General features: G+C 42.8%; 2 protein-coding genes across 4 annotated transcripts; one reads left to right on the forward strand and one right to left on the reverse strand.

Moving 5' to 3' along the window:
• The first annotated feature begins 33946 nt into the window (after positions 1-33946).
• On the forward strand, positions 33947-41261 carry CD8A (CD8a molecule). The gene is made up of 6 exons (XM_006074749.4): positions 33947-34195; positions 34313-34678; positions 35265-35381; positions 35594-35704; positions 37149-37179; positions 39957-41261. Exons 1-6 carry the CDS (start codon positions 34144-34146, stop codon positions 40006-40008), a joined length of 729 nt encoding a protein of 242 aa, XP_006074811.1. The 5' UTR covers positions 33947-34143; the 3' UTR covers positions 40009-41261.
• Positions 41262-51692: 10431 nt separating this feature from the next.
• RMND5A (required for meiotic nuclear division 5 homolog A) lies at positions 51693-112512 on the reverse strand. Of its 3 annotated transcripts, XM_006074750.4 has the most exons (10): positions 111878-112510; positions 93196-93338; positions 78378-78512; positions 75128-75228; positions 63374-63540; positions 62394-62559; positions 59737-59839; positions 57253-57407; positions 56318-56405; positions 51693-55255 (listed from the first exon to the last, which is right to left on the reverse strand). In XM_006074750.4, exons 1-9 carry the CDS (start codon positions 112017-112019, stop codon positions 56342-56344), a joined length of 1176 nt encoding a protein of 391 aa, XP_006074812.1. In that variant the 5' UTR covers positions 112020-112510; the 3' UTR covers positions 51693-55255; positions 56318-56341. The 3 variants fall into 3 exon arrangements, with proteins under 3 accessions (XP_006074812.1, XP_025116945.1, XP_006074813.1); XM_025261160.3 differs by having other exon boundaries at positions 51693-56405; XM_006074751.4 differs by lacking the exon at positions 93196-93338 and having other exon boundaries at positions 51693-56405; positions 111878-112512.
• Between the last annotated feature and the right edge of the window lie 31667 nt (positions 112513-144179).

The following is a 144179-nucleotide window of genomic DNA, read 5'->3' on the forward strand; positions in this document are numbered from 1 at the left end:
TTTGAAAAGACCCTGGTGCTGGGAAAATTTGAAGGCAGGAGGAGAAGGGGACGACAGAGGATGAGATGGCTGGATGGCAGCACTGACTCGATGCACATGAGTTTGAGTAAGCTCCAGAAGTTGGTGATGGACAGGGAAGCCTAGGATGCTGCTGCCCATGGGATCACAGAGTCAGACACGACTAAGCAACTGAACTGACCTGACTGAACTGAAGGGTATCTTGTCTGTGTTAGTCGCTCAGTCGTGTCTGACTCTTTGCAACCCCATGGACTGTAGCCCACCAGATTCCTCTGTCCATGGAATTCTCCAGGCAAGAATACTGGAATGGGTTGCTATTCCCTTCTCCAGGGGATCTTCCTGACCCAGGGATTGAACCTGAGTCCCCTGAATTACAGGCAGATTCTTTATCGTCTGAGCCACCAAGCAAGCTTGAAGGGTATCCTAATTGCTTCCAGTCAGGCAATTACGAATAAAGCTGCTATAAACATCTCTGTGAGGTTTTTGTATGGACATGAGCTCTCAACTCCTTGGGTAAACCCAAGGAATATGATTACTGGATTATAGGGTTAAAATATGTTTAGTTCTGAAAGAAACTGATAAACTGCTTTCCAAGTGGTTGTACCATGTTGCCTTCTCACTAGTTGCTCCACATCCTTACCAGCATTTGATGTTGTCAGTATTAATATTTTGGTCTTTAATATTAAAAAGGCTTTGGTCTTTTTAATAAGTGTGTGGTGGTATCTCATTGTTTTTATTTGCATTTCCTTGATGATGTATAATGTGGAGCATCTTTTCTCAGGCTAAATTGCCTTCTTCATATGTTCTTTGGTGAGGTATCTGTTAAGATTGTGGCCCTTATTTTAATCAGGTTGTTTATTTTCTTATTGTTGAGTTTTTAAAGTTCTTTGTATAATTTGGATCACAGTCCTTTATCAGGTGCATCTTTTGCAGATACTTGTTCCGGTCTGTGGCTTGTCTTAGCACTCTCTTGACATTGTCTTAGCAGAGCTGAAGTTTTTCATTTCAATGAAGTCTATCTTATCATTTACTTCTTTCAAGGATGGTGACTTAGAAAGCAGCATTTTAAAACTCTGTTTCCCAGGTGGAACAGCTTTCCTTGTAGTACACAGACCTTCCTGCTATTCTGTTTATAGACCTAAAGCATTGAACTTATGCTAGAAACACTGCAGGAATTCATATATAATTATGACTGATTCAAGGTGATGTACGGCAGAGACCAGCACAATATTGTAAAGCAATTACCCTCCAGTATATATATATGTGTGTTTGTGTGTGTGTTAGTCACCCACTTGTGCCCAACTCTTTGTAACTCCACGGACTGTAGCTCTCCAGACTCCTCTGTCCATGGAATTCTCCAGGTAAGAATACTGGAATGGGTTGCCATTCCCTTCTCCAGGGGATCTTCCTGACCCAGGGATTGAACCTGAGTCCCCTGAATTACAGGCAGATCCTTTATCGTCTGAGCCACCAGGGAAGCTGGAAGGGTATCTTGATTGCTTCCAATCAGGCAACTACGAATAAAGCTGCTATAAACATCTCTGTGAGGTTTTTGTATGGACATGAGCTCTCAACTCCTTCGGTAAATCCAAGGAATATGATTGCTGGATCATAGGATTAAAATATGTTTAGTTCTGAAAGAAACTGATTAACTGTTTTCCAAGTGGTTGTACCATGTTGCATTCTCACTAGTTGCTCCACATCCTCACCAGCATTTGATGTTGTCAGTATTAATATTTTGGACTTTGGTCTTTTTAATAAGTGTGTGGTGGTATCTCATTATTGTTTTTATTTGCATTTCCTTGATGATGTATAATGTGGAGCATCTTTTCTCAGGCTAAATTGCCTTCTTCATATGTTCTTTGGTGAGATATCTGTTAAGATTGTGGCCCTTATTTTAATCAGGTTGTTTATTTTCTTATTGTTGAGTTTTTAAAGTTCTTTGTATAATTTGGATCACAGTCCTTTATCAGATGCATCTTTTGCAAATACTTCTTCCGGTCTGTGGCTTATCTTAGCACTCTCTTGACATTGTCTTAGCAGAGCTGAAGTTTTTCATTTCAATGAAGTCTATCTTATCATTTATTTACTTCTTTCAAGGATGGTGACTTAGAAAGCAGCATTTTAAAACTCTGTTTCCCAGGTGGAACAAGTTGCCTTGTAGTACACAGACCTTCTTGCTATTCTGTTTATAGACCTAAAGCATAGAATTTATGCTAGAAACACTGCAGGAACTCGTATATAATTATGACTGATTCACGGTGATGTACAGCAGAGACCAGCACAATATTGTAAAGCAATTACCCTCCAGTATATATATGTGCTGCCGTCTATGGGGTCGCACAGAGTCGGACACAACTGAAGTGACTTGGCAGCAGCAGTGTGTATGTATTAGTTACTCAGTTGTGCCCAACTCTTTGTAACTCCACGGACTGTAGCTCTCCAGACTCCTCTGTCCATGGAATTCTCCAGGCAAGAATACTGGAGTGGGTTGCCATTTCCTTCTCCAGGGGATCTTCCCCACCCAGGGATTGAACCCTGGTCTCTTGCATTGCAGTCAGATTCTCTATTGTCTGAGCCACCAGGGAAACCTGTACTCAAATTACCACTTGCAAATAATCCTGCCCCAAGGATCTGCTAAATTTGTTTCCGGGCACCAGATACCCACCCTAAGGTTTTTTCTTTTTTCCATTTGCTGCATTGCCTGCATACCAAGGAGGGTATCTGGTGCCTGGAAACAAAATCAGCAAACCCTTAGGGCAGGATTATTTACTAGCGGTAATCTAAGTAGGTTACACTGAGTTGCTCGAGGTAACACCAAGGGAGTCTTCGCCAAAGTTGTTGGTCAGAACCCCACCCCACCCCCACGCAAGCAGAGAGCAGAGGGACAACCCAGAACCTAAGAGCAGTCAGTAGTTCTCCAAAATAAGAGAGAAGCAGAGCTGGAAAAGGCAAAAGAATAATGAAGGCAAGATGGGGTTAGCAGTGGGAACGGAAGGGTGCAGGAAACAAGGGGCAGAGAACAAGTGCAACCTCACCCCTTATGTGGACTCTGACTTCGGAGGGCTCGTTATTGTGGGGGCTTTCCCCTACTGTGTCGTGGTCTTGCTAAAAGTGAAACTGTGATTTTCCAAGGGTTCTGAAGTGGTTTGCCCTGGGAGGGAAGATGTTCCACTTAGGGGGTCCACACTGGCTTGAAAACAGTCCTCCAGCTTTCAGTTACCAAGCCCTAAGGCACTGAGCCCCAACTCACCCTGTGTCCCAGAGTGGGCCAGGGGCGAAGGAACCCGGAGCGCTTCAGCTCAAGTGAGACCTGGCGGGCCTAGACCCCAGCTGCTTCATCACCACAAGATGAAGATGGGTAATAAAGCTCCCATCCACTGGGTCCCCCCAGGTGCCAGCACTTTTAATGAGCCCTTTAACACGTGAGGAGACTGAGGCTCAGAGAGGCTCCCCAGCGTGGTTGAAATCACACAGCGTTTAATGAATCAAAGTGCTAGGATTCAACCCCCAGGGACCTGACTCCAATGCTTTACCTACTACACACATGTGCCAGAAATAACCCAGCTGCTCTTTAAGACTTTGAGGAGATGCAAGGCTGCAAGTTTGGTGGAAAAACTTGGGAGAAGCCTGTGTAACCTGATCAAAGTCTGAGTAATTGAATTATTTGAGAAGAAATTATCAAATTAATGAATCCTCAACTTCTCAAATTTCAAATTAATGAAGTCCAGCTACACAGACTGGTTCAGGAAAAGAGGTGAGACTGGAAGGGAAGTGGTGGGAGCCCTGGGGGCAGACAGAACTGCTCAGTAGTTAAGACAGAGGCTGGTATCTGGCAGACCTGGGCTGCCATGTGATGCTGGGCAAGTGATCCTGGCTATTTTTTCTTTAGTTTTATTGAAATAAGATTGACATAAATTATTATATTCATTTAAAGTATACAATATAATGCTTTGATATACACATATAGTGAAATGATGAATAAGTCTAGTTAATGTTGCTCATCTCACATAGTTACAAGTTTTTCTATGATAAGAACTTTAAAAGTCTACTTTCATAACAACTTTCAAATACACAGTACAGTGTTGTTAACTATAGCCACCATGCTGTACACTACATGCCTGGAATTTATTTATCCTTCCATCTGAACGTTCATACTTTTTGATCCCTTTCATCCATTTTCCCCACTACCCACCTCTAGTAACTGCTAATCTTTTCTTTGCTTTGTTCAGTATTTTTAGATTCTACATATAAGTGAGATCATACAGTATTTAGCTTTCTCTGACTTACTGCATTTTGATAATGCCCTCAAAGCCCATCCATGTTGTTGCAAATGGCAGGATTTCTTTCTTTTCTGTGGCTGCATACTATTCCACTGTTTATATATACCATATTTTCTTTATCCATCCATTCATTTAAGGACACTTAAGTTTTTTCCATATCTTGACTACTTTAATAATGCTTAATGAACATGGGGATATCAATAACTTTTCAAAATAGTGGTTTCATTTTCTTTGGATGAATACTCGGAAGTGGAATTGCTGGATCTTATTGTAGTTCTATTTTTAATTCTTTAAGGAACAATCATACTATTTTCCATAGTAGCTGCACCAATTTACAGTCCCACCAACAGTGTACAAGGGTTCCTTTTTCTTTAAACATCCTCAGCAACATTTGCTATCTCCTGTCTTTTTTTTTTTTCTGTCATTTTGATAATAGCATTCTAACAGAAGCAAGGTGAAATCTCAGAGCGGTTTTGACTTGCATTTCCCTGATATAGTAACACTGAGCACCTTTTCATGTACCTATTAGCTGTTTGTATGTCTTCTTTGGAAAACTGTCTATTCAGTGTTCCTCTGCGTATTTTTTAATAGGCTTGTTCAATTTTTTGCTATTGAGTTGTATGAATGCTTTAAATATGTTGGATGTATGTGTGCTCAGTCACTTCAGCTGTGTCCAAGTCTTTACAACCCTATGGACTGTAGCCCACCGGGCTCCTCTGTCCATGGGATCCTCCAGGCAAGAATACTGGAGTGGGTTGCCATGTCCTCCTCCAAGGAATCTTCCTGACCCAGGGATCAAACTCTCATCTACTGTATCTCCTGCATTGAAGGCAGATTCTTTACCCACTGAGCCACCTGGGAAGCCCATATATATTGGATATTAACCTCTTGTCAGATATATGATTTCCCTGGCTATTTTTCAATACCCTAAATCCCACCCCCACTCAAGGCCAGGAAACAGCTGCTTCATTAACCTTGGAATTTCCAGTACTTCAAGCAGTTCATAGGACACAGAAAGTACTTATTACATGTAATTATTCTATTAAATGTCTAAAGATAATGGAGTTTTAAAAATTTTGTTTTAAATTGTATAACATGTCAAATAAAAGCACTGAAAGTCATATAATAAATACACAGAGACCCCTGTCAGATTTAGAAAGTTTAACATTTTTCCAGTTTGTTTCAGTTTTTTATTTCAAGAAATAAATAATAGTACTGACTTCATCCCCATTCCCTCCTCCAAAACTGCCTAGAGATCATCAGAGCATAAAAATACAAGACCCAACCATATGTTGTCTACAAGAAACCCACTTTAATTGAAAAGACTCAGATGAGTTGTAAAGGGATGGAAAAGCTTTAGCATGCTAACACTAATCGAAAGAAAGCTGCAGTCAGATACAACAGACCTCAGAACAAAGAAAATTAACAGGGTTGAAAAGGGTCATTACATATTATTAAAGGGGTCAATTCTCCAAGAAGACTTCACAATCCTTAACATGAATGTACCTAACAACAGAGCATCAAAAGATTTGAGATAAAAACTGAGAGGGCACAAGGAGGAACAGACAAATCCACAATTACAGTTGGATTTTTTTTTAAATTGACCTCTCCACTTAGCATATGGGATCTTAGATCCCAGACCAAGGATCAAACCCACATCCCCAGCTTTGGAAGCTTGGAGTCTTAACCACTGGACCACCAGGGGAGTCCCTATAGTTGGATATTTCAATGTCCTTCTCTAAGTAACTGGTAGAGCTAGCAGGCAGAAAACCATCATGAGTTAACTTGCACAGCACTATCAAAGAACTTGATTTAATTGACATTTATAGAATACTCCATCAAACAACAGCAGAATACACATTCTTCCCAAGCTCACTTGGAATACACACCAAAGCAGACCTGACTCTGGGCCATAACACATACCTTTACAAAATTAAAAGAATAGAAACCATACAAAGTATGTTCTTAGAAGACAGCGAAATTAAACTAGCGTCACTAACAGAAAGATATCTGAATAATATATTCTATTTGGCAATTAAACAACATACATCTAAATATCACATGGGTCAAAGAATAAGTCTTAATAGAAATTAAGAATATTCTGCTTCTTTTTTTCCCCTGGCTGGGTCTTCATTGCTGTGTACCAGCTCTTTCTTGCAGCAAGCAAGCCTCTCTAGTGTTGGGGCTTGGGCTTAATTGCCCCATGACATGTGGGATCTTAGTTCCCTGACCAGGGATCAAATTCATGTCCTCTGACTGAAGGTGAATTCTTAACCACTGGACCACCAGGGAAGTCCCCAGAAATTTAAGAATATTTTGAACTAAATGAAAGTGAAAACACAATTTATCAAAATGTGTGGGATGCAGCAAGGACAGTGCTTAGAGGCAAATTTATAACATTAAATGCATATATTGAAAAGGAAGGAAGATCTAAAATAAAAAGTATAAGCTTTCACCTTAGGAAATAAGAGAAAGAAGAACAATTTAAGCCTCGCGCAAGCAGAAGAAAAGAAATAAAATTAGAGCAGAAATCAATGAAATTAAAAACAGAAATAATAGAGAAAATCAAGGAAACTAAAAGCTGGTTCCTAGAAAAGATCAATAAAATTGATAAATCTCTAACCAGGCTAACCAAGAAAAAAGAAGAGCAGACACAAATTACTGATAGAGAAATGAAAGCAGGGTCATCTCTACTGAGCACATGGACATTAAAGGGATGCTGAAGGGATACTGTAAACCGATGGAACTACTTGTGTCTGATAAGCCAGGCCATTCCTCTTCTTTCTTAGTCCGGAAAAAAAAAAAAGGACTTCAGCTCCCCACACCTTACCCCACTTTCCAACAACACTCCCTTTATCTGAAGGCCATTAGAACAGGAATCTGTCAATTCCAGGAAAATCATGTAATCTCACTGGACTTCACTTTTCCCTGTATTTCAGCTCAACCGATCCTAAAATCTCACTGTCCTGTGTGCATACTAAGTCGCTTCAGTAGTGCCTGACGCTTTGCAATCTACTGCACTGTAGCCCGCCAGGCTCCTCTGTCCATGGGATTCTCCAGGCAAGAATACTGCAGTGGGTTACCGTGCCCTCCTCCAGCAGATCTTACCAACCCAGGGATCGAACCCAGGTCTCCTGTGGTTCCTGCATTGCAGGTGGATTCTTTACCACTGAGCCACTGGGGAAGTCCCTTCACTGTTCTTAGTATGAGTTAAAGAAATCTCTCCCACAGTTGTATAAGCTCTGGGCCCCACAGAACCCCTACCCGCTTTGTGTGCCACCCTGAAATACTTGCTCAGGTGCGGGGGCAGCAAGGACAGAGGCAGTCAGGGTGGATTCAGGGTATCAGGTTTGAAGGGATGGACTTTTATTTTTCAAAAAGGTGTTTTATGGCACAATAAACATAATTCCTGGGCTTCTCAGGTGGTACTAGTGGCAAAAAACCACCCACCAATGCAGGAGACACCAATGCAGTTTAGATCTCTGGGTTGGAAAAATCTCCTGGAGAAAAAATGGTAACCCACTACAGTATTCTTGCCTGGGAAATCCTATAGGCAGAGGAGCTTGGCAGGCTACAGTCCATGAAGCCTCAGAGTTGGACATGACTGAGCAACTGAACACTTAATACTACTACTAAACATAATTCTTAGAATGTAAGAGCTGGGAGAGACTAACCTCTACAAATGAAAAGTTAGAAAAAAGAAGCATAAAAGGGCAAGAACAGACAATCCACTCACAAAAAAAGAAAACTGAACTGATTAGACCTACAGGAAAAAAAAAAAAAGGTCAACTTCAATAAAAATCAAAGCAAAATTTTTAAAGCATCTGCGATTCTTACTCTTATTTATTCATGTTCTTTTTATAAATTTTGCTGACCATGTGGCAGCCAACAGTGTGCATTCGTCAAATCCTTAAGAGGCCAATTTGGCTTTCAAGGCCATTTCCTTCTGAAAATCCAGACCAAGAAAATAACTCGAAATGTATAAAAAGATACATATACCACTATGCATATTTGTTTATCAGCTCAAGAGCCATGTGGTTTTTACATCCAGAATATTACTTTAAAATAAGGAAGGGTATAAAATAAAGGGTATAAACTTCTAGCTATAAGATGAATAAGTTCTGGGGAAATACTGGACAGCCTGGTGACTATACTTCATAATACCATCTTGGATGTTTGAAAGTGGCTAAGAGAGTAAATCTTAAATGTTCTCAACCCATACACAGAAAGAAATGTAAATATATGAAGTGATAAATGTGTTAACTAACTTTATTATGCTGATTTTGAAATATATATGTATATCAAACCATATTGTTTACATCTTAAACTTATACAATGTTATATGTCAATCATATCTCAATAAAGCTTGAACAAAAAATTTAAATTAATCAATTAATATGTAAGGCAGAATCTGTTAGACATGTAAATAGGAAATGGTAAATTCATAAACATTTTGAAAATTTACAGTTCTTTCAGAAATTAACAAATCAAGTAGAATAAAATCAAGAACACAGCAAATATGGATAATATATATTTACTAACCTTGATCTAATATAGTTTTGTATTCAGTCAGTCAGAACTATGCCTAAAGTTATTTTTTAAATTAACCATCAATCAAAAGTTCCATAAATTCCAAAAGCATAAATACAAGCCACATCTTCAGATCACCAGACAATAAAATGAAAAGCAAATGGGAAAAAAATCTACAAACTTAAAAAAAAACTATAACATTTTCAACAAACATTCAGGATGATTAAAATACAAAAATTTAAATTACACACTATTTGGAAACCTCTGTATCATAACGAACCCAACCTAGATGCCCTACTAACTGGGGACTGATTGGGCAAAACATGAGCAGAATATTATGCAGAGATCAGGTGAGACTCATAAAGAACATGTTAGAAGAGAACTGTGTATGGTAAAAGAATTGTGAACAGCATCCTTTTTACAATAAAATAGAAAATATGACAATGGGGAAAATTTTTTTAATGTATAAATATAGGATTCAAACGAAAGACCACAAATAAATACACCAAAATGTTAAGACAGATTGCTTCCCTGGTGGCTCAGGCGGTAAAGAATCTACCTGCAATGAAGGAGACCAGGGTTTGATCCCTAGATCGGGAAGATCTCCTGGAGAAGAGAATGGCAACCCACTCCAGTATTCTTGCCTGGAGCATTCCATGGACAGAGAAATCTGGTGGGCTACCGTCCACGGGGCCGCAAAGAGTTCGACGGGACTGAGCGACTCAACAAACACACATAGTTCCATACTGGCACTATGAGCAATTACTTTTTCTTTTGTATTCCTTCCCCTCCGCAAAAGATGTTTTAACCTAGAAAAACAGGCAAACCTTTTGGGGTTAAATATTGATAGCATCCATCTGAGGCAGAGAGTAATTTAGGGATGTGCTAGAGTTACAAGCTCAGTGCAGGGGCGGGGATGGGGAGGCACCCGCTGCACCCACCCGACCCCGACCCCTACTCCATTTCTGTATCTAATCAGCTCAGGATTCATGTAAGGAACCAGAAAAGGAGACTGACATCACCAGAAGAAACAGGCCGGGCCTAGGTACTTGCTAGTTCCTGACATCAGGACATGATTTGACCGAGGGGCTCTGGTTCCAAGCTCCGCCCAGACCAGCGCGGGGCTGGGCCTTCCATGTAAACTAAAGCCAAGAGCCAAACGAAATCGTTGAACCGGGCCAAGGAACCTCAGAGAAGCCCTGGTCCCTGTAACCTCCCACCAAGCGCTCTGAGCCTTTCCCTTCTCCTGGACCAGCCGGAGCCCAGCGCTGCCTAGACCCTTCCTTGCACGGCGACTTCGGCGTCCCGCGGGCGCCAGCAACCAGGGACCGGCGCTTCACCTGTCCCTAGGACATCCCGAGCACCCTGCCCCATTGGCTTCCTGCCGGTGCCTCCCTCCTTCCTTCCCCTGGGCCCGATCCCCACCCCCACTCGGGGATACAGGTCCGGATGAGCAGTTCAGAGTACCCCATCCGCAGCCCCTCTGCTCTTTGGTCCCGCTGTCTGTGCCAGGGGTCTAGCAGACAGCAGTGGGGTCAGTCCCGGGGTGGGGGGGTGGGGGGGGCTCCCGGAGCTGGGCATGACCTAGGATCTCCAGTCAGGTCCCTTTTCATTTTTGACAAGTGAGGGAAGGAGAGTTGGGAGAACTTGCAGCCTAGCACAGAGAAGAAAGAGGTTCTCAATTTGAGGACTCCTTACAATACTTTGGCCACCTCATGTGAAGAGTTGACTCATTGGAAAAGATTCTGATGCTGGGAGGGATTGGGGGCAGGAGGAGGAGGGGACAACAGAGGATGAAATGGCTGGAGGGTATCACCAACTCGATGGACATGAGTTTGAGTAAACTCTGGGAGTTGGTGATGGACAGGGAGGCATGGTGTGCTGCGATTCATGGGGTCGCAAAGAGTCGGACACGACTGAGCGACTGACCTGAACTGAACTGAACTTCCATCCTTAATGGAAAAGGGCATGGCAGCCCAGTCCGATGTTCTTGCCTGGAGAATCCCATAGACAGAGGAGCCTGGCAGGCTACACTCCAGAGGGTCACAAAGAGTAGGTAGGATACGACTGAAGCGACTTAGCATGCATGCATGCATTCATTCCACCCTTAAAGCATCAACATTTTATTTCTAAGGACAGGGACTTACTGGTAGATATTGAGGGAATGGGGAGGTTAGGAGTCTACAGGAAGCATATCCTGGCCCCCCTCTATCTGGAGCCAGAAATTCCATCTTTAACCAGTCTTTTGATCCCCAGTCAAATGCAAGTCTTACCCTCCATCCCACTCCACTCCATCCCCCAGGGGAGGAAGAAAAGAGGAATCCTAGGAGCCCGTAATAGGACTCCTGGGAGTTGGGGTGGGAATCCTGAGAAAGGCAAGGTCCAAAATCACTGATGGGTGACAGCTGGGTGGGGGCGTTGATGATGGCTGGTCCCCAGCTGTCTGGGAGGGAACATGAACCAGCTTCAGTTTTGCAGGTGGGCAAGCACGAACTAAATTCAAAATTCTTCCCTCCTGTGTTGTTGTTCAGCTGCTCAGTCACATCCGACTCTTTGTGACCTCATGGACTGCAGCATGCCAGCCTTCCCTGTTCTTCAACATCTCCCAGAGTTTGCTCAAACTCATGTCCAATGAGTCGGTGATGCCATCCAACAATCTCATCCACTGTTGCGCCCTTCTCCTGCCTTCGATCTTTCCCAGCATGAGGGTCTTTTCCAATGAGTCAGCTCTTCACATCAAGTGGCCAAAGTACTGGAGTTTCAGCTTCAGCATCAGTCCTTCCAGTGAATATTCAGGGTTGATTTCTTTTAGAATTGACTGTTTTGATCTCCTTGCAGTCCAAAGGACTCTCAAGAGTCTTCTCCAACACCACAGTTCAAAAGCATCAATTCTTTGGCATTCAGCCTTCTTTATGGTCCAACTCTCACATCCGTAAATGACGACTGGAAAAACCATAGCTTTGACTAAACGGACCTTCATAGGCAAAGTAATGTCTCTGCTTTTTAATACGCTGTCTACAGAGGATGGGAGAAGGCAATGGCGACCCACTCCAGTACTCTTGCCTGGAAAATCCCATGGACGGAGGAGCCTGGTAGGCTGCAGTCCATGGCGTCGCTGAGTCGGACACGACTGAGCAGCTTCACTTTCACTTTCATGCATCGGAGAAGGAAATGGCAACCCACTCCAGTGTTCTTGCCTGGAGAATCCCAGGGACGGGGGAGCCTGGTGGGCTGCCGTCTATGGGGTCGCGCAGAGTCGGACACGACTGAAACGACTCAGCAGCAGCACAGAGGATGAGATGGCTGGATGGCATCACCGACTCGATGGACGTGAGTCTGAGTGAACTCCGGAAGTTGGTGATGGACAGGGAGGCCTGGAGTGTTGCAATTCATGGGGTCGCAAAGAGTCGGACACGACTGAGCGACTGAACTGAACTGAACTGATGTTTGTCATAGCTTCTCTTCCAAGGAGTAAGCTCCCTCCTTTCCCCCTCCCCAAATCTCAACCGGGACCAAACTAGAGCAAGGCCGCCCCCTGCAGGACAGAGCGGGGCATTAGACTTTATCCTGAGCGAGCAATGCTCGGGCTTGGTAGGCAGCGTCATGGACTTGGTCCCGGCTCAGTCACTGCCTCCTGAATTAAATTGCTCACCCTCCCTGAGCCTCCGATTTTCTTCCTATATAACATAATATGTGTTGGATGGTCTCTTCTCTGAGCTCACTTCCAGGTCCAGATTCTAGATCTTTCCTTTCTCCTGCCCCCACCTCGGCCCCACCCAGGGCCCCTCAGGCGCTGCTTCATCTTTCTGACCGCATGGTCCTGCCCACCCACCGCAGCGCCCCAGTTTTCACCCCAGTGCTGCACGCTGGGCTCTGTGCCCTATGCGTGCAGCCACACAAGGTCAGGACTTGACCCCCGTTTGGGGCCACTGTTTTCCTGGAGTAAGAGCATAAATGTGCTGCCTGCCTCTGATCAGGGTTGTCTGTCTCCAGAAAAAAAAAAGGAGTTCTTAAGAGAAACAGTGGAGGGAGATCACCGATTGACCTTGGACCCATCGGTGTGGCTCTTTTAGACCTCTGCCAAGTCTGGCCCAGAGAATTGTATAGAACAGAATTACCAAGAAAAGAAGGGAGTGTGAACTGGCCCCGCCTCCTCTCCAGCATCAATTATGCCTCAATAGCCCTCAGGGGTGCTGGCTTCCCCAGACACACTGAGAGGTGTTTCGGCCTCGTGCCTTGGCAACACTGCCTGCCTGCAGCTTGGCTCCCCACCCGCCACCCCCCCCCCCTCCCCGCACCCCCAATCCCATCACGCCTGCTTCTTCGCCTCCAGGAAGACTGAGTTCAGGCACAACTGGCTCTAGTCGCCCTGATCGCCCTCCCCAGTCCCCACCCCACCTGGCTGGGGGCGGCAGGCGGCTGGGCTCCCAGTGCTCCTGTCCGGGGGCTGCACCCACCACATCCTGGCACCCTCATCGTGGTATCATCACGTGTTCCCTTGTCTGTCCCCACACCCACGGCAAACCCCACCCACACCCCAGCTCCCTGTACTTTTCTCCACTGCACAACCGCGGGCGGAGCGGGGGCGGGGGTCGCTGGCTCTGCCTTCCCAGTAAGAACCTGACTGGAGCTCAGGGGAGATCCTAGTTCATACGTCGTCCTCTGGACATAAGCAGGGACATTCCCAAAGGGCGCTTTACCCAAGTGTCTTGAGGTGTGGAGCGAGCAGCTCATCTCTCTCCTTCCTGCTAAACTGAGAAGGTGCAAACCACCCTAAGAAATCCTCTAAACCCCATCATCTGAAACCCAACAAAGGCAGGGGACTTGGAGTGGGCCGGGGGTGCGGGGGAGGGGAAGGGGGAGGACCAGTAGAGAATGGAGGGGAATGCCTTCAATTTCCCTCACCTTTTCTTTCTTTTCCCAGCTCCGTCTTTTCTGCCTTTCCCCCCTCTCTTTCCAGGTCCACACCTCCCTCCTCTTCTTCCCTGGGAAGGCTCTGATAAATGGGTCTCCATGCTGCAGGCGCTGGGGGCCTTTGAGAGGGCCCGCCCTCTGGTTCTGGTGGTTAGCTCTGGAAACAGTTGTCCCCTCCTCCTGCAGTGTTTCCACTGCTTTGCCCTCCAGCTTCCACAGCTCACCACACAGGTGACCCAAGAACACAACTCAGATCCCCCCGGAAAGTTGCCCGGGGCACTGACCACCCGCAAAGTCATAGTTTGTGACCATGTAAAACTTACTGGTTGAGCTGAGGTTGCTTCACGGATGGGCCAAATAAAAGAATTAACCCTCTTGTGTAAAAAGAAAAATTTCCACTGCCTTTTTAAAGTTTCTATTTTGGGTAAACTGTTTCCAGGCAACAAATCATCTCACCAAAAGAAGGAGGAAGAGGAGGTGAAAAAGGAGGAAATGGGGGGAGGAAGCGGGGGAGAGGACAGAAAGATAGGAGCCTTTTAATAGTTTATTTTGCCCCACCAAGTTTTTTTCACAGAGCCTGAACTGTGAATACAGCAGGACTCTGAATTCTGTGAACAGACAAAAGAGCTGAAGTCTCATTTGATTGTTGAAATTAGTAGTAAACAACTGATTGAAAAGAAAGCAGGTTCTTTAAGCACCAATGATATTTACATTTTAAGTGATGTGAGTTCTGGAAGGCAGGGACAGCACCTGGTGTGAGGGAGTTACTTAAACATTGTTGACACTCAAAGACAAGGAAAGCAAACAGGCCATTTGGGAAAGAGGCTAAATGGCCAACATCTGACAAAAGGCTCAATCTCAACCATGTTTAAGGAGATACAGATTTGAACAACAATAAGATACCAACTCACACTTATCAGATTGGCTGAATTGAAAAGACTGGCAAAACCAAGAATTAGAAAGCATATGGGCAAACAGAAATTCATCCATAGCTTGGTGTGAGTATAAGCAGGTACCATTACTTTGAAAAGAACTTTGTGAATAAATAGGAAAAGGAGTACATCAAGGCTGTATATTGTCACTTAGCTTATTTAACTTATATGCAGAACACATCATGAGAAATGCTGGGCTGGAAGAAGCACAAGCTGGAATCAAGATTGCCAGGAGAAATATCAATAACCTCAGATATGCAGATGATACCACCCTTATGGCAGAAAGTGAAGAGGAACTAAAAAGTCTCTTGATGAAAGTGAAAGAGGAGAGTGAAAAAGTTGGCTTAAAGCTCAACATTCAGAAAACGAAGATCTTGGCATCTGGTCCCATCACTTCATGGGAAATAGATGGGGAAACAGTGGAAACAGTGTCAGACTTTATTTTGGGGGGGCTCCAAAATCACTGCAGATGGTGATTGCAGCCATGAAATTAAAAGACACTTGCTCCTTGGAAGGAAAGTTATGGCCAACCTAGATAGCATATTCAAAAGCAGAGACATTACTTTGCCAACAAAGGTCTGTCTAGTCAAGGCTATGGTTTTTCCAGTAGGTCATGTATGGATGTGAGAGTTGAACTGTGAAGAAAGCTAAGCGCCGAAGAATTGATGCTTTTGAACTGTGGTGTTGGAGAAGACTCTTGAGAGTCCCTTGGACTGCAAGGAGATCCAACCAGTCCATTCTAAAGAAGATGAGTCCTCTGGGTGTTCTTTGGAAGGAATGATGCTAAAGTTGAAACTCCAGTACTTTGGCCACCTCATGCGAAGAGTTGACTCATTGGAAAAGACTCTGATGCTGGGAGGGATTGGGGGCAGGAGGAGAAGGGGACGACAGAGGATGAGATGGCTGGATGGCATCACCGACTCGATGGACATGAGTTTGAGTGAACTCTGGGAGTTGGTGATGGACAGGGAGGCCTGGCGTGCTGCAATTCATGGGGTCGCAGAGTTGGACAGGACTGAGTGACTGAACTGAACTGATGGGGGTAAGATGGAGTAGGAAATGGCACCCTACTCCAGTATTCTTGCCTGGACAGAGGAGCCTCACAGGCTACAAGTCCATAGGACTGCAAAGAGTTGGACACACTGAGCAACTGAGCACACACACGGGGATAACAGAAGGAGATGCTTGAAGTCATCATTTTTCTCAAGGCCAGTGTCTTCCTGAAGTCATTCCTTTTCCAGGTTGATACACTAGAGAAAATTTTGTATATGGACTCTAGGGAGTATATGTAGAAGGATGTTCCCTGCAGTGTTGTTTACAACAGCAAAACCTAAAAACAACCAAAAGTCATCAACAGAGGACTAGAGAAATAAACAGTGGCATTTGTCATCAAATCTTCTCTTCAGTTCAATTCAGTCTCTTAGTCGTGTCCAACTCTTTGTGACTGCATGGACTGCTGCATGCCAGCCTTCCCTGTCCATCACCACCTCCCAGAACCTACTCAAACTCATGTCCATTGAGTTGGTGATGCCATCCAACCATCTCATCCTAGTCATTCCCTTCTCCTCCTGCCTTCAATCTTTCCCAGCATCAGGATCTTTTCAAATGAGTCAATTCTTCACATGAGGTGGCCAAAGTATTCAAGTTTCAGCTTCAGCATCAGTCCTTCCAATGAATATTCAGGACTGATTTCCTTTAAGATGGACTGGTTGGATCTCCTTGCAGTCCAAGGGACTCTCAAGAGTCTTCTCCAACACCACAGTTCAAAAGCATCAATTTTTTGGTGCTTCACATCCATATATGGCCACTGGAAAAACCGTAGCTTTGACTAGACAGACTTTTGTTGGCAAAGTAATGTCTCTGCTTTTTAATATACTGTCTAGGTTGGTTATAACTTTCCTTCCAAGGAGCAAGTGTCTTTTAATTTCATGGCTGCAGTCACCATCTTCAGTGATTTTGGAGCCCCCCAAAATAAAGTCTGTCACTGTTTCCACCGTTTCCCCATCTATTTCCCATGAAGTGATGGGACTAGATGCCATGATCTTCGTTTTCTGAATGTTGAGCTTTAAGCCAACTTTTTCACTCTCCTCTTTCACTTTCATCAAGAGGCTCTTTAGTTCTTTGCTTTCTGCCATAAGGGTGGTGTCATCTGCATATCTGAAGTTATTGATATTTCTCCCAGCAATCTCGATTCTAGCTTTTGCTTCATCCAGTCCAGCATTTCTCATGATGTGTTCTGCATATAAGTTAAATAAGCAGGGTGACAATATACAGCCGTGACATACTCCTTTCCTGATTTGGAACCAGTCTGTTGTTCCGTGTCCAGTTCTAACTGTTGCTTCTTGACCTGCATACAGATTTCTCAGGAGGCAGGTCAGGTGGTCTGGTATTCCCATCTCTTTCAGAATTTTCCACAGTTTATTGTGATCCACACAGTCAAAGGCTTTGGCATAGTCAATAAAGCAGAAGTAGATGTTTTTCTGGAACTCTCTTGCTTTTTCAATGATCCAGCGGATGTCAGCAATTTGATCTCTGGTTCCTCTGCCTTTTCTAAATCCAGCTTGAATATCTGGAAGTTCACAGTTCACCTACTGTTGAAGCCTGGCTTGGAGAATTTTGAGCATTACCTTGCTAGTGTGTGAGATGAGTGCAATTGTGCAGTAGTTTGAACATTCTTTGGCATTGCCTTTCATTAGAATTGGAATGAAAACTGACCTTTTCCAGTCCTGTGGCCACTGCTGAGTTTTCCAAATTTGCTGGCATATTGAGTGCAGCACTTTCACAGCATCATCTTTTAGGATTTGAAATAGCTCAACTGGAATTCCATCACCTCCACTAGCTTTGTTCGTAATGATGCTTCCTAAGGCCACTTAACTTCACATCCCAGAATGTCTGGCTCTAGGTGAGTGATCACACCATCGTGGTTCTGGGTCATGAAGATCTTTTTTGTATAGATCTTCTGTGTATTCTTGCCACCTCTTAATATCTTCTGCTTCTGTTATGTCTATACCATTTCTGTCCTTTATTGTGCCCATCTTTGCATGAAATGTTCCCTTAGTATCTCTAATTTTCTTGAAGAGATCTCTAGTCTTTCCCATTCTATTGTTTTCCTCTATTTCTTTGCATTGATCACTGAGGAAGGCTTTCTTATCTCTCCTTGCTATTCTTTGGAACTCTGCATTCAAATGGGTATATCTTTCCTTTTCTCCTTTGCCTTTCACTTCTCTTCTTTTCACAGCTATTTGTAAAGCCTCCTCAGACAACCATTTTGCCTTTTTGAATTACTTTTTCTTGGGGATGGTCTTGATCACTGCCTCCTGTACAAAGTCACAAACCTCCATCCATAGTTCTTCAGGCACTCTGTCTATCAGATCTAATCCCTTGAAACTATTTGTCACTTCCACTGTATAATTGTAAGGGATTTGATTTAGGTCACACCTGAATGGTCTAGTGCTTTTCCCTTTCTTCAATTTAAGTCTGAAATTTGCAATAAGGAGTTCATGATCTGAGCCACAGTCAGCTCCCGGTCTTGTTTTTGCTGACTGTATAGAGCTTCTCCATCTTTGGCTGCAACAAATATAATCAATCTGATTTCAGAATTGACCATCTGGTGATGTCCATGTGTAGAGTCTTTTTCTTGGGGATATCCATCACCAACTGGAGTGGCAGCTGTGTAGTGCTGGAGTGACTTTGAGGAGATACCCCATGTCTAAGGGCAGAGAAGCCCCAGAAAGGTGGTAGGAGGGGGGAAATTATGTTTAGAATCAAACCCCATACTCACTTGAGACGCTCAGAGGGTTCAAACAAACCTTGTGCACACCAGGACCCAGAGACCCCACAGAGACTGAGATAGAACAGTGTTTGAGTGTCTCCTGCAGAGGTATGGCTCAGCAGTGGACTGCTACAGGGGCAGGAACTCTGGGTGCAGTAGACCTGGGTATGGCATAAGCCTTATTAGAGGAGGTCGCCATTAACACAACCACAGAGCCGCCAGAACTTACACAGGACTGGGGAAACAGACTCTTGGAGGGCACAAACAAAACCTTGTGTGCACCAGGACCCAGGAGAAAGGAGCAGTGACCCCACAAGAGACTGACCCAGACTTGCCCATGAGTGTCCAGGAGTCTCCAGTGGAGGCGTGGGTCAGCAGTGGCCTACTGTAGGGTTGGGGACCCTGAGTGCAGCAGTGTATGCATGGCACCTTTTGAACGAGATTGCCATTATCTTCATTACCTCCAACCATAGTTTGGCCTCAGGTCAAATAACAGAGAGAACACAGTCCTGCCCATTAACAGAATTAAAGATTCTATTAACCTTTAATTTAAAGCTTAATTTAAGATTCTAGTGGATTAAAGATTCACTGAGCATGGCCCCACCCATCAGAACAAGACCCAGTTTCCCCCTCAGTCAGTCTTTCCCATCAGGAAGCTTCCATAAGCCTGTTACCCTTCTCCATCAGAGGGCAGATAGAATGAAAACCACGATCACAGAAAACTAACCAGTCTGATCACATGGACCATAGTCTTGTCTAACTCAATGAAACCATGAGCCATGCTGTGTACTGCCAGCCAAGATGGACAGGTCATGGTGGAGACTTCTGACAAAACGTGGCCCACAGGAGAAGGGAATGGCAAACCACTTCAGTATTCTTGCCTTGAGAACCCCATGAACAGTATGAAAAGGCAAAAAGATATGACACTGAAAGATGAACGCCCCAGGTTGGTAGGGGCCCAATATGCTACTGGAGATCAGTGGAGAAATAACTGCAGAAAGAATGAAGAGACAGAGCCAAAGCAAAAACAATACCCAGTTGTGGATATGACTGGTGATGGAAGTAAAGTCCGATGCTGTAAAGAGCAATATTGCATAGGAACCTGGAATGTTAGGTCCATGAATCAAGGCAAATTGGAAGTGGTCAAACAGGAGATGGCAAGAGTGAACATTGACATTTTAGGAATCAGCAAACTAAAATGGACTGGAATGGGTGAATTTAACTCAGATAACCATTATATTTACTATTGTGAGCAAGAATCCCTTAGAAGAAATGGAGTAGCCATCATAGTCAACAAAAGAATCTGAAATTCAGTACTTGGATGCAATCTCAAAAACTACAGAATGATTTCTGTTCGTTTCCAAGGCAAACCATTCAATATCACAGTAATCCAAGTCTATGTCCCGACCAGTAAAGCTGAAGAAGCTGACGTTGAACAGTTCTATGAAGACCTACAAGACCTTTTAGAACTAACACCCAAAAAAGATTCCACCTTCATTATAGGGGACTAGAATGCAAAAGCAGGAAGTCCAGAAACACCTGGAGTAACAGGCAAATTTGGCCTTGGAGTACAGAATGAAGCAGGGCAAAGTCTAATAGAGTTTTGCCAAGAGAAGGCACTGGTCATAGCAAACACCCTCTTCCAACAACACAAGAGAAGACTCTACACATGGAGATCAGCAGATGTTCAATACCAAAATCAGGTTGAATACTTCTCTTGTATTCCCCCAAATATGAAAAACTGTGCTCCACTCATAAAAAAAAACAAATTTTGTAGTAAAATACACAGAACATAGTATCTACCATCCTAACCATTTTTAAGTATACAGTTCAATGCGCAGTGTGAAGTACATTCTTGTGCAACCATCACCACCATCCACCTTCAGAAGTTTTCATTTTGCAAAACTGAAACTCTGTACCCTTTAAACAATAACTCCTCATTCCCCTTCCCCCCCAGCCCCTAACAACCACCATTCTACTTTCTGTCTCTGATTTTGACTACTCCAGGTACTTTGTGGTCTCCTGCACTGCTGCTGCTGCTGCTAAGTCGCTTCAGTCGTGTCCGACTCTGTGCGACCCCATAGACGGCGGCCCAGCAGGCTCCCCCGTCCCTGGGATTCTCTAGGCAAGAACACTGGAGTGGGTTGCCATTTCCTTCTCCAATGCGTGAAAGTGAAGTCACTCAGTCATGTCCAACTCTTCGTGACCCCATGGACTGCAGCCCGGCAGGCTGCTCCGTCCATGGGACTTTTCAGGTAAGAGTACTGGAGTGGGGGTGCCATCACCTTCTCCGCTCCTGCACTGCAGGCAGATTCTTTACCATCTAAGCCACCAGGCTAGCCCTAAGTAAAGCATACAGTATTTGTCTTTTTGTGATGGCCTTATTTCACTTAGCATAACATCCTCAAGGTTTATCCATGCTGTAGTATATGTCAAATTTCCTTCCAGTTTAAGGTTGCATAATATTCCATTGTACGTATATGCTACATTTTGCTTATCCATCCACCCATCAGTGGACATCTAGGTCACTTCCACATTTTAGCTATTGTGAATAATATTGCTGTGAATATGGTATACATCTTCACTCAGTTTTAACTTGACATCAAACACTTTCCATCATAAATACTTGTAAAGTACATAATTTCCAATGTGTTGTAAATAATTTTTTTTTTTTTTTTTTTGCCACACAGACTTTGGAATCTTAGTTCCTCAACAAGGGATTGAACTCTTACCCTTGGCAGTGAAAGCCAGGAGTCGTACCCACTGAAATGCCAGGGAATTTCCCATAAAATATTTTAAAATAAAACCTTACATCACCCTTTTTGTTCCTAATAGAACAAATTATATATCAACTTTATTTCAGTAATCACCCATTTTGAAAATATAAGAACAAGTTCTTTAACTTTTGGAAATTTTCCATCATTCTTTTTTCCCTCAAACTTATGAATTCTATCCCACTTATTCCATAGACATTTATTCTAATATGATATGTTCTTATGCTTGAAGAACTTTTATTGATCATACTTCTCTGCCCCCACAAAAGCAAACAAATTGAAGTTTTAAATTTCTAGAACCATAAATTCCTGAGTACTAAAAATTTAGATTATGCCACCACTGCAACATAGTACACAGTTACTCAGAAATAACAAATTACAAATAAAATTAATTATAAATTATAAAAGTTTAAATTATTAAAGAATAATTATTAAACATAAAAGGTAATCTATGGTGATAAAGTACTATAGTTATACAAAATGTTACCAATAGGTGGAGGATACATAGGATCTGTCTATATTATTTGTTACAATTGCAATGTCAATGTATAATCATCTCAAAATAATCAGCTTTATTTAAAAGTAAATTGGAGGGGAAATTCAGCTCTTAATGAGATGAATAGGGTCCAATTAGTTTATGAACCCATGGGATAATATGACCTATTGTTAGAATGAGACAGGACTCAGCATCAGTTTTCTGTTTGTTTTTTTTTTTCACACAGTGTAAGCACTGAGAAATTTTGTTCCCACAAATAAATAGTTGGTTTTGTTACAACAGGCTTCCCTGGTGGCTCAGATGGTAAAGAGTCCACCTACAATGCAGGAGACCCAGGTTTGATCCTTGGGTTGGGAAGATCCCCTGGAGAAGGGAATGGCAACCCACTCCAGTATTCTTGCCTGGAGAATTCCATGGACAGAGGAGCCTGGCGGGCTACAGTCCATGGGGTTGCAGTCAGACATGACTGAGTGACTAACACTAACACTTTGTTACAGCAGAGTCATTAAGTTTTTTCACTTTTTCCAAAAAATTTTGGCCAAAGAAAATGAACAATAACCCCATAATAGTGATATATCATCAAAATGTAGTTTTAATGATCTGTTAGTTGCTTCATTAGTTTGCAACTAAAAAAGTACCACAAACTAAGTAGCTTAAACAACAGAAATGTGTTATCTCGAAGTTCTGGAAGCTAGAAACACAGGATTGAGGGGTTGGCTACATTAGTTCCTTCTGAACATTGAAAGGAAGATCTGTTCCATGGCTCTTTCATAGTTGCTAGGGGGTTGCCGGCTGTCTTCAGGGTTCCTTAACTTGTAGAACAGTCATCCCATCTATGTCTTTATTTCCACTTGATGGTCTCCCTGGCTGTGTGCCTGTATCCAAATTTCTCCCTTTTTAAGGACACCAGTTAAACTGGATTAAGACCCCTCCTCATGACCTCATATTAACTTAATTGTGTATGTGCTCAGTCACTCAGTCACACCCAACTCTTTGTGGCCCCATGGACTGTAGCCCGCCAGGCTCCTCTGCCCATGGAATTTTCCAGGTAAGAATACTGTAGCAGGTTGCCATTTCCTACTCCAGGGAATCTTCCCAACACAGGCATCGAACCCAATCTTGTGTCTCCTGCAGTGGCAGGCAGAGTCCTTACCTCTAGTGCCTCCTGGGAAACCCATTAACTTGATTAGTGCTTATTCGCTCAGTCGTGTCCGACTCTGTGAGCCCATGGACTGTAGCCCACTTAGGCTCCTCTGTCCATGGGATTCTCCAGGCAAGAAAACTGGAGTGGGTTGCCATGCCCTCCTCCATGGGATCTTCCCAACCCAGGTCTCCCGCATTGCAGGTGGATTCTTTACTGTCTGAGCCACCAGGGAAACCCATTAACTTGATTGCTGCTGCTATTGCTAAGTCGCTTCAGTCGTGTCCGACTCTGTGTGACGCCATAGACGGCAGCCCACCAGGCTCCCCTGTCCTTGGGATTCTCCAGGCAAGAACACTGGAGTGGGTTGCCATTTCCTTCTCCAATGCATGAAAGTGAAAAGTCAAAGTGAAGTCGCTCAGTCGTGTCCGACTGTTAGCGACCCCATGGACTGCAGCCCAGCAGGCTCCTCCGTCCATGGGATTTTCCAGGCAGGAGTTTGGAGTGGGGTGCCATTGCCTTCTCCGATTAACTTGATTACCTCTGTTAAAACCTTATCTCCAAAAAAGGTCAACTTCAGAGGTACTGGGGATTAGGACTTCACTCATATGTAAATTTTTTGTGGGTGGCGGGAGGGGACAGGGAACATAAGTCAATCTATAACACTTACCAACTCTAGCAGGTCCTCTTTCAATTGTTTTGGAATCAAAGACTCAGGAAGCACTGACCTACATGTGAATTGGTTATATCTTTAGACTTATTCACTTCTCAGTTTCTGGAGTCACTGAAATAGGCTTTATACTATAGCCTCTCAAATAGCTATTGACAAAGCTACTGTCCCTCTTTCACTGAAAAGCAGTTGCCTACCCTGATGAACTTAGAAATGGTTGGGGAAATATAAATATTTTTAATTACCATGAAAATTTACCAAAAAAATTTTTATCTTATCAAAGGCTTTCCACCTTATTTTCACCAAAACTTTGGATCTAAAGGTTTCTCTCATTTGATTCATGGGAAAAAAAATCATAACTGCCAACTATCCTCATTGGCACAGGCTTCAATGTCAAACCAACTAGCAAATCAGGCTTACCTTCTGTTAAAAAAGAAGTCTGATTCCTTTTGCAATTCCAATGAACATGTTTTTAAAGTTAATTAATTAATTCATGTATTTTTGGTTGCACTGTATCTTCACTGCTGCGTGGGCTTTCTCTAGTTGCGGTGAGCAGAGGCTACACTTCATTACCGTGCTCAAGCTTCTCATTGCGATGGCTTCTCTTGTTGTGGAGCACAGGCTCTAGATGCACGGGTTTTAGTAGTTGTGGCTCTCAGGCTGTATAGCGTGGGCTCAGTCGTTGTGGTCCCTGGCTTAGTTGCTCTGTGGCATGTGGAATCCACCCAGATCAGGGATCGAACCTGTGTCCCCTGCATTGGCAGGCAGATTCTTATCCTCAGCATCACCAGGGAAGTTCTCCAATGAACATGTTAATGTGCATCCCATAATACCTGTCTCTCTCTGAACTCCAGCTCTACAGTAGAGAGGTTGGCAGAGTGATGAGGTTCAGGAGATGGCCATAAAGGAGCTCAGCCTCCAGCATTTCTGCCCAATGTCCTGTTTTCCAGCATCTCAGAGACTCTTCTCAAAAGAAATGCATTCTTTGTCAATTCCTAAGCAAATAGACATTAAATGAAAAATATTTGAGCGTAGGGGTGCAGGTATCTCTTTTCTTTGCACCACAGTAAGATACAGGAGGTTGGGAGGTCTGTTGTTTTGTGTTAAAGCAGGAAAAAAGAGCAATCGTGAAAGGTGGAGTGGAGAAAGAGAATCCGCGAAAACTAGACAAAGGCATTTGTTCTTGGGCAGATCCATCTCAGGAAAAAGGATAAATAGGCTTTGAGGATCTGGAAAACAACCCCCTTAAAATTATGTGTTTACTCTGTGGGTGAGAATGAAAGCTGGTGCAGCCACTATGGAAACAGTAAGGAGGTTCCTTAAAAACTAACAAATTCAACAGAAAACAGACAGGGGGATACATATACTTACGGCTGGTTCACATTATACAGCAAAAACCAACACAACACTGTAAAACAATTATCCTCCAATTAAAAATTAAAGACAAAATAAAACAAACCAGAAAAAAACAAACAGAAAACATAAGAACTCAGGAATGGCCATGTGAATATCAAACTAGATTTCAAAACAAGGTATCATCAAAGATAAAGAAGGACATTTTGTAACAATAAAAGGGTCAATCTGACAAGAAAACAGAACAATCCTAAATGTGTGTGTCAGTTCAGTTCAGTTCAGTCGCTCAGTCATGTCCGACTCTTTGCAACCCCATGAACTGCAGCATGTCAGGCCTCCCTGTCCATCACCAACTCCCGGAGTTCACTCAAACTCACATCCATCGAGTCGGTGATGCCATCCAGCCATCTCATCCTCTGTCATCCCCTTCTCCTCCTGCCCCCAATCCCTCCCAGCATCAGAGTCTTTTCCAATGAGTCAACTCTTTGCATGAGGTGGCCAAAGTACTGGAGTTTCAGCTTTAGTATCATTCCTTCCAAAGAACACCCAGGACCTATCTCCTTCAGAATGGACTGGTTGGATCTCCTTGCAGTCCAAGGGACTCTCAAGCATCTTCTCCAACACCACAGTTCAAAAGCATCAATTCTTCGGTGCTCAGCTTTCTTCACAGTCCAACTCTCACATCCATACATGACCACTGGAAAAACCATAGCCTTGACTAGACAGACCTTTGTTGGCAAAGTAATGTCTCTGCTTTTGAATATGCTATCTAGGTTGGTCATAACTTTCCTTCCAAGGAGTAAGCGTCTTTTAATTTTTGTACCCAGCAACAAAGCTTCAAAATATGAGAGGCAAAAAATGGATAGAGTTAAAGGGAGAAACAGACAAATCCAGGAACATGACTGGAAATGTAACATCCAAATTTCATAACTGATAGACCCCCAAATGCTGCTTCTGGACAGGAGGCAAGGTATTTGAGGATGTGCAATTTTATCTGTAATGTTCATCTGAAGCAAATGTGACAAAATGTTAACACATTGGTTTTGAGGGGTGCTTTCTGGGGAGCCTATGGGTGTTTTTATATTATTTGCTCTATTTTTCTGTGTTCAAATGCTTTCTTTAAAATTAAAGGGTGAATGGAAGAAACATTTAAGTGAATGAACAATAAATGAAATCCAGACATCAACATCACCTCATCCAATATTCCTCTAGCTCCCTACCCTCTCCAGCCCACCCTCCTGCCCCCACTTCCCTCTTTACCTGGGAGTCTTCCTCTGACAAACACGTGGGAGTCGATGTCCTTAGTGGGCCAGGTGTTGAACACAGGATTACAATCTCTTCCTGCCACAGGCTGCATTCAAGTCGTCCCAAGCTCCCATGTCCTCCCAAAGCTCCTTTATAGCCCAAATCCACAGCAGCCACCTCTCCATAAAGGATTGCCACCTCTCAAGCCCCATCCTGAAGTTCCTGCTGCTGCTAAGTCACTTCAGTTGTGTCCGACTCTGTGCGACCCCATAGACAGCAGCCCACCAGGCTCCCCTGTCCCTGGGATTCTCCAGGCAAGAACACTGGAGTGGGTTGCCATTTCCTTCTCCAATGCATGAAAGTGAAAGTGAAGACGCTCAGTCGTGTCCGACTCTTTGCGACCCCATGGACTGCAGCCTACCAGGCTCTTCCATCCATGGGATTTTCCAGGCAAAAGTACTGGAGTGGGGTGCCATGAAGTTCCTACACCACCTGAATTACTGCCAATGTTTTCTTCCCTCTTCTTAAAAATGCGCCTTCCCTAAAGGTTCAATATGCTCCTTTGCTTCTCCTTTCTGCTCTACCTGCCTTTGCAATCAGACCCACTCTCACAACTTAGATGAATACAACCTTGCACAGGCTGGGTTCCCAGCCCTGGTCCCTCTCTCAAACTCAAATTCTGCCTCTCCAGTTGCATTCAGGATGCTTCTGTTTGAATGTTCTTGACATTAAAGATCCTTAGCAAGCTGGCCCCCAACTTTACAGCAAGCGCGTGTCTGCACCAAGAGAATGACACAGCATCAGTATAAGTTGTCAACCGATATGTGGGTTTTTCCCATCACAGATCAGGTTCTTACTCTCTTCACCCCATCCAAGCTGTGAGTAAGGTTCTCCCAAGGGTATTTTAAATATTATCTCAACTTCTTCTGGCCTCCTGGGCTGCCTTCCTCTCTGTGCTTCTGAAGTCTTCTGGTTCAACTTGGTATGTTCAGAGATGAGCATCTTTTTACTTATCCTGTTTGGCATTCTGGGAGCCCTTTTGATCCGAGCACTTGTGTCTTTTAATCTACACCCAAGATCTCTTCCAGTGTCCCTTCTCCACACTCTCTTTATTCTCTTCTTTCCGAAATTCTATTGAATATTTCACAGTGCTCATCCACATCTTAACAGCTTTTCAAACTGTTTCTGTATCTTCTCGCATTGCAATGTTAGTTTCTCAGTGCCAGTTTCCATTTTACTAATTATTCCTTCAACTCTGTCCAGTGTAGGGTCTATCCTAGTTTATATCTAAACTATATGTAGATTTTATTTCCAGTATTCTCAGTATTTATCATATTCAGTTGTTCTTGTTTAATTTCTGTGTTTTCTATACCTTCTTTTTCTCTGTTTTAAACTCTTTTCAGATGGCTCTGTAATTTGTATCTCTTCTGAAGTGAACTCCCATCCCAATTTTAGTAAGTTATCTTTACATGTATTTTGAATTTTCAGTGTGTATATAATCTCACTTTGAATGGGAACTTTAAAAATCTCTCTTTTTGGAGAGGGAGAGAGAGAGGAAATGTGAGACTAAAGGATCAGTTAGGAGCCAGGCTGGGTTTCCATCTCATCTCCACCATTTACTAGCTGTGCAACCGTGGGTAAGTTATTCTCACATCTCTGAACCTCAGTTTCTTTCTCTGAAAAAAGGGAGAACTAAAGCCACTTCAGAGGGCCCATGAGATTTAAAGTAAGTCCTGCCAAGTTCTAGACCACTGAGGGTGCTCAGTAAATGTCAGTTTCTCCTTTTCTCAGCAGATGTAGGCAGAAATGATGACTGGTAATAAAGTTCAGTGACACGATGAAAGTTAAAAAAAAACAAAAAGCAAAAACTCTCTCTCTTTATACTCCATCCTCCTATTGTTTTCAGGGCAACAGTCGGAACCAGGCCTTATTCTGGTGGCTCTGGGCTCTGTTCAGTGCTGACACTGGAGAGCAGGTGACTGCCATCACTGTAGGGACACAGCCCCATATGAGCCGTGACTATGGAAAAATGCACAGCTTTCTCCAGCCTTTCACTGAGGAATCCTGAGCCAACCCCCTGTTTCAAATAGAGAGCCTGGCTTCAGCCTCTCTCCATAGACGAAGCACTCTGGGACCCTGTGAGCTGAAGAAGTCAAACCCTCAGTGCCACTGCTTCAAGATGGACCCTCAAGACACGGGCTCAAGAACAGAGCCCCTGGCTCCTGATTTCAGCCCTACTTCCACCCCTACATTGAGGACATATTCACCGTGCTTTTGAATGAGTCCATCTTCTCCCCTTCCTCCTTCTCCTCCTTCTACCTTCAACCATACCATCACTACATATTAAAACATGGTATTAGCACCATCTTGATTAGGAGTCAAATGCCTCATTCTTCTTTTTTAATATTTATTTATCTAATTTTTGCTTGTGCTAGCTCTCCATTGCTGCGTGCAGGCTTTCTCTAGTTGTGGCAAGTTGGTTGCAGTGCGTGGGCTTCTCATTGTGATGACTTCCCTTATTGCAGAGCATGGGTTCTAGACACGTGGGCTTTAGCAGTTGTAGCACACAGACTTAGTTTTTCTAAAGCATGAGGAATCTTCCCAGACCAGGGATCAAACCTGTGTCCCCTGCATTGAAATGCCAGCAGATTCTTGTCCTCTGTGCCACCAGGGAACTGTGTTAAATGCCTCATTAAAAATAACCTCTCTCCCTATTCTTACTTTATCTACAAGCCAGCCACTTCGTAAAGCCTTTCCTGGGCACTCTTATCTGAAATGAACTATCTCCACATCTTCTTGTCTGCTCTACTCTGCTTTTACCTGATTTAGCTTTTACCAAACAAGGTTCTTGAAGACCAAATGTGTAGCACGTCCTGTTAGGCACCATGATAACAACCATGAACAAGACGAGGTCTCTTCCTCAAGGGACCAAGGTTCTGGTCATCAAGCTGGATGAACAAATAAACCACTGCTGTGCAGAGTAAGTGCTTCAGTCTAGGAATGCCCAAGGTCCAGGTGACACCAAGAAGCCTATGGTCTATACTTCCTAGGAGCAGGGGGAAGGGGTGGGTAAGGGACTGAGTCCCAGAAGGAGGAGATGCTTGGGCTGGGACTTGAGGAAGAGGAGATTACTAAGCAGACAGCAGAGCTGAGAACAATCCAGGCTAAAAGAATAGCATGTTTAATGGCACTGAGGTGGAAAGGAGCAAGGTCTCTTTGAGAAACCAAGAGACACCAAGCTTAGGAGGTGTGAAGAAGGCAAACAGGAGAAGATGAAGATGGTGGGCAGGCCTCCAACAACATTCAGGATCACCCAGTGTTCCCCCTGGGACCATAGGAAGCCCTTATAGGATGGAGCACAGGATTAGCAGGACAAGATTTTCACTGAAACGGACCAGGAGCACTGGAAGAGACCAGAGTAGAAATGGGGTGGTCAGTTAGAAGACCACTGCAAAATGTCAAGATAAGAGATGACAATTGCCTAGCTGAACTTGGGGGGTTGAGGGTACAGAAAAGTGGGAATGGCAGAAGTGAGGTAGAGTTAACAGGTGTTTGTGATTGAGATAAAGCAAGGCCCTGATAATTCTAGAGTTCAAAGACCTTTCTAGGCCCAAGTAAGCTAACTAACTCCCTTCCAGGAGATGACAATATCTCCTGGACCAGCAAGGGGAGACAACAGCTAGCTTCCAACACCATGATTCCAGGTTGGCCCTGGATCAGCATCTTAGGAGCTGGGGCACAGGGCCCTGACTAATTTCCTACCACTACCCCACCCAGTTATACATTCTGAATAGGTCTTTAATGAATGTGTGTGTGTATGTGTGTGCATGCTCCATCATGTCCAACTCTTTTGCGATCCCATGGACTGTAGCTCACTAGTCTCCTCTATCCATAGGATTTCCCAGGCAAAAATACTGGAGTGGGTTGCCATTTCCTTCTTCAGGGGATCTTCCTGACCCAGGGATTGAACCTGCGTCTCCTGCTTGGCAAGTGGTTTCTTTACCACTGAGTAGTTCCATGGTTTAAGAACATATACCTTAGGATTTCCCTGGTGGTTCATTGGGTATCATTTTGCCTTTCAGTGCAGGGAGTGTGGGTTCGATTCCTGGTCAGGGAGTTAAGATTCTACATACCCCATTGCAAAAAAAAAACAAAAACAAAAAAACAAATCATAAAACAGAGGCAATATTGTAACAAATTCAATAAAGACTTTTACAATGGGCCACATTTTAAAAAATCTTTAAAAAAATAACATATACCTTGAGGAAAACAAAGACCTGCTTAAATTCGGCCTAGAAACTGGTGACCTGTTTAAATCAGTATAAAAACTGGTGTTTTCTAAGGGACCATGGAAAGCCCTGGCAGGATGGAGCACAGACCAGGTTAGCAGGACAAGATCTTCATTGAAGGGACCAGAAGCACTGGAAGAGTGCTAGCCTCTCTGTCATAGAAACTGGTGACTCTGTTACCCTGTCACTCCCTGAATGTGTTTAAAAATAAGGAGTTTGAGAGTGAGGCTGCTCCCATTTCTTCATCCACCCCATGTGAGTGCCGGTGTGGGATGCGGAGCTCACCTGGCAGTCCTCACCCAGCCCTCTGCACACCTGGCCCTACAGCAAACAAGCAGCGCCAGAACGTGCACAGTTGCATCTGTTCTGTCTGCGACAGGGCGGATGTCATTGTGGTTATGCCGAAAATCTACCAGCTCTCTGAAAAATAACATTGGGGTCACAGAGCCTCCTCGGTGGGTTTGACATGTTGCTTTGACATCCCCCCATCCTCTGTCATGCTCTGCACAAGGGGGCTGCCAGCCCCCTGGCTGACACTTTTCTAAGTAGCAAGGCTAGAAGACCTCCACACCAGTTACAGCTCACTTCCGGGAGAGTGGGATAGGACAATTCTATTTTCAAGCTTTGTACCCCAGAATCTGGGCATTGTCATCTTCAGGAACCTGGTCCCCAAGATCCAAATATCTGCAGGTTGACTCTGGCTCCCCTCCAATGCTTCCTCCACCAGCAAGGTGCACCTTCATGGCCGGCCATCCTCTTCACCTCCCTCCTAACGGCACCCTGGCCAAAAGGGCCATTTTTGCAGTGGGAACAGAGATGAAGCAAAATGGGAAATTATCTAAAATGAGGACTGCCTTGTCAGTGGCCTATCTGGACTTGGCTGTTTCCTTGTGACCCTCACTCGTGTGAGTTAAGGCACAGCTCTGTGTCTACACAGCCAGGGACACAAACACACACACATATTGGTATGCAGGGGAACCACTGTTGTGCGCCACAGCCATATCCATTATTACAAAGGGTTTTCCTTCCTCAACCTCCCTAGTCTTCCATTTGAAAATGTTCCATGTACATAAGTGATTGCTCAATGATATAGATGCCCTGGATCTACTACAGCCTTACTAGTAATTGGAAAAATTGAGAAACTGCTGGGACTTTCTTGGTGGTCCAGTGGCTAAGATTCCACACTCCCAATCCAGGGATCCCGGGGTTCCATCTCTGGTCAGGGAATTAGATCCCACATGCTGCAACTAAGACCAAGTACAACCAAATAAGTAAAGAAGTGCTTTTTTAAAAATTGAGAAACTCCTTAAATGTGTGATAATAGGGAAACTAAATTATGGAACACTCATATAAAATGCTGGAGAAGGAAATGGCAACCCACTCCAGTATTCCTGCCTGGGAAATCCCATGGACAGAGGAACCTGGTGGGCTACAGTCCCTGGGGTCAAAAAAAAAAAGAGTCAAACACGACTAAGCATATAAAATATGCTCCTTTAGAAGTATGGGTGGATCTACAGGTGCTGACATGAAAAGCTTTCCTCTTCTACTGTTAGATAAAAAATGCAGGTTGCAAAAAAATATGTGTATAGTACAACCATGTGTCTAAAATGATGTATAAGCATCTGTTTGTGCATAGACTATATATGAGGGGCACACATAAGTGGTTTTCTCTAAAGAATGGACTATGGGAGGAGAGTTGAGACAGGGAAACTTCCCCATACTCTTTTTTTGTATTGTCTGAGTTTTTCAAAAATATATAACTTTTGTAATTTAAAAGACACTTTTAAAAAAATCTTTAAATATAAGACGTTAAATGGTGTGTGTTAGAGTAAGTACCTCGGATGCCTTAGGTAGAGGGTGAGGGAGAGGGTTGACATCAAAGTAAAAAAATAATAAATAAATCCCATCCAAGACTCAAGCTCAGACTCCATGAAGGGAGTTTTGCAGTTTTGCAAACACAGCTCAGCCTGCTGTGATATGACGTGACATCTGGGAAGGTGTCTGGGACATAGGCCTAGCCACCTGGCAGACCTCATGGATGGGGCAGACACATGGAACAGATAACACCAGGTGGTTTGTCTCTAAAAACAGGGGGCAGCAGCATGAGGGGCATGCACTGTGGCGGGGTCCCCAACCCCTGGGATCTAACACCTGATGATCTGAAGTGGAGCTGATGTAATAATAATAATAAAGGGCACAATAAATAAAATGTGCTTGAATCATCACCAAACCATCCCCTGCCTCCAGTCGGTGGGAAAGTTGTCTTCCACTAAACTGGTCCCCGATGTCAAAAAGTTTGGGGATCGCTGCACTATGGGATGCAAAGTGGGAAGACCCGGAAGAAATGAGAGAGGGGACCCCCTATGGGGTGGAAGGTTTCAGGACAGCAGCAGACAAAAAAGGAAGGGGCCAAGTGCGTATCAGGTTCAGACAGGAAGAACCATTTCCACCCAGGCTGACACGTGCCTGCCAAGCACCCAGAGCCAGAATGAGATTCAGATCCCAAGGCTTGGGAGCTGGCCAGGGGCTGAAACAGAAGCGCATTTCAGCATGGGGAGCCCACAGTTCAGATCATCAGTGGCGCTAGTGAAAAAGAATCTGCTTGCCAACACAGGAGACACAAGAGACCCGGGGTTTGATCCCTGGCTTGGGAAGATTCCCCTGCAGTAGGAAATGGCAACCCGTTGGCAGTATTCTTACCTGGAAAATGCCACGGGCAGAGGAGCCTGGCAGGCTACCGTCCATGGGGTCGCAAAGAGTCGGGCACAACCGAGAGCACCATCAGTTGTGTGTTATGGGCATGTAGTTGGGGGTGAATAGGAAAGACCAGGGCAGGGGCCTGGGCAGGAGGCTGGGCAGGGGGCTGGGCAGAACCAGCACTCAGAGGCTCCAAGCCAAGGCAGGGCTGAGCTTCCACGCAGAGCTTCCACGCAGACCTGCAGGTCACCAGGAGGCTTCAAGAGTGACACCATCACATTCCCTTTTGGAGAATACTGTTCACAGCAGTGTGGTTGGGGGACTGGCCAGAAGAGGGGCTAGCGTGGAGGCTGCTGCAGTGGCCTCGAAGGAATGAGGCTGTGGTGGCCAGGTTTAACTGCTGAGGAAAGAGCATGAGGAGCAGAAAATCACAAGCCCCACACACTGCTTGACCGGCTGACTGGTGGAAGTCTCCTCAATGGAAGGAAGAAGGTCTTTTCCTCTGTGGGCACCCAGATTCCCCTGTCCGAGTTCCCCAGATGTGGGCCAGTCACTAACTCCTCTTAGTCTCAGCCCTCAGGGCCCAATTCGCGGGGACCTAAAGCCCCAAGTTGTCGGTGCCAGGGCCACTTTGAATGAGGTCAAAGGAAGTGGACATTTCTCTTGCCTTCCTGCTCGCTCACCCTCCCTTCTAGAAATCTCTCATTTCTATGTTCTGCCTCTGTCACACCCACAAGAGAGCCCTTCCAAGGGCCACGTCCAACCATCCTTGTCCTAGTTCTCCACCCGGCCAGATTGCCTCGAAGGCCCCATTCACAGACCCCCCACACGCCCACCCGTCTCTGGGCTGGAGGGTAACAACCGCGAAAAGGAGGGCGACTCTCTTCTCCGCGGGGCTTCAAGTGACATCACATCCTCCGAATGCGAAATCGGGCTAGGCGGCCGGTCGAAGGGCGAAACTTCCCCCGGCCCGGTTGGTGATCCACCGGCTCCTGCGCGCCTCGGAGTTTCTGCGGCGGGGAGAGCGCCATGGCCTCACTCTTGACCGCCTTGATCCTGCCGCTGGCCCTGCTGCTGCTCGGTGAGTTGGCTACCCCTGGGGGAAGCGGGGGCGGGGCTGGCATGGGATGGGGGGGGGGGGGGTCGGGGGGGTGCGGCACGGGGTTCCCGGCTCAGTCTCGCTGCCCGTGTCCCGCAGATGCCGCCAAGGTCCTCGGGTCGCTCTCGTTCCGGATGTCGCCGACGCAGAAGGAGACTAGACTGGGCGAGAAGGTGGAGCTGCAATGCGAGTTGCTGCAGTCCGGCATGGCGTCAGGGTGCTCCTGGCTCCGCCAGATACCCGGGGACGACCCCAGACCCACATTCTTAATGTACCTCTCCCCTCAACGGGTCAAGCTAGCCGAGGGACTGGACCCCAAACACATTTCCGGCTCCAGGGTCTCCGGCACCAAATTCCAGCTCACCCTGATCAGCTTCCTCGAGGAGGACCAAGGCTACTATTTTTGCTCCGTCGTGAGCAACTCGATCCTGTACTTCAGTAACTTCGTGCCTGTCTTCTTGCCAGGTTCGGGCGCCCTGGGTGGGCTTTGGGGTTCACGTCTGAGTCCCTTTTTCACACGGACACCGCTACGTTCGAGTCTCTTGGGGTTCGAGCCTCTGGGGGCTACTTAGATACTGTTCCCAATTCACAGAGGAGAAAACTGAGGCTAGGGTGCGACTGGGTAGTAATTCAAAGTGACTTTTTAGGTCTGGTTGATCTGGGCTCGAGTTCCAGGCTAGTATGATCCTGGGCAAGTTATTGCACTTCAATTATCTGAGCTTCCCTCTGCTGGTCAGTAGAAGGCGGGTGTCCCACCGTCCCACCCCCGCCTCCTCCAAGCCCTCGAGGTTTCTGGTGGGGCCCTGGAGAGAGGCCGGGCGGAAGGGCACGGGCCTCTGTGTTCATGTCCAAGGCACCCAGTGCACTCAGACTACCAGGTGGTCTTTCAGCATCTCCCTGCGCTGAGCGCCGAGCTCCGCTGAGCCTCTACGGCTCCTCCAGTGGCTAATCCGGAGGGAGCGCCCCCTTGGCAAAAGCTGGCGGAGAGGTGGGAAGGGTTCGCTGCCACAGCTTCAACGCGGCCCCTAACCACTCTCCGTTGCTCCCGCAGCGAAGCCCGCCACCACGCCGGCGATGCGGCCATCCACGCGGGCGCCCACCAGCGCGCCGCAGACTAGGTCGATCTTTCCGCGCTCAGAGGTGTGCCGGACCTCTGCGGGCAGCGCAGGTGAGGCGGGCGCAGCAAAGGCCCTCGCTGGGGCCCCACTGATCTTCCTAGCAGCCCAAGCGGTGGGGAAACGAGAGCCAGAACCGGGAAAGGGACGTGCCCGCGTCAGCGGGGTGGGATAGGGTCGCGGGGGTGGAGAGGGGGGAAGGTTTCCCAGGGTGGGGGGAGATCCCGAGCCCTCTCCTAAATGTCCGCGTCTTCTGTGTCGTCAGTGGACACGAGCCGGCCGGACTTCGCCTGCAATGTCTACATCTGGGCTCCCTTGGTCGGGACCTGCGGCGTCCTTCTCCTGTCATTGGTCATCACAGGCATCTGCTACCGCCGTAAGTCCTGGGGAATCGCGCGGGAAGACAGCCCGATTTTTGCAGCGCTTTGCTCTAGGCAGCCCTTGCGGGCAGTTCAGTTGGGTTCGGATTTCTGGAACTTTGAGCTGCACCGCAGGGCCAGGCACTGCCTATGTCTTTCGTGGAGAGAGTACGCGGGGAAAACCCCTTCTCTTTCCACACCCCGGGAAGTTTTTAGGAGGGCAGAGCCCCATCCCCGGAGCCGCAGCGGCAGGGGTGGGTGTTCCACCCGCAAAGCCCGCAGGTCTGGGCTTATTACAAACGCCTGGGATGGGGATGGGGGCAGGGCGGGGCCCGGCTGTGGCCCGGGGACCAGTGCCCAGGAAGCCCGGGTCAAAACCACTACAGGCAGTGGTTTATCCTCGGCCCCCTCCTTGTGAGCCCCCACCCCAATTTGGATCCTACTGCAGGTGGCCGTACTAACCCACGTCCACCCACGTCTGTATTTGCAATGCTTTTTAAATTGATGTAAAGAGGGGTGGGAAAGAAGACCTCACCTCAGTTCTCAAGAGTTAAATGCTACTTACTGCATAGCACTGTATTCAATATCTTGTAATTATCTATAAGGGAAAAGAACCTGAAATATTTATTTACATATACATGTATATATACATTTACATATATATGTATATGTGTTATTCCCTCAGTCACATCCGACTCTTTGGGACCCCATGGATTGTAGCCCACCAGGCTCCTCTGTCCATGGAATTTCCCAGGCAAGAATACTACAGTGGGTTGTCATTTCCTCCTCTAGCGGATCTTCCTGACCCAGGAATCAAACCTGGATCTCCTGCATTGCAGGCAGATTCTTTATCATCTGAGCCACCAGGGAAGCCCCATATATTTACCTATATATATATTTACATATATAAAAACTGATTCACTTTACTATACATCTGAATCTAACACAATATTGTAAATCAACTATACTTCAATTTTTTACTTTTAGTAATAATTATTAAAACCATAAAATGTAAATATATTATGCTTTATAGCTTGTGTTTTAGTAAATTAATCTTCTTTTCAGTGTCAATCATTATTATGCACTGTCATTTTACAAGTTTATTTTATTATGATGTATTTCTTCCAAATATTTACTTATTTGGCTGTGCTGGGTTTTAGTTGCAGCACTCGGGATCTTTTATTAATAGTTTTAGCATGTAGGATCTAGTTCCCTGATCAAGGATCAAACCCTGGCCCTCTGCATTGGCAGTGTGGAGTCCTATACACCTGACCACCAAATACCTATGATGTATTTTTTATAATGTTGATGTAGTTATTGTTTGCTTTGGAAAAAATAGTCATAGCCACACTAGAAAAAACTTATAATCCTAAATAAACAGGAAAAGTGAAGCAGAAATCATGTTTGGAACTGTTGGTCATGGTGAGATAATCATCTTACCCCTTCTTTTTCCTTAACCAGGGAACCGAAGACGTGTCTGCAAATGTCCCAGGTGAGTCTCTTATAATCTCTGGACCTGCTCATCCCAGGCAGCAGATGGTGGGGATCTTTTCCAGACAGAGACCATGGCAGCAGAGTCCTGAGGTCCAGGGAGTTACTATAGTGTCTGAACAGATGCAGGCAGAAGGGGGACACTGGGGAGGACATGGAGGCAAAGCTGGACTAATGAAAAGAGCAGTGTGATTTCAGGAAATGTCCATCTTATTTGGCCTAACCTGAAGTATTCCCCCATTTAATCCTATATCCATGCGTGCTCAGTCATGTCTGACTCTTTGCAACCCTGTGGACACCCACCAGACTCCTCTGTCCCTGGGATTCTCTAGGCAAGAACACTGGAGTGGGTTGCCATTTCCTCCTCCAGGGCATCTTCCCGACCCAGGGCTCGAACACACTTCTCTTTTGTCTTCTGCGTTGGCAGGCAGATTCTTTACTACTGCACCACCTGGGAAGCCCCCAAAGACCCGACGTTCTTTTATCTGGACAATTCCATCTGAATCTTGTTTTTTCTTTCTTTTTTTCATAAATATTGATTTCTTTCTTTTAAAGTTTTTATTTATTTGGCTGCACTGGGTCTTCATTGTGGCGCACAGGATCTTTAGCAGCGCATGTGAACTCTTAGCTGCAAGCATGTGGGATCTAGTTCCCTGACCAGGGATCAAACCTGGGCTCCCTGCATTGGGAGCACAGAGTCTTAGCCACTGGACTATTAAGGAAGTCTGAGTCTTGTTGTTTTCTTAAGAAAACTTTTTTTTTTTTCTTTCCCATTGGTTTAGTCTAGCTTTTGGGGGTGGGAGGGGAGAGTCAGTTTTATCACCTGAACTAAATATCACTTGATTTAAAAAAAAAAAAAAGGCCTCAGTTGCTCATTTCCCTGTGGCAACTCAGGGCCTTGATTTACTGCCAAGGACTGGAGGGGGAAGAAGGGGAAGTCAGGGATAGAGGCAAAGAACTACCTGGCATTTCAAGTGACTCCCTCAACCAATTCCAGCCCATGATCATTCTGACATGATCAGGAAAAGACGTAAGTGAAAAATGGTGTCTGAAAGAGAGGCCTCAGTCTCCTTTCTCCTTCCAGCTTAGTCTGAGGCAGCACTGCCCTAACATCTAGCAAGTGCCCTCTCTAGCCCAGCACAGTGATGGGAGTCACACCCAGGGAATTCCTTATGCTCACAGCAACCCAATAGGGGAACACCACAGTGCCATCTCACAGATTACTGGCTCAGAGATCAGGAAATCTAGTCAAGGTGGCAGAGTCATGCTTACACGTTAGCTATCAATAATGCTGTTATTTAGTTGCTCAGTTGTGTCCAACTCTTTGCGACCCCATGGACTATAGCCCACCAGACTCCTTTGTCCATGGGATTTCCCAGGCAAGAATACTGGAGTGGGTTGCCTTTTCCTTCTCTGGAGGATCTTCCCGCCCCAGGAATTGAACCCGCATCTGCTGTTTGGCTGGTGGATTCTTTACCACTGATCCACCCATCAATAATATTGGGTTGACCAAAAAGTTCATTTAAGTTTATCCCAAAACCCAAATGAACTTTCTGGCCAACTCAATCATAATAACCTTAAAGTTTACCAGTGCTTTATATATATGAATATATATAAAGTTTTTAAGTTTCAAGTTTCATAACAACCTTTAAAGTAGTCAGTGTGGTTACCATTCTATAGATGAGGAAACTGAGGCTTAGGATCTTTAGTGACTTGTCTGAGGCCATACTGCTAGCAAGCAGGAGAGTTGCAACTTCTGTTCAAAGCCCAGGCTCCTCTCTGTGGTTGGGGGCCAGGGCAGAGAGGGTTAACGATAACCAACTCTATTCACCAATTCCTTTCAGTAGATGAAAATGTTTCAAGTTTTATACCTGAGGTTTGCATTGCACACTCCTTGATATTTCTCTGCAGAAACCCAAGTTCAGTGTCTTATACATTGTTATTTTTTAACAATGGAAATGTAATGAATTTCCAATGCATATACTAAAGGTGATATACCAATGGATACCCTTTAAGAGCAGAGAAGGATTTTTTAGCAGTTTCAATATTGGAAAGTTTTTGGAGGAGAATCATCTGTTATCTCTATCTTTTCTGAAATTTTGAAATGAGTAACTGAGAATAAAACTCTGTCCCAAAATACAAAACCATGCAGATTAAAACTATGAGAAATTCACACACCTGAGTTAATAAGCTCAGTGATGACCAAGGGCAGCTCAGCTTCAACCCAGATGTTTTGGAGGATGGTGTGTACAGACATGACACTCACGATGAATCAGCCCATTTAGAAGGTGCTAGCCCAGTAGTGAATTAACACATCAAATTTGGGTTATCAAAGGGAATTTTAGGTAAAGTAGCTCTACTTGACTGACAGACGGTGGTTCATTCACATCCTCCCCTATCGCTGTGATCCTCTCAAGGGCTGAGAATCAACTCAGATGATGGCTTGGTTATCAGCTTGCTTCTCACACCTCCATGGGGACCTTGACAAAGTCTCCAAGAAGCTAGACTAACTGGCTTCAGATGCTGCCTCCAACCCCTCCTAGCTATGTGACCTTGGGCACATTCTCCAGCCTCTCATCTCAAGATGGCACAAGGAAAGTTCTTGGCAGGGTTGCTGAGGTCCTTCACCTAGTCCCATGCCGGTGGCCTGGGGACAAGTCCTCAGACCCCTCTGAAGGCTGGGAAGCTGGTGGAGGTGTGTGTGGGTAGACATGAGTGGATGCTGCATCGAATTTCAGGGGCTCTTGCTGCACTGACAGTCACCCACCTCTCTTTCAGGCCTGTGGTCCGACAAGGAGGCAAGCCCAACCTTTCAGAGAAATATGTCTAACATGGCGATGGGCCCCGTGACAGCCACTACAAGACTTCACACTGAGAACTCTCCTGAGATCCTTCCCTTTTGATTTCTCCCATGCTTCCTTCCTTCTTGTTATTCTTGTTTTTCATGGGGGTGGGGTGGGAAGAGTTACTTTTTCTTTATTATTTACTTTGATACAAAACAAGACACTCGTGTCTAAGGCATACCACAAGGGTTATCATGCTGTTGTGCTCCCATACTCGGGTTGAGGGCGGGCGGGCCAGAGCTACCGCAAGCTCTATTCTCAGAACCTGGCTGTGAGAACTGGTGGGGGCCTCGGCACCCACTCAGCCCCAACTTCTCCTCCACACATTTTACAAAGGAGGACGCTGAGGCCCAGAGATGGGGAACAGCTGGATCAGAGTCCTAGCAGGGCTCCACACAACTGAGGTCTTTCTTCTGGAGGCCTCTGTCTCAGCGTGGGGAGCTGGATCTCAAGCCTCAGAGAACTAGTTATTTCTGAAGCATCTGTGATAGATCCATGACTGCACCCAGAGCCTCGATGAGGTAATGAAATAGGACAAGAAAACTTGACAGAGTTCTGTGATACTGCTGAACAGGATCAGATTATTTTTTTATAATCAAGCGTGAAATGATACAGATAATAGGAATTCTTCCAATGAAGTGGAAGAAGTGAACCAAACGATGGAAAATGAGCAACCTGACCTCTGAAGAAAATCTCTGGGAAATCCCAGCCTGGAGATGGTTCTCCCAGCCCTTGTGTTGCAGAAGGACCTATGAAAGAAGAGAGGCCACCCTCTGCAAGCATGATTTGAACGTTAGGAAAGCTGAATGGAGTTCAAGTCTCTCTAAACATTGAGATTCCGTATTCAAACATGCTCCTGGGTTATCGGTGAGTTTTTATAGTTTGTAAAGGGAGAATTGGGACCAAGCAGCTGGCACAGGCCCTGGCCACCCCAGGCTAGCAGCTGAGGGGATGTGCAGACACTCTGGTGAGGAGGCTACGAGCGCAGCTCCAGCCCTACAAGGCATTTCCTTTCTTACTGTGTTCTGCAAAAAATGCATGCTCACTGGGAGAAAAAAATGTAGCTAAGGTATTAAGAATCATCCGTAATTCTTTACCTCAGGGATAATCCATTGTTAATATTATGGGCTACATTCTTCCTGATTATTTTCTGTGCCTACATATAAAATATATAATTTTTTAAAATGGGATTGCACTATGCTTTTATAAATGGCTTTAATAAACAAACATTTATGGCTTACTTCTTAATAGCAAAGTCGTATTTCATTTTTGGTTGTGCCATTATTTATCCATGACTTGATATTTCATTGTTTCCAATCTTCCACTACTGTAATAACAAATACTACTAAAAAGTTGCAGACATCTTGAGGACAAATACCTAAAATTCTGGGGTCACTGCCCACTTTCACCTCAGACTCCCCATTTTCACATCAATCAAAATAAATTCGTCTCTTCTTGTATCATCTTCCTTCATTTTGTTCTTCCTTGGTAACAGATGAGTTGCTACTCCTCTCGTAATACATCACAAAATCTTCATTTTGTCTTTCAGGTGAAATAGACATATGGAAAAGTGCACAAACTGTAAGCGTACAATTCCAAGTCATTATTCAATGAACTCTCACATAGCTGGCACCACATCAGAAACAGAACTTCCCCTGCCCTCTAGAAATGGCCTTCCACAGCCTTAATTTTAAAAAGCAGTCTACTTTTAGAGAACAAAAATCTAGAGGAAAAAGTATCATCAGTGTGGGAAAGCAGAAGAGAAACTGGGAAGGTTTCTTCAAGACAAAATCTGGCTCTGACCCCTCCTCCCAAACCCATCAAGCTAACCAGAATGGGGAAGGAGGGGGCACACCCCAGGGACAGAGGCCTAGCTTGGAGAGGGTTGCAGGCTCTGGGCTATCTCTGTGTTTCCTGAAAGAGGTGAGGAGGAGCATTCCTCAAAGGGAGGGACAGTAAAAGGGCCACATTCTTTCTGGGCTACATTCTTCTACATTTTTTCTCCAACCTGCAGCTCAGGTGTGAGCAACTGGGAGCCATGAGGCTCCAGAAAGGATTAAATACTCCCTGATTTTTTTGTCATATCCCCTACGAAAGGGCTGGGCTTCCCTGATGACTCAGACAGTAAGGAATCTGTGCCTGGTGGGCTACAGTGCTTGGGATCGCAAAGGTCAGCACGACTCAGCAACTGACACACACATGAAAGGACTTCTTCACTCAACACAAATACAATGGTAAAACAACAATTTGGAGATTAAAAATATTAACACAGGAAAAAGCAAGCATTAGAACTGGCCCTCGAGAACAGGAAGAAAACAGAGCAGCGTGTACAGAGCAGGAGGCCTAAGGCACGCCAGGGGTGGGCTGTGAATCTAGGCTCAGGGCTCACGGAGACCAGACATCCAGCCTGCTTGTTCTACACGTGCAGGAGGACCGACAGTTCAGAGCCGGAGGCCTCAGTCCCAACAGTCTGTTTTGTTTTTTTTTTTTTACTTGCCAATCTGTAGCCTGAAGCACTGGTTTTTTATCAATTTTCCTACGTGAAAGATGCCCACAACACATTTTTGGACCCCGAAAAACACGAACTTAGAGAAATCACTTTTGTACTATGCAGTAAGCTTGGTTCAGCTGGCCGAATCCAGTTTCAACATTTAATAAGGATGCATTCTCTTATCAAGACCATAGTCTAATTGTTGAAGAAAAAGAGAAATTGGTTGTTTCTTTTTTCCAGCTTTTAAACTGCTTTAAGAGAGCCCACCCTACGGAAATCCCGTGACACTTCAGCAAGTGGGTCAAAGAGAACTTTCTCTCTCTCTTTTTTTTTAACCAGCAAGAAGCTGCCCCTCCTTTCTGCGCTGGGCCTGTGTGCAAATCTTTCCTGCACATGATTTTACAATAGCCAATTTTACGACAGCCATGATTTTACAAGCTATTCCTAAAAGCAGACTTGAACCGTTCTTCTCCACCAAAGGGAACTGCAGGAGGCCTCAATTACCAGAGATTAGGTTAAATGCAGAGGCACTGAAAGCAGCTTCTTGGCTGTGCTAGAAATTAACTGTGCATTCTCCAGCAAATGACAATGCCTCGATACCTCAGTTTCCTCACTTGTAAAATGGGGGTAACAATAGTCCCTATCTCAAAAGGTTGTTGGCAAGAATCTATGTATTTTTTTTAGTGCCTAGAACAGCTTCTGGAATACAGTAACAAACGTATCCTGAAAAAATGAACGTGTACTAAACTTGTCAAAATTACTGTTGTACCAGTTGTACTCTGAACACAGCCACTCTTGTCTGATTCTTCTAACTTCTCTTATATCCATAAAAGGGGTACACAATAGTCATTCCTGAGGGGTCCATGTACTATGTATACGCAGGGATCTCTGTCATACACATCTCACAAGAGCTCAGTCTCAGATGGATACGGCCTCTACACTGCGTGATGAGAAGCTCCCTTCAGCCTGGCATCCTGAGCGCCACACCCTCTCTGTGTGGCAAGAGTCTTATCATTCTTGAAACAGTGTAGTTTTCAAGACATTTCCCTCTACAGTTATAAGCTGTAGTGAGCATATGCTTCATTTACTTCCAAAGAAGCAGAAACAGCTGGCTTATAGCACATGCTTTATTTCATGTGATGACCTACACTCATTTTCAGTTCAGTTCAGTCGCTCAGTCGTGTCCGAGTCTTTGCCACCCCATGAATCGCAGCATGCCAGGACTCCCTGTCAATCACCAACTCCCGGAGTTCACTCAGACTCACGTCCATCGAGTCAGTAATGCCATCCAGCCATCTCATCCTCTGTCATCCCCTTCTCCTCCTGCCCCCAATCCCTCCCAGCATCAGAGTCTTTTCCAATGAGTCAACTCTTCGCATGAGGTGGCCAAAGTACTGGAGTTTCAGCTTTAGCATCATTCCTTCCAAAGAAATCCCAGGACTGATCTCCTTCAGAATGGACTGGTTGGATCTCCTTGCAGTCCAAGGGACTCTCAAGAGTCTTCTCCAACACCACACTTCAAAAGCATCAATTCTTCGGTGCTCAGCTTTCTTCACAGTCCAACTCTCACATCCATACATGACCACAGGAAAAAACCATAGCCTTGACTAGATGAACCTTTGTTGGCAAAGTAATGTCTCTGCTTTTGAATATGTTATCTAGGTTGGACATAACTTTCCTTCCAAGGAGTAAGCGTCTTTTAATTTCATGGCTGCAGTCACCATCTGCAGTGATTTTGGAGCCCCCCAAAAATAAAGTCTGACACTGTTTCCACTGTTTCCCCATCTATTTCCCATGAAGTGATGGGACCAGAGGCCATGATCTTCATTTCTGAATGTTGAGCTTTAAGCCAACTTTTTCACTCTCCACTTTCACTTTCATCAAGAGGCTTTTTAGTTCCTCTTCACTTTCTGCCATAAGGGTGGTGTCATCTGCATATCTGAGGTTATTGATATTTAGCAGTCACTTAATATTTTCCAGCAAGGCAGATGTGAACTTGTACAGCAGAAACAGTGTGAAAAGCTTGCGCTCTACTGCTGGTCATCTCAGCACCTACTGAAGGCCCCATCCCTGTGGGCCTAGTTCACCTCTGAGACGCCAGCTATCAATTCCCCTTTTCTGCTCTCTCTGAGCTATGATTTGCATATGTCATGTGTCTCATGTTTTATTGGCTTAATGAAATAAAACCTACCTACCCACTCTTCAGCATTCACCATGGGCCAGGTATCTCATTTACTGCTGCTGCTGCTAAGTCGCTTCAGTCGTGTCCGACTCTGTGCAACCCCGTAGACAGCAGCCCACCAGGCTCCTCCGTCCCTGCGATTCTTCAGGCAAGAACACTGGAGTGGGTTGCCATTTCCTTCTCCAATGCAGGAAAGTGAACAGTGAAAGTGAAGTCGTTCAGTCACGTCCGACTCGTAACGACCCCATGACTGCAGCCTACCAGGCTCCTCCATCCATGGGATTTTCCAGGCAAGAGTACTGGAGTGGGTTGCCATTTCCTTTTCCGAGGTATCTCATTTAGGCCTCATCAAAACCATGAGGTGGGGTTTCCCAGGTGGTGTTAGTGGTAAAGAACCTGCCTGCCAGTGCAGGAGACATAAGAGATGCAGGTTCCATCCCTGGACTGGGAAGATCCCCTGGAGGAGCGAGGGCATGGCAACCCACTCCAGGATTCTGGCCTGGAGAATTCCATGGACAGAGGAGCCTGGCCGGTTACAGTCCATAGCGTCACAAAGAATAGGACACGACTGAAGCAACTTAGCACGCACACAAAACCATGAGGTAGAAGCTATTATTCTACTTTACAGATGGGTCAACTAAGGCATAGATAGGAAGTTTCTTTTTTTTTTTCTTAAGGCATAGACTTTATTTATTTATGGCTGTGCTGGGTCTTCACTGCTGTGCAGGCTTTTCTCTAATGGTAGTGAGTGGACCCTAGAGTGTGGGCTCAGTAGCAGTGACTCATGGGCTTAGTTGCCTCACGCCACGTGCAATTTTTCTGGACCAGGGATTGAACCTGTGTCCTTTGCAATGGGAGGCAGATTCTTAACCATTGGACCACCGGGAAGTTGGATGGAAGTTTCTATCACTTGCCCAAGATCACACAACTGGAATTTGGTGGAATCAGGATTTGAACTCAGATCTAATCCCATACGCCAAACTCTTAAATGCCCTGCTATATTGATTATTTTATAGTCTGTCTTTAATTTTAAAATTAGGCAAATACAGGCATACTTGAGATATTGTAGATCTGGTTCCAGACCACTGCAATAAAGTGAATATCACAATAAAGTGAATCACAAGAATTTTCTGATTTCCCAGTGCATATAAAAGTAATGTTTATACTATACCATAGTCAATTAAATGTATACTATATGTCTAAAAAAAGGCACATACCTTAATTTTTAAAACTTTGTGGCTAAAAAATGTTAACCATCATCTGAACCTTCAGCAAGTCACAGCAGTAACATCCAAGATTACTGATCACAGATCACATAATAATGAAAAAGTTTAAAATATTGCTAGAATTACCAAAATGTGACAGAGACAAGGTGAGCAAATGCTCTTGGAAAAATGGCACCTGTAAATTTGCTAGATGCAGGGTTGCCACAAACCTTCAATTTGTTAAAAAAAAAAAAAAAAGCATTGTATCTGTGAAGCATAATAAAGCAAAATACGATAAAATAGGGTCTTCCAATAGAGCATTTAAAAATGCTTTAAAGCTTTATAAGCATCTCAAAACCAAAATGCACACTTTTTACCTACGCAGATACCAAGATAGAGAACAAAGGTCATCATTGGCTCTGAAATTTGATACATGGCAAGAAGAATGTTCTAGAACAAGTGTAGAATAGGGCTTTTGTCTGTAGTTAGGGTGAGGTTCCTGCTTCTACCATGAATACCACCAGAGGCCAAGAAATGTATGTCAAGGAGATATTCCAGTAATAGCAAACTCGTTTGTCTCACATCTCAGGACAGGTAAGAAGCTGCGTTGACTACTGGTATTGATGACTTAATTCCATTCTGTGAATGAAATGTCACCTGTTACCTGGCTGAGATGCACAGTTTAGTGCATCTTGTGGCAGAGACCACAAGCTACTTTTATAACAACCATTCACCCCTTCTTCCTTCCTAACAGAACCTTCCTTTTATTATAGGCAGCAATGTGCCTGGCTCAAAGACTACATTACCCAGACTTTCCTGCAGCCAAGTGTGGCTAGTAAGTCACTGGGTAGAGCTTCCAGGAAAGACTTCAAAAGGGCTAACCTAGGTGGAAGCTTGTTCTTTCCCCACTTGCTTCCTCCTTGCTGCCTGGAACACAGACATGATCAGAGGTGAAACAGGCCACACGGCAAGACTGTGGGTCCCTTGATGGCATGAAGCCACCACACAAACCTGATGGCCTCCTGCATGTGTGCTGCCGATACTCACCAACACAGACATGGGCCCTCAGCCCAAATTTCCAGAACCACCTCTCAAAGCTTTCATGACAATGTAATAATTTTCTGTGAAGTTCCTCTGCAGGGCTGATGCGCTCACTGATCTAAATTAACTAAAAGCAACATAGTCTTGTGCTACGACAGGAAACCTGAAATGCATTTTTTAAAAATTGGGCTTTGTTTAGTCACTAAGTCATGTCTGACTCTGTGACTCCATGGACTGCAGCACGCCAGCCTTCCCTGACCTTCACGATCTCCCAAAGTGTGCTCAAACTCATGTCCATTGAGTCAGTGATGCCATCCAACCATCTCATCTTCTTGTATTGGTTTCTGCTCGACATGATTCAACTATATATATATATATATATATATATATATATCCCCTCCCTCTTGAGCCTTCCACCTCCACCCCCATCACAGAGCACTGAGTTGAGCTTCCTGTGTTATATAGCAGCTTCCCACTAGCTATCTATTTTACACGTGGTGATACACATACGTCATTTCTAATCTGTTCAGAAGGGAAATCTCCCAAAACAGTCTTGAATGCTAACAAATAACACACTTCTTTTTAAGGCACATCTTTGCTTCCGACAGGAAATGACATCAAAGTCCTTCGTTTGAAAAGCAGCACTTGCTTTGTAGCTGAATGCGGTCTCCAAATGGAGTGAAAAGGTGAATCCCTACAGGAGGCTGGCAGAGCATCACTAAGCTCACGTAGTGTAGGAAGCCAATGAAGTAAGGAGAGTGTGGAGAAGTTAGAAACTCACCCATAAAGCGAAGCCAATAGGAAGAAATGGGAATGATTTTTAGAACAATCAGAGCAAGGAGTCCCAGCACTTGAGAGACAAGAACACTTTAATGTTTCACTATATTGAAAGACTTCTGAGCATTGTATGTGACAAAAACATCATCTTGCTGTATTTTCATTTAATTTATCTCAGATTACCCTCATTGAGAGGAGAGACCAAGATTGTCTTATTCACCATGCTGCCCACCAGGACCTACTGTGCTCAACAAAGACTCACACTCACCTTCATTACCTACCAAACAGGCCCTCCCAGGGTCTAACCTCATCCTCTCCCCAACCACCTTTCATCCCACTGTGGCCAGAGTGGACCTTAAAAACACATAAATAGCTAGTGGGAACCCACTATACAGCACGGGGAGCTCAGCTCCATGCTCTCTGACAACCTAGAGGGGTGGGATGGGGGTGGGGGTGAGAGGGAGGCTCAAGAGGCAGCTCAACCTACAGCTGATTCACATTGTTGTACAGCAGCAACTAACAACATTGTAAAGCAATTATACTCCAATTAAAGTAAGTTAAAAAGCACGAATCAGGAAATTTCCAGGCGGTCCAGTGGTTAGGACTTCAAGCTCCCACTGCTGAGGTCACCGATTCAATCCCTGGTTGGGGAACTTAAGATTTTGCACTCGCTCCCACCCTGCCACACCCCTTGCATCGTTACATCTCGCCTTTCTCTTCCCTCCCATCATCCTGCAGTAGTTAGGTCACTGGTGGGCATTAACCACACTATGGGATCTTGGTTCTCTTCTACTTTTCTGCACCTATTGGCAGTCCATAAGCTTCTGGAGGCCCAGGACTCTGCTTCTTCCTAATGCCTGGCACTTAAGAAAAAAAAAAATTATATGTTGAATGACTGAAGCTGTCATAGTATGTTATTTTCTGCATTTCACAGGCACACATCTGCCTAAGTTACTAATGGATTCGGTTGCACAAGTCAATATTTAACCTGAAGCACTTTGCACTTTTCTGAGCTGGAGGAAAACATAGCTAAGGAAACAAGAAATTCCCTGACACACAAGTGCCCTTGCTTCAGTGCTTCTAATGTTTAGCTATTTTACATTGCTAGTATGGAAGACTCACAGGAGCAGCACATCCAACTGCAAGGAAAAGGTTTTTTGAAAAAGAGAAAAAAATATTATCATACATATTAACAGTGATTTCAACGAAGCTTTGTGAATGGATCATTCCATTATCATCCCTTAGCATAAGGCTTCCTTTTTTATTTTGGCTGTGCCTCATGACTTGTGGCCTTGGCAGTGAAAATCTGGACTCGTAACCACTGAACCACCAAGGAATTCCCAATGCAAGGCTTTCTGAAATAGTGGATTCTGACCCGTTAGTCATGAAATCAATTGTCTTGATAAGCATAAACCAAATAAGCACTAGGTAGTTCTTTGCAAAACTTTTGAGAATTATAAATTTTACATGTATACAGGGTTATACTAATTTCTTACTGGTTGTCAGAAAAAAGTAGGAACGAGTGTCCTCTGGGAAGTGACATTTGCTTGCTGGGATACTGTTCATCTTCAAGCTTCTCTGGGGGTAGCGGGGGAGGTGAGGGGCATCAAGCTGTTCATTAGAAGGTGCATTTTTCAGTCTTTATTTTGCCATGACAAAAACCCAGTATTTTACATCTTTGGTGCTCATTCTTCCCTGTTTTGGTGGAAAGGGGTGGAAAATGAATTTTGCCATGCTGCAAATTTCCAGTGATCATGTACAGATGTGAGAGTTGAACCCTAAAGAAGGCTGAATGCCAAAGAATTGATGCTTTAGAACTGTGGTGCTGGAGAAGACTTTTGAAGTCTATTGGACAGCAAGGAGATTAAACCAATCAATCCTAAAGGAAATCAACCCTGAATATCCATTGGAAGGATTGATGCTGAAGCTGAAGCTCCATTACTTTGGCCACCTGATGTGAAGAGTCAACTCACTGGAAAAGACCCTGATGTTGGGAAAGATTGAAGGCAGGAGGAGAAGTGGGTGGCAGAAGATGAAATGGTTAGATAGCATCACTGACTCAACAGACATGAGTTTAAGTAAGCTCCAGGAGATAGTGAAGGACAGGGAAGCCTGTTGTACTGCAGTGCATGGGGTTGCAAAGAGTCAACACAACTTAGTGACTGAACAACAAATACAACAAATAGTCTCTCAGTTACCTGGATGCCTAAAGAAATACACTGATTTTTAAGATAACTGTACTAAAAGAGTTCTAAGCACACTAAATTTAACTTTTCTCGATGACTCATAACTTAGTCATCAAGGCTAAATTTTGTTCAGTACACGTGACCCTTATCTGCCACATTTAAGAGGGAGGATATTTAATAACGTCTTTCCTAGTGGCTCAGATGGTAAAGAATCTGCCTGCAACACAGGAGACCCAGGTTTGATCCCTGGGTCGAGAAAATGCCCTGAAGAAGGGAACGGGTACCCACGCCAGTATTCTTGCCTGAAAAACCCCATGGACGAAGGAGCCTGGTCTATGGAATCGGAAGACTGAGCGACTAACAATCAATCAGTACTTTATAACAGGCTTCCCAGGTGGCACTAGTGGTAAAGACCCCACCTGTCAATGCAGGAGATGTTAAGAGACGCAGTTTTGATCCCTGAGTTTGGAAGATCCCCTGGATGAGGGTATGGCAACCCACGCAAGTAATCTTGCCTGGAGAATCCCATGGACAGAGAAGCCTGGCGGGTTACGGTCCCTGGGGTCAAAAAGAGCTGGGCATGACTGAAGCAACTTAGCATGCATGCACATACAACAGATTAGTGACCAGAGATACAATAATACGTCTTTGGTTATTGTTGTTCAGTTGCTAAGTCATGTCCAACTCTTTGTGACCCCATGAACTGCAGCATGCCAGGCTTCTGTGTCCATCATTATCTCCCCGAGTTTGCTTTTGTTATCCAAACGTTATTCACTGGAGACGTTTCAATATTCACTTACATAGCAAATTGCTGGCCAGTTTGTTAGTTTCTGCAAAAACTCCCAGGTCAATGAGACAAAATAAGGGAGCATCCAGGGAACTCATCGTGAAGAAAGTTTTCTCAGGAGCACACAGATGTGGATTCAGTAAGTCTGGGCTGAGGCCTGAAATTCTGCATTTCTAAAAGCTCTCAGGTGATGCTGCTGCTCTTATTTAGTTGCTAAATTGTGTCCGACTCTTTGCCACCCCATGGACTGAGGCCCGCCAGGCTCCGTCCATGGGATTTCCCAGGCAAGAAAACTGGGAGTGCTTGCCATTTCCTCCTGTAGGGGACCTTCCCGATTCAGGGATTGAACTCATGTCTCCTGTACTAGCTCCTTCTTTACCGCTGAGCCACCAGGGAAGGCTGCACTTTGACTCTAGAGAAACCCCAAATGCTGCAAGGATAGGTGGCGATGCCAGGCTTCATCTATACCTCCTGGACCTCCTAGCTCCAGATGCCCCTGGGTGTGGGATTCATCAGAAAATATCTGATGAGAATGAGTCTTTCTCTCTCAGAAAATACAGAAGCAGCACAAAGAGATTTTGGGTCTCTACCACCTCAGGGTGTCATGGAGGAAGACAGACAATGCGTCCTCTGTTCCTCCTTGGCAAAGCTGGGTGTAGCCACCCTCCCCCACCAGCAGCTGTTTCTGGGTGCATCTTCCCACTGTCTGCTTGGTCGGGGGGTTCCAGGCACCCACAGGATGAGCATGAGGGGCAGGAACCTACAATTATCAACCCAATCCCCCTTCTATAGAAGTTGGGGACGGTGCCCAGCCAACACCTCCTCTCACACTGCTGGTAGCAACAGGAAAAGGATGAGATGGTGACAAAGATATTTTCTTAAACTGTTTACATGCAGACCCTCAGCAGAGGCAGACAGCAATGCTCTCTCACCTCTATGCTCCCTCCCTCCCTCCTGCCTCTGGCACCTGTCACATTTATACAGACTGGTTCCACAAAACACTTTTCAAATGTGCATTTCTTTAATTTTGAAAAATATACACAGGAGAAGCCATGTGTTTTACATAGGAATACACACATTAACAAAGCATTTCTTATAGTTTCCCAAAACTCTATTATATGTCTGAAATTTATAAATTAAATATATCAGAACCTTTTAAGTTAAAATGAGATCCCTGAAACTACCAGATACGCTCGACTTTTTCTCAAGATCAAATGAACAGAGAATGTGAATATGGTTTGTGTTAAATAAGGTTTATTGTTAGCTTTATTGCCTATAGTCTATAAGATGCAACTTTATTGTGCCTTTGCAAACAGAATACATTTCTTAAAAAAAAAAATGATCAAAATTTTCCATACATATAGCTCTATATGATAGATTACAGTGCAACACTATTGTTACGTAATTATAGAAATACTATAGAACCCAAGAGCGCAGGGTAAGCAAAAGAAATGCAATCCTGAGCCATCTGAAAAAGATGATCTGATGAATCCTTTTAAGTGTAGGTTTAGAAAACATGGAGGAGGGGAAAAAAATACATGCACACTGCAGTCAGGAGCAAAATACATTAAATACCTGTTCAGCGAGACACAGGTGGGGGCAAACGGTGAACTTCAGACACATGCACACTCACTCATTCTCCCGTTTCTTCTCCTGCTACCCTCCCATCCCCGATACATTCACTCCCACCCCTTCCCAAAAGAAAAACATCAGGCACTAAGTCCTAGTGAACCCCACATCTGCCTTGCTGGAGAACATTAAGTGACTGCTAAAATAAGAGTGTAGGTCATCACCCATAACATCAAACAAAGCATGTGCTATAAGCCAATTCCAGCTGTTTCTGCCTCTTTGGAAGTAAATGAAGCATATGCTCACTACAGTTTAAAACTGTAGAGGGAAATGTCTTGAAAACGACACAGTTTTCTCTCCGTATGTCTTGAAGTAAAATCAACAGCAGAAAAACCTGCCCTAAAACTAATTGCCTCATCTGCAATTAAAATACATTTGTCATTCTATTTTTGGTATCTATTCCATTCTCCTTCAATAAGCACAGTTTGTGAAGTTTGTACCTGTTTATGGTAAACACCACTGTGCCGCAAAATGCCTGCCCTCGCTGGACGGCCTTACAAAGCACCAAATCTTCTGCGTGTTCTTTGCTAATAACATTCCCTCAAGACCACAGCATTCTAGTGTTCCCAAAGATGATGCAAGTAGAGATAAGTAATGAAAGGTATTTGGTTTGTGTCTTCACCTTACACAGCCTAGCGATGAAGTTAACCAAACATGCCTCCATGCCTTCCCTGAAATTAACCTGAGTCAGCTGACTAAGCAGACTGGCCAGCCTGTCAATCCACTTAATCAGAGATTGAGCTGGAAAACCGGAGGGTTAATGTCTACCAGCAGCTTGCCTTGTGCAGATAAACCAAGAGTTCTTGGTTTTTGCAAAATCTACTGTCCCAGAGGGTGAAATCACCGAGGTGGAAAATAACTCACAGCATATAATATACTGAACTTAAACTGCATAACCCGTGGGACTACTTGGAGAGAAAAAAAAAGGATCTTCATTCCCCACATAATGAGATGTGGGTTTTAGTTTGTCCATATACATCAGCTGCTACAGAAAATTCAGTATGATTTGCTTCATCACTTTCTTAGGTTCAATCAAATGCTCATACACTCACAAGATACTCATACACCCTATGAATATGAGGTGGCTCTTCTCTTCAAAATTTTAAAAATCAAGAGGCACCAATACCCGTTCATTTATGTATTAGAAGTATCATAAAATCACCACTAAAATGACAGAAATGGCATCAGTGATGACTGCACAAAGGAGAAAAAAGATCAAAAGACAACCATTGCCACTGCACTTCAGTGTGTACTTGAAAGCACAGTGGCTCTAAATCAGAATGTAAGGATCTGATAAGGTTTTATTGGTTTAGCATAGTTCCATGGCCTCTGTCGGAGCCTGGGAAATGGAAATAGTTTCCAAGAGATTTAAGAAATCACTCAGACTCTGTTTTAAATGCACTGTTATCATTAATCTGACTGTAAAAACCTTGGCTCTATCACAGCCTTTTTCAAGAGAAAGCAGAGTGCAGTGACTGCACGCACAGGCTCAGTGGCGACCTGGTCCTGGCACCGCTGGGGAAGGTGCTTCTCGAGCTGAAAGGGCAGCATGCTGCATTTCCGTATCTTTGGTTAAGCTCTGGTCTCTTCAAATCCACCTCTTTCCTTCACATTTAGTCACCAGTGAATTTTAAGTCCGTATGTTTAATTATAGAAGGACACAAGACATCATTTGCATGTTAAATTATCAGATCAACAGTTTCAAATTTTTGGCCCTAACCCTGCCCAGTGGGAACCACAAGGACCCGGCATGGGCAAATGCAAAATCAGATGCTTCCATTAAAGCATATTCTCAAGTTTCACGAGCTGCACAGAAAACTGTCAATGGGGCTGCCAACACTGCGAGAGGGACAAAGCGGAGCTTTTTCTGGCTTCTCTTCTTGAAAGGGGACTAAGCCAGCTGCTGTGGGGTCTGGCTGTCAAAAACACAAACCACCGGCCTCCAGAGAAATGTCAGTAATGTAGGAACCTTACACAAAGCCTCAATGTTATGTGGGTGTTTGAGGTGGAAAGGTGAGAATAAGTTGTAACTAAAACTAAATCTGGCCTAGTGAGCAAAAGGTAAAAAAATAAAATAAAAATAAAAAATAAAAAAGACACTCTGGGTTTAACTGAAAGAAAAAAAGATAAATCACTTTTACATCCTCGGCCCAAGTGTTGCCTGGAGTTCTCTACCTTCTCCTGGAGTCCGAGGAGCTACTCTCTGCTCTCTTCCTTCACTGCTTTACCAGACAGAGGGTTCCAACAGGAGAGCTGTGGAGTTGAGCCGGAAGTTGGCCAAAGCAGGAAGTCGGGCAAAGCGAGCACTGAGCCGGCCAATCAAATCCTGGCTCAGCCCCACAGCATACAGTAACAACCCTCACCGTCAGCCTGACCACACACAGCAACCAAGCAGTATCCCCTTCACTTACAAACAGATCCCAGCTCTCCCTGGTAAACATCTCAGGATGAACCATCCAGGCTGGTATATATGACAGCAAATGCTGCCAGTTTCCAATAACTGAGCACCAAATCCGGTATCACCCTCCTCCCCGCCCGCGCAAACGAAGTCAGTCTGCAATTTAAAATGTGAAGCGTCACGTTTCTCTTTGCTTCCGTGTCGTCTCCTTTCTTCATTTTCTCGTGGAAGTTTTCCTATATTGATAGTCAGTTCTGAGTCAGATGATATAGAGTTGCAAAGTATTTGGTGATTTCCATATGACATTCTCAAAATGAAGTAACTTCATGAGTTTAAGTCAGAATTGCGTCCACAGACGTCTTTTCCTTGTAGTTCATCATACAGAGAAAGACTCTCACGCATGGCTATTTCCGGACAGTGCATTAAATGAAGATACCTCACAAGAGAAACGATCATTATCTGTATCCATCAGAATAATATACAGATTCACAGTCAATGAGATGATACGTTTTGCAGAAGAGAGGCATTGAACAGGATGCTATTCAAATACAAAAAAAACAGCAATAAACATTCTGTGCTACAGAAAATTTGCTAACTTCTAACTTTAAGGACTGAAAGTGATGAGTCTGACAACTGCATCTGAGGACTGGAACATGCTTCTTCCCTTCCAGATACACAATGTTTGATGCTGGTGCACATGTATATATATATGTACACACACATGCACAACACTGTGTCTGCAATGATATACAAATGCAATATACACAGCCAAGTCCTGAAGGCAGATTTCAGAGAAGAGGGCTACCAAGACCAAGAGAGCAAATGTCAACTTAACACTTCTAACATTAGAATTTTGTTTTATTGAACACACTCTTAAAACAAGCATCTCTTGGCAATAAAAGCAAAGAAACAATAGTACTGCTTCCACTCTGTTCTAGCGGAAGACTGGTCACGCCGACCTGCTAATAAATTCATTATGGAATTTTGCAACAGGCAGCCTGCTGGGGCCACCAGCAGAGCTCAGGTGCAGGTCTGCTGACTTCTCAGTGAGAGCTGGAGCAGAGGAAAATATCAGAAAGCAAATTCGCAAGTTATCACAGCTTTCTTCCTTAAGCAAAACAAAAACAAAACCCTGCAGATGAGTTTCATAACCACAATTCAGTTTATCAAACTTTTTTTCTGAAGGATTTTCATTGAATTATGTTACATAACAGGAAATAAAACTTCTTCACAAACATTCTCAAGGCTTACAGTTATCAGGAGAATGACAAAAGTAAAAGCAGGAGAACTATTAAACACATGGCAGGAAGGTAAATTTCTGTTTCTGCTCTTAAAAAGTAAAAAAATCACCATATAATTAAGTACAAAAACCTGCATTGAATGACAACTGCTGGTGTATTTACTTGATCAGAAATGAAGACCAAGAATATAATAAAGCCCTATGATAATATCCAACTGGAGCACTCCCCACCGTGTGTACACACTAAGATGTTGGCAAAGTTTCTGGAGCGTTAGCTTATAGAAACATGGGAGTCCTTGGTTAGCTGCATTAAATGGAACGTTCTCTTCTGAAATGCACCCTCGATTCAGTTTCACTTACAAATTGCAAACTAACGTTATTTCTTCAGAAAAATATCTGTTTGGCATCTCCTGGACTTTGTTCCATTGGACAATATGGACATTTTAATCTAAAGACAAGAAAGAAAACATTGAATCAAGAAACAGGATCAGTACTGAGCATTCAATTTTTATCTAGTTACAGAGTATCTTGTAACAATTACACTCACAGATATGCTTGTTTGTGCACATCTATAACTGTGCTTTCCCTTAATAGAACAGCCATGCTTTGAAGAGTTAAAAATAAACACCATCCAAACCAGACCCTAAATTGCAAGGCTCTTCTTCAGTGGCAATCAGTGAAAAGCATTTTGAAAACAAAGATAACTGTTCGGAAAATTGCTTTTGGGGTTTCAGAAGCAAATTCAATTTTTTTTTCCTCCAAGGTTTAGCTTGCACCTATCTCAGAATGACTTTCAGATGTACTGGTGTCACAATCCACACACGTGCAGCAAAACTGATGCCAGCTGCTAGGCCTACATGGCACGCAGCCAACCCAGAGTGGCCTACATGCCCGTGGTGGCACACGACATGCTGTGGTGGCATCAGAAACCAGCATGGTCTGAACCAAGTTGCCATCCACCTGCACTCAGCTGCTGAGAAGGACACAAACAGCTTCAGGGCCTTTTCTTCAAAGAAAAGACTTCACTGTAAAGGGTCTGTAATGAACTCCAGTGAGAAATTCTTTAGCCGCCTATGCTAGAAACAGGGTTTTGAAACTGTTTTTTTTAATCTAATTAATAAATTCTTGAAGAAATTTCTCAGTCTTTAGATGGAGAAACGATCACATACCACTCACTAAATAAGTAAATCTATATATTTCTAAACTCTAGCTATGTTTACTTATCCTTATTATTTATTGTCCCAACAAGTTCCACATATATATATTACTAACATTTAAAAAGTCAAGACACTTACTTGCTACCATTAAACATTTTATTCAGGGCATCTCTTGATATAATATGACCACAGACCAATTTCATGGGTGGATTGTTATCTGTTGTTTGCTGACGAAGAATAGGACAGGCAAATATCGAGTGATACCAGCACTTTTTACCAAGATCCACTTCAATCTGTTTTTAAAAAGGTAAAGGACTCAAGTTATATTTCAGGAAACCATCCACATGCCAGTATGCACTCTGCAGCAAAGAACGTTCATCAAACCTGCTCATACGAAGGTAACTTGTTACAGCACTCTTCTAAACTAACTCAAAGATGGACAGTCTTAGGGACTCAAAGTATTACCTCATCATTCTAAATCAACCTTCAAAATTATTTATAACACGATATAGCAAACCAAATTCTAATGCCTGAAAGCAAAGGTCAAAGGCAAGGCAATACTCTGGAAGTCAAACACTCTTAAAGACTCATCAAGATGTACGAAAGAGTAAACCCACCAAGGGACTTCCCTGGTAGTCCAGTGCTTAGAGCTCGTGCCTCCACTGCCAGGGCAGGGGTTTGATCCTTGGTCAGTGAACTAAGATCCCACACGCTGCATGGCATGGCCAAATAAATAAACTCACCAGAAATGCTGATGGTTTTCACAACACACTGATACAATTCAGTGTGCTAATCCATTAAAGGCAGACTAAATACTGTTTATTGCTGTGTGGGCTTTAGATCTGGGTTACCCATGTTTTGTATGCAACTATCCAGACAAACCACCTGAAACAAGGGCTTCAAACTAAATTTCAGCCGGAGAATTCACACCCCATCCATTTGCGCCCATAGCACTCTACCAGCTCTCTCTCTCTGCAGTGAACAAAACAAAAGCTATGAAATCACCTTAGCATAGTAGTTAGCATGTGAAAGAGGCTTCACAAACAGCAGTTCTTTCTGTTTTCTCTTCTTCTAAATCTCAAATGGCTATCAACAGAAAAGTCTATATTGCCCAGATTCTTCCAAGAAAGTTGGCAGAGTGTAACAATGATCCCGAGATAAAATAACCAGATCATTCTCCGCAACCCCCAACTGCTTTGACACACAGGCGCCAGGTGAATTCAATTTCGGTGCGCTCTGTTCTAGGGTGCAAGCGCCAGACACTGACAATACAACTGGGAAATTGCCAGGTTCTCGCAGGCACCTGCCTCAGCAAAGGGAGGGGAGGCTCGAGTTCTTCTCGCTCGTCTCAACGAGCAGCTGCCACGCGGGGCACTGCTTGTGTCCTGACCACACTCAGGACTGGGCGTACACCTGCGCCTTTCATCACAACTGATCTCTGAGAAGCGGGGCAACCAACTGACAGTTATCAGCTGGAATTACAAGGGAACTGCAGATAAACCTGCACACAGAGGTGGCAGGAGAAAAGCGAAAAGCTAAATACATATTTTTGGCCTTTGGGATCCGTGACCAGATCAGGCAGGAATGAGAATTCCTGTCAAAGATCCAGTGCCTACTGTCAGAGGCCTGGTAGAAAAACACACACACACACACACACACACACACACACACACACACACACACGATGACCTATGTTATGCTTCCATGTCATAACTCCTATGGCAGCAAAACCTGACTACCTACTGTGTGTTCCATATTATTCTAAGCATTCCTCTATTATCTCTATCTAGCCTTTAACAGCCCCATAAAGAGAAGGACGGTCCCATTTTAGAGATGGACAAACTACCGCTCTGAGGAGAGAGTGAGCTGGCAAGTGACTAGAGTAGATGCTGACCTTCCAGACACCCTGAGGGTAGTACAGGGTGGAGCACAGGAGTGAGGCACTCTGTGCTCCAGGAAAACTGGTGCAACAGGTCTTCAGATAGTTAAGTATTTTCAGAAACTGATTTTCTGAGCCCAATCCTTGCATCTCCTCATATCTATCTAAGGTGCTGTCTCCTAGGCTGCGGTCCTCATTCTGTCTCCAATAAAACTTAACTCACAACTCTCATACATTTTTTTTGAAGTCGACAGCACTTAGAACACTGCTCATGTCTCAGTATATCCACCTTCCCCCTTCTGACCTATTCCTTCACTAGCTGTCGCTGCTGCTCTAAATCAAAATGGTAAGAAAACTCCAATGCCAAATGGACCATATCTCAGATAGTAAAGAATCTGCCTACAATGCAGGAGACTAGGATTTGAACCCTGGGCGGGGAAGATCCCCCAGAGAAGGGAATGGCAACCCTCTCCAGTATTCTTGCCTGGAGAATTCCACAGACAGAGGAGCTTGGCAGGCTACAGTCCATGGAGTCACAAAGAGTCAGACACGACTGAGTGGCTAACACTACTACCTACCCTGCTTTTACTGTTTAATCATGTCTCCGTACAGATAAAAGAATCCCTGTCAAATGGCTACAATAAAATTTCCTGATTAAAAGGCAAAATAAGCATTTAAAATCCATCGCATCCACGTTCTTCTCTTGATGAGAGAGGTAATAACCAACAGGAAATGGCACTCACAGGTAATTCATCTTTCTGGTTCCAAACGCCAGTGCACTGCCTCTGTTCGATCACAGCTTTGATGTTAATTAAAGCTGGCAGCGCCACACAACCTGCTGAGAAACTGGAGGGCAGAAAAGGAAATGTTAAAGCCAGACCAGGTGGCAGAAAGCCTGGTCCCAGGCAACACCAATTCCTCCAGCCTGCATGCTGTGTGCAGAGGGTCCCACTGGATTCTAGGTATGATAAAGCCATCTGTTTTGCTGAAGTAGTGTGTGCGCACATACATGTGTGCACATGTCCACACGTGCACATTCTTTTATTTTTTTCAAGCATAGGAGAAGGAGAGTGGATTTCTTTGCCAGGCAAAGGGGAAACAGCAGGCTAGTGCCTCAGGAACTGTGGCCTCCCCCCACAGAATTCTTAGCATTAATGACACTCTGAAACGTTTCCTTGCACAGCCCCTTCCAGACCTGGATCACCCTGGAGAGCCAGGGCAGAAGTACACACTTCTCGGATCTACAAGTGCTGGCGGTCAACCTTCTGCTGAGTCCAGTCAACTCTCTGCTGAGTCCCTCTTCAAGACTGCCCTCACCTGAAGGAAGCGACCTGACCAGGGTCACATTCTAAGACAGCTCCACCTGATGACACAAAATTTGTCCCAACTGGGATGACTCTACCGGCCACCACAGCTCTGGAGTGCTGCAGGGGTGGGCTGAGGCCTCTGGTGACAGAGTTCAGAGTTCAGCCTGATCCTGCTGCTCTTGCTCCCTGCAGGCGCTGATCCCAGTAAACCTCCTGCACATCTATCTCCCCCCGCCCCTTCAAGTCTGTCCCAGGGAACCTGACCCTGCAGCCCCACGGCACGTTAAAGTGAACTGCACTGTCTCCTACGTAGGACTCTGACCCCTGCGAACACAGGCTGCCCCGATTCATCTCTGTGTCCCACACGATGCCTGGACGGAGCAGGGATTCAAAACACTAGAGGAATCAAATGAATCAAAGAGCTGCAAGAGTCAGTTCTTGAAACAGGTTCTTAAACCTTTTGATCTCAGGAACACTTTACAGGCTGAAACATTAAGGATCTCAAAGGGTGTTTGGTTTTGTGGGTTCCATCATTATTTATTGTATTAGAAAGTAAAATTGGGAAATGTTTAAAATTTAAATGTTGAAATTGTTTAATAAATATATTACATATGATAGATAACATTCTCACAAAAAATAACTATATTTTCCAAACCAAAAATAACCTTGTGAGAAGAGCAGCACTGTTCTCTGTTTTTGCATATCTTTCTAACCTCCGGTTTAACAGAAGACAACTGGATTCTTATACCCTCCTCTGCATTGTCTGTTGCAATGTATTCTTTCCGTTGAAGTGGAAAAAAAATCCAGTCTCACACAGATATGTAGCACTTTAATTGCCTTTTCATATAATTGTGGATCTTCTTCTTTAATGCCTCACTGAAACACCACAAAGTAGCAGTCTGTTAAAAAGGTGAGCTGCAAAGTGGAATCTGAATCCTTGCTGTTATGTCGAGTATTTTTTGTACTCTGCTCTACTCAAACCCAATGGTCTTGAACTCTGAATGAATCCTTGACTCGTGCATGATTTTGTAAGATCATACTGCTCTTCTAAGAGCTAGCACATTTTATTATACATCAAAAAATTAAAATTATTATCACCACCAATTTCATCAGAAATATCTTTAAGCACTGGGAAGCTGTCAAGCTCACAGTGGTGGGTTCAAGTTTCCCCAAATTTCTATTTTAGCTTAAAAATTCCATCACTGTGGCGAAAGACACCACCAGTTGCTTTCCCTGACATGAGAGGCCTACTTCATTTATCTGAATAGATGTCTGCCAAAAGCCTGAGTGTGAGTAACTGTAGTGTTTCAGTGGATTTTCAGGTAAAAACTGTGTTCCAGGAAAAAGCAACTAGTCCTTTAGCTCATAACTCAAACATGGAGTTTACTGAACCCACCATGTGAACACAGTGGGAAAGGCTCTCAGAGACTCCCAAAGGATCACAGACCCAAAGGATCACACTCTGCTAACTGCTCCTCTAAAACTGTCGCCAAGTGTGATGATCTCCTGAAATACCAACTATACTCTTCTTGAGAAAGACAAACGTTCTCTCAGCTTTAAACATCAAGAACTAGACCACAAATTAAGCGGAACTGATCGATGTGATGAATGTTTCAGAAACAGACAGGACACGTATATACAATAGAATAGTACTCAGCTATTAAAAAGCACAAAATTGTGCTATCTGCAGAGACACTGAGGGACCTAGAGACTGTCACACAGAGTGAATTAAGTAAGTCAGAAAAACAAATATTGTATATATAATGTATGATATATATAATGTATGATATATAATTTATAATATATATTATATATGTAATTATATATAATATACACTATGTATATAACGTACATATGTGGAATCTAGAAAAATGGTAGAGATGAGCTTATCTGCAAAGTATTTCAAAATAAGAGTCACAGGTGTAGAGACCAAACTTATGGATAAGGGGGATAAGGGGGGAAGGAGGGGATGGGATGGACTGGGATCAACATATACATGCTACTGCGTAAAAATAGTTAACAAACGAGAACCAACTATAGTGCACAGGGAACCCTCAAAAATAAACAAAAACTAGACAGGACAGTGTGCATACCTGACACTGAGTGGGGACTCCACGGAGAGCCCCAGGAGGGCACAGGCATCCCGGGTGAAGATGTCACAGATGTCAGCCCACTGGTTTGCGTCAAGCAGGTGAACATACGGTGAGTTCTCAATCCCTTGTCTCAGATACACGAGGCTCCCCATCAAGACCTGAATGTCTAAACAGAAGCAGCAGCAATTTGGAGGTGTGGATGCTCACACTTGAAACAAGAGTTTGCAAGTCATACACTGAAAAAGGCAAGAATTTCCCCAGTGGACACAGCATAAAAATAACTTATTAACAATGTCTTTCAAAATTCTGGTCCTTAAGCTTGCTGTCTTTTAAAGAAGCAGCGCAGAGGAAAACAAGAAAAGGAAAGCACTAAATACTGAATGTGTAATTATTTTATTCTTACAGCACAGCGTGATTACCATTATCTGGAGGAGTAACCCCTGTGTCGTAAGTGGGGCCATTCCTATCTTTGGCTGTGAAACCAGCCAGCCCCCACAGTGAGCCCTGGGGCTCAGCGCTGCCACCCTGGGGCGCCCTCAGACGTCTGGCTGTCTCACAACAGCAGCACAGGGGCGGCGGGCGAGTGGTGGAGCAAGAGCACACCTTATTTCCTCTTAGTTTAACAGCATCCTCCAAAATGTACAGTTTCTTTCTGGCTTTTCAATTAAGAGACTTTCTGTTTTTAAGCCTTGCCGCACGGCTTGTAGAATCTTAGTTTCCCAACTAGGATTGAACCTGGGGCCCTTGGCAGTGAGAGCACAGAGTCCTAACCACTGGACCTTCGGGGAATTCCCTCTATCAAGAGGCTTTAATATTTTACTTGTTCTAGAGCCAGTCAAGAGCTTTTTAATTAAGTGATTATCATCTACAATTGTTTCAGTTTCTTAGCAAATTCACGTTACATCTACTTAAGACAAACAAATTCCAGCGGCAGCTTTAGCCCTGTTTCAACCATTAAAACCCTCAGACTCTAGACTCACCTTTTTGATGATTTAGAGCAAATGGCTGAAAATTTTTAGCATACTGCAATGCCTCTCGCTGATTTGTAGTTCCACCCATTAACAAGCTAATAAAATAGAGTCTGTGTAGCTTAAATTCCAAGGAGCTGTTTTGGGCTATGAGCATTTCTCGGTTTGATACTGCCCATCTAAAGAAAAAGCAAAAAACGATTCAACAGTAATAAAAAGCACAGGCATGTATGTTAAAAGTGGTTTGAAACCGAACAACAAAAATGGGTTTAGTCTGCCATCTTGTGGAAGTTGGTGGTAACATCAACCCTTAGGACCAGAGGCTTTGTAAAGAAAATAAACAAACTATACCAAAAGATGCTCTGAAGCCAGTGAAAGAAAGAAAAACATTAAATTAGATGACAATTACTATTTAATAAGGTTTTACATCAAGACAAGATCGATTCTGACATATTTGGAACTGTACAAGGCCACACGTTGAAGCTGACGTCACTCATGAGATTCATTACTGGCTGCCTAGATCCACTACTCGTCCTGTTAAACTGTTATGTTTATAAATGTATCAGAAGATTCTGAAGGAGAATCATCTATGTTTAAATTTTCAATGAAAAGGAAACCCAAAGAAGAGGGGATATGTGTACACATATAGTTGGTTCACTTTGCTGAACAGCAGAAACTAACACGACACTGCACTGCTGCGAGGTTCTGTGCTACTTGCTTTCAGATTAAAAATAGTAAACATAGGTATTTACCCTCAAGATGCTTTTGATCTAATCAGGCAGATAAAGCTATAAAAATACCATGTAGTGTGTCAGTGCCAGAAAGGTCTATACCAACACTGCTAATGAGAGAAAGAACAATATAGCAGTTCTGAATGATCCAAACTTCAGTGACATCAGCCTCTGTAGTACAAAAAGTTGGAATTACTATCTTGAGCCGGGACTACCAGTTAAAGGTGAGCACTAAAGCAGAGAAGTCTATCAGCCAGCTGTTAAAATCAAATTTGCAAGCAAGTGGTAAGAAACACTGCTCTCTGAACATATTAACATGTAGAAGATGTCAAGTATCACATTCTTCTCTAATCTGATCTTCAGTTAGACATTCACCATTTAACCCAATTCACTAAGGACTCGAAGAATCTAAACTGAGCTACTCTACTATTGAGTTGGCCAATATGTTTGTTCCGGTGTTTCCATTAAGATGCTATGGAAATCTCAAATGAACTTATGGGTCAACCCAATACGAGAGTAAAATGTTTCGTTACTTGTAATGAATCAGTTGACTGGCATTAGACTTCACAGACGGCACTTTCACTGGATCCTGTATGTGTGCTTGTTGCTCAGTCACGTCCGACTCTCTTCGACCTACTGGACCATAGCCCTCCAGACTCCTCTGCCCATGGGATTTCCCAGGTAAGAATACTGGAGTGAGTAGCCATCCCCTTCTCCAGAGCATCTTCCCCACCCAGGGATGGAACCCAGGTCTCCTGCATTGCAGGAAGATTCTTTACATCTGAGCCACCAGAGAAGCCCTCACTGGATCCTATCCTTCCCCAAAGGGCTGCAAATCCATATATCAATACTCTAATCAATCTGCTGATGCAGCCGCATCTTAGAGTCTAATCATGAATCTGACCTCAAAATCAAAGTAATTTTTAAAAATACTAATCACTTGGATCTTGGAAATATTTACTTAAATTTAAGTAAGCCTTGGATCCTTAACTGGCACTAAGGTTAATGCAGTCCAGTTTTAACACCAAGGCAGATTCTTAACCACTAGACCACCAGGGAAGTCCCCAGAATGGCAAGGTTTTATGGGTTTTTGTTTGTTTGTTTTTACAGTCTTCAATCCAAAGTAGAAGTAAATGCTCCATCATTTAAACCACAAGCAGCTTTCTGTTCCTAGTGCAACTTACATTAAAAGGTGTTGAAGCAACTTCAACTTGGTTTTTACATTCATAGGACTTTTCTTTTTTTAATATTTATTTATTTGGCTGTACCGGATCTTAGTTGTGGCATGCAGGATCTTTAGTTGCTGGATGTGGGATCAAGTGCCCTGACCAGGGATTGAACCCAGGTCCCTTGCACTGGAAGCATGGAATATTAGCCACTGCACCAACAGGGAAGTCCCCATAGGACTTTTCAATATGCCTCATACCACAGCTTCATGTAAGTCTAGCTCTCATCTCAGCTTCCCCTTGCTGTCATCATTTTCAAATCATCCTCAATGCATTCAATTTCACCTCTAGTAATTCATCTTTGCTGTCCAAGCCTGTCTTTCAATGATCCCTTTCTGTAATATGTCACGTGGGCTTATTACCAGGAGGTGAGGAGGCAATAGAGCCACACACTTGCTGTCTGCGGGTGAACTGAGTAACAGATATGCTGTGACCAAGCACCAAGAGACTAAAGAGCAGTGACGTGACTGGCCGTGACCATGCTGTACATCTGTTATTTATGTTGTGACCCACGACTGAAAAGCTGGCAGAGAAGTTTGTATTTTATGTACCTACTCGCAATATACCATGGTGACTGAAATCTGAACTGTGTTGCTGAGGAACTGGTGTTATCTCACTAAACTGTGAAATTTGGGCATACTGGGAATTGTGCAGTGAGAATGGCCCATAGGTTCAGTAGAGAAAAGAAATAGGAGAGAAAAAAAATAAGGATTTCAGAGGCAAGAGGTTACTTTATAAAGACAAAGATGGCCCGGAGTGGTACAAAGAAGAAAGAAGTTTGAGGAACCAGGTCTACCATCACTGAGGTCTCTGCCCCATCCATTCTTCTTTCTGGGAGGAGGGGAGGCTGAAAAACCCAGAGGGGAGGTTATGCAACATAGGGAAAGAGAAAAACACAGTGGCGGGCCAATAGGGTGAGCTGGAGGCATTTGTGATGTGGTGTGAAGAATCAAGGAGGAAATTAAGAGGGCTGCTGAGAACAGAATGGAGGTAGAGAGACGTGCATGCCAAGAAAAACATGCAAACGTATTCAGACAACCTGATGCAGCAACCTGCATCACCATCAACAGCGACGCGTTTAGGTGAAGCAAAGCTGGTCTGGCAAGAACGCTTGTTCCTTCCATGAAATGAGAAGCCATGGTCCCTTCTCCCAGTGTAGGGAGCAGTTGTATTTTTACAAAAGTACAATGGAACAAACTGAGTAGCTGAGAACAGAACTGAAAAATTCAAGGCCCAGGCTCAATTACCACATTTTCTGTAAGTTTCCTAATAATCTCTTCATCCACTGAACTCTAGATGTTTTTTTTATTCGAACCTCTCACAATCCACTTGGGAGGATGGTCTCTTAAGGCGGGGGTTCTGCCTTGCTCAGCTCGGCACCCCCTACTTTGAAGGGGCACAAGATAGAGCAGGTCAGTAGAGCCAAATGTTGTTGTTAGTTGCTAAGTCGTGTCCGGCTCTTTGCGACCCATGGACTATAGCTGCCAGGCTCCTCTGTCCATGGAATTTCCCAGGCAAGACTACTGGAGTGGGTTGCCATTTCCTTCTCCAAACATGCATGGATTTAAATGCTGGCTCCGTGGTGTGAATCGTGGTGATCTGTTACTTAATGCACTCACATCCGTTTCCTTACTATAAAATGGGGGCAACTCATAGTGTGATGAGCATTAAATGACGGGGCAAGTTAAAGCAGTGAGCCCAGAGACTGGCACAAATCGACAATAATCAGCTACTTAATATGTGTTTACTGAATAGATAAGCATAATATTCTCTAAAATCATTAATTAAAAAGTGACAATCTAAAGTTACTTGGGCACTTCCATATAATACTCAGTGTTACTTTGATTTTTCTAAAAACAACTCTCTGGGAATCAGCATGTACCAGCTAACTCCCTTCAAAAATTTTTGAAGTTTTCTTCGCTAGAAGTTCACACTGAATATGTGGGTGTTTGATGCACTGAGCAGGAGTAAGGGGTAGAAGATAGTCGCCACCTTAATTAACCTGAAAATCATCAAATCCAAAAACAATGAAGCACATGAAACTACAAGAGCACAAAACTACAATCGGCACCAAAAACTACTTATCCACACAGCTCCGGAGACACACGACAGAAAGACAAAAAAACAGTTAATAAAGGAATGGGGTGCTGTATTCTGGTTCATGGCACTTCTGGCAGAAGATTTCTGATCTTTCATTTTTTAAAACACTAACACCCACTACACTATAACCGGCTTCCCTGGTGGCTCAGATGGTAAAGAATCTGCCTGCAACGCAGGAGACTGGGGTTTGATCCCTGGGTCAGGAAGACCCCTGGGAAAAGGGAATGGCTACCCACTCCGGTATTCTTTCCAGGAGAATTCTATGGACAGAGGAGCGCCGAGTCGGACACGACTGAGCGACTAACGTTAACACACAAATACACACATGCACGCACACTATGAGCAGCAAGGTAAATGTCAACATCCAGGTAAATTATTAGCTTTACTGTAGTTTCTTAAAAAAAAAATCTGCTCCCAAATCTCCCAGTGTTCACCACAAGAGCACCGCCAGCTGTGGAACCATTCCGGGTTTAGAGAAACACTGCAAACCAAACAAAATGACACCCAGTAAGGTCACCTATGTCACAGTTCTGGTTCACTGTAGCGCTGGTAAGGAGACCTTGTGGGCCTCGTCCATAAAAAGACCCCAAAACAACACCACTTACTTAGGTGATGAAGTCAGAGGCAACCCACGTCCACACAATTATCATACAGAAACGGGAAGTGTTCATTATCTTCACTGTCAGGCCTCCAAAGGGACTTGGCCCATTGTTCGTTCCATGTTTAGCATTTCCTTATTAATCCAAAAATAATAAAAACAAGATTTCACCTTCAAGCTAGCTGTTCTTTCCCAGGACTAACGGACAGCACTGGTCTGCTTACCTCTCTCCTCCCACCATCCTGCCAGCCTGGGTTGGTTTCTATTTCTGGTTGGTATTGTTCAGCTGCTAAGTTGTGTCTGACTCTTTTCGACTCCATGGACTGCAGCATGCCAGGCTTCCTTGTCCCTCACTATCTCCCTGAGTTTGCTCACACTCATGTCCACTGAGCCAGTGATGCCATCCAACCATCTCATCCTCCTGCCCTCAATCTTTCCCAGCATCAGTCTTTTCCAATGAAAATGCCTCTTGCCAGTTCCTATGGCACATTCCACTATGATCTTTCACAGCATTTTTTTTTTTCCTTTTGAGCTTTTTATTTTGTACTGGGGTAGAGCTGATTAACAATGCTGTGATAGTTTCAGATGAACAGTGAAAGGAATCAGCCATACATACACATGTATCCATTCTCCCCCAAATCTCCTCCCATCCAGGCTGCCACATAACATTGAGCAGAGTTCCATGTGCTGTACAATAGGTCCTTGTTGGTTATCCATTTTAAATATAGCAGTGCGTACACGTCCATCCCAAACTCGCTAACTATCCCTCCCCTCTGGCAACCGTAAGTTCATTCTCTAAGTCTCACAGCATTTTTTAAAAGGTTCAAAAATATCTTCTTTTTCGATCTATCTTGGGGCTATCTTCCTGGGGGTAAAAGCAGAAGATCAGGGAAATGAGTGGCAGGCGTTACTCCACAGAGGTAGACTTGGCTGAATGTTACTGGTGACCAAAATCAAGGGCTTAAAAAATTCAGAGATTGGCAAAAACCAAAGTTCAGCCCAAAACAGTGAGGAACCCTATCATTTTGCTTTAGGATAACTAAACATTTCATTTCTGAGGTTACCGGCAAATGGTAACTCCTCAGGTATGAGTTGAATCCATTGCTGGAACTACTAACATTTCATTCATCTCAGAGCTGGTGTGAATCTCTGTCCTTCTTATATGCTATTTAAGAAACCACACAAAGGGCAGTGATTCACATTTGAACCTCTTTAACCACCACATTCACACTTAACTTTTACATGAGGGTCTTAGTCACGCAAAGTGTGGTGGGCATGCCTAACAGATGTCATGTGTGGCTAGCATGTTGGACAGTACAGTTCTACAGACTGGTGATTTTTTAATAAAGTACTTAAATATGACGTTGCCTTATTTAATGCTAATTTCCCACCACAAAACCAAGTGTTTGATAAGCCTAAATTAATAACACATCAGCATTGTATAAGAACAAATTCCAGAGTCTCCCTTAGCTCCCCTCCTGGCCTAGTTCAGCTCCTTATTCTTTTTAAACACTTCCTCTCAGGGATATTTTATTTCAATTTTCCCTTCTTTTGAAATGAAAATTCTCAGTCTCTCTGTAGTCATGGTTTGCCCACTTGTTTCCAATAATCTCCAAGTCCTTGGTGACGATGCATCCAGATAAGAGATGGCCATGTCTCTTCTTCCTCCTGAGAAGCACTGACTGTCCTTGCAACTTCATGCAAACTTTGGCCAGACAACAGAAAATGATGTCCTCACACCAGATTTTTTTTTTTTTTCCCCTTTCGGCCTTTACATTCCATTGACCTTTCTTCTGTCCTGTCTTCTTTCCACTGGACACCTCTTTCCATTTTCAATTATCTTCTTTTTAACAGAGTTGCTCTTTTTCCACTGGATTCAACACATGGACACAGTGAGTTAAAACTGTATCCCATTCCTCAACTTACCTCTTCGGCCCATGCAGAATTAAAAAGAGCCAGCACTCAGATGATAAAGAATCCACCTGCAATGCAGGAGACCCGGGTTCCACCTCTGGGTTGGGAAGATCCCCTGGAGAAGGGAATGGCTACCTACTCTAGTATTCCTGCCTGAGAACTCCCATGGACAGAGGAGTCTGGCAGGCTGCAGTCCATGAGGGTGGAAAGAGTTGGAGGTGATTGAGCAACTAAGCATGCACACACCACTCAACAAAACCAAAAACGAAGAAAACAAAACCAAAAACGCTCAAACTGAGGGGAGACAAACCCAACTTGTTCAAACCTTGATCCCTTTTCTCCAATGGTACAGGCGACACCTATGAGAGCCTTTATTCTGTGGGTCTATGTGGCTATTAAAAGTACCCGAGTCAGCAAGACTGCCACCTGCAGGAAGACGAAACTAATAACAAAACAGACACCAGAAACAGCTTAACCACGGTCACTCTCTTTTCTAGTAGCAGTCAAGGCTCCGTGACCAGACTTCCTTGCTGGCTTTTCTAAAACCTCCATTTTCTAAAACTTTTCTCTGCTTATAAACAGTGTTTTAGTCACTGATACCACAATTTCTCTAATTCCAGCAAGTAATTTCTTCACTTCAAAAGCACTGTTCACACACACCGCCAAGAAATCACAATGGCAAGCTCACCTCATATCCCTCTGTGGCTTTTACTTCCAGCTTCACCTAATTGCTAAGCTTAGAGATGGAGTCCTCTCATATTTCACAGCTTGCCTGTACTGTTCATGGCCTGTTCAATCTAAAACTCTGCAGTGGTCTAGACTAATGAAATACTCTTTCTTCTGTGAAAAAATTCTAGAACATCCCTCTGTATTATAATCATTCAATTAGTTTTTGTTTCCTTATGGCATTCCCCTGAAGCTTAGCAAACAGAACTTCAAATTCCTCTAAACAAGTGCTATGAGGCCCCTGGGTCTGCTTTGGGTGTTCGAGGAAAAAGAAAGTAAGTTTCCAAGTATGCAAGGTTGAAAGTCAAATTCTAGACCGTGGCAAATCCACCAAAGCAATATTTAGGAAGGCAACCATCTGGCTTCCTCTCAAGATAGCACTTTCAAAATGTCAACAACTGGTACATGTCTACAAGGACAGTTTCTATTTTTCTAATTTTCTCCATCTCGTCATATTAAGTTACTGTTATTCTCCCATTGACTCTAGTTATTTTTGACTTTGCTTCTATCTGCCACATGAAGGAGGAGGTCACGTTTGTTCAAAGTTCTTCTTCAAATTATTCCATCATTTATTGAATGCCTACAATGAAATAAGCACTCTGTGAGGTGCCAAGAGGAACTCAAAAAATAGGGTGATCTGAGTGAGGAGAAAAATCTGCACACAAACTCAGAAATACAGAGGCAGGAACAAAAGAGTACGCAGGATCCTGACTGTATGTATAATTAGTGTTCTTCTGTTGCTTCTCTCTGCCATATTATCCTTCTTTACCACCTTCTTTCCATTGTCTTTTACTGGTTGCAATTAATAGCTGACAATGCTCACCAGACTTCCTTCTCATCTAGTCCTCCCATCTAGTCAACTCCAGCCATATTAACCTTTCTGGCTGGCCTCTGTCTCAACTGCCAGGCTGCCTGAAGGAACTGCTGCAGTCTCTCACCTTCTTCCTCTCCTGGGTGCTTCCACGATGCTTCCAGGTACAAAGAGAAGATGCCACACATGAAATATGAAAGATTCTCTCCAGTGTTTCTGAACCAGAATCTTGGAAATTCATGTTCCACATTTTTAAATTTTTGATTCAAGCTGAGTATGTGGGTGCTTGCCCACATGGGTGCTATGTGCTTAGTGGCTCAGCTGTGTCTGACTCTTTGCAGTCCTATGGACTGTAACCCACCAGGCTCCTCTGTCCATGGGATTTTCCAGGCAATACCGGAGTGAGTTGCCATTTCCTCCTCCAGGGATCCTCTTGGCCCATGGATCGAACCTGTGTCTCATGCATCTCCTGCACTGGCAGGCTGATTCTTTACCACTGAGCCACCTGGGAAGTCCAAACCTTGCCCATAAAAGATGTTGAGTAAATATCTGCTTTGCATCCACCAATAACTGGCAAGATGGAAAAGTTTGAGTTTCTGTAACAGATATTTGTATTAAACTAACACTTTCCAAACTTATTGGTCTCCCACATTTGGAGGCGGATTCTTTACCATCTGAGCCACCAAGGAAACCCCTATAATTCCACAGATCTCCAATTTTGTGAGTTTTATTTAGTAGGTGTTATTGGGGGTGAAAGGAGAGAAGGATTCTTTGGTTAATTATGCACGGGAAACACGGATTTCACAGAGTTAAATGAGTTTCTTTATCATAGAACTGAAGATGGCCCATCTAGTATGCTAAAGTGAATCTTTTAGAGGAGAGTACTAGAGACTACCACATGAAGCTTTCCTCAATTAACCTTCTGACTCCATATCCTTTTTTTCCCCATGGAGCACCTTCCAGGCTTAATTCCTCCTCGGTAAACTGAGTACTTACTTCATAGGGTTATTATGAGGACTGATAAGTTAATACATATAAACTGCTTAGAACAACGAGAGGCATATATTAATAATAAGCACTCCAAGAGAGGTGACTGTAATTATCACTGTATCCCACATGCAGATATTTAACGTGGCACTATTCCCAGAAAAATGTAACAAGAACATTTTTATTGTACAGTTGGACCTCAGCATCCACGGTTGCAGAACCTCAAATACAAAGGGCCAAAAGTAACAAGCCATTTTACATAAAGGACTTGAGCATCTGTGAGTTTTGGTATCCACAGAGGTTTCTAGAACCAATGTCCCATGGATACTAAGAGACGACTGCAGAGAAATTTCCACTGTTACTGCCAGGCAGATGGAATGAGTCCTTCCTTTGCCTGAGAGGCACTGCTTAAGGCTACAAATAACAAAAGACATTTACAGAAATAACTGATACATATAATATAGTTATCAGTAAGAAACTTGAGATCTTACAGGAAAAATACACAGTTAAAAGAGACTTATGAAGTTTCTTCAGTCTAAAAGGAAAAAACCTTGAGTAGTTTGAGGGCTAAGGCAGTCCAAATACTTAGTATAGTCTCTGATACATAGTAATAAGCACTCAACAAAAGTCTGATGAAAAATCTGAGAAATTAATGGATAAATGAATATTACCTCAATTAACAACTTACATAACATTTCTAAATCACTATAAAACAACTGAGAAACCCATCACACTTTTATATTTAGGCTCCCTCACTCTCCTTTAGAGTTTAATCATTTAGGTGGAATATGAAAGTAGAGACAAGAGTGACTGCCATATTTAAGAGGGTGTTTGAGGCATTTGATTAAATTTCATCTTATAAGGGTGTGTCACAATAAAACCTGCTAAAAAATCCATTATAAAAATAAACTAAAAAGTGATATGCATAGTACACAGTGGTGCTGGGTGACATTTATATCTTTAAAGAATGAAAATAAATGAGCTACCTGATATTTATAAATTATACAGAAATTTGTAATTTATAAATTTACATAGGACTCTATCTCTGTCAGGGCTTCCCTGATAGCTCAGGGAAAGTTGATAAAGAATCCATCTGCAAAGCAGGAGACCTCAGTTCGATTCCTAGGTCAGGAAGATCTGCTGGAGAAGGGATCCACTACCCACTCCAGTATTCTTGGGCTTTCCTTGTGGCTCAGCTGGTAAAGAATCCGCCTGCAATGAGGGAGACCTGGATTCGATCCTTGGGTTGGGAAGATCCCCTGGAGAAGGGAAAGGCTACCCACTCCAGTATTTTGGCCTGGAGAATTTCATGAACAGTATAGTCCATGGGTTCGCAAAGAGTTGGACACGACTGAGCGACTTTTACTATCTCTGCCTGTTCATCTAGGCTGGTTTTAGAACTTTCAGAATTTCCTAAGAACTGAGAAATGATGAGAAACAGAAAAAACTAAGCTATGAAGATTTAAATGGGTTAATAGAAGGGAAAAAGGTGTATTTTATAAAACTCATCAAGGATCTTTCCAACTATATTTCCGCCCTGAAACAACGCGCTTGGAGAAGGCAATGGCAACCCACTCCAGTACTCTTCCCTGGAAAATCCCATGGATGGAGGAGCCTGGTAGGCTGCAGTCCATGGGGTCACTAAGAGTCGGGCACAACTGAGCGACTTCACTTTCACTTTTCACTTTCATGCATTGGAGGAGGAAATGGCAACCCACTCCAGTGTTCTTGCCTGGAGGATCCCAGAGATGGGGGTAACCCTAGTGGGCTGCCATCTATGGGGTCACACAGAGCCGGACACGACTGAAGTGACTTAGCAGCAACAATGCGCTCACGTATTTCCAGTTTTAAAATACTACGATTCTAAGGCTGTGCCCTCACAACAATATCACTGCTTCTATTACCCAGATTCTTTCTGTTACTTTGTAGCTTTCCTTTCTTCCTTTTTAAAACAAATAACGTGATTATTATCACACTAAAAAATTCTAGGACAGGGGTCAGCAAACCATGGCCACAGGCCAAACAGGACTTGCTGTCTATTTCATATGCCACGTGGCCAAGGTGGGTTTTGTTGTTTGGTTTTTTTTTTACCTTTTTAAAAGGTTATAAAATGAAATAAAAAAAAACATGCAACAGAGACCATACGTGGATTGCAAAGCCTAAAATACTTATCTGGCTCTTTATGAAAAACTTTCCTTGACCCTGTTCTAGGATAATACTTAACAGAGCTAACCCAGTAATTTCATAGAATTCACATCAATGACAAGTTCACAGTGAACTATTTTATGATGGTAATTAGAGTAAAACTCCGCAACGTTTGTTCTCTTCATGTATACCAAACCCCACACATTCTGCAAGTTCAAATATCAAATTCAGATGCCCTGAACAACAGTACTTCAGTTATTAAGATAGTCTGGCTACAAGAAACCCTCTTCTCTCATGGGAATTCAGACCAACCATAAGTGAAATGAGTGTTAACCATTTTCTCAAATTGCATATCCCCCAAATGCACTCCACTAAACGAAATAAAATAATTCTCCCTTGATTACTCTGAAGTCTACCCCACATGAGATTAAGAGAGAGAGATCTCAAAATCTTCACCGTGTTTTCTAATTCCGTTTTCTTACAGAGTTCTCACAAAGTATTCAAAGGAAAACAAACTCAGTAACTCACTCCAGAGCAGGTCTCAGAACTCGGACTTTCAATGCTTCTAATATTCGATTTAACTCCACAAATGGTTCTTTCTGGCTTGGGTCTACAGAAAGACCAGATTCCTGAAAAAAATCAAAAGAACTTTTGTTAGCAAAAGTCAGAGTAAAGAGATACAGTAAAAGCATAGTCTACATTATAAAATGTGAGGTAAATCATTAAAGATAGTTTCTTTTTAACATATATTTCTCTGGCAGAGACTGAGGACTAAGCCCCAGTATCCCTCTTCCTCCTCCTATGATAGTAGTAAATCCCATATTTTAGCTGGGCACGTAAGCATATGGAATAAAGCTGGGCTTTGCAAAATGTAAGTTCTGGCCAATGAAACACAAACATATGTCTTTGTCCCTTCCTGAATACAAAGAGGTCAAGCTGGGGTTCTGGCTTCCCTGAACCATGAGGACAGAGGTCACCTTAGAAACAGCAGAGCTAAACGGAGCTGAGATCCCTAAGAGTTTCATGGTATGTGGCTACCATATATGTCATGAATGGCTTACTATTTCCTATTCTTGTGTAAGAGAAATAAACTTCATTTTTGTTTAAGCCATTGGTATTTTGGGTCTCTGATACTTGTAAATAAACAATCTTAAATGACACAATTTATTTTAGGAAATTTATATGGACACAGAATCCTGTAATGTATAGAGAAAGACTTGAGTTACTACTTATCTAAATTGTTTAAAATAGCAAAGTCTTAGATTAGAGGTCTGGTTTACAGACTACCTTTAGATTATTTAAACCTTATGGTCCTTCACTCTTCTAAATGAAAAATACAACAGCACAAAATGTAAGCCACAGAAGAGAGTCTGAAGACACATGAAATGGAACTGCATCCAAGATCCTCCACTAAGAACCTGTAAGGTGGCGGGAGCCAGCTGAGGAACTCCACCCGTGGCAAAGGTCATGAGGAAGGAGGTGGGATCGAGCCTCAGGAGTCCCCCTGGAAATTCTGGAGCATCTACCCCCAAAACCAGAGTCTGCCTACTTCACTGCTCTGTGCTCTCACCTACACCTCTGACTTTATGGGGGGCTGTCCCCCACCACCATCTCTCTCTCTCTGAAAAAAGAGTTAACTTATAGCTCCAGTTAATAAAGTTCCTGGGCGTGACAAGAGTTTTAGTTCACAAACCCCTCAGATGGCTCTCTAACTTGCCTGACAGGTTTACCCGGACTCCTACAGCTATGCATACAATTGTTTACAGTCTCCCAACCGGAAGAGGCATGGGAAGCTTAAGATATTCAAATGGTACAGAGCCTCTCGGAGAGTTAGAAATTGTCAGAATAGAACTAGTAGAAGATTTCCTTGTTGAGCCAACGCTTGCTGCCAAGTTTCCACATCCCCTGTATTGTATCCTTGGAAGTGTATTAATTAATATAGTTGGTATGTAGAAAAAATAAGTAGTGGCCTTGGTGTTAACAACTTTAGACCCTTAAGGTAATAAATTCTTTTCTTTGTTGTAAACCCACTGCACCTTTGCCCTACAGGAATGCAACTTTATCTAACACCTTTGGAGGATGGTGCCAAACTTTAAAATAATTACTCCTAGAGAAAATAAGTCTTATGGTTGACAAACCTTTATCAGAGTCATAAAATGTTAACAGGCCTTCTGGCCAGAAGATGATGTAAATCACCTAAACCATTTATATACGATAAATTTGCAGAAAAGAAAGCCTGGTCTCAATAAGGATCAAAGACTGCTGACTTTGCATGATTTCACACCCCCTATTATACTCTATGTGCAACTTAGGGTATAAAAGCCCCTGATGAAAATAAATCTACGGGCCTTGCTCACCAAAGCTTGGTCCCCCCATGTCGTTCTTTCTCTCACCTTCTGGCTGAATTCCCGTCTGGAATGTGGAGGCTCGTCAAGCCCACTAATTTTTCCTGGGCTTCCAAGATCTGACCGGGGAGGCCTTAGTGTCTCCTCTCCTTGGGGAGAACGGGAGGACACCTGCAGCCTACGTAGGTGATGCAAACTCCTTGTCTTGGAGTTTTATTGGTTTTCCGCATAAACCAAGTTATTCAGCCTCTTTTCTCCACTGAATTTTCTCACTGAGCTATCCCTATTTAACCACGCTTTATATCTCTAATTAATACTTAATTAAGCTATCGCTATTCTAATTGCTGACGCCGTCATCCTGAGGGAATCCCTGGATTCCACCGGGCCCCGGCAGTATGGTCCTGGGCAGGTTATTTCTCTAGACCTCAGATTCCTCATCTGTAGAATGGGGGAAATAATTTCTTCTTCACAGGGTTGCAGTAAGGAATAAACTGAGGGCTTGGCTGGCAGTAAATACTTAATACATATTGCTGATATTATGACTATGTGGTATTGGTAAACTGTTCTAAGTTCATGTCTATTTTAGCTTGAAATTCGTTTGATCAAGTTCTTTAAGCTGGGCCAGATTAGAAGAGCAAATATAATCCTCTTTGTCCTCTTCTCTGCTATACTAACCTTCCTGTCAAAGAGATGTTTTATGGCACTAGTGGTAAAAAACTCACTGACCAATGCGGGAGACGTAAGAGAAAAGGATTCAATCCCCTGGGTCGGGAAGATCCTCTGGAGGAAGAAATGGTAACCCACTCCAGTATTCTTGGAGAATCCCCATGGACAGAGGAGCCTGGTGGGCTACAGTCCACAGGGTCAGAAAGAGTCAGACATGACTAAAATGACTGAGCATACACAGTACTATATATAAGAGGTAACAAGTAAGAACCTACTGTATACCACAAGGAACTCTATTTGGTGCTCTGTAATGACCTATATGGAAATGGAGTCCAGAAAAGAGTGGATACATATATATATATATATATATATATATATATATGGCTGATTTACTTTGCTGTACAGCTGAAGCTAACACAACACTGTAAATCAACTGTAAAATAATAATAATAAAAAACTGATTTAAAAAATTAAGTAAAATGCACTGGCTCCCTCCCAAAAAACAAAAGAGGAGATGTTTGGAAAAGTAGCACCACTTCTGACACTTGACTGATGACCTGGGACCAACATTCTGGGGCAAGAATAAGGAAATAATTTGAATAGCAAGTTCTAGGACTATAATTTTTAACCAAGTTTAAAAAAAAAAAAAAGGAGAGAGACTTTCTAGTAAACTGAGGTCAGCACTGGTGATTAAAATGTTACAATCTACTTAGAGCTAGAAGACTTAAAAACCCCAAGGATCTCCCTTGTGTTCATTTCATCCTCACCTGGCAGAGCTCCTCAGCAACATCTAGCATTCCTTGTCTGAAGAAGTGCTCCACCATCACCTCATTGAGAAGCCTCTGGCTGTCTGCCTGCCAGCAGCCGTCTATCCCCACACTGCTGATGTCGGAATCGAAATTCTGAAAGGCAAGATACCGAGTCATGAATTGACCAGGATGCATCACTTGATACGTTTTCACCCCACCTACCTTTACAGAAACCACCACCTTTGTTTAACTCTGTGACACCTCCAATAAGTCCCCAATTCCAATTTGTCTGCAGCCTATGACAGGAAGCAGTCTCTTCCACCGTTCTTTTCTGAAACCCCCACTCGCATTCATTATTGCTGCAAGGGTAAATGTTTTCATTTTTGAGGGTATTTTGGAAAAATAAACTTTATAATGATTCTGTAAATAAACTGATTTCTAGGCATTATAGGACAGCAATATTTTCACAGGTGTGCAGTGATAATTGCAAAAGCAAGTTCAATGCAGTGTTGTCTAATAGGAAAACAAGAAGAGCCATTATATCGAACATAGGATTATTCAATAATCCTTGGCCTATCCCAAGAATTGCAGTGCCAAGGTGGGGGTTGGGGAAAAAGAGACTGGACAGATGGCTCAGAGAGCAGGCTCTGGAGCCAGTCCACCAGGGTCTGGATCCTGGTTCCATCTAACTAGCTGTGTGGTAGTGGTGGTGGTTTAGTCACTAAGTCGTGTCCGACTCTTTGCGACCCCATGGACTATAGCCTGCCAGGCTCCTCTGTCCATGGGATTCTCCAGGCAAGAATACTGGCTGGAGTAGGTTGCCATTCTTGGCCAAATCACTCAAGATATTTGAGGCTCAGCTTAAGTAGAGAAAATACTTTTATGGACTTAACTGTATCCTCTCACGATTCCGGTGTTCAAGTCCTAACTCCCAGCACCTTATAAAGTTAAAAGGAGACCATTTTGAGCCCTAATCCAATACGAATGATGTCTCAGGTGGCACCAGCGGGTAAAGAACCCGCCTGCCAATGCAGGAGACTTAGAGACACAGGTTTGATCCCTGGGTAGGGAAGATCCCCTGGAGAAGGAAATGGCAAACTCACTCCCGTATCTTTGCCTGGAGAATCCCGTGGACAGGCGGGCTACAGTTCACAAGAGTTGCAAAGAGTCAAATATGACTGAAGCAACTGAGCATGCACGCACACAGGACACATACAGGTGCAGAAGGAAGACCACCTGTTATAGACCGGATGTCTGTGTCCCTCCCAAATTCCTATATCAAAGCCCTAGAAACCAGTGTGACTGGCTTTGGAGACAGAGTCTGGGAGAAGGTAATAAAGGTTAAATGAAGTCATAAGGGTGGGGCCCTCATCCAGTAGGGCCGGTGTTCTTATGAGACATGGAACAAACACCAGGGCTCATTTGTTCTCTCTCCACCACATGAGGACCCAGGGAGAAGGTGCTCATCTGCCAGCCAGGAAGAAGGCTGCCTACCCTCAACAGGCAGTGAATTGCCCAGCACCTTGATCTTGGATTTCCCAGTCTCTACAACCAGAAGAAAATAAACTTTTGTTGTTTAAATGGAATTTTGGAATTTTGTCATGGCAGCCCAAGCAGATAAAGACACCATGTGATGACATGAAGAAAAGATGCCTATCTACAAATCAGGGAGAAAGGCCCCAGAAGAAACCAACCCTGCCTGCCACACCTTGATCAGGAACTTATAGTTTCCAAAACAGTGGGGAAAAGAATGTCTGTGTAAGCCACCCAGTCTGTGGTACTTGGTCATAGCAGCTCTTGGAAATTAATATGCTCCCTTATTGGTGCAATGAAATGGTAGTTATTACTCTGTTAGTCTTACTATTCACAATTAAAAAGTAAGGTTCATTGCTCTATATCTACTAACATGGAAAAATGTTCTTACCCTTAAATGAAAAAAAAAGCAACATCTACAGAAATTATGATGCCATTTCTTTTTTTAATGACACCATTTCTCTTTTTAAAAAAGCTTACACAAATGCTCACAGAACAAATGTGAAAAGAATATATAAAGTACTAGCAGAGATTATCACTGGAGATAACCACTCTTACACAAAGAGCAAACATTCCTTTTATAGCAAGCTAAACGATTTCGTCAAGATCTATTACAAAAAGAGAGGGTGTTGAAGGTTCTGGTTCTGGGTAAGATCAAGCAAGTACACCCCACCCTGACTCTCTGAATGCAGTTCCAAAATCAAGACTGAAGGGAGTGGCTACTCGAGGCAACTCTGAACAGCAGTAACTGGATTGGGGAGGAAGGCAAAGAACTGAAGGTGAGCTTACTACTTTCCTCCCTCCAACATCTATCTCTCAGTCTGGAGGAAGTACAACCAAAACCCACAACAGGGCGGACACCTCCAGGAGAAGCCCTCCAGGGCTGGCATGAGGAACAGGAGTGGGTTCATGTAGAAGGGGGTGGAAATAAATCACAAGCTTTTTTCCTTCCATTTTCTTGCACCCCTAGCTCAAGGCAGTCTGCAGTTAAGCTTCTGTTGTGAAAAAGAAGCATTTGTAAGCTTTTTTTTTTTTCCCCAACAGAAATGGTGTCATTAAAAAAAGAAAAAAATGGTGTCATAATTTTCACAGCAGTACCTAGATTATGTTTGATTGAATAAGCAGGAAACAAGACTCGGCAGATCTTCAGAACTCTGCACGTGTTAAGTCAGTCATGTCCGACTCTTTGCAATCCCATGGACAGTAGCCCACCAGGTTTTTCTGTCCATGGGGATTCTCCAGGTAAGAATACTGGAGTTGCCATGCCCTCCTCCAGCGGATCTTCCCGATCCAGGGATCGAACACACTTCTCTTATGTCTTCTGCACTTGCAAGCAGATTCTTTACCACTAGCACCACCTGGGAAATCCACCACAGTAGGCAAGTTAAAACTCTGAGGGAAGGGATCTTTTCTCTCCAATCAGAGGAGTGATGATGGTCCCAAGAAGGAGGGGCCAAAACTCCTCTTGCATCTTTTCTCTCTGTCCCTCTACCTCATAGCCCCAGATACAGGCAGAATTATGATAAAATACAGGGGATCGGGGTACATCACCTGATGCAAAGAACTGACTCATTGGAAAAGACCCTGATGCTGGGAAAGATTGAAGGCAGAAGAAGGGGACGACAGAGGATGCATCACTGACTCGATGGACATGAGTTTGAGTTAAGATCCGGGAGTTGGTGATGGACAGGGAAGCCTGGCGTGCTGCAGTCCATGGGGTCGCAAAGAGTCGGACACGACTGAGCAACTGAACTGAACTGATCAGGGTATATAAAGCCCAGTTCTCTGGCTGGATGACTAAATAGGAAGCTCCAGAGAATTCTAAAGTAGCAGGGAGATCAGAGAGAGGAAGAAACTCAGAAAAGTAACACTCCCATCCAGAGTTGTTTATGAACCCCTGGGCTTGCCCTCAAGTGGCAAAGGCATGGGTCTGACCCTCAGCGGCACAGCACAGACTTTGAAAGAGGAACTAGGGGTCAGACCTAGCTTCCAGGTCCTAGAATGGCCTCTGGTTTGCACACTAACAAGACATATCTGAACAGCTCTGTAATGGCTTTGGAAATAAGCTGACATTGAAACTACAACTCAGAGAAGACTGGTCAGAACTTGTAGTCTGAGCCCAACAAGGTAGAGACCACTAAAACAAAACTTAAAAAAACTCAGTGGATGGGGACTGCTGGTGTCCAGTGGCTACGACTCCTTGCTCCCAATGCAAGGGGCCTGGGTTCAATCCCTGGCTAGGGAACTAAGGTCTCCCATGCTGCAACTAAGACACAGCACAGCCAAATAAATAAATATTAAAAAAAAAAAAAACCTCACAGGATGTAATTAACAGCAGAATAGAGGTAAATAGCACAAAAGTCAGTGGAGATCCATAGAAATGATCTAATCTGAACAACCAAATAAAAATTGAAAAAAAAAAAACAATGAATAGGATCTCAGGGACCTGTAAGACAATAACAAAAGATCTAACATTATGTCAATGGATTGCTAGAGGGAGAAGAGTGTAGTGTAGGAAAAAATTTTTTTTAACATTTCCCAATTTTGTCCAAAGACACAAATCTACAGATTCAAGAAGCTCAGCAAACCCCTAAAAGGATAAGTTCAAAGAAATCCAAACTCAGACATCGCAGAATCCAACTGGTAAAAATTAAAGACCAAGGAAAATTTTCAAAGTAGCTAGGGAAAAGTGATACACTGCTTATAGGGAAACTATAATTCAAATGACTACAGATTTCTCAACTAAAAATCCTAATTTATATACTTTAAAAATAATTGTAATATATAGTGGAACCATATGCAACTTTGTTCTGTATTTTCCAAGTCTCCTGTAAATGTGTTATCATACATTCATATTTTGAAAAAGAAAAAAGGACTACAGATTTCTCAACAGAAACCATGCAGAGACCAGAAAGAAGTGACACATTTTTCAAGTACTAAAAGAAAAGAACTGAATCTCAGAATTTTATATCAAGTGAAAATATCCTTCAGGAATGAAGATGAAATAAAGACATTCTCAGATGAAGGGAAGCTGAATTTGTTGAAAGAAGACCTGCTCTAAAAGAACTACTAAAGTTCTTCTGACAAAGGGGAAATTACCCCAGTAGAAGGCAACTCGAAACATCAAGAGTAAAGAAACCGGCCAATCTACCTCTGAAAGCTTTCTGTGTCCAATTTTACTTCCACTCCCTTATCTTTCATAGGTGTTAACCTATGTTAACCTGATAAGCCTCTTGAATTGTTTTTTAAGCACATAAATGTAATTAGTTTATGTTTAGATTAAACTAAAATTATTAATTCAATCCTTAGTTAATCATTGCTTAAGCATGGTACAGCGCACAAAAGAACAGGTGTAAGTAATCCACAATAGAACTGCAAACCACATACTATTTACAATCACCATAACACAGCACACACAGCTCTCCTCTTCAAAATTCAGCCCACTTTTCTTTAAAGATCTATCTATTCTTAGATGTCAAGTCAGTAGCCTAAAACTAAATATACACATTTAACATTTGGAATTACTCAACACAAAAACAAAAGAGCAAAATTATTCTCAGAATCTTAAATTTTTATTCCTTTTCTTTTTATAGACCTCTTTCTTGGCCTGGTACTTAATCTAAAGAATGAGATAATACAAAGTACCTAGATGCTAAGGCAATAGCGTCCATGCCCATACTGAAGAGACTGTATCTAGCACTGAAAAAATCAGAATTGCTTGGTGTGGCTCTCTACTTTCCTCATCCAATCTGCTTACCAGATTCTGCCTGTTGAGAGATGACTTCATAGCAGTCTATCAGTACCTTTAAGCTAATTATCACATCTTTATGCTGTCTGTGACAATCAGAACACTGGAAGTAAAGATGCCGCTACCTTGTTCCTCCTCTGGCCTGGGTGGGATACAGGCCTTACAAGGGTGACGGATGGTGAAACGGAGCAGGGCCCAAGGGCCTCGCTCCCCCCATGTCCTCAGCCTGCCTTTTGCCTGTGGAAAAACTTTAGCCAAAAAATTAAGTTTAATCAGAGAAGCGAGAAAATGCAGAAACAAGGAAAACAGTCAAAGGAGACCAAATAATAATAGTTTAGTCATTAAGCACAGTCAGGGACCTTAGTTTCTTTTCAAAGGCTATACATAATATTCTGAGCCATATCCTGTGAGCTGCCCTTGTAGATCCTGAAACCACCAGCAGGTAGAGAAGTTAACTACACGATGACCAGACTGTAACCACAACACAGCCGCACAATTCCAAGAACTGGCCTCAAGGAAACAGGAACCAACCAATCCTGGAATGGAAGACTAACTGTTCTTAAAACAATGAAGATGACGCCAACTAGACCACTGATGACCAAGATGACTGTCAGAGCTGATTGTGCTGTTTCTGCATGGAGCCCCTCCCTCTGTCTATAAAAGCTCTTGCCCCTGATTGGGGGTGGGGAGTCAGCCTTTGGACAAGCATTCTCCACCTCCCACTGCCAGCATCCAAAATAAAGCAAACTTTCCTTCTCACCAACCTCTTTATTGGGAAACAATCAGACCTGGGTTCAGTAACAATGTCACAGATTTCTCCCATATTTTATTCCCCCAGATAAAAGGCTAATCAAATGAATAAAGGAATGGTATCAGAGGATGACAGAATTTATTACCAACTCTTGCCTGGAAAATCCCATGGACAGAGGAGCCTGGAAGGCCGCGCAGTCCATGGGGTCGCTGAGAGTCGGACATGACTGAGCGACTTCACTTTCACTTCTCCCTTTCGTGCACTGGAGAAGGAAATGGCAACCCACTCCAGTGTTCTTGCCTGGAGAATCCCAGGGACGGGGAGCCTGGTGGGCTGCCATCTATGGGGTCGCACAGAGTCGGACACGACTGAATCGACTTAGCAGCAGCAGCAGGAATCTGTCTATAACTCTCTAAATGTCTGTGCACTCCATAGGCAAGAATCATTGAGACTAAGATTTCTCATTGATCTATCAACCTCATTCAATCCAAACACAACCTTCAGATTTCTACTGATTCATTTACTGATTATTCCCCAATCGCATTAACCCCCAACAAATCAAGTGTCTATTATTCAGCAGGAAAGAAAGAAATAACTTTGGAAGACCCAATGGTCAACTCCAAAGCACAGACCATATGAAACGAGTTTTTTTCAGCAGTATACGTTTACATTTAGTCATAACTATAATGGCTACCACCAGGCAGGAACTGCTCAAACAAAACAATTCCTCCAAATCTTTCCTTCATATACTTAAACCAAAAGTAAATTTTGATCATCTAGAAAAATTTAAAACAGTCTAACATTTAAACAAATGCAAACACTTTCTTTTACAAGGATGCTCTTCATGTAATTTTGTTTCACTACTATACTGGTGGTAAGAAAAATCGAAAACCCTTACACTCAAGACATCTGTACGACATTTAAGTTCTAGAACTTATTTGCTAGTCTTGGAAAACACAACTAAGCATGACTAAGCAAAGCATTAGATGAAAATTTCTGAGCTCCCTTCTATCATTTAGATCTTGCAGTTTAAACCACTAAAGTGGATGAGTAAATTTTTTTCATAGCTTATTTTCTGCTCACATGTAGTAAAAATTAAAGCTAAAACTGTAAAAAGAGGTCAAGGAAATGCAATATAGTATGAGAACTCCTTTTGTTATAAGTGCACATTCTTACTATTGCATCAGAGCAAGGATCAGTTCCAGGCCCTGTTGCTAGGTGACCAAACTCATCTGCATGGCTGCCCAGGAAATCAGCAGCATCGCAAACCAGCCAAGAAGTAGACAGTGAAGAGAAACACCTGTCTATTAGCACTTCTGTTTTACTCCATTTTTTCTTTTATAAAGGAAAAGAAAAGAAAAAGCATGGAAGGATGTTCTTAAATGTGAAGGCACATTTTCAAAAGATAAAAAGCACATATTCAAGGGTGTGTCTGTCTAGAGAAGATATTACAGCTTAGAGAAATCCAGGACACACAAATCTGTATACCATCTCATGTACTTTTAGTATCATTAACGTTTTTAATGGATTAAAGGTTTTAAAGTCTGGAGGCTAGACAGAGGAGAAGTAAATAACTTAGACGATCCTTACAAGACTACGAAATCTAAACAAACCACCCTACCTGTTTGCTTAAACATGCTTATGAACTCATTAGACTTAAGGACTGGTTTTCACTGCTCACCATCCAAAATCAATCCCTTTCTGAAATACATTTTATGAAATTATAATTATTGAGTAAGCAGTGACAAAAGAAGTACATGATAAAACTCAGTATTTGATTTAACGCCTAAGTGCCAATTCTTTTTTTGTTTTAATATTTACTTATCTGGCTACATCAGGTCTTAGTTGCAGCATGAGAACTACTAAGTTGTGGCATGTGGGATCCAGTTCCCTGACCAGGGATGGAACCCGGCCCCCCTGCATTAGGAGCAAGGAGTCTTACCCACTAGACCACCAGGGAAGTCCCTGCCAATTCTTTAATACTGCTAATTTTTAAAAAACTTCTCCATCGACTTTGGTAGAAAAACTGGGATGTGACCCTAACAATGTGCTCTTGTTGCACCTACGAGGAATCAATTTCCCTTCCAAGCACCTAGTTAATCTGGTTTACTTAGCAGCAGTAGCAGCAGTGAAAGGGGTTCTGCAGGGAACATTTAACTGAGAAGACCTGGACTCTGGCTCCACGTAGCTTGGGAAAAGTTATCTACTACTTAACACACAACAACAAAAAAAGATACTATGCAAACACTGGACAGCGACAAGTAAAAGAATGAAATTAGAACACTCTCTAACATCATACACAAAAATAAACTCAAAATGGATTAAAGACCTGAATGCAACAAGGCCAGATACTATAAAACTTAAGAGGAAAACACAGGCAAAACACTCTTGACATAAATCACAGAAAGATGTTTTCCAATCTACTGCCTAAAGTAATGAAAATGAAAACAAATGGGACCTAATTAAGCTCAAAAGCTTTTGCAGAGCAAAGGAAACCAAAAACAAAGGGACAACCCTCAGAATGGGAGAAAATATGAGATTTTTACTAAATGTCTTACTAGTAATTTTTTTAGGGGGTGTGGTTAGTCTGATGTTTTGTTTTATTTTTAGGGAATTTGTTCCTAGCTTCTAATCACCGTGATCTTTTTACAGCTTTGTTAGCCATTTCTTTTCCGTAATTCTGAAAATTCTACCCAATACATGTATCAAATTATCTGCCTGTATTTCAGAACTCAGTTCTTTTTCGCCTTGCTCAGAGTAAGTTTTCTAGCCTTTTTCATTTCCCTCCTTGATGAACAGTACCATCTCTCTACTACATAAAGATTTATCCATTATACAATAATAGTACTTCAGAGCTAGCTGACCTCACCCTTTCTAATTATTGTTTAAGGCTAAATGCAAAAAATTTTCTCCTGCCATTACTTTTTTCTCCTCTTACACCCCAGGAAGACCTATATAAAAGGCTCGCTCAGAACTATTTTACAATGTTCTCTATTTCATTTCTTATAGCCTTATGCCATTTTTTTTTAACACAGTCATCCTTTTGCCTCACCAATGCATATGCTCCATCTAGTGGCAGAAGATCAGTTTAGGAAAAGTGGTTTACAAAAAGGGGTTTTTTTTTTAACCATTATTTGCCCCCTTTATAAAACATTACCAGCCCTGCAATGGCCTGATTTCCTAGTACAACACAGTGTTTAAGAACAAATGCTTGAGTGAAACCTTTTCCCAAACCTTGATCTACCACTTGCATACCTTGGGGTACGCTACTTAATATTTCTGAATCTTAGTTTCCTCACATGTGAAAAGGGAATAATGTGCTTGTATCATGGGCTATTGGAGGAGGAAATGGCAACCCACTCCGGTATTCTTACCTGGAGAATTCCATGGACAGAGGAGTCTGGCAAACTAGTCCATGCGGCTGGAAAGAGTTAGACACAATTGAGCGACTAATACACATCATGGGCTATGCGTGTATGTGCATGCTAAGTCGCTTCAGTCATGTCCGACTCCTTGAGACCCTGTGGCCTATAGCCCATCAGGCTCCTCTGTCCATTGGATTTCCCAGGCAAGAATACTGAAGTGGGTTGCCATGCCTTCCTCCAGGGGATCTTACCAATCCAGGGATCCAACTGTTGTTTCTTACGTCTTCTGCATTGGCAGGTGGATTCTTTTAATACTCCAGTGTTCTTGCCTGGAGAATCCCAGGGACAGGGGAGCCTGGTGGGCTGCCATCTACGGGGTTACACAGAGTTGGACACGACTGAAGCGACTTAGCAGCAGCAGCGTCACCTGGAAAGCCGTCTAAATGTATGTAATGCTCTCAGCTCAGCATGTGGAACATGGTCAATACTCCGTACGTGAGAGCTGTATCTTCTGCCTTCTCCTTAGACTACTTTCATTCTATTTAAGGAGGGTAGGCAAATCCTCAAATGTTTTTATCATTCCCTCCCTTCTTCCCCAATCTCCTGGGATCAAATCTTTGGGCCTTCCATCACTGCCTTTTCCCCAGCCTGACCTTGCCTGACAGGGGCAGCCGCTCCCGTCAAGTCAGTCCCTGAGAGTCTTTAACAGGAGTCAAGCATTTTCTCAGCTGTTCAGTTCCTTGCCTGGCCCCACAGAAGACCACACCTCACTCTTCTGCTGTGCTAAATCTTACCCACTCTCACAAGTCAAATGTAAAAATATCAACTCCAGGGACTTCCCCAATGGTCCGGTGGTTAAGACCCTGCCTTCCAATGCAGGGGGGCGAAGGTTCAATCCCTGGTCAGGGAACTAAGATCCCATATGCCTTGTGGAGTGGCCAAAAAAATAAACAATTTTTTAAAAATTAAAAACAACTAAACGGAACTTCCCTGGTGGCACAGTGGATAGGAATCTGCCTGCCAATGCAGGGGACACAGGTTCAATCCCTGTTCTGGGAAGATTCCACATGCCTCAGAGCAACTAAGCCCATGTGCCACAACTACCGAGCCTGCACGCTGCAACTACCGAAGCCCGTGTGCCTAGAGTCCGTGCTCTGAAACCAGAGAAACCACCACAGCGAGAAGTCCTCACACCACAATGAAGAGCAGCCCCCACTTGCTGTGACTGGAGAAAGCCACTCACAGCAACGAAGACCCAAGGCAGCCAAAAATAAATGAATGAATAAATAAAATAAAATATCAACTCCACAACCTTAATCAAGAACTCAATGATCATCTCTTTTCTTTTTATTAGTAAGCAGAGTCTGTCCTAAGCAAACTTACTTTATGTTGCCTCAGAATCTTTCCAGTTCTTTGACATGTACAAAAAGCACCCTTACACGAATAAACTACACCACAATTTTCTAAAGAACAGGTACTGTTTTTCACTGTCAACTGTCCCACAGCAAATGTTAGATACTTAAATCTTAGCATTATTTCATCCACCCACACACAGAAGTCTAAAGCAGTAATTATTTTTACTGACTTTTCTTACTTAGGAATTAAACTTAAAAAAAGTCAAAAGACTAAGTAAAGCACTAAATAAAATATCCTAAATAGGAAAGAGTTCTAGACTTTCTTAAAAATAGAGAAGGAAATAAAAAACAATTTGTTTTTACTTAAAAAAAAACAAAAAAAACACATTTTTTTGGCTACAAAACCCAGCGGTTGATATTTATTTTAAATTGTGATTATACTGCTGCTGCTGCTAAGTCACGTCAGTCATGTCCGACTCTGTGTGACCCCATAGACAGCGGCCCACCAGGCTCCCGTCCCTGGGATTCTCCAGGCAAACATACTGGAGTGGGTTGCCATACAGGCATCTAAAAGCTGTCAACACATTAAAGCAGAAATCTTCAATAATATTTTATGTTGGCAATGATTAAAAGCCAGAAAGTGTCCTGCCTAACATCATGAACTTTTTTGCATATGTTTTCAAGGAAGCGATGACTAAAAAAGTTTAAAGGAAGGATTAAAACATTAAAGGAAAAAATAAATTTTTTTAAGCATGTCAAAAATTTACTCAAGTTCCTCACTCAACCACCAGCCTGCTCATATACGAGTCACCAGCTTCCTTACTGTCCTCCTCTCAGCAGGGTGGGAACATGTGCCCATAACATGGTGCTCACAGGCTGCCGGACGACATTCCAGTTTATTACTCAAGGCTGTTTACTGTGATACGTAAAGGCTTAAGCCACAGTGGCTTCAGCTTCATCCTGTTTGTTCGCCAACCCACGAGTCCACCCAGCCTTTATGACAGGTGGCTCTGGAAGCTTGCACAAATTTACGAGGTGCAAGCTAGAAGAGCAGGAAGACTTTACAAACCAATGGAATCTTGGACAACATCAGTCAACATAGAATTCCTCAGGTGCGCGAGAAGCTCGTGTACAAGGTCTAGGCAGTTCTAGTGGGGTCACAGCCTCCTTTACAGCTAAGGCTAAGTAGATGCCGCCCCTTAACCCCCCAAAAGGGAAGAGAATACACTGAAAAATGTTAGAGAACTCTGCTAAGACATCCAAGCTTTCCGCTGTGTCTCAGGACTATAATTCAACAAATTACCCCAGGATCAACTTAATGGTGTCATTTCATGATAGATCAGAAGAATCTAGAAGCCAGGTCACCTAGAACCTAAACTACTTTCACAGTAACATATAAAACTACCCCCCCCCAAAGAACTTATAAAAGCCCTTATAACTTCCAAGTACACGAAAAATATACCCAAAAGATAAATGAATAAATTAAAATATTTAATCAGCAATATTCACCTCAAATACCTCCCCACTAAAAAGGTCAGAATGTAGGTTACTCACTATGTGGATCTCGTGTCATCCACTTTCAAAAAGATACTTCCATTTCTAGCACCAAATATATTTAAATGCTTTGTCTCAAAAATTAGCCAAAACATGAGAACCCTTACGAATATGTATAAAGACTTGCCAAATTCGGAAGAAGACATGTTTAGCAAGTCGCCAGTAGCTGGGGGACAAGAGTAAAAGAGGGCTCTGATGATAACTGGCTTCCCTGGGGGCTCAGACAGTAAAGAATCCACCTCCAATGCAGGAGACCTGGGTTCAATCTCTGGGTCAGGAAGATCCCCTGGAGAAGGGAATGGAAACTCACACCAGTATTCTTGCCTGGAGAATTCCATGGACAGAGGAGCCTGGCAGGCTACAGTCCATGGGGTTGCAAAGAGTCGGACAAGATGGAGGGACTAACACTGATGGTAATTAGGATCAGACAAGACATAAGCTAGGAAATGAAGGCACATGGCCCCCCTAGCAGCGGCACCAGGCAAAGCCCTGAATCGCAGATCTTGGTAGCCAGGAGACCACACACGAGGTATGACTGCGAGGCCATCCCCACCTATTCCAGAACCTGGGATCTTTTCTCTGACTGGCTGCTTCGGAGGCTTCAGCTACTCTCACTGTCCTGACATCTTCTGGTTCTGCCTGTCCCCACACCGTCATAACTGCGGGTAGCCCAGTGGTCACTGCCAGGAACCTCTTTGGGTCTGAACCATCAATAGAACGCCTTGGTCACTGGCAGCCGCCAATATCTGAAGCTTCCTAAACATCACCAGTAGTTACTTCACCCTAAGAACCCTAAAGAGAGTTCCTCACGCACAGTGATTTAAGGTCATCTCTAAAGCACCCCAACCCCACTCTTCCAGAAGGTCCTTGAGTCAGCACACACCAATAATCACTTCAGGCACCAACTGAAGACATACGACACCAGTCTCCAAAAAGTCTGAGGCCAAAGCCACTTCCAAAGCCCTGTTTACATCCTCAGTTAACAGACAGGCCCCACAACCTCAGAGCTATTTCAGAGAACACTCACTGCCTTCCAGCCTCTGCTGGCAACCGCCATCACAGATCCAAAAATGGGACCGCTGCAGCCAACACCACTTCTCGCCTCTTTCACTGAGTCGAAGCCCTCAGCACACTGGGAGTGGTGAGAGCTCTCCCAAAGGTCACTAACACTTCTGAAGGCCCAGCTACCCAAACGATCTGCAGAGCCCCAGCCGTTCAGTCCTGTCATACCGTACCTACAAATTAGCAATACTTCCTTAAAAGCATCCGTGTTAGAGGTATAGAACCGTCTTTTGGACTCTGTGGGAGAGGGAGAGGGTGGGATGATTTGGGAGAATGGCACTGATACATGTATGATATCACATAAGAAATGAATCGCCAGTCCAGGTCTGATGCAGGATACAGGATGCTTGGGGCTGGTGCACTGGGATGACCCAGAGGGATGGTACGGGGAGAGAGGTGGGAGGGGGGTTCAGGATGGGGAACACGTGTACAACCGTGGCGGATTCATGTTAAAGTACGGCAAAACCAATACAATATTGTAAAGTTAAAAAAAAAAAAAAAAGCATTTGTGTTATAGTTCTCACTTGGGCTGCCTTGACTGTAGCCAGCCAACACTACCACTTTGTCAGATTATTTCTAACAGTTAGGCTTGCGCATGAGTTAAGAGCCATTCTCTGGATTCCACGAGTTTCCATGTTACAGCTACTGTCCTCATACATACAGATGGAGCAGCTCATAAGACATGTTTTGCTACAAAAAGTTCTCTCCAAAATTTCTTTCTACTCTCCCAGAAGTTTACAACATGTGAACAAAAATGTCTACAACCAGTCACACACTCCCCAATAGCTGAAACACTCCAAGGTATCACACAGTAACCTTAAGCCACTTCTCTTGGGTTCTACTAAGACTAAGAATTCCAAGGGCAAAACTGGCCCAGTGCTAAAAATGGTAACTGCTTATAAGCAAACCTCCAAGTCAAAGACTTAAGAGATGTCACAAGAAAATCACTCAACTCAAGTGACCGGCTCTGCTGGCTAGCAACCAACCCACTCACACAGCAAACAACACTGGAGCAAAGTGACCAGTAAGCTCACAGGAAGACAAGGAGACTAGGATGATGCAGGGCAGACAGACGCAAGCTTTGTTACCCCAACCATCCCGTAAGAGAGGCCAAGTCACACCCCGGGAGTCACTCAGGAAGTAGGAAAAGTTACTTCTATAAACAAACTCCCTCAGAGTAAGTTAAAAATTTGGAAACTGACTCACCTTGACACTAGGAGTGATCATCATACAAGAAAATGGGTTTTTTAAAAAAAAGGCTATAAAAAGAGGTTTCTGGTTTGCTTTTATGATTATTTTTTGAAATAACAGCAACACGGAACTTTAAGAGTACCATAGTAAAACCACATGACTAAAAGCAAGGATGGAAGAAATAGTACAAACAGTGTGAAAGCTAATGTGATGAAAGCAGCCATGGGAAATGGTGGATGAGGCTAGAACACACCAAACACTCCAGACAACTCCATACCTTATCAATGGCTTTTCCAACCCGAGAAACGCTGCTGTGGATGTCTTTGTGGTCAGAGGCCAACTTCTGAACAGTATCCTTTATTCTCTTACAGCACTGTGTCAAGACAAGTGAAAGTGTCCCTGATAATTCAGCATCTTGACCTATAAAAAAAGAAAGAAAGAAGACTGGCTATTCACAAAAGCAAACCCAAAGATGGCAAGTCATCACACTGGCCCTCTGGAAGATGAAAAGGTGGATGTGAAGAAAAATCAACTGTCCACTTTGAAACAGACAGTAACAGCCAGAGGTGATATTTTTCAAATGAACAGTAAGAAAGCTAGTTTAATTTTTGCATCATTTGGAATACATTTTAAAATTTTACTATGACGTAGATCACTTATGTAATTACTAAATTGAATAATACTGAATAATACTGCCAAGGCATTTTTAAGAAAATATGTCTAAGTGAATAAACTCACTTATTCAATCCACTTAAACTGTCCAAGTCATTCTCACAACATTTTATTACTAAATTTCCTAAGAAGAGAGAAGTCTAATTGCTTTATGTTCTACATAAAGAAGAAAAACAAACTTTTCTGGATAATATGAAGAAACGGTGAACATGGCAGAAGAGAGTTTATATATCCCCACCTGTAAGCCTCAGTGAGCCATCCCTACCAGTCAGGGTGGGAGGAACTCTCTGGAACTTCGAGTTCCCAGATGCCGGCCAAGGGCCCACCCTGCAAGCAGGTCTTTCTAAGCATTAGCAGCCTCAGGCTGGCTTGCAAGGTTGGTCTCTGGTGGGCATCTGGGAATCTGGATTTCAGGAGGGTTCCTACCACTCTAACTGGTTAAGAATGGCTTGCTGTGCCTAAACTGTTTGTAAAATGTGGTTTGTGCTGAACTGCTTTTCTTCTGGGAGTCTGGAATTTTGGTATCTGCTAGACAGAGGGTGCCTATATGACAGTACCCAGTAATCACCAGAAGACTATGTCTCCAAACGAGGTTCCCTCGGAGATAAACACTTCACCTTGTTGTTGTTTAGTCACTGTATCCGACTATCTGCAACCCCATGGGCTCTATCTGGCCAGGCTCCTCTGTCCACAGGATTTCCCAGGCAAGAATATTGGAGTGGGTTGCCACTTCCTTCTCCAGGGGATCTTCCTGACCCTGAGATCGAACTTGTGTGTTCTGTATTGGCAGGTGGATTCTTTACCACTGAGTCGGGGAATATCATAACACTTCATACTTGTTAGTGTTTGATGCTAGAGGAATTAAGTATGCTCTGTGTGACTCCACTGGGAGAGGACTCTCTGCAGCTTTCTCTTGGTTTCCTCTAGACAATGCCCCGTGTGCTTTCTTCCCTGGCTGTTTGTCTTGTACGTTTTTGCTGTAACAAATGTTAGCCATGAGTATGCGTGTGACTCCCTGTTGAGTCCAGTGCCACCTCCTGTATTACTGGACTCTACAGTAGTCTTGGACTGCAAGGAGATCAAACCAGTCAATCCTAAAGGAAATCAACCCTGAATATTCATTGGAAGGACTGATACTGAAGCTGAAGCTCCAATACTTTGGCCACCTGATGTAAAGAGCCAACTCACTGCAAAAGACCCTGATACTGAGAAAGACTGAGGCCAGGAGAAGGGGGCAACAGAGGATGACATGGTTGGATGGCATCACTGACTCAATGGACACGAATTTAAGCAAGCTCTGGGAGATGGTGAAGGACAGAGAAGTGGGGTGCAGGAGTCCATGGGGGTCACAAAGAGTCGGACACGACTTAGGGACTAAACAACAACAAAGTAGTCTTGGGGACACTTTTTCCTTGATAAATCAACAGAAAGTTACTACAGCTGATATCCTCTTTCCTTGTGCTACCTCCTCAGAAAAAGGCAGCAGGAGAAAGAGAAAGAGAAGTCCGAAAAGAGATTGTTCTCTTTATTTGTATTCTCTTTGTCTCTCTGAATTTGTATTCAGTAATACTTGTCAGTTACCTCAAGTATAGACCTACACATCCACACCTGTAAGCAACAGACCTAACTCCTGAAATCTTACTGAGTGGTTCTTAAAAGTATAATTTACATCAGAGCGATCTGGAGGTCTAGTTAAGACAAAGTAGATGGATTCACATCCCCAGAGTTTCTGATTTAAGAGGTCTGGGATAGGGCCCAAGAATTTGAAAGAGAATAGCCCAAAAGTAAAAGCAGTCTTAGGATCTTCATTCATCGAACAGCTATTTGTTGAGCATTCAATTATGTGACAGGTACAGCTGTGTCCAGGCAAAAATCCCAGCAAACCATAACTTCTGGTGAGCAAGATAAATACAACGTCAGTCAGTTACACAATATTGCAAAAGAGGAAACGTGCTCCTGGCAGGGGCGGGGGACCAGAGTAAAACCAATGGAGAGTGTCTGTGGGTTGAGCCACTGTAATCTTAAACAGGTGGACGTGGTAAGCCTCACTGAGGAAGTGACATCTGGGCAAAAACTTGAATGAAAATAGCCTTTTGGCATAAGGATGATCTTGAGCTATTATTTCTGAAAAACAACAAACACAGGAGAAGCTCTGAAAACAGAGAAGTGACCCTTTTATAAGGGAAATTTAAATGTATAAAATTAACCTCCATTTCTAAGGGTATCTCTGTATGAGGAAGAGAAGAATGACTGCTGCTGCTAAGTCGCTTCAGTTACGTCCGACTCTGGGCGACCCCACAGACGGCAGCCCACCAGGCTCCTCTGGGAGCCTGGGCTTCTCCAGGCAAGAATACTGGAGTGGGTTGCCATTACCTTCTCCTAAATCTCAAGAACTTTTTATGAAAGCTCAGACTTAGATTTACATAAAAAACCTAACCCCTGTTGACTGTGCTTTTCCTGATAACCTCCCCATTACTGGCCCACCCACACCTACCTTTCTTGTGTCTTTAGCTGAAGCTGGTCTGTAAGCCTGAGTTCTAAACCACCTCTTTGAGTTACTCACTACTCCCTGGAATACTGAGTGCATCTCCCACATGCACATGAAGTATACATGTAAACAAACTGCTTTTCTCTAGTTAGTATGTTTTCTACTATAGGAGTCATCTCAGCCAAGAACTTGCAAGAGTAGATGTAAAATTACTTTTTCCCTCCCTACAGAGGAAAGCATTCCAGCATTTGTGACAACCACTGAGAGAAGTAAACAGAAGATGTATCCATAAGGTACCCAATTCAATATGGGGTGGCCAAAACAGAAATTGCCCTTATTTCTAAACACAACTGCACAAAGTATGTATCAGGTGCTTCCAATTTCTAGTGATGCAGTTTAGGCTAAGGGAAGACCTGGTAATCCAGGAAAAAAATTTAAATCTGTCTAAAACATGTCCTATACATACTTTGGGCCAAAAGAACCTAATTGCTTCAGTAAGCTCTGTTCTGGCCATTTCTGCTCTTTCCGTATCTAACCCTTATCTAACCTCAATGGCCTTATCTTCTCTTTGAACTTCTCTGCCCACAGACTTACTCAGTCTTCTCAATTCCTAATGAATTCTGTTTTCTCCACCACTCCTCTGGCACAGAATCAAACACCATTTAACAATTGCAGATATATACACCATCATTAGTCTCAACTAGATGTAAGAACCAAAGGGAAGACAAGTTCTTAAACTGTATACTCCACAGTCTTATATACCCTACACATTTGCAGGTGCTATTAATGTAAGTATACAGATTGATGGTAAATAAAGGGGGAAAAAACAGTTAAAAAGAAAGTCATACTCAACAAATGGTGCTGGAATAACTAGCTACTCATTTGCAAAAAAATCATATCACAGACAGAAATTAACTCCAAATGGAATGAAGACAGAAATTAAAAGCTGAAACTATCAAATTCTTGTAAGAAAATGGGTTTATTCTTAATCTTGGATTGGGTGATGGTTTCTTAGATATGACACCAAAAGCAACCAGACAAAAAGATACTTAAATTGGACTTCATCAAAACAAGGGCTTCCTTTGTGGCTCAGCTGGTAAAGAATCCGCCTGCAATGTGGGAGACCTGGGTTCAATCCCTGGGTTGGGAAGATCCCCTGGAAAACGGAAAGGCTACCCACTCTGGTATTCTTGTCTGGAGAATTCCATGAACTACAGAGTCCATGGAGTTGCAAAGAGTGGGACACGACTGAGCGATTTTCACCTCATCAAATCTTAAAAACTTTTGTGCTTCAAACACTACCAAGAAAATGAAAAGAGAACCCACAGAATGGGAGAAAAATACTTGCAAATCATGCATCAGATAAGGGTCTAGTATCTAGTATACAAGAATTTTTACAACTCATGAATATCAGGATGTTCAGTTCAGTTGCTCAGTTGTTTCCAACTCTTCGCGACCCCATCAACACCAGCATGCCAGGCCTCCCTGTCCATCACCAACTCTCAGAGTCCACCCACACCCATGTCCATAGAGTTGATGATGCCATCCAACCATCTCATCCTCTGTTGTCCCCTTCTCCTCCTGCCCTTAATCTTTCCCAGCATCAGGGTCTTTTCCAATGAGTCAGCTCTTCGCATCAGGTGGCCAAAGTATTGGAGTTTCAGCCTCAACATCAGTCCTTCCAATGAACACCCAGGACTGATCTCCTTTAGGATGGATTGGTTGGATCTCCTTGCAGTCCAAGGGACTCTCAAGAGTCTTCTCCAACACCACAGTTCAAAAGCATCAATTCTTCAGCGCTCAGCTTTCTTTATAGTCCAATTCTCACATCTATACATGACCACTGGAAAAACCATAGCCTTGACTAGACGGACCTTTGTTGGCAAAGTAATGTCTCTGCTTTTGAATATGCTATCTACGTTGGTCATAACTTTCCTTCCAAGGAGCAAGTGTCTTTTAATTTCATTGCTGCAATCGCCATCTGCAGTGATTTTGAAGCCCAGAAAAATAAAGTCAGCCACTGTTTGCACTGTTTCCCCATCTATCTGCCATGAAGTGATGGGACCGGATGCCATGATCTTAGTTTTCTGAATGCTGAGCTGTAAGCCAACTTTTTCACTCTCCTCTTTCACTTTCATCATGAGGCTCTTTAGTTCTTCTTCGCTTTCTGCCATAAGGGTGGTGTCATCTGCATATCTGAGGTTATTGATATTTCTCCCGGCCATCTTGATTCCAGCTTGTGCTTCTTCCAGCCCAGCGTTTCTCATGATGTACTCTGCATATAAGTTAAATAAGCACGGTGACAATATACAGCCTTGACGTACTCCTTTTCCTATTTGGAACCAGTCTGTTGTTCCATGATGAACAATCCAATTAAAAACAGGCAAAGAATTTGAATAGATTTTTTTTCCAAATAAGATATAGTGGGAATTCCTTGGTGGTCCAATGGTTAGGTCTTGGTGCTTTCACTGCCACGGCCAGGTTCAATTCCTGATCATGGAACTAAGATTCCACAAGTCGTGTGGCATGGCCAAAACAAAAGATAAACAAATAACCAATAAGCACGGGAAAAGGTACTCAGCATCATTAATAAATAGGGAAATGCAAACCAAAACTACAGTCAGAAACTACTTCACACCCACTGGGATAGCTATAATGAAAAAAGGTAGACGACAATAATAATAAGTGTTGGCAAGAATGTGGACCCACATATATTGCTGAGGGATGGTGCACAAGCTGTAGAAAACATTCCTCAGAAAGTTAAACAAAGTTACCATATAAGCCAAGAATTCCACATGTGGGTACATCAGTTCAGTTGCTCAGTCCAGTCTGACTCTTTGCGACCCCATGAATCGCAGCAAGCCAGGCCCAAGAGAAATGAAAACATACATCCATACACAAACTTGTACATGTTCACAGCAGCATTTATTAGCCCTCAAAGAGAAACAATTCAAATACCCAAATGAGGAATGGATAAACAAAATGTGGCAAGTCCATACAACAGTATTATTCAGCTATAAAAAGGAAGGAAGCACTAATATATGCTACAACATGGATGAACCTTGAAAACAGTAAGCTGAAATACGCCACGCAAAAGGCCACAGATTGCTTGATTCTACTTATGTGAAATGTCCAGAACAGGCGAGGAGATTCATAGTTGCCAGAGCTGGAGAAGTGTGGAATGGAGAATGACTGTGAATGAGAGGAGGTTTCTTCCTGGAGTGAAGAAAATGTTCTCAAATTAGATAATGGTTATGGCTACACAACTCCGAATGTACTAAAAGCTAGTGAATTTCACACTTTCAAAGGGTGATTTTGTGGTATGTGAACTTTAACTTAATTTTTTAAAAAGCCTAAAAATGCAAACCATAGCATCTGGATATGTTTATTTCTACAATTAGGAGACAACAAACAAAAGGTTAAGGAACACAAAAGCAAAGCTCAAGCTGGAGAGAAGTCATTTGGGATTTGCCAGTTGAACTTCTATGCCCCAACCTCAAAATCCATTGATATTTTCAAATTTCAGTGACTCAGTTTGCTACATTTATAAATCATAGATGTGAGGAATAATATAAGGTCAATTAATTAACACTGAGTTTTCAGTATGCCCCAAGGAGAATAATTTCTACAAAGTATTTGGAAGCACAAGAAAAGTGTAATGGCATAATCTGAAAGAGAACCCCAGGAAAGCCCTGTTCAGAGAGAAGGATTCCACTAATGCATTTTCAAATGGATTCGGTGGAAAACAGCCAAAGGTAAAAACAGGTTTGGAAATCACTGTAATCACCAAACCGACTGAGACCAAACTTCTAAGTCCTAAAGGGAGAGGCCTAATGTTCTTTCCATTTACTTGTCTGAAAACAAAACCTGCTTCTAAGAGGAATAGAAACCTGCTTCTCTATGAAAGAAAACTAACTGGAGTCAGTTCCTAGAAGTAAAACTGGGCAGTTCCTGTGACAGCCATCTTTACCATAACAACCAGAGCTGAAGGTGACGCTGGGATCTATGTTGGCCACTAGGAGAGTGGTCACTGTTTACCCAGGATGAAGTCCTGTGCCAAGTGCGTCTGGCAATGCGATAAACCTCCCTGGACTCAGGACCCATACACAAGTATGAAAAGAAATCACTCACTTTTTACTGTCACCACAAATACTTTTTTTTCAAAGACTATTTTTCAAGATCAGTTTTATACTTACAACAAAATTGAGAGGGAGGCAGTGAGATTTCCCAGCATACCCTGCCTCCACACATGTACAGCCTGAAAGTTCTTTTCATTTAGTCCACTGTCTGGGTATAACCACACTTTAGCCATTCATCTACTGAAGGACATCTTGGTTGTCTTCAAGCTTTGGCAATTATGAATAAACCTGCCATAAACATCCAGGTGCAGGTTTTTGTGTGGAGATAAGTTTCAACTCCTTTGGGTAAATACCAAGGAACACTGGTTGTTGTCTTTTATTGTAAGAATAATGTTTAGTTTTGTAAGAAAACACCAAACCATCTTCCAAAGTGGCTGTAACACAGAAGTACTATTTTTAAAGTCACTTTTATTATTTGACTTGATTCAACAAGCAAAACAATTAGTATGGCAATAATCGATCTTAAATCCAAGCAAAGAATCCACATACACAGTTGGTCTAAGTTAAAGATACTTTTCCTTTTAGTGCAATAGAACAGTACCTTTTATAAACAAAATTTAAGCATGATATTCTCAAAAATTAGAATAGGCATGGTCTCCTCCAAAATCAGACATCTGCCAAACTAAATTACACATATGTGAGTTAACTCCTAAATTGATTTTACCTTGCTTCCCAGGTGATACAGTGGTAAAGAATCTGCCTGCAATGCAGAAGACACAAGAGACATGGGTTTGATCCCTGGGTCAGGAAAATTACTTGGAGAAGGAAATGACAACCCACTCCAGTATTCTTGCCTGGAGAACCCCATGGACAGAGGAATCTGGCAGGCTACAGTCCATGGGGTCACAAAGACTCAGACACGACTGAGCAACTAAGCATACACCATTAAGTTGTTTTTATAGAACCCAGTTAAGACTTCAAGTTCTGCCCTTAGCTTCACTGGCTATCCATTTCAGGATTTATGTCCATTAGTTACCTGGAAACAGTGAATTAGAAAAATGTTTGCTTGCATAGCTTCTTGTACTTCTCTACCAGGGTTCCACACTACACTGTAAATATTTATCACTCCCATGAAATTACTTGAAGGTAGAAAACATAAGTATTTAATTTCCCATGTTTAGCATGGAAACCAGCACATATTAGGCATTCAATAACTATTTACTGAATGAATAGAAACATAATAGATTGTGTACTACACCGTCTCAATTTCAAGGATAAGACTGATTCTAAAGGTCACTGACAACGTGTAAAATAGGTAGCTAACTGGAAGCTGCCGTGTAACACAGGGAGCTCAGCCTGGTACTCTGGCTCCATCATGAGCTAGAGGAGTAGGACGGAGGGCAGGGTTGGAAGATAGGTTCAAGAGGCATGGGATCTATGTATACTTATGGCTGGTTCGTGTTGCTGTATGGCGGAAACCAACACAACACTGTAAAGCAATTATCTCCAATTAAAAACTTTTTTAAAAAGTCACTGACAAGGTGAAAATGGATATGCTTGCAAGGTATTAAAACAGAAAAACTTGCAACTCTAAAAAGGTTGGTATTAAAAATAATAATAAAGGGCTATTTCATACTGTATGTAGCAAACCATAGTTAGCGTCAGTCACTCAGCTGTGTCTGACTCTTTGCAACCTCAAGGACTGTTGCCCAACAGGCTCCTCTGTCCATGGAATTCTCCAGGCAAGAATACTGAAGTAGGTAGCCATTCCCTTCTCCACGGGATCTTCCCAACCCAGCGATAGAATCCAAGTCTCCTGCACTGCAGGCAAATCCTTTACTGTCTGAGCCACCAGGGAAGCCCGAGTAGCAAGCCAAACTGTGGCCTGCTGAGGTTTTGGGCTTCTCATGAGCTACCCTGGCACTCAGGACACAGTAACCACTCAACAGAGACATACTCAGAGGAAGCAGGAAAAGGCACAAATAGAAAACACTCTCTTTTTTTTCCTAGAGGCAGTACACCCTGAAAAAAAAGTAAACTTTTTGGTATATTAACAGCTGGCAAATGTACATAGTAAAGGAAAGTATAGCATTTGTTCGTCCACCCCATAGGTAGATTCACAGATGGGTATTCGGATCCGCTGCACCAAATCACAGCCGAGGGGGCTGCAAGTCCAAACACAAGAGAAAACAAATCACCTCAGTTTATCTCTAAGAGCTAAGTGACGTGGCACAGACTAACAGTCCTCCTGGAGCAGAGAGCCACACCAATGTGATGGGCACGGGGAAGAAAGCAGGGCTCTACAGGAGTCTGTGAGGCAAGAACTGGCCAGAGAAGAGGAGAAGGAAGATATAGGAACAAGTTTTTAGATGTCCGTCAGATATTTTTTGGGGCTTCCCAGGTGGCTCAGTGGTAAAGAACCTGCCTGCCAATGCAGGAGACTCGGATTTGATCCCTGGATCGGAAAGATCCCCTGGAGAAGAAAATGGCAACCACTCCAGTATTCCTGCCTGGACAATCCCATGGACAGAGGAGCCTGGCGGACTACATTCCATGAGGTTGCAAGAGTCAGACACGACTTAGTGACTAAACAACAAGATATTTTGAGAGCCTGTTCACTTCCTTCAAATTCGAAATACAGAGAATTAATCGAGACATCTATTTATCTCTGAAATGAATGAGTGAACCAGATAGGGCTTCTTATAGCATTTGAATATGGGTTTCTTATTTAAAAATCAAACCCAAATTTCTACCTTCCCCTCTCCTGAACTTCCCATTTCCCTCCTGGTTCTGTAATTGTCTGTCATTCATGCTCAGAACCCTAGATGAACCTTTGATTTTTCCAGCCCTTCTCTCCTATTCTGCCCCATGTCCTGGTAATTTCTTCCCTCAGGAGACTCCACACCTGGGTCTCTACATCTCTACCACTACCCCAGAATAGGCCCCTATTTCATCAGGCGCATGCTGAAAAGGAACCTTAACTAGTCTTCTGCCTCTAGTCAAACTTCACTCCCACTCCAATCACCCAAAATGCTAACTGGTCTCAGATCATGTCCCTGTCCTTCCCTTTTCACCGCCTCCAACCCAAGTCTCTCAGTATCTTCTCAGTTTACCACCTGCCCTGACAGCCCTGACTCTACAAAACCTGAGTCCAGCTTAATTTTCATTCTTCTATTTCCTACCTCCCTACTCTGGTCCTTCACTGTTCCCAGGATGCCTCTTGTACCCTCACTCCTCTGCATCTTTGTTCCTGCCAACCTCCTCTCCTAGCACCCCATCCTATCTTCCTCCTCTCCTCACTCAGTCTCTGTTACTAAAACTGCCCACAGGTTAGAGGAGCCTGTCCCTGTCTCAAATCCCACCCTGTTGTTGGTATCCTTCAATCAGCATTTACTGTATACACATGGCCTCGCACTGTAAAAACATACTGGGCTTACCTCCCCAACTACTCAGAACATGCTTGGAGCATGAGGATGACTGCTTGTCCTCTGTAACTCCCACAAAATTTAACCCAGTTTCACATATAGCTGGGGATTAGTAACTACTGACCAAGCGCTCTACAGTGCAACTGAAACAGCCCACCTCTAAGCAGTTCGTTCTAAGGGCTCCTTCTCTTCCTATTTTTCTAAACTGATAGTATTTACACCAACCAGAAGCACTATTATCTAGTAATATTAACCGTGCTGTGTGCTTAGTCATTCAGTCATGTCCGACTCTTTGTGACCCCAGGCTCCTGTCCGTGAGGATTCTCCAGGCAAGAATACTGGAGTGGGTTGCCATACCCTCTGCCAGGGGATGTTCCCAACTCAGGGATCAAACCCAGGTCTCCCGCATTGCAGGCAGATTCTTTACTGTCTGAGCCACCAGGGAAGACCTTTAATACTATGCTGTGTACTATTCCACATCCATGGTTTTTCCCCTCTCAATTGTAAAACTCTGGCCTCATTATCCAAATAAAGTTCCTTGAAGACTGTTGTTAATACTTTTTGAATATTCCTAAGAGTGTTAAGCAGACCACTGGACACAATGGTAGTTAACATACACCAGTAATAAAGATATCTAAACTCAGTGTCTCAATTAAGACACTGCTTAAAGGTACGGATCTTAAAAATAACAACCTTGTTTTACAGAGTTCAAAGCCAGTTCATACTATCTAATTTCCACAACCCATGATATAAGCTATCAGTCTACTGAGGAGGAAAGAAGTTAAGTGAGATTGTAGAAGCAGTGAGGGCTTCCCATGTGGTACTGGTGGTAAAGAATCCACTTGCCAACGCAGGAGATACAAGAGATGTGGGTTCCATCCCTGGGTCGGCAAGATCCCCGGAGGAAGAAACAGCAACTTACTCCAGTACTCTTGGCTAGAGAATTCCATGGGCAGAGGAGCCTGATGGGCTGCAGTCCATGGGGTGGCAAAGAGTTGGACACAACTGCGCACAGATGTGTATGTGCGCACACACGCACGCACACACACACACACGGAGAGGCAGTGAAGTGACAGAACAAGGGCTCAAATCCAGATCTGAGCTCAAGGACAAAACTTTATGTTCTTCTCCACAAGCACAGACACATCTTGTCTCCTCAACTAGCCTCTACCTTCCTGGCGGACTGAGGCCATGCATACCATGCTTCTTTTTTAAAGTCTCTCTTTATCTCCTCCCTAACATCTTCGCAGACCAATAAGATATTAAATCTATATGGATTGCACAGATACAGCACATCCTGTGCCCCAGGCCTCTTAGGTGGAAAGACTTGGCAAAAGAAGACATATGGATTTCCCAAACAATCTTCCCAAAGAACCACTTTGAGCTCAGCCATACGATCACTAAACCGAAACAGAGTGGAAGCTTATTTCTAAAAGCCTCAAGTGCTGCCAGAGATTCTAGTCTCTTGTTCTCTGAGCTGTTAGACTAGTACATAATCTAAGAAAGACAGAAGAAACGCTCTGTTGAGAGTTATCACCTCCCCAGTATTCAACTTTGGGGAGTAACATGGAGTACCACAGGCCTCCAAGTACATAGCTTATGGCCAGGATTCCCCAGGTCTCCCCACAACTGCCTCTTGGGGTCATTTTCAAAGATTTTACAGATGAAGAAGCAGGGCCCCAAATAAAAACAAATAAGTTTCAGTATCCCAAGTGAAGAGCTGCTGCTGCTACTGCTAAGTCGCTTCAGTCGTGTCCAACTCTGTGCGACCCCATAGACGGCAGCCCACCAGGCTCCGCCATCCCTGGGATTCTCCAGGCAGGAACACTGGAGTGGGTTGCCATTGCCTTCTCCAAGTGAAGAGCAGTCTGCCTAAAACACCACTTCACTATGCTAACTACTAAGTGACTACAACATGAAAACACAGAAATTTCTCTATTAACTCTAGTAAGATAGTATCACGGAAGTGTTGGCAAGTTTCCCCCTTACCGAGGTTATTATCCAGAATTAGAAACTACTCAGGAAGATAAGATAACCTTAGGAAAATGATTTTATTATACCAAGCATTAAAGTCATTTCAAGTAAGTTCCCAAAGGTAATATGAATCAAGCTGTAGTCTCAGAGTCTACACATGAAGTCATACCAGCAACTCAGGGCTTGAATTATCTGAACACTACAGTTACAAGTCAAGGAGAAAGCTGAGAAGTAAAGATTAGGCTAATCAAGAAACCATCTCAAAGAATACTGTTATCGATGTAACTGGCAGCTGGCTCAACTACAGTGGGCATCTATCACTTCAAGTCTTCCTTTCTAGAACTCTCTCCTTTATTTGAGCAACAACACGTCACATGGTCATGAATCATCTCACACTTGGGAAGCACAGCCCAAGGTGACTAATGGACTCCACCCAGCAGCCCCTCTTGCTGATCTGAACTAGGACAATAAAAATATTCCCTAGTAATTTTGTTGAAAATACAGAAAATAGGCATGTCCCCATCTCTGGGATTACAAGCAGTACAAGAATGACATGAGTCCACGGGCCATCTTTGCTTCCATGTGAAAAAAGCTCTGCTGAGGATGAAGCCAATCATGGAGGAAAGCGCAGCCAAGAGAGGAAGAGAACAAAACTAGCCCTCATGATACCCTCTGTGCCCCGGGAGCCACTGGCCTATCCTCAGCCTTTTTAGTTATGAGTCAACAAATTCCATTTTAATTAAAACCATTCTGCCACCTGCAACCAAAAGGATCCTGAGTGATACAGCAGTCTGAATGAGTAAGGTGCCAGATGACAGAGTTACCTCCTAAATGAGCCTGGAAAGGAATGGCTGACAAATCTGCTTCTAAACCCTACTGGAAACACCAACGCTAGCCTATTATTATTATGATTCTCACCATCTATAAAACAGCCCAAGTAGATCAGTGACTGGTCTATTCTCTTCTTTGAGTTTTTGAATAATGGCTAATTCACACAAACTTTTTTGACCTACTTATCTTGTTACTTTCCAGATTAGATGCTAAATGGAGATACCAAATTTTATTCAAAACTTGAACAGCATTAATTCTTTCAAGAGTGTCTTGTACTTAGCAAAAAGTTTAGTTAACAAATGGGGGACCAAGCTATACGGCCTACTCAAAGTACACCAAATAAGGATAACTAAGTAAGACATACCACTAGTCCACCAAACCCTAATCCTTTTACAATTAGTTCAACACAGACACTCAACACTGGTAGACACTGAAAAGCAGAGAATCCGCATATATAAACAAACATACTTTTCAATATATATATGGAATATATACAATTCAAATTCTAGAATGTAAAGTTAGTTATACCTAACATGTAACCCCAGACCTCTGGTTTTTTTGTCTACTGACCCAATACTATATCACAAAAATTAGTTTAAAATGTGACCATCTAATTTGCTTTTTCTTTCATGTTTAATTGTTTACTTCTCATTTATCACTCTCAAATTAAAAAAAACAAAAAAAGAAGCAATTCTGCAATTAGTAATTAAATTCTCTTTGATTCACCAAAGAGATAAAGGTAGAAGATCATACTCTAAGTGTCAGACCACACAGAAACACATGGAGTTTTAGCTGATAATATACATTGACTGCACCCACAAATCAAACAATCTCTACCAACTTGCAAATTGTTATAATACTAAGCCTAAATCACAGTATGCAGAACTACATGTCCAATGCCTTAGAGAAAAAATAAACACTGATAAATTATCATTTCCCTGAACCTTAAAATTTTTTCTGGAAACAGCCAAATCTTTGGCTGTAAGATGGACAACTAGGTGGTCCAAGAATAAGAATGACTGAAAGGGAGATTTTTTTTACTAGATATCCTTTTTATCATTTGAATTTATACCATTTAAATGTATTATCTACTCAAAAGAAATACAATTTTAAATTTAGAAAATTCCTTGACAATCACTTTCAGAAACCATATTCGAACTCCCTTTAATAACAGCTCCAAAATAACAATTTCATTAAATACTGTACATCCTTTACACTTATAAACATTGTAATTTTTTTTCAAGTATACTATATACATGTAATAAAAGTTACCCAGTTGTTCCAGCCTGATTTTCTATCACCAAACATGAATTTCGAATATTAACAATACATCATTTATGATTCTTTTATGTTTTCCTTTCCACTACAGAAGTGCTATTGATTAACAAAATATAAATACACTCGCCGTCCCCCAAAAGTTAACAATAAATACCCACAAGGCAAATCACCAAAATGTATCTAATACCACTTATCCGTTAATCAAGGGCTGTCCAAAGTGTGGTTCCCCTACCAATGATGTGAATGGTGACTTTAGCTGTATGTGAAGTATTTTAACATATTTAACATAAGGTTGATTATACCTAACATACCAAATCTAGGACTTTACAATTATTGCCCAGAATGAGGATAAATCTACCAAAGTGAAACTGTGCATCTACTTGAAAAATAGGAGTGTGCATGTATGAGTGAAGTTTGAGCAGAACCAGGGCATCATCCAAATGAGATCAAGGGCAGAGTGAGAACAATCATCAACAGCATTGACTGTATTAAATCTTACAGCAAACTTCATGCTCACAGGGAAACTCTCACTGAAAGAAGGATACACTAAATGATACACTAAATGCTCTCCTCTTCCCCCAGAGTTAGGGAAATGCCATGTGGGGCAATTTAGAGCAGATGAGAGGATCTTAGGGGAGAACAGGCAAGCCCCCTCTGGGCAGAGTTCACATCACAATCTGGAACAAGGGTGGTGCGAGTGGACCACAGTTGTCAATGGGTTTTCTTTGATGGTTCATCAGTTTCTACCACAAGCCATCCTAACCATCCTCACGTGGTATAGCTGTCTGCTCACAACTTTAGGAAAGAGAAATTTAAACATAAGAAAATGTAATTCAACCTCAAAAACTGACCTGACCCCCTGGCCCTCACTAAAGAATACTACTGAATCAGGCAGTTACTCACCAACAGTGTGATGCAATGTTGGGGGATCTGTAGAGTCCCCATGATTCTACTTTATTCATATCACATTCTTACAAGAATATCATCACAAATGAACCCAAAGAATGAGCTTATTATAATAAACCTAATTATAGAGGGTGCCAACTGGAGCCTCTCCATCAGGTCATGAGAAACCACCAGATCACTCACCCAGATAGGCATATTCAGAGCTTTGAAAACTTCCTTTAAACTTGAAAATGGAGTCCAAAATCAGATTTCAGTCCATATAGCTTTAAGAAGGGTATACTTAAGACTCAATATAATACCCACATTGTCTGCAGAGAACTTTAGAAATCATCTGCTTTGAAAAATACTATCTTCCAGACACCAAGACATGATATCTGTTGTCTTCATACAATAGAACATCATGAGAAAGAAAATTTTATTTTGAAAACTAGACCTAGTACTTGTGGTATTTATTTTTCTTTCATGTTTTATTGGTGCCTTTAGTCTCTTAGGGGCTTTCTTGGTGGCTCAAGACAGTAAAGAATCTGCCTGCAATGTGGGAGACCAGGGTTTGATCCCTGGGTCGAGAAGATCCTCTGGAGAAGGGCATGGCAATGCACTCCAGTATTCTTGCCTGGAGAATTCCTTAGTCTCTTAATCCTATTCTTAAAGAATTAAAGAAAATCAAAGAGATTATCAATATAAAACTGCAATTTGTTAGATAAGAAGGTAAAAAATAGGCAGGAACGCCACAATTCACATCAGACTGAACAACACAGCAAACTCTGTGGCTAATACCCCTCTGACCATAAGTTCCTCGAAAAGTCCCAAAGAGGTCTAAAACACATTCCTGCTTTAGCAAGTTCTCAAAATTATTTTATCCATCTGGGATGGGCCCCAAATCCCCTAAAATGAAGTTCAAATCACATTCGCCTTCAATTAATATGCTCTCTCTCTCTCTCATGGAAGAAAGGGATTTTTTAATAGTTTCTATCTTCTCTCTCTCTCAAACTCTGCAAGCCCTCAATATTCAACCTGTTCCTTAAAAATGGAATCATTCCTTCCACCTCTCCAAGTCTACACCCTTCACCTACTCCTACCTTTTTCAGTCTTTGCATATGAAGCATGTCCAACCCTTGGGACTCTATGGACTGTAGGCCACCAAGCTCCTTGGATTCTCCAGTCAAGAATACTGGAGTAGGTTGCCATACCCTCCTCCAGGGGATCTTCCTGGCCCGGGGATCTAACTTGCAGCTCTTCTGTCTTCTGCATTGGCAGGCAGAAGCCACTTGCGCCACCTGGGAAGTCCCTTTTCAGTCTTTAACGATACAAAAAGATTGCGTCTCCAGATGAGGGGCAGAGGGGGCACACCTTCAGCCCCTTACTTAAGCAGCCCCTCTCACCTCAATCTGTATTATTTTTCTTAACTCCTAGCCATCTAGTTTAACAATTCTATGAAACTGCTTGCAAAGAGGGTCACTACTGGTCCCAGTAGCCAAACACCAGCTGACCAACCTCTCTAAGCCTGCCCTTTCTGTTTCTGCTGGCACCTCCAGGACCTCCGCTCTTCAAAGGGAGTTCAAGGCTGTGGTTAGACCCTACTGTCTTTCCTCTGTGCAACCTAATGATCTCCTTCACTCTCCTTTGTGAAGAACACCAGGACACCATCTTAAACCTTACTTTGCTCCCAAACTCCATCTATGCATCTTCAGCCAATAGGAAACATGATCCCCTTGACTATCTTCATCAGTCCTTCAGTTTCTCACTTGTCCCAAACCAAGTTCACCAGAGCCTTCCCAGGAGACCCATCCTACCCCACATCTACTTCCCCCTTGCAGGCAGCCGTCTAGGTCTGCTCATTTTTCCATGTTCATATTTCAAGTCCTAACCCCACTATGGTCACTGGGTTTGCTTCTTTCTTGGAGTTCACAAGTGACTGCCGTGTCCAGGATGAGATGCTGTTATAAGACTCCCTCACCATGGATGGGGCTTCCCAGGTGGCTCACTGGTAAAGAATCCACTTTCCAGTGCAGAAGATGCGAGTTCGATCCTAAGGTCAGAAAGATTCCCTAGAGGAGGAAATGGCAACCAACTCCATTACTCTTGCCTGGAAAATTGCATGGACAAAGAAGACAGGTGGGCTACAGTCCATGGAGGCACAGAGTCAGACATGACTGACCCACGCACACAGGCACCATGGATGAGCACTAACTGTCAACTGAAAGCAGTCTGGGAAAGGAAAATGTACAGGAAGGAAGGAGAGGAGGAAAGAAGTTCAGCCAGTGCCACTGTCCTCAACCACACTTGCTCCAGTGTCCACACGTGACTCCAGCTACCAAACCTTATCAAAGATTTCTGTTCAACCTGAGTTGAGCAGGGCCCCCAAACTCAACAAATCCATTCCATGAAGTCCATTACTTCTTGCTCAGAAAGAATCATCACTACAGATATTTTAACCTAAAGAATACCAGACTTTTCATGTTATTTAAAGAACTCAAACCCAAAGAATCCCACCCAGCTTCCACAAGTTAACTGCGGCTAAGTATCTTCCCCCAGGGCCTAGGGCTGTAATAATAGAAAAGAAACACCTTCCATTGAAAACCTGCTTTCTGAAAGGAAAACAAGTAAAAACTTGACCAGGTAACGCATGTAACTAACAACTTGCTCCACAATGTGTTTCTGGGGAGGCTACCTCCAGTCTCATCGCAGAATGCAACTGGGAGAGCTTAACAGTTTGATTTAGCTAGTTTCTTAGGCATCATCACATCAGTGCCGCTGCGGAGTTGAAAGAAAGGCTTCTTCTACAGAGAGTCAAATTATGGAGTTGAAGCAGCGGCTGTTTTGTTAACCCACAGCTAAGAATAACATGCGAGTTTCTAATTTTAAAAAAATGAAGAAAGACGAGGAAAGTCAGTCCCCGGCTAAACGTTTGGGGCGAGGAGGAGGAGGGATGGGGCTCTCTGCACTGACCCTCTCTTCGCCCGGATCCTCGGGCCCAAGGCAATTAACTAGGGGCGCCCACCCCGGGAGGGAGGCAGTTTGCAGGTGCGACGAGCCGGCCCCGCGCCCGGGTTTAACCCTGGATGGAACCCGTGGCTCCAGAATTAGTTTCCGGATGGGTTCCAGCTCACTTTTAATTAACAACGAGATCGGGGTAGGTTCGAGACAGTTCGGGGGGAGAGGAGGAAAAGTCACAGGGACCTGGGGATCTCGGCGCCCCGGGGAAGGCCGGGTCTGGCCGCCCGCAGGCACCCTCCTGGCCCGCCTGGGCCCGAGGGGCTCGGGGTGGGTGGGCCCGGTCCCGCGCGACCACCCGGGCCGCCTTACCGTGGCTCTGCAGGATCTCGTGCTTGAGGCCACCCGTGTAGTCGATGAGCTCCTCCAGGCCGCGCTCGCACAGTTGCCCATAGCCCGAGAACTTGTGCAGCACCTTCTCCAGCTCGCGCTCCACCGTCACGCACTGATCCATCCCGGAGGCGGCGGTGGCGGTGTTCTGCTCCTCGGCTCGCGAGTGTCCGCAGCCGTTCGGCCCGGGCCCGGCCGAGGCCGCGTCCTGCTCCTCGTCCCCCAGGCGGGCGGCGCGAGAGGCCGAGGCGGCGGAGGAGCTAGCCCTGGCGCCAGGGGAGCCTCGCGAAGCCCGCGCCCGCCTGCCCCATGGCGCCCCGACCCCGGCGCGAAGCCGCTGCTCTCGCTCGCTGGTCAGACCCGGCCCCGCGCCCCCGCTTCCCCGCTCGCCGTGTTCGGCTGCCCGCCGCGGCGCCGCCGATTGTTTTTGTTTTCACGGGAACCGACCGATGACCTGGTTCTCCCGGGCGGCACCAAGCGCCGCCGACCCGAGGGGGGCAACCACCCCAGCTAGAGGAGGCGGCGCGGGCCGTACCAAGCGCACCGTCGAGGGGGGTCAGCCAGGCGAGCGCGGGCGGAGGAACACAGCCTCTCGCGCCGCCGCTCTAAAGCAATGGGCCGTACCACGCGGTAGGCGTGCGAGGGAGCGGGAGAGGGTGGAGCCAGCGTCCAATTGGTCCAAAGAGCTAAATTGAGAACTTTAGAGACAGCCCCAGAGCTCCGAGAGCGCCACAACTACGCGCTCCGTAAACAAGTGGGTGGAAACCCGCCCTAGCGACTCCACCCAGAAACGGGGAAAACGAACCAATGGGCGCCGGGAATACGTAAGGACCGAACGTCCTCCATTCCCGGGCCGAGGCGTAACCCTTCAGCCAATCCGGGACTAAGGGCCAAACCAATAGACTCGTTGTTGGAGGGGGTGACTTGGAGAGCATCCCGGGAAGCTAGGCGTTTTGGGTGAAGCCATGAGGGGAAACAAGGCAGAAATAAAGAGGTCTATTTCCTGTAGGACTTCGCCCTAGCCTTGTATTATTTCATCTCCCCATCACTCAAGGGGGTACGGTCGTTCCGAAGTTTTGGAAGACGGATTCGCCGCCCCGGGGGGGGGGGGGGGGGGGGAATCCAGCTGGGCCGGACGGGGTGGGAGGTGCTATGGGCGAAGGTCTCTATCGAGAATGAAAGGCGGGGGTGGTTGTGGGGCAGGAGAAGGGGGTGCCTAGTGGCCCGGCGCAGCCTGCGGTGCTCCCTCGACTCTTGCGACACTAGGAGGTCACACGCCTCACCCCTCAACCCACCTCCGCAGGCCTCGGCCCTTTGGCCCCTGGGCCTGGAGCCTCTCCTGACCGGTTGCTTCACTCTGCGTGTAAGACGGGCAGCTTCGCGGACAGGAAACGCGAGTCGGAGACTGGGGCAGTCTGGCCCCTGCCTCTTCGGCGCCTTATTCCATTGGATAGGTTGGAGTTAACCCCTTTGCGTAAATCCTTCCCTGACTTGGCGATGGTGCCTCCAACCTTGGTCTATACCTAATCGCTCACTGAGCTGCAGCTGAGGAGGAGCCAAGCTGCTGCTTGCCTCGTACTTGCATTTTCTTTGGCCTGGAAAATTCTTCTACCTTCTCATCCTAAAATTAGCTCCCTTGTCCCACTGATGGTCCTCCCCAGACCGCACTCCCTCCTCCATTTCTATGTCATTTATTATAATATCAATTGTATCATGAGTTTTCTTCTTTGCGCACCATTATTAAAATCTGAAATGATTTGATTCAATTTTTTTTAAATATGTGAGCCTTTATTCGTATTCAATGGCTTATTCTTTTTTATTTTTATTTAGTATATTATCATTTTAACAACTTAAAATGTTATTCCGAAGATTAGGTGACAATGATGTCTTTAATCTGAAAATTAAACTCTGGGAGTTGGAAACTTAACTCAGACAAGCAACTAATAAATACTGAATTTCCGGAATTGTTCCAGTTGTAGAAGGGAAAACATGCTCACGGCGTGCTTTTATTTTTAGTACTGATGTTGGGGAATAATTTATATCCCATTGGTTCTCAAGTAAAGAATGCATAATGAAATAAAAAAGACCTTTTCCTAGTTTTATTCGTTTACTTTTCTGTCTGTAGCTCTTCAATAGATTGCCAATAAGGCAGCCCCCTTGCCTGTGTTTTCTGTGCAGTAAACAGTGCCTGGAGACATGGTATGCTATCTTCTTCTTTTTTTAATTTAGGTAAAATCTCATTGAGCCACAATTCCTTTTTTTACAATTCATAAGTAATTAGGATTAATAATACTCAACTCCATTGTTAGGAAAGTTAAGTGAGATAACTTATGAAAACACCCAGAAACCAGCACATGATAACCACATGATGAATGGTGGTGGTGTTTGTTACTATTGATGTCAGTTCCCAGGAATAAATCTGAGATGGCAGTTTAGTCAGGGAATCATGTTGATCTTGCACCCAATCCTTTATTTCTTGGTAATTCTCAAGGGCAGCCCCAACTGTGGCTGTTACATACCTCCTTTCTCTTGCCTCCCTTGCCCATTCTCCTTTCTTTCTTGGCAGGTGACCCTGAGTCCTGCTTCCCTGAGAATCCTCTCCTCAAAATGTGTCTATTGATACCATCCATTTGGTGAACTGTTGTCGAGTACCAAAAGGAAGAAGAGGCCCTTCTCCCTTCCTAAGCTGTCGCCTGACCTGGTCATGTAGGGGGAACCTTCATTTAACCCTTCTCAATCGGTTTCCCTTTTCCTCAGTTCTTTGAAGGCCAAACTGCCGAAACAAATCCTCTACATGTGTTCCTCCTGTTTCTCCAAGGATCACCTTGATAAGCTCAGTCACCCTTTTCTCACTCTTGTTTCCCTTGATCTCACTGCAACACATGAAAATTACGAATCACCATCACTTTTAAATTCCTTCCTTGGCCTCCAGGGCATTGCCATGGTATGGTTCAGTCACCCCTTCTCTCTTACTGGCTCTTCTTTCTCATTCAGTCACCTATATGGATGGGCGTTTGCCCCAGGTTCTATTCTCAACCTTGTTTTCTCTCTACCTGCTGTCCTGTGAGAGCATATTAAAATTAAAATTGTCCTGATCTGTTCTCATAAACTAGCTTCACATTCCCCCCAACTAGCAAGACATCATCATCCAGAGAACTCATTACCTCCAATGAACATGTCAAAAACAGAATCCATATTTCCCTTCCAAAACTGACTCTCCTCCTCTTGACAGCATTACCTTAACTTTCGCATGTTTCTATGCCACCTCACCATCTTCATCTTTAACTTACCTCTGTGTGTGTGTATGTGTGTGTGTGCCCAATTGCCCAGTCGTGTCCAACTCCTTGCGACCCCATGGACTGCACCCCACCAGGCTCTTCTGTCCATGGGGATTTCCCAGGCAAGAATACTGAAGTGGGTTGCCATTACCACCCCCAGGGATCTTCCTGACCAAGGATTGAATCCATGTCTCTTGCATCTCCTGCATTGGCAGGCAGATACTTTTACACTGCACCACCTGGGAAGCCCTTAATTACCTCTAGGGTTCTTGAAAACCTTTCCTCCATCAGATTCCTTGATTCCATTGACCTGTTTCCATTGCCACCTATATCCTTCTCAAGATTCCTTCACTAAGTAACCTGCCTTCAGTCACCCCAGAATTATTGGTGCTTTCCAGATGTCCTCATCAGTTTGCTTAGGGATACTGATTGTCTCACTCCGTTTTCCATTCACCCTTCACATTTCTTTCTTCACATTCACACCTTTCTCTGCATGTTCTGTATTGAGTCTAACTTCCTAATGTCTTAAATGAGGCTTTTCAGTTTCTGCTTCCTTCACTTTCATTGTGCTTGGTCGCTCAGTCATGTCTGACTTTTTGTGACTCCATGGACTATAGCCCACAAGGCTCCTCTTTCCATGGAGATTCTTTAGGCAAGAATACTGGAGTGGGTGGCCGTGCCCTCCTCCAGGGGATCTTCCCAACCCAGGGATCAAATGCAGGTCTCCTGCATTGCAGGCAGATTCTTTACTGTCTGAGTCACCAGGGGACCTCAGGAAAACCTGAGTGGGTGGCCATTCCCTTCTTCAGGAGATCTTCCCAACCCAAGGATCGAACCCAGGTCTCCTGCATTGCAGGCAGATTCTTAACCATCTGAGCCTCACCTTCATTAGTACTTTCTTTTTTTGCTGTGCTGGGTCTTTGTTGCTACAAGCAGAATTTATAGTTGTGGTGCATGGGCTTCTCATTGAGGTTGCATCTCTTGTTGTAGAACTCAGACTCTAGGGTGTGTGGACTTCAGTAGCTGTGGCTCATGAGCTTCGTAGCCCCATGGCAGGTGGGATGTTAGTTCATGGACCAGGGATCGAACCTATGTCCCTTGAATTGGCATGCAGATTCTTAACCACAGGACCACCAGGGAAGTCCCTTCATAAGTACTTTTGTCATCCTTCCAAGATTATAATTGCTTCTCTTACCTCTACAGTGCCATCAAATGAATCTTCAAAAAAATAATAATAATAATCTTCATTCTACTGAAAAAGTTGTTATAAGAATTAAATCAGACAATCCATGTAAGGCACTCAATATAATTCTGGGTATATGGTAAGAGCTGTTATTATCCACTAATGAGAAATAATCAAGACTTCCCATTGCCTGCAGCTTCAAATCGTGATTCTTAGCTGTGTGGTCTGCCCAGCATAGCAGAACATCACAATCCCCCATCCAACCACTGGGCACTTTCATACTTTGAGGGTGAATTAAGCACAGCTTTGTCATGCTTTTTCTTCTCCTAGAATGCTTTTCTTTATCCTCAACTACTCAAATCCTTCTCTTTCTTCAAGTAATAAGACAAATCCTATTACTATTAATATCTTTCGCTACTGATACCTTCTAGATCTTGGTCTGCCACTCCTCAATATGGTAATCATCAGCCATAGGTAGCTATATTTTTAAATATTTATTTATGTATTTGGCTGTACCAGGTCTTAGTTGTGGCATGCCAGATCTTCAGTCTTCGTTGTGGCATGCAGAATCTAGGTCCCTGACCAGGGGTCGAACCTGGGCTCCCTGAATTGGGAATGCAGAGTCTTAGCCATTGGATCCCCAGGGAAGTCCCCCTATGTAGCTATTTAAATTAAATTTTTAAAATTCATTTTCTCAGTTGTACCAGCCACATTTCAGCTGCACAGTAACTACAGATGCTAGTGGCTACTGTGTTAATCAGCACAGAACTTTTTTTTTTTACTGTAGAAAGTTCAGTTGAACAGTTCTGATCTAGACCATGACCCTAAGGGTTACCAGCCACTCCTTTAATTGCTGGAGGACTTCTCTGTTAAGCCATTTAATGCTTAAGTGCATACTGCCCCCATATTTTTAGTTAACTTTTCCAAAATGTACCTTGTTTTCGAACTAGATTGTTAGCTCCTAGGTCATAGATGAATTTTCTTTTCTCTCCCATGATTTGATCAGCACAGAAAAAGTGCCCTAGGTACTTGTTAAAGGAAAGAAGATAAACAAGAGGAGTGTGTGCGTGCTAAGTTGCTTCAGTCCTCTCTGACTCTGCGACCCTATGTAGCCCACCAGGCTTCTCTGTTCATGAGATTCTCCAGGCAAGAATACTGGAGTGGGTTGCCCTGCTCTCCTCCAGGGCATCTTCCTGACCCAGGGATAAAACTCCTGTATTAGCAGGTAGGTTCTTTACCACTAGTGCCAGCTGGGAAGCCCAACAAGAGGAGAAGAGACTGCAAATTTAACCAAGGAAAGAAAAATAGTACTTGTAAGGGCAGAGATCTTTGTTACTTTCTTCCTTTGTATTGGCCCTTCCTACCTAGTGCATAATTCCTTTCAGCCTAAACCTTGATTTCTCAGAGAAAAGTCTCTAGAAGTAGCAGCAGAAAAATTCCATTTTCAGAACAACTGCAAATTATTTTTCTATGACTACATTTTTACCACACAGCAAAAAATAATTCACTCACACACAAACACCAACCAACAAACAAAAACCCCATCCAGTATCAGCTGAGCTCCTGCCCCCATAATTTGTTCAAGCTAGAGACTGTTTCATTTGCAATCATTCTAGACTTTGCATTGGTCCTCCCTGCCACCCCAAATTCCATTCTCTGTAACATTTAAGAAAACAATCCAAAGAAAGGAAAAAAAAATCCTTTTGTTTTATGACCAAAATACATCTTCTTTGTTAGAAAATTAGAAAATACAAATAGGTTAACAGAAATAATCATCCAGTGAAATCCCAAAACCCAGAAAAAAAAATATTAGATTTAACACTTGGGATGAATTTCCAGACTTTTTCTTGCATATACAGATAGGCCCATAGGTGAAGGATGTTTCTCATTATTTTGTAGACTGTTTTTGTTGTCTTCAACATTTCTCTGGGGCTTCCCTGGTGGCTCAGACAGTAAAGACTCCGTCTGCAATGCAGGAGACCTGGGTTCAATCCCTGGGTCGGGAAGATCCCCTGGAGAAAGGAATGGCTACCCACTCCAGTATTCTTGCCTGGAGAAACCCACAGACAGAGGAACCTGGCAGGCTACAGTCCAAGGAGTCACAAAGAGTCGGACACGACTGAGTAAGCACACATATTTCTCTAACAAAAAGTTTTCAGAACTGCTTGTGACATCTTTTCGAAATGTTTAGTAACTGTTATATATAACTATAGCTTAGCATTCACCCTTATTCAGTACATCTCATACATATTTTTTTTCATCTTAACTTGCTCTCAGATGCTTGAAAGGAGACAGACACAAGATAGAAAAAGTAAAAATTTCATCTTTCAAATTTGAGAATCTATAAAGAAAACTTTTAAAATACGCTTTTTATGCAAAATGCACTTTCAGATATGAGTAAGAAAGACTATGTTTATAATTGTAAAAAAAAAAAAGAAAAATTTTGTGAAAGAGACCTTGCTAATTTCCTGACTGTTCTAGCTGACAGCCAATACAAAAAGTAAGGTTAAATTGAAAAAATGTGTTATTATGAAATATCAAATTTTGAAAATAACACTCCTTTTCATCATTTATTTAAAAATCAATTTTCATCATTCTCAAGCCATAAAAAAAAAGAAGAAATCTCCACATGAGACATTTCTGGAAATTGCTGCTAAGACTAATTTAAGAAATGGGTAAAAGCATAACTACCAGCAAAAGTATTGATCAGAATGTTTTTCAGTTCTTTTATATCTCCTGTGTGGTTTGGGGCATATTGCCACTTACATGCCTGTTTGCTGGCTGGCTGGCTTATACCTTGCCAGTGTTGACAATAATGCCTCTTCTTCTGTATCCACTACCACCCTCTTTCAGCACCACTAAAGATTGTTTAAGACAGCCTTTCAACAGCAAAGCCATCCCCAATGTGGTCTTCACCCTTTCTGGAAGCCGGGGCACTTCTCCATTGGTTGCCTTCTGGTTTTGTTGTTGTTTAGTCTCAGAGTCGTGTCTGACTCCTTTGTGACCTCATGGACTATAACCCGCCAGGCTCCTCTATCCATGGGATTTCCCAGGCAAGAATACTGGAGTGGGTTGCCATTTCCTTCTGGGAATCTGCCCAACCCAGGAATCGAACCTGTGTCTCCTACATTAGCAGGTAGATTCTTTACCACTGAACTGCCAGGGAAGCCCACCTTCTAGTTTAGACATCCCTTAAAGATCTCTGTGAGGATGATATGCAGGTACTGCCCTCATATATTACGCCCTGTAGGGGTCTTTATACCTTTTGGACCTGGTCCCACAGGTTTTATTGATCTGATCATTTTCTTTCTGGATCTGGGTGTCTTTCTATACTTTGTTTGCTGCTCACTCTTTTGTGTGGTTTACAGGTATAGCAGGAAGGGTGATAGCACTGTAATTCTGAAGTAATTCACTCAACCCTGCCCGGCCTCAGTTTCCTTGTTTATAAAATAAAAGCTTGAAATAGATGACCTTTAAGTCCCTTCCAGTTCTAAAGTTACAGAGACGCCAGTGTTTATTAGACAACATGTGAGGCACTACCCAACCAAGGAGGAATACATAGATACATCCTCCTTGCTCTTTTTCTGGGGTGGGGAGCACACCCTGTGGCTTGTGGGGTCTTCGTTCCCAGACCAGGTATCAAACCCGTGCGCCTTGCAGTGGAAGCTGGGGTCCTAACCCCTGGACCACCAGGGAATTCCCCCTCCCTGCTTTTGTAAATTTTGATGCTGAATCACTACTTCCTCATTGCAAAAGTGTAATGGGTGTTTTTCCCCCTTTAGCTTTGTTTATTTACTCCAGTAATAATAATACCTACCATTTATCGAGTGCTTACAGTATGCCAGGCACTTTGCTTTAAATATGTGATTATCAGAAGCAACTTTGGAAATAAATATTATTTTATCTGTATTTTACAGAGGAATAAACTGAAGCAGAGAGGGATTTCTGCAAGATCAGACAGCTAATACACAGTGGAGCTGGAATTTGAATTTAAATCTGACTCCAAAACCCATTAGCACTCTACCTCCGAAAAGCAAAATTATGCTCCATAATTACTTGTTAGGCATGTGGTTCCTAATAACACAAAGGATCATTTACTCTAAGTAATGTGGTTAGGTAATAGGAGTCTAGGGCTAAAATTCACAGAAATTGTAACACTGCTACTTGCCAGCTTTTACACCTTTGGCAACAATCTTAACCCAACAGTCTTATTTTTTTAAAATAACAATTTCTACTCCACCCACCTTGCAACATCACTGAGTTATATATATTTATTTCTAAAGTAATTTAAATGTGTTTTATATGGTAAATGTATACATGTAATTAGCAAATGTATAAGAATACATATGAATAGATTCACAGAAAATTCTTCATAAACCATGAAGCCCTATAAAAATCCAGGGTGCTGTTATTTCCTCTTACGTATGTATTTGATGCATCTGTTTATGTATCTTGTGTGCATGCATGCTCAGCCATGTCCGACTCTTTGCCACTCCATGGACTGTAGCCCACCAGGCTCCTCTCTGCATGGAATTTTCCAGGCAAGAATACTGGAGTGGGTTGCCTTTTCCTACCGCATCTCTTCAGGGCAGAGTCTAGGTTGTAAATTGCTGACGTACAAGATTCATGACTTTTGACAACCTGGGGGAAACTCCAGACAGTAAACTAAGCAAGTGCTTAAGACATAGCCTTTTGAGACTTCCAGTTCCACAAACACGAACTAATCCCATTCCTCCAGGTTGTTTCTAAAAAAAAAAAAAAACAACCCTGGACGTAGCACAGAAAAAAAAACAGGAATATTTTGAAAGGTAGAAAGAAGTTGGGCAGTATAGGGATCTTAGGACTTGAAAGATGACCTGGTGGTTAATTCACAGGTTTTCTCCCATATCTCAGTTGTTGTCGTTGTTGTTTAGTTGCTAAGTCGTGTCTGACTCTTCTGCAACCCCATGGACTGTAGCCTGTCAGGCTCCTCTGTCCATGGGATTTTTCCATGCAAGAATACTGGAGTGGGCTGCCATTCCCTTCTCCAGGGGATCTTCCTCACCCAGGAATCAAACCTGCATCTCTTCCATAGGCAGGTGAGTTCTTACCACTGAGCCATCAGGGAAGCCCCCATATCTCAGATGGGGTATTATAAAAGACTCCCACTCAGCACCACAAACAGGCACACACAATAAAGGCTCCAAGAAAGCCTATTTTCCCTAACCAAAGCATGGGAAAAGGGATGGCCTAACACTGAAAACTTTGTTGGCAGAATATCCATCCTATTCCAGCCAAACACAAAAAACTGCATCCTCTCCCCCTAGCATGGTATCAGCAGAGCTGAGCAGGGACATAATTTTCCACTCAACACCCCTTAATCCATGGACCTGGAGGCAGCGCTCCAGTTCCTCTGCAGGATGGTTTTGGCAAGGCAGAGTAGGGAGCTAACCTTCCGTCTCATGCCTGGCAAAAGCAGGTGGTGCTCCAGTTCCCCCAGCAGGTGGTACCAACAGATTGAGCAGGGAGCTGAGTTTATACCCCTGGTTAAGAGGCAACAAGACACTGGGAGTTGTTACCCCCCACCCTTCCACTGGGAGCAAGGGGAGTGCTGAACTTCCACCCCACCTCTTTGCAACAAGGCAGTATGAGTCCGGGCTCCACTTTTGCCAAAGTGTGTTGGCAGGGCTTGGAAGCTAAACAAACATACTCAGCAGCCCATGTGTTAAATCTCAATAGGGGACTGCCTGCTCTAAAGGAAAAAGAAGATTAAATGTGACCCAGAGCATTGTAAATATACTATCCAGAATGTCCTCGATGTGATTTTTTTAAATTACTTATCCAACAACTAGAAAAATCACAATATGAATGAGAAAAGACAATCAATAGATGCCAACGAAATGAATCAAATGTTGGAATTATCTGATAATTACATTAGCGCTGAGTTGCTTCAGTCATGTCCGACTCTTTGCAATCCTGTCCTGCCAGGTTCCTCTGTCCACAGGAGTCTCCAGTCAAGAATACTGGAGTGGCTTGCCATTTCCTTCTCCAAAGGGTCTTCCCAACCCAGATATCAAACCTGCATGTCTTACATCTCCTGTATTGGCAGGCAGGTTCTCTATCACTAGCGCCACCTGGATAAGCCCATGATAATTACATTCAGTTCAGTTCAGTCGCTCAGTCGTGTCGACTCTTTGCGACCCCATGAATTGCAGCACGCCGGGCCTCCCTGTCCATCACCAACTCCCGGAGTTCACTCAGACTCACGCCCATCGAGTCGGTGATGCCATCCACCCATCTCATCCTCTGTCGTCCCCTTCTCCTCCTGCCCCCAATCCCTCCCAGCATCAGAGTCTTTCCCAATGAGGCTTCCCTGGTGGCTCAGACGGTAAAGCGTCTGCCTACAATGCAGGAGACCCGGGTTCGATCCCTGGATCAGGAGAAGGAAATGGCAACCCACTCCAGTACTCTCGCCTGGAAAATCCCATGGATGGAGAAGCCTGGTAGGCTACAGTCTATGGGGTCGCAAAGAGTCGGACACGACTGAGCGACTTCACTTCCACTTCACTTCAACTCTTTGCACGAGGTGGCCAAAGTACTGGAGTTTCAGCTTTAGCATCATTCCTTCCAAAGAACACCAGGATTGATCTCCTTTAGAATGGACCGGTTGGATCTCCTTGCAGTCCAAGGAACTCTCAAAGAGTCTTCTCCAACACCACAGTTCAAAAGCATCAATTCTTCCGGGCTCAGCTTTCTTCACAGTCCAACTCTCACATCCATACATGACCACTGGAAAAACCATAGCCTTGACTAGACGGACCTTTGTTGGCAAAGTAATGTCTCTGCTTTTGAATATACTATCTAGGTTGGTCATAACTTTCCTTCCAAGGAGTAAGTGTCTTTTAATTTCATGGCTGCAATCACCATCTGCAGTGATTTTGGAGCCCCAAAAAATAAAGTCTGACACTGTTTCCACTGTTTCCCCATCTATTTCCCATGACGTGATGGGACCAGATACCATGATCTTAGTTTTCTGAATGTTGAGCTTTAAGCCAACATTTTCACTCTCCTCTTTCACTTTCATCAAGAAGCTTTTTAGTTCTTCTTCACTTTCTGCCATAAGGGTGGTGTCATCTACATATCTGAGGTTATTGATATATTAAAGCTATCATAAAAATACTTCAGCAATCACTGACAAAGTTTCTTGAAACAAAAACAATTCAGCAAAGATATAGAGACTATTAAAAGAATGAAACAAATTATAGAACTGAAAAATACATAAGCAAAATTAAAAACTTGCTGTTTGGGCTCAAAAATAGTGAAGATAACAGAGGTTAGGATCAGTGAACTTGAGGAACAGACCAATAGAACTTATTGAATCTAAACAACAGAAAATAGTCTTGAATAAAAATGAACAGAGTCTCAGGGACTGTGGGATATTATTTTTTAAGTAACAATCATATCATTGTAATCACAGAAGGAAAGGAGAATGAGAGTAAGACTGAAAATATATTCAGAGAAATAATAGCTGAAAACTTCCCTAATTTGGCAAAGATATAAACCTATAATTTCAAGATGTTGAACAAATACCAAAGACTGTATGATAAACCCAAAGAATTCCACTTCAAGACATATGATAATTAAACTTCTGAAAAATAAAGAAAATATCTTGAAAACAGCCAAAAAGAAATGACACCATTTTGTAGAGAGGAAAACCAATATAAATTACAGCAGATTTCTCATCTGAACCATGAAGGTCAGAAGGAAGTGGCACATTTTTCAAGTACTAAAAGGACAGGGTTGTCAACCCAGCATTCTATGTCCATTGAAAATCACCCACAAACATACCAAAAATAATATTGGAACATAAGGAAGAAAGAACATAATAAGCAAAAATGTTGGTATGTGCAATAGACTTCCCTTCTCTTGAGTTTTCTAAATTTCTAAATTGGCACTGAAAGCAAAAATTATAACACTGTTTGATGTGGTTCTAAATGTAGGTAGAATAAATATTTAAGACAATCATGTTAACAGGGAGGACAAAGACATAAAGAGAGAGAAGGTTTCTATGCTTAAGTTGAATTGATAAAATGACGCAAGTAAACTGTGATATGGAGAAGGAAATGGCAACTCAATCTAGTATTCTTGCCTGGAAAATCTCATGGACAGAGGAGCCTAGTGGACTGCCATCCATGGGGTCACAAAAAGAGTTGAACACATGTTAGCACTAAACAACAAATAAGAATTTAATAGGTATGTATAATGGAATACCTAGAGAGATGACTAAAAATATATATACAAAGAGTAAAATTAAAAATACTATTGATAAGGGGGAAAGGAAGAGTTATTGTTTAAGGGGTACAGAGTTTCTGTTTGAAATGATGAAAAAGTTCTCAAATGGATAGAGATGATGGCTATACAACATGGTGAATGTATTGAATTACATACTTAAAATGATTAAATATGGTAAACTTTATGTTAGTGTATATCTTGCCAAAATCTTAAACACAAATAATTAAAATAATTAATTTTAAAAACATAACAGTGGTAATAATTTTGCAATATATAAATGTATCAAATCAGTATGTTGTACCTCTTAAATTGCACAATGTTATATATGTCAGTTATATTTCAATAAAGCTGGGGAAAAACACCGTAGATAAGTCAAACTGGAATTCTTTAAAAGTGTTCAAGTAATCCACATTATGGCTGGAAAAAAAAACTAGAGAAATAGAAAACAAAGACACAGAAAGCAAAACATAAAATGGCAAACTTAAGCTCTGACATATCATTCAGTTCAGTTCCGTTGCTCAGTCGTGTCTGACTCTTTGCGACCCCATGAACCGCAGCACGCCAGGCCTCCCTGTCCATCACCAACTCCCGGAGTTCACCCAAACTCACATCCATCGAGTCAGTGATGCCATCCAGCCATCTCATCCTCTGTCGTCCCCTTCTCCTCCTGCCCCCAATCCCTCCCAGCATCAGAGTCTTTTCCAATGAGTCAACTCTTTGCATGAGGTGGCCAAAGTACTGGAGTTTCTGCTTTAGCATCATTCCTTCCAAAGAACACCCAGGACTGATCTCCTTCAGAATGGACTGGTTGGATCTCCTTGCAGTCCAAGGGACTCTCAAGAGTCTTCTCTGTTGGAGAAGACATATCATTAGTTACATTAAATATAAATGGTCTAAATATACCAGTTAAAAGACAAGATTGGCAAAGTGGATTAAAAACCAGGACCTAACTTATATGATATCTACAATAAGCTCATTTCAAATATAATCGTATAGACAGGCTGAATATAAAAGTATTTATATACAAATATTAATTGAAAGAAAGTAGGAGTAGCTATATTAATATTATATAAAGATGACTTCAGAGCAAAGAAAACTACTGGAGGTAGAGATGGGCATTATATCATAATAACAAGATCAATCCACCAAGAAGACACAGCAGTCCAAAATAAGTGTGCACCAGACAACAGTTACAAATTACATGAAACAAAAACTGATAGAACTAGAAGAAATAGACAAATTCACATCAATAGCTGGAGACTTCAGCAACCTTCTTTCAATAGTTAGTAAAACAACTAGATAGAAAGTAAGCAAAGATATGAAAGAGCTTAACACCACTGACAACTAGCAGAATCTGATCAACATTTACAGATAACCAACCTGCTGCAATTCATGGGGTCGCAAAGAGTCGGACACAACTGAGCGACTGAACTAGACTGAACTGAACCCAATAATAGCAAAATATGCATTCTTATGAAATGTCCACGAAATATCAAGATAGATCATATCCTGGACCATAAAACAATTCTCAATAAATTTAAAAGAATTGAAATCATACCTAGTATGCTATCCAAACACAGTGGAATTAAACTAAAAATGAATAACAGAAAGATAACAGGAAATCTCCAAGGACTCAGAAACTAAACAACACACTTCTAAATGATACAGGGTTAAAAAAAGGTCTCACCTCAAGAAACCAGGAAAAGAAGTGCAAGATAAACTGAAAACAAGCAGGAAGAAGAAAATAATAAATACAAAAGCAGGTATGAATAAAATTGAAAATAGGAAAACAATAGAGAATATCATAGAGGAAAATTAACAAACCTCCAATAAGATTGACAAGGAATAAAAGAAGACACTAATTATAATATCAGGAATGAAACTGGATATCACTAAAGACTCTGCAAACATTAAAAGATAATAAGAGGACTTCCCTGGTGGTCCAGAAGTTAAGACTCTGAGCTTCTGCTGCAGGTGACGTGGGTTCAATCCCTGGTCAGGAAACTAAGATTCTAAATGCTATGCTGTGCGGCCCCCTCAAAAAAGATAATAAGGAAATGCTACACCTCTATTTTCTATACACATAAATTTAACAACTTAGATGAAACAAATCTCAAAAAACACAGACTAGCACAACTTGTGCAGTGTGAAATAGATCATTTTGTTTTATGTTCCTCAACAGTGGAAACAGTGTCAGACTTTATTTTTCTGGGCTCCAAAATTACAGCAGATGGTGACTGCAGCCATGAAATTAAAAGACACTTACTCCTTGGAAGGAAAATTATGACCAACCTAGATAGCATATTGAAAAGCAGAGACATTACTTTGCCAACAAAGGTTCGTCTAGTCAAGGCTATGGTTTTTCTTGTGGTCATGTATGGATGTGAGAGTTGGACTGTGAAGAAGGCTGAGCACTGAAGAATTGATGCTTTTGAACTGTGGTGTTGGAGAAGACTCTTGAGCGTCCCTTGGACTGCAAGGAGATCCAACAAGTCCATTCTGAAGGAGATCAGCCCTGGGATTTCTTTGTAAGGAATGATGCTAAAGCAGAAACTCCAGTACTTTGGCCACCTCATGCGAAGAGTTGACTCATTGGAAAAGACTCTGATGCTGGGAGGGATTGGGGGCAAGAGGAGAAGGGGACAACAGAGGATGAGGTGGCTGGATGACATCACTGACTTGATGGACGTGAGTCTGAGTGAACTCCGGGAGTTAGTGATAGACAGGGAGGCCTGGCGTGCTGAGATTCATGGGGTCGCAAAGAGTCGGACATGACTGAGCGACTGATCTGATCTGATCTGATCTGTCTCTCTTTTTTGTTTTTGTGTTCCTGGCATGTGGAATCCTGGTTCCCCAATCAGGGACTGAACCCACACTCAGCTGTGAAAGCGCAGAGTCCTAACAACTGAACAGCAAGGGAATTTCCTAAACAGATCATTTGAATAGCCCCATAGTGAAGAGGAACTAAAAAGCCTCTTGATGAAAGTGAAAGTGGAGAGTGAAAAAGTTGGCTTAAAGCTCAACATTCAGAAAACGAAGATCATGGCATCCGGTCCCATCACTTCATGGGAAATAGATGGGGAAACAGTGGAAACAGTGAGGGATTTTATTTTGAGGGGCTCCAAAATCACTGCAGATGGTGACTGCAGCCATGAAATTAAAAGACACTTACTCCTTGGAAGGAAAGTTATGACCAACCTAGACAGCATATTAAAAAGCAGAGACATTACTTTGCCAACAAAGGTCCGTCTAGTCAAGGCTATGGTTTTTCCAGTAGTCATGTATGGATGCAAGGGCTGGACTATAAAGAAAGCTGAGCGCCGACAAATTGATGCTTTTGAACTGTGGTGTTGGAGAAGACTCTTGAGAGTCCCTTGGACTGCAAGGAGATCCAACCAGTCCATCCTAAAGGAGACCAGTCCTGGGTGTTCATTGGAAGGACTGATGCTGAGGCTGAAAGTCCAATACTTTGGCCACCTCGTGTGAAGAGTTGACTCATTGGAAAACACCCTGATGCTGGGAGGGATTGGGGACAGGAGGAGAAGGGGACGACAGAGGATGAGATGGTTGGATGGCATCACTGACTTGATGCACAAGAGTTTGGGTGAACTCCAGGAGATGGTGATGGACAGGGAGGCCTGATGTGCTGCGATTCATGGTGTCGCAAAGAGTTGGACATGACTGAGTGACTGAACTGAACTGAACTGAATGGCTATCTAAACAAATGGATAAACATACTGTGTTTGTATGATATATTTGTATGTATTTTTACTATGTATGATGATAAACACACTGTGTTTGTGTCATGTGTGATTACTCAGTAAAGATATGAATACTTTCCAAATTGATTACTATAGATTTAGTGTGCTTCTGATCAAAATTTCAACACGGTATAACATAGACAAGCTTGCTACAAAATTTATATGTAAAAGTACTGCACCTAGAATAGTTAAAATAATTTTGAAAACAAAGAATGAACTAGGATAAGTCATTCTATTCAATGCTAAGTTTAAATATATAGCTACAGTAACCAAGACTGTATGATACTGGCATAGGGATAGACTGATAGTTCAGGGAAATACAAATAGAGAACAGAAATAGACTCACAAATATGCCCAAGTGATTTTTAGCAAAGGTTTAGAAAAAATTCAAAAGAGGAAGAATAGCCTTTTCAGCAAATATAGCTGGAGTTATTGGGCATTCATAGGCCAAACACAAATGAATCTCAATCTAAGTCAAATATTTTTTACAAAAATTGCTTCAAAATGGATCTTGGACTTAAATGTTAAACAGGTCATCTAAAACTTAGAAAAACTTGGCAAAAAATCTTTGGGATAAAGGGATAAGCAAAGAATGTTTATTTGACCCCAAAAGTATAATCCATAAAGTGAAAAAATTATTCATTGAACCTCATCAAATTTAAAAACTTTTGCTTTTGGAAAGATCTTGCAAAGAGAATAAAAAGACAAACTATAGACTGAGAGTATAATTGCAAACCTTGTATCTGACAAAGGACTTGTTTCTGGAATACATAAAGAACTCTCAGAACTCACCAGTTTAAAAAAGAAAAAACAGTCCAATCAGAAAAAAGGCAAAGGGGGTCCAGTGGTCCAGTGGCTAGAACTCCTTGCTCCCAATGCAGGGAGGCTAGGTTCAATTCCTGGTCAGGGAACTGGATCCTGCACGCTGCAACTAAGATCTCTCATGCCCATGCCACAAAGAAGACCTAACACAGCCAAATACATAAAGTAAATATTAAAGAGAAGAAAAGGACATGGATATACATGCTACTGGAAAGGATTTACAGATGGCAAATAAACAAATAAAAAGCTGTTCAAAAATAATTAGCAATTATACATATACATGTATCTATTCTTTTTCAAATTCTTTTCCTATGTAGGTTATCACAGAGAATTGAGCACTTTGCTGTACTCTTGAAACTCACACAACATTGTTAATCCTATATAAAATAAAATTTTTTTAAAAACAAGAAAAAGGAAAAACTAGCAATTAGCAAAATACAAATTTAAACCACAATGAGGTATCATTTTATACCTATTAGGATGGCTAAAACAAAATGTAGCAATGTGCCAGATGTGAGTGAGGATGAAGACAAACTGGATCACCCACACACTGAAGATGGGAAAAAGGTACAGTCATTCTGGACCAGACTATGGCAGTTTCTTGTAAACTGAACTTGCTTATCATGTAACCCAGCAGTTGTACCTTGGGGCATTTATTCCAGATCCACATACAAAAATAACTTGTATGCAAATGTTCGTAAAAGCTTTACTTTTGTGATAGCCCCAAACAGGAAACAACCCAAATGCCCTTCAACAAGTGACGGATTAAACAAACTGTGGTACATCCATACCATGAAATATTACTCTGCAGTTAAGAGGACTGAACTGTTGATACACAGGACATCATGGATACATCTTAGTGAATTACGCTGAGTGAAAAAAAAAAGCCAGTCTCAAAAATTGTTGTTTGCTATTCAGTCGGTAACTTGTATCCAACTCTTTGTGACCCCATGAACTGCAGCACACCAGGCTTCCCTGTCCTTTACTATCTCCCTGAGTTTGCTCAAACTCAGTTTGTCTTAAAAGTTATTTGTATATATCACTCTTGAATGACAAAGTTATAGAGATTGAGAACAGACGAGATGGCAGGGACTGGAGACAGTGGGAGGGGCAAGGGTGCCTGTGGCTATGAAAGAGGAACTTGAGGGACCTTTGTGATAGAACTGTTCTAGATCTTGCTTCTGGTAGCCACACAACTCTACTTATGTGATAAATTAGCATATAAGTAGGATTCATCATCGGAGAAGGCGATGGCACCCCACTCCAGTACTCTTGCCTGGAAAATCCCATGGATGGAGGAGCCTGGTGGGCTGCAGTCCATGGGGTCGCGAAGAGTCAGACATGACTGAGCGACTTCACTTTCACTTTTCACTTTCATGCATTGGAGAAGGAAATGGCAACCCACTCCAGTGTTCTTGCCTGGAGAATCCCAGGGACGGGGCAGCCTGGTGGGCTGCCGTCTATGGGGTCGCACAGAGTTGGACACGACTGAAGCGACTTAGCAGCAGGATTCATCATACACATGTACACATTCACATACACACATGCATGTTAAAACTAAGTAAATTTGATGCACTGTACCACTGTTAGTATCCTGGTTGTGATATTGCACTGCGTAGGATCTCTCTGCATTATTTCTTATAACTGCATAGGAATCCATAATTATCTCAAAAAAATTTTAACTGGCCTTTTGAGAATAATAATGTCCAGTATTCTTGCCTGAGAAATTCCATGGACAGAGGAGCCTGGCAGGCTGCAGTCCAAAGAGTTGCAAAGAGTCAGACAACACTGAGTTACTGAGCACATATGCACACATGGTAATAAAGCAGAAAGGCAACTACTATTTATGTCTCTAATTATTGTATCTAGAGCCTCTTCTCCTTGGTTTTAGGTTTACCTGGCTCCTTTTTCCAGTGATTAAGTACAGTTTCCCTTTCTCCATACCCTTATCAACATTTGTTTTCTGTTTTAATAATTTTATTTATTTATTTATTTTTGACTATACTGAATCTTCGTTGCTTTGTCCAGGCTTTCTCTAGTTGTAGTGAGCAGGGGCTACTCTCTAACTACTGTATGTGGACTTCTCATTGCAGTGGCTTCTCTTGTTTTGAAGCACAGGTTCTAGGCAAGTGGGCTTCAGTGGTGGTACACAGACTTAGTTGCTCTGTGGCATGTGGAATCTTCCCGGACCAGGGATCACACCCGTGTCCCCTGCATTGGCAGGCGGATTCTAATCCACTGAGCCACCAGGGAAGTCTTGGTGATTAATTCTAAATTATGTTTAATCCCCCTTCTTCTGTCTTCTCCATTTTGCCTATCAAATTATCAATAGGTTATTTGGGCCTGATGCAAGGTTATTTAAAGTTACATTTAAATATAGAAACTCTGATTGCAGTTCTTAAACTTATGATTGATTTTCCTTGTTGTCCCAAGGGCAGGGAGAGCATCATACTCCCTAATGGACAGCACGTGGGAAGTATGTAAACAGTGAGTTTCTGTTGCTGCCAAAGACCAATGACTTGGTTACTAATCCCCTAAATCATCTTGTTTGTTGAAACAACTCAACTTATTCTGAGCTCCTGCCTTTACCTTCGGTTGAGAATCAGGCATTACTCTTTTTGGAAAAGAGTAACACTTTAAAACTCCAAGAGAGTAATGTTTACCAGTGGAAATAAGGTCAGAATGTAAGGAAGTACATATACTGATTTGAAACATTTGAATGGAGTGTGTCCTGGGGGCAAGTCTTTTGCCCCCATACCTCAGCATATGCTATTCCACCTGCCTGGAATGCCTTACTTCCATATTTCAAACACTGCCCAGGTGTCTGAATCCTTCTGACCCCTTTCTTGATCTTACAGATACAATCATTTCCTATGCTGATGGCTCAAGTGGTAAAGAATCCACCTGCAAACCAAAACATGCAGGAGACCTGGGTTGTATTCCTGTTTTGGGAAGATCCCCTGCAGGAGGAAATGGCAACCCACTCCAGTATTCTTGCCAGGGAAATTGCACAGACAGAAGAGCGTGGGGGACTACAGTCCATGGGACTGCAAAGAATCGGACAAGGTTGAGCACGTGTTCATGATGATGACATGCTACTCCTGTAGAACCAACATACCTCTGTTGTGGCACATAAAGTGGAACAGAAACAGTACAATACAGTGATCAAGAACTTGAACTCTGGCACCAATCTGAGTTTGAATCTCAGTTCCACTAGCTGCGTGACCATGACCAAGTTATTTAACTTCTTGTTGCCCCAATTTCCTCTTTTATAAAATGGTGATAGTAATAATATTTACCTCATAGAGTTGTTGTAAGAATGAAATTAAACAATATATGTAAAATGCTTTAAAAAGCATCTGGCAAGTAATAAGCATGATGTGTTAACTATTTTCTGTTTTAAAATTTTTGGCCACACCATATGACATGTGGAAACTTAGTTCCCCGACCAGGGATTGAATCTGAGCCTCCTGCATTGGAAGGTGGAATCTTAACTACTGGACCACTGATGAAGTCCCTATTGTCTTTATATGTTTATTTTATTTATATGTTTGTATGTTTAATTGGCTCATAAACTACTTGAGGGCAGTGAAGGTTATCTATTGCTATATTCAAATTACTCCAAAACTTAACGATTAAAACAACAAACATGATTTTATGGCTTTGTGAGTTAGGAATCTGGAAACACTTAGGTAGCGCCCCTGGTTCAAGGTTTCTTATCAGGCTGAAGTCAAGGTGTTGGCTTGGCTGGCAGAAGGCCCACTAGGGGAGGATCTTGTGGTTGTTGGCGGAATTAATTCTTCATGGATGTTGGACCCAGGTCTCATTCCTCACTACCTGTTGGCTGCCTTCAGTTCCTTTCCCCTGGGCAGCTCACCACACGGTGGCTGGCTTCCACTGAATGATCCGGCGAGACAGGCTGAGCCAGAGGATTCACCCTGATTTTCTAACCTAATCTCAGAAGTGACATCCTTCACCTTTCCTGCTTTCTGTTTGTTAGACGCACAACACTAGGTCCAGCCCACACTCTAGGTGAGGGAATTACACAAAAGCAAGAATAATAGGAGGCAGGGCTCCCTGGAGCCCATTTTAGAGGCCGCCTGCTCAGTGATTCACATTCTTCCCATGTACAAATTGTACTCATTATTTCCCTAAGTCTCATCTCATTAGAGGCAGGGACTGTAACTACTGCCACCTTTTCTTACAGATTCAAACAAACGGAAAACGGTCACTGTCTTCTGTGTTGTGAAGGAAAAGTATAGAATCTTTTGTCACTACAACTTAAAGCTAGAACAAAATTCTATAAATAAAAATGTAATAAAGAACAAGATTTTTCTGAGTCTTTATTGTAAGTGCCCTGAAAACTTCTGGAGAATTTAGTAATTACACAAATTTTAAACATCCACCATTTTAATTTTTTTCCCATATTTGGTTTGAGTGTGAAGCTATTCCAAGAGATCAGGAGGTAAAACTTAATTTTACATCTTAAATTTCAATAAGCTCATCCACGTAATTTTTATCTTGTCTATTTATGGTTGGATTCATGATGCCAAGAAATGTGGATAATTTAAACTCTCTTTTCCAAAACAACTCCTCATTATGGTTGTCCAAGAAGGTACAACCAAATAAAACACAGCATTGCATTCATATAGAACTCTTCTTGGGCTTCCTAGGCAGCTCAGTGGTACAAATCTGCCTGCCAATGCAGGGGACACAGCTTCGATCCCTGATCAGGGAAGATCCTACATGCCTTGGAGCAATTAACTCCGGCACCACAACTATTGAGCCTGTGCTCCTGAGCTGGGAAGCTGAAACTACTGAGCCCATGTGCCTCAACTACTGAGGCCCTCATGCCCTAGAGCCCGTGCTCAGAAACAAGAGAAGCCAAGAGAAGTTTCTGCACGGCCAAAAATAAATAAATAAATAAAATGATAAAAACAAATAGAACGCTTCTCATTCAGTCATCCCTAGGGCATTTCTCCAATCTCTAGCTATAAGTGCATTCATCCACCTGCGGTATGAAACAAGGCAGGTATCTGACACACCTTGCTCTCTGTCCTTGAGACGTGTTTTCCCAACACATAAGCAAAAGTCATCTGCTTTGCCATGGAGCCTCTGGTTGGATCTGTAATAGCAGTTGGAACAGGGCACTGGGAGAAAGGGGAGACAGAAGGGGATTTCTCCTTATGAAGACTTGAGTTCAGTGCCGTGAGAAAAACCAGAGAAATTTACATTGAAGCTGTCAGGTCTCCTCAAGGAGTGTGTATTGATGGCACAATAATTAAAATCTATTTCTCTTGTTCCCAGTCCAATGGGCCAGAAAATCTTTTTCCTGTTTTAAAACATTGGGATTTTAAGACAAATTTTAGTTTTTAGATTTAAATGATCAATATAAAGGGAGATTTTTTAGCTACTTCATCTATCAGAACCAAAGATCCTGGTACTCAATTTCATTTATTCGTATCTTGTACTTTACAAAATCAGAATTCTCAATGAATGTTACAAAGGGAGGTCAGATAGTTTAGCTTTGATACAAGAAACCATTTTAAAATTCTAATTAGATGAAAAGGAATATGGTTTCTTAAATTAAATTCTACAGTCACTTCAGTTTAAAATTTCCCTTATGTTAAATAATAATAATAAAAACTTAAAAAGAGAAAAAGATCCTGTTCTTATTTGTGTTGTGTGTGCTTAGTCGCTCAGTTGTGTCTGATGCTTTGCAGCTCCATAGACTGGGCCTGCCAGGCTCCTTTACCCATGGAATTTCCCAGGTAGGAATACTAGAGTGGGTTGCCATTTCCTACTCCAAGAGAGCTTCCCAACCCAGGGATCAAACGCGAGTCTCTTGAGTCTCCAACATTAGCAGGCAGATTCTTCACCATAGTGCCACCTGGGAAGCCCCTGTCCATATTTACTCCTTCCCAAACACAGGAATAAAAACCTATAGAGATCTTCAGGATAGTAGTTTTATTTTTCCTGAGAAGCAATGAAGATTATAATTTATAAAAAATCAAATGATATAAATAATAACTAGTTCTGTCTGTGACTGCCAGTCTCCTGAAATAACACTTCTAGGGATTTCTGAGCAATGCCCACTTACTAAATCTGATAACCTTCCTGTCCTGCTCACTACTGACCCTTATATTCTCAAAATTCCTTCCCAGAATGAACCTTCAGTTCTGATCTAATTGGGTCTCCTCACTTTCTCTGCTCACATTGTCCTTGCTTCCTCCCACACCTCTCTGCTAATCTAATGCCCTTTTCAATCCCCTGAAGTCTAAGCCTACCCTTCAGAGAATAGCTTATATGACGATTTTTCCTTGAAGCCTCCCCACACCATGGGAACCCTCTTGGATCTCTGTCTCCTATGGATTACTCCTTTTTTTTTTTTTAATTACTTTTCACTGGAGTAAAGTTGCTTTACAATGTTGTGTTAGTTTCAGGTGTACAGCAAAGTGAATCAGCTATTTGTTGTTGTTCAGCTGCTAAGTCATGTCCAACTCTTTGCGACCCTATGGACTGCAGAATGCCAGGCTCCTCTGTTCTCCACTATCTCCCAGAGTTTACTCAAACTCATATCCATCGAGTCAGTGATGTTATCTAACCATCTCATCCTCTGCTGCCCTCTTCTCCTTTTGCCTTCAATCTTTCCCAGCATCAGGGTCTTTTCCAATAGGTCAGCTCTTTGCATCAGGTGGCCAAAGGACTGGAGTTTCAGCTTCAGCATCAGTCCTTCCAATGAATATTCAGGGTTGATTTCCTTTAGGATTGACTGGTTTCATCTCCTTTATGTCCAAGGGACTCTCAAGAGTCTTCTCCAGCACCACAGTTCAAAAGCATCAATTTGGCGCTCAGCTTTCTTTATGGTCCAACTCTCATATCCATACATGGCTACCAGAAAAACCATAGCTTTGACTGTACAGACCCTTGTCGACAAAATGATGTTTCTGCTTTTTAATACACCATCTAGGTTTATCATACCTTTCCTTCCAAGGAGTAAGCATCTTTTAATTTCATGGCTGCAGTCACCATCTGCAGTGATTTTGGAGCCCAAGAAAGGAAAATCTGTCACTACATACATCCCCTCTTCTTAATATTTCCTCCCCATTTAGGTCACCACAGAGCGCTAAGTAGAGTTCCCTGTGCTCCACAGTAGGTCACCTGTGGATTACTCTTGCAGATAAAATTTGTCACTGCTTATTTTGGTTCATAAACAAATATTCTTTTTAAAGTTATCATCTAACATTTTCTATGTGTCCATCATAAAGCCATCTTGTCATGATATTTGCTCTCAATTTTCAAAGACCCGTGGAGATGAACAGGTTGTAAAGTGGGAGTTTGTTCTGCAGATGCTGGACAGTGCTAGCTGGTGGTGATAAAGAGTGCTGCATATTCTTGAAGTCGAAGGTGGCAGGAGCAGAAGAAGGTGTCTTTCCTAAATTAAATGGTAGATTTCTGCCTGAAATATTAAAATTAGATATCCAAATCACAATGCAGAAATAAACTAAAACAACCTCAAATTCAAGTCACCTAAAGTTGATGTTTCTATAGCATATCTTACTAAAAATATTATATATAGTATATGTGCCTATGCACACATTTGTGTATCTGTATTCCATGATACATGAGGATTCCTTGCCTTGTGGTTTCTTATTTGTGAAACTCTGCAATTTCCAAATTTCCCTGGATTTTTACTTAAACTAAGACCTTTTGTGAGCAGCTTGTCAAGTTTACTACTTTTTTCTGGCAAGGGTTCTATGTGACTACTCCTGGGCTCAGAAGTAAAACATCTACAAACTTCTGAAGTAAACTGTAATGGTGACAGGTTTTATTCATCTTTCTTGGGAAACTTCTTCCAGAATTTTTCAACCTCTCTCTTACTTTGCTCTCCAGTCATTTCTCTGTATAATATAAGTAGGACACTTTTATAATCAACAGCCATAATTTCTTATATATTTCCCACCAAACAGAAGGTAATATTCAACCAGTTAGAAAACTTCATCTTAATTTTACCCTTTCCCATGGCCATCTCAGGCAAGGAGTCTGTTTGGCAATTTTTGTTTACTGACCTAAGTTACCAGTTTAACAACTTTTTTCCTTGGCAAGTTATAGCACTCAAGCTTGTGTGTGTGTGTGATTTCAGTGGTTTGCATCATACTACATTTAAAGCGACAGTATTCCTTAAAACAGAAAAATAGCTGATTTCATCATACTCCATAACTAAATTACAGGTTTCTTTTAAATTTTCTCTTTCCTTCACTTCTCCCAACTTAGCACAATGTTCAAGTAGTATAGTGCTGCGCTGTGCTTAGTCGCTCAGTCATGTCTGACTCTTTGCAACCCCATGAACTGTAGCCCATCAGGCTCCTCTGTCCATGGAATTCTCTCCAGGCAAGAATACTGGAGTGGGTTGCCATTCCCTTCTCCAGGGGATCTTCCCAACCCAGGGATTGAACCCATGTAGCCCACATTTCAGGCAGATTCTTTACCAGCCTCACCACAACTCCAAGTCAGGGCATTAGTGTTACATCTGGCATCTGCCTTCCTTAGGAGGCTTCCCTGGTGGCTCTGACAGTAAAGAATCTGCCTTCAATGTGGGAGACCCAGGTTTGATCCCTGGGTCGGGAAGAGCCTCTGAAGAAGGGCGTGGCAACCCACTCTAGTATTCTTGCCTGTAGAATTCCATCTACAGAGGAGCCTGGTGTGCTATGGTCCATGGAGCCAAAGAGTCAGACATGACTAAACAACTAACACTTTCACACTAACAGTAAAATTTAAGACTCAACACACTGTTAGAGAAGAAGTGATAAAGCCTTGATCCAACAACTCCCAAGAATGAAAACTGTGGAACAATTTCCTGAGCTGGTCTTCTCCTGTTACTCAGACATCTGGACCCAGAAGGGGTTAGGAGGAAATGTCATGATAGAGTTGCTGTATTAGTTATCTACTGCTATATAACAAATTATCCCCAAACTTAAGAGTTTAAAACAACAAACATTAATTGTTCCACTTAATTTCTGTGGTTAAATAATCCAGGTGTGGCTTAACTGGATGATTCTGGCTTAGGGTCTTAAGAATAAGTTTTATATATATATACACACACATATATATATATACACATATTTATATATATATATGTATATACATATACATATATGTAGTTTTTCCAGCAGTCATGTAAGGATATGAAAGTTGGATCATAAAGAAGGCTGAGTGCCAAAGAATTAATGTTTTCTGATTGTGGTGCTGGAGAAGATTCTTGAGAGTCGCTTGGACAGCAAGGATATTAAACCAGTCAATCCTAAAGGAAATCAACCCTGAATATTCATTGGAAGGACTGACAGTGAAGCTGAAGCTCTGGTACTTTGGCTACCTGATGCAAAGAGCTGACTCATTGGAAAAGACCCTGGGAAAGATTGAGGGCAAGAGGAGAAGATAGCGGCAGAGGATGAGACAGACAGCATCACTGACTCGGTGGACATGCGTTTGAGCAAACTCCGGGAGATAGTGAAGGACAGGGAAGCCTGGCGTGCTGCAGTCCGTGGGGGTGGCAAAGAATTGGACTCTTTGCCACCCCCATGGACTATAGCCTACTGGAGTGGGTTGCCATTTCCTTCTCCAGGGGATCATCCTGACCCAGAGATCCAACCCAAGGCTCCTGAAGTACCAGCCAGTACTTCCCCAGTGGCTCAGCCAGTAAGAATTTGCCTGCATTACAGGAGCCTTGGGTTGGATTCCTGGGTCAGGAAGATTCCCTGGAGAAGGAAATGGCAACCCAGACCAATATTCTTGCCTGGGAAATCCCATGGAGAGAGGGGCCTAACAGGCTAAGGTCCATGGGATCCCCAAAGAGTTGGACACCACTTAATGACTAAACAGCAACAACAAAGTAGATATGTATATATTATATACATAATTATATATATATAATTTATATATTGCAAGAAAGTGAGCATGTTTTATTTTACATGAACATTACATTAATCAGAATGTATCATGTGTTTTGTTATCATTTCAGTTGTTTTCTAACTTTTAAAACTATCTTCTGGAATGTGATTCTGGGAAAGTAATTCTAGGACAGCAATCCACTCTGTGTCACCAAGAAAGCAGCATTTAATTTAACTATAATATACATGTAACTATCCTTTATGGTTTAGTTTAAAGTTCAACATTAGTTAATTAATCAGTAATGCTAATTAATGGATAATCCTGATGATGATATCTTATTTGTACAGTATTTTTTTAAGTTAAAAATATTATTTTCAAGTTTCTTTTCTTATTTGTTGTCATATCGGTTTCGTTTCCTGTACCTGGCAAAAAGCTTTCATCCTTTTAGGAAGACAACTAAAACTCAATGAGATGGTTCACTAACTGGAATTAGACCAGAATCACCATTGCAATTTCTACTCATGATTTACTTCACATGATAGTTTGTAATTTGTAAGCAGGAGGGTTCTATAAAGAAAATGGAATGAATATGAATGTTTAGAAAAAAAATGCCACTAATATAACAGTAGGAATATGGAAAACAAGCAAAATGAACTTAAACAAGACATGAATTTACAAAGCAAAATAGGGTTGAGGGAAAGGATTTTTATCCTCAAGGGCCCAAAGAAAAGGAAAAAAATGAAAAAAGATCACAAGAACCACAATGATACTGAAGCAACTCAATCCATAGGAAGACAACAAAAGCAAAACAAGACCTGAGAACTATAAATTAGGATAGGGTGGTCTTATCAAAAGAGATCATTTTAATAAGTCATGTTCAGGATAGGAGGAAAGGCTATTAAAAATTTCTTCAGACCACATGGATTTGCTCCTCCCAGAGAAATGCAGCAACATATTAAATAGTAAATGGGGAAAAAAAAAACCTAATGAAAGGATCAGTGTCAAATCATGGGAGAGATTAAGCAGAGAGCCTTTTAAAAGAAATCGAAAGTCCATAGTTGAAAGTGGAAGAAGATGAAGAAGTACAAAGGGCATAGAACATGAGTCAAAAGTTTGGGGTTCCAGCCCAGTTCTCCCACTCGTTGGGCCTTAGTTGTTGCTGTTCAGTCGCTCAGTCACGTCCAGCTCTTTGCGTTCCCCTGGACTACAGCACGCCAGGCTTCCCTGTCCTTCACTATCTTCCAGAGTTTGCTCAAACTCATGTCCGTTGAGTCAGTGATACCATCCAACCATCTCATCCTCTGTCACCGTGTCCTCCTGCCCTCAATTGTTCAAGCATCAGGGTCTTTTCCAATGAGCTGACCCTTCGCATTAGGTGAGACATTTACTTCTCTGTGACTTTGTTTCCTCAGCTATAAATTGAGATTAGAAAGTCATGGTACAGGAGAGCTCTCTCTTTTTATTTATTTATTTACTTTTGGTTGCATGACTTTTCTCTAGTTGCAGTGAGCAGGGGCTTCTCTTCGTTGTGGTGCTTGGGCTTCTTGGGCTCTAGGGCACTCAGGCTCAGTAGTTAAAGCTCAGTGGTGTGGTGCAACGACTCAGTCGCTCTGCAGCATGTAGGATCTTCCCAGACCAGGGATGGAACCTGTGTCTTCTTCAGCACTGAAGTGAAGTGAGGTGAAGCGAAGTGAAGTTGCTCAGTTGTGTCCGACTCTTTGCGACCCTGTGGACTGTAGCCCATCAGGCTCCTCCATCCATGGGATTCTCCAGGCAAGAATACTGAAGCGGGTTGCCATTTCCTTCTCCAGGGGATCTCCCCGACCCAGGGATAGAACTCAGGTCTCCTGCATTGCAGGCAGAGGCTTTAACCTCTTTCTTTACCACTAGCCACAAGGGAAGCTCCTCTTTTGGTATTTCAAACATGCTGGTCTCTGCCATCTAACTTGTATTGTTTCCAAAAAGAAACCTGGTGTTTCTTTCTACATAACTTGTATCTTTTCTCTGGTTGTTTTTAATCACTTTTTTTTTTTTTTTTTTTTTGTAAAATGATAATGATGTACCTAGGACTTCCCTGGTGGCTCAGACAGTAAAGCGTCTGTCTACAATGTGGGAGACCCGGGTTCGGTCCCTGGGTCAGGAAGATACCCTGGAGAAGGAAATGGCAATCCACTCCAGTACTATTGCCTGGAAAATCCCATGGACAGAGGAGCCTGGTAGGCTACAGTCTATGGGGTCGCAAAGAGTCGGACACGACTGAGAGACTTCATTCAATGATGTACCTTGGTGTAGTTATTGTTGTATTTCTTGTGCTTGGGGTTTGTCAAGTTACTTGAACCTTTGAATTTATATTCTTCATCAATGTGAAAAAAAAAAAAGTTTGACCAATGCTTTTTCAAGTATTTTGTAGATACCCAATCCTATCTGTTGAGGACTCAAGTTACTTTTATATTAGGCTACTAGAAGATGCCCTAAAGATCACTGATTTTCTGTTCCTTTTTTATTAAATTATTTATTAAATCTATGCTTCAGTTTAGATAGGTTCTATTGCTATGCTTTGATGTTTACTAATCTTTTTATGTTAATTTATAATCTGCCATTAACGACATCCAGTTCAGACACTATAGTATTTATCTCTACAAATTCAATTAGTTTGTTTTTTAAAAATTTATTTTATGTTTCAACTTAAGTTTTTGAACATATGGAACACAGTTATAATAATTCTTTAATGTCATTGACTGCTAATCTAACAACTGTGTAAATTCTGGTTTGGTTTTGATTTATTGATTCAATCCTCATCATCATTGGTCGTATTTTCCTGCTTCTTTGTATGTGTAGTAATTCTTGATTGGATGCCAGACATTATGAGTTTTGCCTTGTTAGGAGGTGGCTATTTTTATCCTTGTGTATATCTCTGAACTTTGTTTTGGAATGCAGTTAAGATAATTGGAAACACTTTGATCCTTTCAATTTACAATTGTTGGGTGAGACCAGGGCCATGCATAGTCAAAGGTTAATTATTTTTTACTACTGAGGTGAGATCCTTTTAAGTACCCTACCCGGTGTGCCATAAATTATGAGGCTATCCAATTTGGCTAATAGAAACAGGCCTAGTTCCTGGCCCTGTGTGAGTTCCTCTAATTCTTTCAGATGGTTAATTCCCAAATCTTGAGTAATTTCGACACACTTATGCAGTGATTTGATATCTGGTTCCTCTGCCTTTTCTAAATCCAGCTTGTACATCCAGAGATCAAATTGCCAACATCCACTGAATCATAGAAAAAGCAAGAGAATTCCAGAAAAAACATCTGTTTCTGCTTCACTGACTATACCAAAGCCTTTGATTGTGTGGATCACAACAAACTGGAAAATTTTTAAAATGATGAGAACACCAGATGACTTTACCTGCCTCCTGAGAAACCAGGACAAGAAGCAACAGTTAGAACCAGACATGGAACAACAGACTGGTTCAAAATTGGGAAAGGAGTACATCAAGGCTATATATTGTCCCTCTGCTTATTTAACTTATATGCAGAGTATATTATGCGAAATGCGAGGCTGGATGAAACTCAGCTGGAATCAAGATTGCCAGGAGGAATATCAACAACCTCAGATATGCAGATGACACCACCCCAATGGCAAAAAGCAAAGAGGAACTGAAGAGCCTCTTGATGAAGGTCAAAGAAGAGAGTGAAGAAGCTGGCTTAAAACTCAACATTCAGAAAACTAAGATCATGTCATCCGGTCCCATCACTTCATGGCAAATAGATGGGGAAACAGTGACAGACCATATTTTTTTGGGCTCCCAAATCACTGCAGATGGTGACTGCAGTCATGAAATTAAAAGATGCTTACTCCTTGGAAGGAAAGCTATGGCAAACTTAGACAATGTATTCAAAAGCAGAGCCATCACTTTGCTGACAAAGGTCTATAGAGTCAAAGCTATGGTTTTTCCAGTAGTCATGTATGGATGTGAGAACTGGACCGTAAAGAAGGCTAAACACCAAAGAACTGATGCTTTCGAAGTGTGGTGTTGGAGAAGACTCTTGAGAGTCCCTTGGATGGCAAGGAGATCAATCCAGTCAATCCTAAAGAAAGTCAACCCTGAATATTCATTGGAAGGACTGATGCTGAAGCTGAAACTCCAATACTTCGGTCACCTGATGTGAAGAACCGACTCACTGGAAAACGCCCTGATGCTGGGAAAGATTGAAGGCAGGAGAAGTGGGTAATAGAAGATGATGGTGGTTAGATAGCATCAGTGACTTGATGGACATGAATTTGAGCAAACTCTGGTAGATAGTGGATGATAGAGGAACCTGGCTTGCTATAGTCCACGGGGTCGCAAAGAGTTAGACATAACTCAGTGACTGAACAATAAACAATTGTTTAAGCTATCATTACTTTCTGTGCCTGTCTGATTTTTCTTTCTATCCGCATTCCTTCACTTTCTTATTAATAACTGTTGAATCTGCACTTTCGAACTTAATGAAGGGCCTGGAAACTAAAGCCTCTTTCTACAAACAAGAAACAGGGGAAACAGAGGGACTTGTACCCGGAGGGTCCTGCAGGGTCCTGCTCAATTTTGATACAATTTACAAATATTTTTCTCCCATTCTGTGGATTTTTCACTCTCTTTATAATGTCCTTTGAAGTACAAAAGGTTTTTTTTAATTTTGATGAAGTCTGACTTATGTATTTTTTTCTTTTGTTGCTTGTGATTTTGGAGTCATACCTAAGAATCCACTGCCAAACTGAAGTCATCAAAATTTACCCCTATGTTTTCCTCTAAGAGTTTTATAGGTTTATCTCTTATATTTAGATCTTTAAAGCATTTTGAATTAATTTTTGTATTTTGTGTGAGTTATGGGTTCATTTTCCTTCTTTTGCTCGTGGCCATCCAGTTTTCCAGTATCATTTATTGACGAGACTATTCTTTCACTATTGAATGGACTTGGCACCTTTGTTGAAAATCAACTGACATTAGATATATGGGTATGACTAGGAATTCTGTGATTAAGACAGTAGTTTCCAAAGTCAGTGTGTACGCCCTTGATCTGCTAGAATACAGAAAGAAGTTA

The sequence above is a fragment of the Bubalus bubalis genome, chromosome 12, assembly GCF_019923935.1.
Source record: "Bubalus bubalis isolate 160015118507 breed Murrah chromosome 12, NDDB_SH_1, whole genome shotgun sequence".
Lineage (NCBI taxonomy): Eukaryota > Metazoa > Chordata > Mammalia > Artiodactyla > Bovidae > Bubalus > Bubalus bubalis.

What these genes read in the sequence shown, in the direction of transcription:
- RMND5A (XM_006074750.4), bottom strand. Translation starts at nt 112,019, where the DNA reads ATGGATCAGTGCGTGACGGTGGAGCGCGAGCTGGAGAAGGTGCTGCAC. An exon ending in GAGTCCCCACTCAGTGTCAG is followed by an intron (nt 59,840 to 62,393) that starts GTATGCACACTG and finishes TCTGCCCTCCAG; the next exon opens with TTTCTCAGCAGGTTGTGTGG. An exon ending in ACCAGAAAGATGAATTACCT is followed by an intron (nt 57,408 to 59,736) that starts GTGAGTGCCATT and finishes TTTTAAAAACAG; the next exon opens with ATTGAAGTGGATCTTGGTAA.
- CD8A (XM_006074749.4), top strand. Translation starts at nt 34,144, where the DNA reads ATGGCCTCACTCTTGACCGCCTTGATCCTGCCGCTGGCCCTGCTGCTG. An exon ending in CGTGCCTGTCTTCTTGCCAG is followed by an intron (nt 34,679 to 35,264) that starts GTTCGGGCGCCC and finishes TTGCTCCCGCAG; the next exon opens with CGAAGCCCGCCACCACGCCG. An exon ending in GACCTCTGCGGGCAGCGCAG is followed by an intron (nt 35,382 to 35,593) that starts GTGAGGCGGGCG and finishes CTGTGTCGTCAG; the next exon opens with TGGACACGAGCCGGCCGGAC.